Raw genomic sequence first — 140,211 nt, 5'->3', positions numbered from 1 at the left:
CAGATGGTTAATGATCATTCTTGATCAAGGGACTACTCCTGTGAAGTTCATAAGCACTTCCTGAAATGAGTCCTCTGAGTCTTGCCGTTATTTCACTATATAAAAATTCAGTTTTCCTGTGTTTCAATGCTGGGAAGAAGTCTCAAGGAATAGCAATAGAAAAAAAAAGCTTTGCATAATGGAAAAAATACTCTATTTTGTCATGCCTATGTAAACGTTTGAATATAGGTGCTTCTGGTTGTGCATAGAAATACTCATTCCCAGTATGTTTAGTATATTGAGGAAAATAAAACTGTCTTTTAAACATTGCATCTATCTGAGGTAAAACATGGTTAGTCTATGCCTACCGTAATTAGATCTATCTGCAGAATAGTCAATAAATATGAATGCCCTTCTCTAGTTTAGTATGAAAACCAAAATACGTTTCTGACTGCTGTATCCCTGTCTAGCATAGCTTTTCCTTGTCTTTGAAAACCACCTTTCTGAAAACAGAGGTGAAAATTGGCAACCTCCCCAGATGCAAAATGCAAGTTATCAAAAATCCATACCAACCACTGACTTGCTTGACCTGCAATGTACAGCCAGGTGAAACTAGAAAAATTCTGCTATTTGAAATTCAGAATGATGATATCCTCTTCCTCATCACAGTCAAAACAAAGGCACAGTAAAACTCCCCTTTGTGTTGAAGTGGCAGCAAGGCAATAGTGGTTAGCTTCTGTAGCAGTTCTTTAGGCTGTGTGCTTGCTACAGGACCAGACTGCATTTAGGGCTTGTTTATGGGGCCTGTCTCAGTCAAAACTTGTATTTTTATTTGTTTATACATATGTCCATAAAACAGCCTTGAGCAGGACCTCTGAAGACGGAAGGAAATGAGAGCTCAGGAGAGTGGTTTTTTAGCAGAGCTAATTTACTTCCTTGGAAAATGAACTACGTATCAAGTGACTACAGTTGAGATAAAAAGCTGGAGGGTTATGGAAAATAACTGGTATGCTGGCACCTTAGAGAAAGTAAAAGTGCTGAGAGGTCACATTGAGGGGCTCAGCTTTTTATAGGTATGTTTCTCATTCAACTGAATGTAAGCTGGAAAAATAATAGTTAGTGATGATACGGCAGTTCAGAAGACCTACAAATTTAATGAGTCGCAGTAGCAAATATGGATATATACTCCTTTTCTCTCTTTTTTTTTTCTTCTCTGTGTCCTCCAGTGTGTCATGCAGTTGGCCTATCAAATTTCAGTGTTGGTCACTTAGAACTGAGTTATTTAGGTCTGAAATCCCTTCCAGTATGTGCAGGATGACTAGCCTTCCAGAAATGGTTCATGGGAACTGGGTTGCTGTGTGTATTCTCTTTGATCATGCTTACAATCTTTTTGCTCCAGACTTGCGATTACACCAGTTCGGAGCCTCCACTCGTAACATTCCATTCTTTTGCTATGTTTTTACAATGCACTGCACTTCTTTCTTCCTTCAAGCTAGAGCAGTGTGTTCCCCCTTTATCAAATTTCTTTGAGAGGAGGGATTTGTACTGATTACAGAGCTCTCTTATACCCTCTAATATACAAGAAGAGAGAACTGGCTTCAACAGATGTGAAGAAGGCTGAGGTACTCAGCAAGTTCTTTGCCTCAGTCTTTACTAGCAGTCAGGCTTCCCTTTCATGTCTCTCAAGGTGGGAGTTGAGAGAGTGAAATGCCTCACTGTAAGAGAAAAAACAAGTCTGGGACCACCTTATGGGTCTACAAATGTGTCTAACTGACATGCATCCCAGGGTACTGAAGGAACTGGCTGCTGTTGTTGCCAAGCCACTCTCCACCATGTCTGGAAAGTTATGGCTGCCAGACAAAGTTCCTGTTGAGTGGCAAAGCAATTTTTAAGAAAGGGAGAAAGACTTGGGAAATTACAAGCCAGTGAACATCATGTCTGTGACGGGGAAAATTTTCTGGAAAAGATGTTAAAGCACATGAAAGATAGGAAGGTGATTTGAGGAAGCCAGCATGGCTTCACCAAGGGCTGACTGTATCAGACCATTCTGATGGCTTTCTATGTTGGAGTGGTAGAACTGGTGGTCCAAGGAATGGCAACAGGTATCATCTATCTGGACTTGTTGAAGGCTTCTGATGTAGTCCCATACCCCATCCTTATCTATAAATTGGAGAAATATGCCTCTGAAGGCTCAATATTAGGTGGATTTAGAATTATTTGGATGGTTGACTGGCAGCTGTGACCCTGAAAGAAGGAAGAGAATAGGTTAGATAAATTACTGGCTGAGAGCGTAATGTTAGTATCAAGGTTTTGGTTATCATGGTTTTGAGCAGGCCTTTGAGAGACTGGGTATATGGGTGCCAGATGGAATGTCACTGAGCAGCTGGGGCAAAAGTGTTCTGGGGAGCAAGCTCAGAGCTTTTGCTGATTACCAGAGCTTTAAACTAGATTTCATGGAGGAAGAAGATGGACTCCCTTGTGACAGAGAAGGACCTGGGAATGCTGTAGTTGTAGGAAACTGTCTCAACTGTCCAATAGGATTTTGTGAGGACTCCTCAGAGGAAACAGCATTGCCAATAGCCCCGCTAAAATTCTGCATTCCTCTAGAGATACCTCCACCCTCTAGTTTTCTAAAGTGCTTATATGTCAGTGCATGCAGCATGGGAAATAAACAGGAGTGTCATGGTTTTATGATTTTTGGTTATCAGTATTCCACATCATAACATCGTGTAATACACTGGGGGTTTGACTGCTGATGCTCAAGTTCTGGATGCCTGTCTGGAAGAAAAGAAGAACTACATTTGCCCAGGGGGCTTTGTCGTCAGTGAGGAGATATAACTTCTGGCAAGGTCACCTAATGTTCTCTTCTTCGCCTGCTCTTCTTCACCTGCACTTCTTCATCTGCTCTTCTCCTTCTGCTTTTCTTCATTGGCTCAACTGGACTGCACTTCTTATCTCAGCATTGTTGTGAGGCCTATCCATCTTTCAGACACACTCTCTCTCATTATATTTTGCTGATACTATATTTAGTAAATTAGTTTGTTTTACTTCAGATCATTGCTGCTTTTTTTCAATTATTTTCAGGTCACCTATTTCCTTTTTCTGGAGGTGCAGATCCACGGATCCCTCCGCCCTGCCAGTCACGGAACCGGGCCAAACCAGCCTGTAAACCTTTGACACAGGAGGAATTAGAAATCTGTATGTGGTCACAGAGCCATGATCTCACTGTGATTACAGAGACATGGTAGGACAACTCACTTGTCTGGAATGCTGTCATGGATGGCAATGTCCTCTTTAGGAAAGACAGGATGGTGAGGCAAGGTGATGGATTTGCTCTTTATGTGAGAGAGAAAACAGAATGTATTGAGCTCCACCTGGAGGTGAATGGTGGAGAGCTTGTAGTTAAGAATTAAGAGGAGGACTAATGTAGGTGACACTATTGTGGGTGTGCACTACAACCCACCTGAAGAGAAGGGTGAAGTTGATGAGTCTTCTACAAAAAGGGAGAGGCTGGTTGGGGATGTGAAGATGAAGGAAGCAGCTTGGGATGCAGTAATTACGAGATGATGGAGTTCAACATCTTGTGTGGAAGAAGCAAAGCAATGAGTGCCTTTGTTACCCTTGTCTTCAGGAGAGACAACTTTGATCTCTTCAAAGATCTACTTGGAGGGCTAGAGCATTAGAATGTAAGGGAGCCCACTAGAGCTGGTTGACACTTAAACTCCACTTCTTTCAAGCTCTAGATCAATGCATCCCTAAGAGTAAAAAATCAGGGAAGGGTGGCAGGAGGCCTGTAAGGATGAGTAAGAAACTCATGGATTAAACAAAAGAAAAGACGGTGGTCCATGAAATGTGGAAAAAGGGCCTGTGCAATTGGGGAGAGTATAGTAATGTTGTCCAGGGCCTGTAGGGATGCAGTGAGAAAGGTTAAGGTCCTCTTGGAATTAAACCTTGCAAAAGAGGTAAATTTTTGAGGGGGGGAGGGGGGACCGAGGGGTGTTTTTTGGGGGGGGGAATTGGAGGGGCTTTTGGGGGGGGTGTTTTTTTTTGAGGGGGGATGTATTTTTGAGGGGACTGTTTTTTTGGGGGGGGGTGTTTTTGTTTTTTAACTATGCCAGCAGTAAAAGGAAGACTAGGGAAAATGTTGGTCCCCTGCTAAATGAGGTAGGTGCCCTAGTGACCAGGATACTGAGAAGGTAGAGATTCTGAATGCCGTCTTACTTCAGTCTTAAATGCTAAGACTAGCCTTTAGGAATCCTAGACCCTGGAGGTGAGAGAGCGAGAGTCGGGGGAAATGAAGACTTCTTAAGGAAGGTCTGGTCAGAGAACATGTAGCTAAAATCAGTACACAAAAATCTGGACTCTGATGGGATACACCCATATGTGCTGAGGGAGCTGGCAGAGGTGATTGCTGAGCTGCTCTCTATCATCTTTGAAAGGTCTTGGTGAATGGGAGATGTGTCTGAAGACTGGAGGATAGCCAAAGTCACTCTAGTCTTCTAAAAGAGCAGGGAGGATGCAGAAAACTACAGGCCAGTCAGCCTTACCTCAGACTCTGGAGAGGTTATAAAACAACTTGTTCTGGATACACTTTTCAAGCAATTGGAAGAGAAGAAAGTTGTCAGGAGTAGTCAACATGGATTTGCCAAAGAGAAATCAGGCTTGACCAATCTAGTAGCCTTCTATAATATCATCACTGGCTGAATAGATGGGGGGAGAGCAGTGGATGTTAACTTTAGCAAGGTGTTTGATACCATCTCACACAACATCCTTGTTATGAAAATTGAAGTGATGGATAAGTGAGTGTGTGAGGTGTACTGAGAACTGGCTGACTGGCAGAGCTCAGAGAGTTGTCAGCATTGCAGAGTCTGGTTAGAGGCCTGTAATTAACAGTGTTTTCTAACGGTCAGTGCTGAGTCTGGTCTTGTTCAACATCTTCATCAGTGAATTGAATGAAAGGATAAAGTCCACTCCCAGCAAGTTTGCTGGTTATACAAAGTTGGGAGGAGAGATTGACGCATCAAAAGACTGTGCTATTATTCAACAAGACCTGGACAGCCTTGGAAGTTAGGCAGGGAAGAACCTGATGAGGTTCAACAAGAACAAGTGTACAGTCCAGCACCTGGGGAGGAATAATTGCATGCATCAGCACAGGTTAGGGAATGATGTGCTGCAGAAAACCTGTGCAGAGAAGGACCTGGGTGCTTTTGTGGATAACAGGTTGGCCATGAGCCAGCAGGGTGCCCTTGTGGCCAAGAAGGCCAATGGTATCTTGGGGTGCATTATAAAGAGAGCGACCAGCAAGTTAAGGGAGATGATCTTCCCTCTCCACTCTACTATGCTGAGGCCACATAAAGAATATGGTGTCCAATTCTGGGTTCCCAGTTCAAAAAGAGGGGGATCTCCTAGAAGGAGTCCTGTGGAAAGCCACAAAGGAGATTAAGGACCTGGAACATCTCCCATATGAGGTAAGACTAAGTAACTTGGGTCTGTTGAGCCTGAGGAAAATAGAAGGGGGGACCTGATTAATGTCTATAAATATCTTAAGGGTGGTTGAGGCAAATGGATGAGGCCTGGTTCTTCTTGGTAGCCATGTGGAAATAGAGCAAGGAGTAATGGCCTAAAACCTGAACATTAGAGGTTGCGTACGAACATATAGAAGAACTTCTTTGTGGTAAGAGTGGCAGAGCTTTGGTACAGGTTGTCCGGAGTGGTTGTGGAGTCTCCTTCTCTGGAAATATTTTAGATCTATCTGGACTCCTACCTGTGTGACCTATTGTAGGGTACCCGCTTTAGCAGAGGGCTTGGACTTGATCTCTTGAGGCCCCTTCAAAACCCTGCAATTTTGTGATTCTGTTGTAGCTAGAGGACTGGAGCCACCTGATCTATGTCCCTCAGAGATCTGTCTTGTGACTGGTCCTTTTGAACATGTTTATTGATTACATAGGCAATGGGATTGAGTGTAGCCTCATCAAGTTTGCTGTTGCTGATAACACCAAGCTGAGTGGTGCAACTGATATAACAGAAGGAAGGGATACTATGTAGAGGGACCTGGACAGATTTGAGAAATGGTCCACATGAACCAAAGGAAATTTAATAAGGCCAAGTGCAAGGTGTTGCACTTGAGTCAAAGCAATCAGAAATATATATACTAACCGGAAGAAGAATTCATTGAGAGCAGTCCTGCAGAGTAGGACTTAGGGGTCTCAGTGAATGAAGAGCTGAATATGAGCCTTTCTATGATTATTTGCCTTTGATTTAGGTAAGGCACAATAGGTCGCTTATCTCAGCCAGAGGAGTAGTCCATCCTCACCACCATTAAAAGAAGAACTACAGAAGATCCTAGGCCCAGTGATGTACCATAGTGATGCACCAAAAGAGAATTTGGTCGCTCCACCAGGGAAGAGTTCCATTCAGGAAGGAAAATATCCTATTCATGAAGAAGTCTGGTACATAGATGGGTCCAGAAAGGGCAACCTGAGCAAGTGGAGAGCGATGGCATACCGTCCTTCCACCAAGAGAATCTGGTTTGATGAGGGGGATGGTCAGAGCAGCCAATGGGCAGAACTGCGAGTGGCGTGGATGGTTATAACCAAGGAATCCAGTGACAGTATCCTGAACATCTGCACAGATAGTTGGATTGTGTACCAAGGGCTCACTCTTTGGGTTGCACAGTGGGCCCCCCAGGAATGGACTATCCACGCCTGGCCAATCTGGGTCAAAGACATGTGGTTAGACATATGGAATTCAGTTAAATAAGGACTGTACTTGTCTACAATGTCTCTGGTCACCAACCCCTACAGGCACCAGGAAATAATGAAGCCAACACTCTGGCCGAAGTTCAATGGATTGAGAATTCACCGTCTGAGAACATTGCTCACTGGTTACATCAGAAACTACAGCATTAGGGATAAAAGAGAATGTGGGCAGCTGCTAAAGCATGGGGGCTACCTAAACAACTATCTGACACCGTCCAAGCACGCTGAGACTGTGACACTTGCTGTAACGTGAGACTGAGATTGTTGCCCAAAACAACCGCCCACCTTACTAGAGGACATAGTCCTCTCCAGCGATGGCAGGCTGATTACATTCGGCTCCTCCCTCCATCTGAGAGGGCAAGATATGCCCTGACCAGTGTCAGTAAGTGCCAATAAGTGGGCTACTGCAGGCCTATCCAGTACCAAAGGCAAACCAGGCATATACTATTAAGGCACTTACTAAACTGATGTCTGCCTACAGGACACCTCAATTCATTGAGAGCGACCAAGGGACTCATTTTACCAGTGTAATGATACAACGGTGGGCAGAAGAAAACAACACTGAGTGGCTATTCCACCTGCCAATAGGGGAAGGCCTCATTGAACGTTATAATGGTATTCTTAAGGCTGCCCTGAAGACAGACTCCCAGTCCCTGCAGGGGTGAACAAAGAGACTCTATGAAACCCTGCCCAAGAGAGTTTCTGACCTTCACATCTCTCTCTAGCCCTTCTTTGTGAACAGCAGCTCCTGGGCTAGGATCTGTTTCCTCCTTTGAGACAGGTGAGACCCATCTGCAGCCATCAGGCTAGGCACATAATAACCCACTCCATGGTTTAAAAATAAAAAAATAAAAAAATATCAAATTCCTGCAATTGCACCAGCCCCTTCCCATGTGTTTGTAAAATGGGTTTTCCTGGTTCTATAAGTATCCCTCTCTGCCACTGGAGGGATAAAGAAAAGCACCGTCTGTACTTCCGCTCCATTAGCTAACTGTTCTGAAGTGCCTTTTGATAGTGCTTAGTTTTCTCTCAGTGACTTCATTGCTGCCACCCAGAACTATCAGTATGGGACAATAATCAGAGGGATGAACCAGACTAAGGAGTTTCCTAGTTATGTCCCTGACCTGGGCCCCAGGGAGGCAGCACACTTCTCTATAGGTAGATCCTGGCTGATACATATAGCCCTGCTTTCCTCCCAGAAGGGAGTTGCCTTCTACAGTTACCTCTCTTTCCTTCTTGGCAGAGGCAATCTTCAGGCATCTGGTAAGACAGGTCATATAAAAGTCTGGTCAAGAGATATTATCATAATTTTGAGTTGAATATCTGATCACATCTCCATACATTCCATTGAAAATTTGCAGATAATGTATTTATAACTGAAAATGAAAAAATGTAAAAAACAAACAAACAAAAAAAACCGCACACACACATAAAAACCCAAACATTTTCATTAGTCTTGAAACATATCCTCAAATTCCTTCATCAGAACATAAAGTCAGTATATCAAAATACATAAAATGATTTGCCATAACTTCAGTTAGCATTGCATTGTGCCGTTTCTGTTCCCTAATTTCAGCCCAGACAGTGCCAAATGCACACTGATGTTTGGTTGTTGCTGAGCAATGGATGTGGGCCCAGAGGTGTGCCAGTATGACAACAGAGGGACCAGCACAATAGGAAGATGTTAAAAAAGAAGTGCCCATGTGTCTCTGAAGATCTGGGCACACAGTAGAAACTCCACAGAAGAAGGATCTCCAACAAGAGAGACCTTCCACAGTGGCAGACTTTAAATGAAATCTAAGAGGAGTGGAGACAAGCTTCATCCCTTCTGGTTGCATAGGTGAATTGCCTTCAGATGTGCTCCCAGGGCTGACCAGGTCTTGTCTCCAGGTGTTCAATCAGTGACTCATGCGGTCACTCAATAGTTCCCGTACACTCCACCCCTTCATGGCATGAACCAGTGATTTGGCCAGCTGGTGGGTGAGCCTTCCTAATACAAGGATCGAATGCACCACTTGTACAATTGCCTGTCATGATGCAGGTTGACACAATGTAAGATGATTGATGATTGGTTCACTGTTGAAGTTCTTGTTCTTTAATGGGCCAGTACTTGATGACGTTACTAGAGGCGTACAGTGGCTTGGACCAGGAATTGTTCAATTTGCATTCCATCAGTCCTCTGCAGTCTACCATCAGGTGTCACACTGATCTTATCGTGACACTGAAGCATCTTGATTGTCATGTTGCTCTTCCCAGTGATCCTGTGGACTCAGAAAGACTCATGGGGAGTAGTACAGATGTTCTAGAGGTGCCAGAAGGGGAAAGATCACCTTGCATGGTAAGATATAAGCCATGTTCCTGTCCTGGGTCCACACTTTGGCTTGCACTGCGGAATGTCCCAGCCACCTGTAACATATCTTTTGGCTTGAGATCTGAGACTGCATACCTATATCGGGCACCAAAGGGAGAGTCCAGATTTGCCACACAGACATGATTGAAGTATCCTTAGTGATGAAAACCTGAGTGTTGATCATGATGTCTGCAGGCCATGTACCTATTACTGGGAGGACTACTGATTCCCCAGCCTCCAATAATCTCCCTTGAGGAGAAAGTAGGCCACACCATTTTGGTCCTACTTGCATCTTCTGACACCATTCTATTTTATGGGTACCAGGCTCTAGGTTCTCATGGGCAGGGAGCAGAAGCTTATTTTCATTGCCAATTTGGGATCTTACTTGAATATCGGTGTCCATAATTCAGATCCTAAACAGAAAGGCCCATGTTGTCTGTAGTGTCTTTAGGATACTAGGACTGCTGTCTCAAGGCCTTTCATTCAGGTCCCGCAGGGTTTCACGGAGTCTCTTTGCAGTTCCTCAGTCCCTGCACAGACTGAGTCTGTCTTTAGGGAAGCCTTAAGAATGCCTTTATAGAATTCAATAAGGCCCCCATTGGATTATATGGCAGATGGAATCGCCACTCAATGTTTTCTTCTGCCCAGCACTGTATCACTGTACTAATAAAATGAGTCTCTTGGTAGCTCTTAGTGACTTGAGATGTCCTCCAGATGTAGGCAGATGTCAATTTGGTGAGTGCCTGGTTTGCTTTTGGTACTGAATAGGCCTGCATTAGCCCACTTGCTGTGTTGATGCAGGTCAGAGCATGTATCACCCTCTCAGACAGAGGAATGGCCCAGTGTAATGAACCTGCCATCTCTGGAGAGGATTGTGTACCCTAGCAAGATGAGCTGTGGGTTTGGGCAGTGGTCCCAGTCTCACCTTAGAGTAACTGTCACAGTCTAGGCTTGCCTGGATGATATCAGATAGTTGTATGGGCAGCTCCCATGCTTTAGCAGCTGCTAACATTGTCTTTTGTCTGGCATGCTGCAGGTTCTGATGTAGTCAATGGGTGATGTACTCAGATGGTGAATCTTCATCAAACTTGGGCCGGAGTGTCAGCCTCATCGTTTCCTTGTGTCTGGTCGATAGCCAGAAATGTGGTGGACATGTATGGTCCTGTACCTAACCACATTCCAGATATCATAGACGATGGCATCAAGTGCACCCTCAGCAAGTTTGCGGGTGACACCAAGATGAGTGGGGAGGTCAATACATTGGAAGGAAGGGAAGCCATCCAGAGAGACCTGGACAGGCTGGAGAAGTGGGACCATGAGAACCTAATGAGGTTCAACAAAGCCAACTGCAGGGTACTGCACTTGGGTCGGGGCAATCCCAGGTATTTATACAGACTGGCAGAAGATCTCCTTGAGAACAGCCCTGCAGAGGAGAGTTTGGGGATCCTGGTAAATGAGAAGCTGGACATGAGCCAGCAGTGCACTTGCAGCCTGGAAGGTCAATTGTGTTCTGGGCTGCCGGGAGAGGGAAGTGACTGTCCCCCTCTACTCAGCTCTTATGAGGCCCCATCTGGAGTACTGCATCCAAGCCTGGGGTCCCTAGTACAGGAAGGACATAGAGTTTTTGGAGTGGGTCCAGAGGAGGGCCATGCAAATGATCAGAGGGCTGAAGCACCTCTCCTATGAAGAAAGGTTGAGGGAACTGGGCTTGTTTAGCTTGGAGAAGAGAAGGCTCCAGGGAGACCTCATTGCAGCCTTCCAGAATTCAAAGGGAGCTTATAAACAGGAGGGGGATTGGCTGTTTACGAGGTTGGATTGTGATAGGACAAGACGGAATGGTCTTAAACTGAGACAGAGGAGGTTTAGGTTAGATATTAGGAGGAAGTTTTTCGCACAGAGGGTGGTGATGCACTGGAACAGGTTGCCCAAGGGGTTGTGGATGCCCCATCCCTGAAGGCATTCAGGGACAGGCTGGATGTAGCTCCGGGCAGCCTGGTCTGGTGGTTGGCAAATAGCAGGGGGTTTGAAACTTGATGGACACTGTGGTTCTTTACAACCAGCTCATTCTATGATTCTATGATCTCTACTCTAGATTGATCCAGTCCTGAGTGGCCCACTGTGCAGTCCAAAGAGTGAGCCCCAGTACACCGCCCAACTGCCTGTGCAGATATCCAAGATACCATCACTGGGTCCCTTGGTTATAACCATCCACACAACTCGCAGTTCTGCTCATTGGCTTCTCTGACCATCCCTTTCTTCAAACCAGATTGTTTCAGTGGTGGGATGGTATGCCACTGCTCTTCACTTGTTGGATTGCCCTTAGTGGGCCCATCTGTACACCAGGCATATCTGGGAATGGGATATTTTCCATCCTGAATGGGACTCTTCTTTGGTGGAGCAACCATCATTTCTTCCAGCTGTTGTATGTCACTGGGCCTGGGATCAACTTGAGTTCTTCTTTCAGTGGTGATGAAGATAGAGTACTCCTCTGGCTGAGATAAGTGACCTATTGTGCCAGTGTCTGTGCTTGGGCTACCCCTGTCTTAGGAAGGTGGTCAGATATTTCACCCACCCCTGAATTGGCAAGTGGGTCTTAACTATGACTTTAGATGTTTGAATTATTAGCTCTATCACCTGTAATTCAGAGTAGGCAGCCAATATTGTTTTTTCAATCGTACTGTACCTTTCTTCTGCTCCGTGCCAAATGTGAGACCAGAACCCAACTGGAGTTTGAACAGAATTTTGACACTGCCACAGACCCCAGCCGAACCCATCCTGACTTACATGGACATCTAATTCAGCTGGAAGAGTGGGATCGAATAAACCCAGTGCCTGGGGCTGTTTAGCAGGCAGTTTTCTTTGCTAGAAAGTCTCATTCCATTCTCCCCCAGTCCTATTTTTGGCATTTCTTCAGGAGTCAATACAAAAGTGTCAGCAGCTGCACTGGGTGGGATGTAAAGGAATGCCAGTATCCCAGTATACCCCAAAATTCTTGCAGCTGCCTTGGCATGGTAGGGACTGGGAATGCCTGTACTTAGTTTTACTGCACAGGGTAGTATGTTGGTCTTTCCTGGCCAAACTACACCCAGGAATTTTACTGACAAACCTGGTCCTTGCACTTTTTGTGGATTTATGGCCCACCCCTTGTCTTGCAAATGAGCAGCTAATGAATTTACTGCACTTTTTAATGCCAGTGAGTCAGATGACAAAATGAGATTGTCAATATAGTGGTACAGTTTAATGTTATCCAGATTTTTTCATTCTGCTAGGTCACATGCCACTAAGTTATGACAGTAGGTTGGTGAGTGCACATACCCTTGCAGCAGGACCTGGAAGGTCCACTGCCTACCTCCCCACATAAATTCAAACTGGTCTTATGATTCTTCATGGATAAGAATGCAGAAGAATGGATTGGCCAGGTCCAGGACACAATGGTAGGTTTCTATCTTCCTATTCAATGTCTCCATCAGGGAGGCAATAATGGGTATGGTTGCATGAATGGCTGGTGTGACCTTGTTTAACTCTCTGTAATCTACTGTCATTCTCCACGTGCCATCTGGCTTCTGTGTTGGCCATATGGGGGAATTATATGGGCAGTGCACAGGCCTTGTGATCCCTACTTTTTCTAGCTTCTGCACTGTTCTGGGTATTACCTCCTGTCCTCCTGGGAGTCTGTACTGTTTAGTATTAGTGTTCCTGCATGGATTGGGCAAGTGAATAGAAATATAAGTGAAAACTTATATTTCCCACAGCCTCTTAATATTGCCTGCGCTGTCCAGATACTAATACATATGTCTCTCAGTCTGAACTCTCCTACAATCATTTGGAGAGTCAGACTCCATGTCTATGCCCAAGACATACTCCAGGACTGGGGCAATACACACTTTACACTCCCAGGGTGGGACATTCCCAGCCTCCAGTTTCAACTATATTTGGGTGACAAGAACAGTCTGTCCTCCAAAACCACCAATGATCACTTTGTTCCCTTGAAATTTAGTTGGATCCCCATAAGTGATTGATGTTTCTGAGTCCGTGTCAACCAATGCCATAATCTGTTGTGTGTTCTTTTGAGACCAAAAAATTGTCAGTTTGACATAGGTCTTCCAGTTCTGTCTGGAGGCCCTAGTTGTAGAGGCACCAATATCCCTTGTCACGCCATAAAGTGCCTGACTGCCACGTCATTTTCCTAAAGTGGCTTGGGCAGCATCGTAGCCCAGATCAACTGAGGAGGCTTTTTCCTTTTATTAGGGACTATAAAATCCTCTAGGTTCCAAGTTCTTGTTGGCATTTGTTTAACTATTCGTACCCCTGCTCTTTTAGGGGTACTTATGGTTATGACTTGGTTATGACTTTGGTCAGCTCTCAGTTGTTTCCATAGTTGAAGTAAAACATGATTAGGTTGTCAATCAATTTTGGCAAAAGCCACCCCAGTCTGTATAAGGTCATTGAACATTTGTTTCTGGGATACACATATGGGGCCTGATTGGGGCCTGAAGTATCCATAGTGAGGCTTTCCTGGTTTTAAAAACTGGAAGTATCTCAGCTTCTTCTATCTCCCTAACATTACACCTTGCTCTTGGGAGCTCTGTCTTTCCCATATCAGTTACTAACTGGGCAGCCTGCTGGAAAATGGCCTTCGATGCCACCTGGGGATTCAGTACAGATACAAATGTTCTGTAAAGGTAGGAGGGTACCTGTTGAAGATCAAATCCTTCATTCTCACTGAAAATTTCACCAAATCTGGGCTTTTAAATGTTTCTTCGTGTATAGCCTCCTTCATGCCCAATTTGCAGATGTATGTTTGAAGATCTTCTGTGGTGGACTTGTATGTAGTGGTATATAGGCCTTATTAGGCCAAGTAATGTGGCATGCCACCATCAACCAATCTATTAGGGAATGGTTTTCATCATGATGTTGTATAGTAGCTTATAATCTTTGTCTAAGAGCAGAGTGTGAGGTGATAGACCCAAGTTGAGAAATTTCCAGTTTGTTAACTACAATGCTTTCTGCCCCCACATCCCATAATCTTAAGAGCCAAGCCAGTATACTTTCCCTTGGCTCTGGTCAAAATGGCTGCACTAGATCCATTAACTCAGATGCCATATAGGAACTGCTGTCACATTAAAATAAGTTTGAGCAGAAGGCCATTGGCTGGGGGCACCCTTGCTGGTCTATCCTGTACTTTCTTAGTCTTTAGTATTATTATAGGTCACATCTCTAAGTGGTCCATCTCAGGTGGAACTTCAAGATCTGTCCTGAATCTTTGTCTTTTCAGTTACCCAGGTCCATTGATTCAGGGGCCCGGGTATTTTCCAATGCAATATTTCAGATTTGTTATACAGGGGAAGTTAAGCTTGATTTTTTTTTTTTTTTCTTTTTTTTTTTTTTTCCCCATCAATATACTAAGTTGTTGTTCTCATTTCTCCATGCAATCATGTAATTATTGATTCTCATTCTCTAAGGTATTATTTGAGAGATCTGTGTGATTCAGTGCATTTAATGGTGGCTACGCTGCAGTGGACACAGAGCTGCTGGTCTTTTATGACTAGGATGCCTTTATCTGATCCACAGAAATGGCAGAGTTTTATCTAAAGAGGTTATTTACTCCCCCTTGACCCACTTTAAGATAATCAGTAAGAAAGCCATTGTAATATTTGAATCTGTTTGGCTCACCAAGTGTAGCTTTAGAGGCACCACCACAATGGGAAGATGTTACAAAAGAAGAGAAGTGCTCATTTGACTCCAAACATGTAGGATTGCAGTAGAAACTCCACGGAAAAGAAACCTCCAACAAGAGATCATCCCACAGTGGCAGTCAACCCTTAAACGAGGTCTAGGAGAGGTGGAGTTAAGCTCCACCCCTTCTATTTGCAAGGTGAACTGCCTCCACCTTGCTCCCAGGGCTGACCAGGTCTTGTCTCCAGGTGTTCAATCAGTGGTTCATACTGTGACTCAACAGTCCCTATACAGCCAGGCTACTTTCTTTGGAAGAGCTGCTGCCATGATGGCACAGGGGCAGGGGATGGTTTGTAATACAAGCTGGGCCAGAGCACATCTGGCCCATAGGCCATGGATTTGACGTGGTTGCTTTATCCCTTCTTCTTGGGCTGAAATTCAGTCCTGAATGTGTGACTCTTTGACATGCCAAAAGCATAGGTTTGCAAGGATTTGGGCTATAGAGGTCAGTCCGTTATGGTGCTCTGCTCGATTTTTTTCTTCCTGAAAATTCTCCACCACTACCATCAGTCTCACTTCAGTGCCAGGGAAGGTCATGGAATGGATAATCTTGGGAGCAATCATGGGTTTATGAATGGTAGATCCTGTTTGACAACCTGATTTTGTTCTATGACAGTGACCCACTAAGTGGATGAAGGTAAGGCTGCTGGTGTGGTCTACCTGCACTTCAGTAAAAACTTTGACACTGTCCCCCACAGCATCCTTGTGTAGAAGCTGGCTGCCCATGGTTTGGATGGGCATACACTCCGCTGCATGAAGCACTGGCAGGATGGCTGGACACAAAGAATTATGGTCAACTGAGCTAAATCCATTTGGCAATCAGTCATGAGTAGTGTCCTCCAGTGCTCAGTACAGGGGCTGCTTCTATTTAATGTCTTTATTACTGATCTTGACAAGGGGATGGAGTGCACTCTCAGTAAGTTTGCAGACAACACCAAGTTGGAAGGGAGTATTGATATGCCTGAGAGGAGGACCTGAATAGACTGGATCAATGGGCCAAAGTAAACTGGATGAGTTTCAATAGAGCCAAGTGTTGGGTCCTGCATTTTGGTCACAACAAGCCCAGGCAACCCTACAGGCTTGAGGAGGAGTGGCTGGAAAACTGCCTGATGGAAAGGGACCTTGGTATACTGATGGATAGTCAGCTGAATATGAGCCAGTAGTGAACCCAGGAGTCCAAGAAGGCCAATGGCATCCTGGCTTGTATCAGGAATGGTGCAGTAAGTGGGACTAAGAAAGCAATCCTGCCTCTATACTCGACACTGTTGAGGCCTCACCTTGAGTATTGTATTCAGTTTTGGGTACCTCAGAACAGAAAGGACATTGAGGTGCTGGAGCAAGTCCAAAGAAAGGCAACAAGGCTTGTGAAGGACTTGGAGAATATGCCCTATGGAGGAGGAGACTGAAGGAACTGGGGTTGTTTAGTCTGGGGAAGAGGAGGCTGAAGAGAGACCTTATTGCAGTGAGAGTGGAGTTGGTCTCTTCTTACTGGTGACAGGTGACTGGATGAGGGGAAATGGCCTCAAGTTGCACCAGGGGAGGCTTAGAGGCTTGGGTTGAATATCAGGAAGAACTCCTTCACAGAAAGGATTGTTAAGCACTGGATTAGGCTCCTCAGGGAGGGGGTTGAGTCACCATCCCTGGATGTGTTTAAAAACCATTTGGGTGTGGTGCCCAGGGATATGATTTAATGGAGGGTTGTTAAAGTTAGGGTAGTATGGTTAGGGTTGTAGTTGGACTTGATCTTTAAGGTCTTTTCCAACCTGAACAATTCCATGGTTCTGTGACTCAATGCAGGCTTCCCATGGGATATGGTATCTCTGGGTATGCTGACACTCTTGCATCATCTCATACACAGGCTGTAGGGGAATCTTTGCTTCAGAATCTGTAGATATTTTCTTGTCTCTTCTCTACCTAGTTGTGTTACTCTTCACCTACATTCTCCTCCACTACACCCTTCTCATGTCCTCTTTCTCTTTTTATCTTAGCCTTGTAGGAGACAGTTTTTCACATTGTCTCTTCTCCTTCCTCACTTCTGGACAGCATTTTGAACTTTTTTGAATTTTTGTAAGCATGTTTTCCTTGAGAAATTAACATGTTGGCTGTTGGCTCAGCAATGCTCTATGGCATTGTGGCTGAATCTGGCAAGGGGCAGTCCTTCTCAGGGGCTGCCAGAAGCCCCCAGTGTCTGCACTTGTGCTCCTATGTCTGCTGTATTTGTTTATAAATACATATACTTTAACATCATAGCAGTTTCTGGTCTAAATAAGTAGGGAGTCATTCAGAAGAAGACATGAGAAAATGACAGCCTTGGGAAAAAAAGGTCAATCACAGAACAGTATTAAAAGATGTGGGTTATAAAGTTTCATGAAATAGATGCTCTTCAGAGTGAAACAAAATGGCACATCTGAAGTTTCATGAAATGACAAGTCATTAGACTGGAATGTGGACTGAAACAAAAATGATGTGTTTGAAGATTCACTAAATGGCAGCTGTGAAAAGCAGATTGAAACAAAGTGTCATCTTCCTTTGTAGGTAGGTGGGAGGGATGTTCTGTCCAGGTTCATTCTGAATGGTGGTCCCAGTGCTACTGGATCCTTCACTTGACCCATAGCACTTTCCCTGCCCTGGAATCAACTCTGCCTAGAGCTTCTACCTGATGGCCAGGAGGAGATAGAGGAGATGGAGGTGCATGATGATTATCTAGTGTGATATAATACTATAGAAAATGTAGTTTAATATATAGAACACCTCTATATGAATATAAAAAATACTAAACCTTCTCACTTTCTACAACTCTATGCATACAGATATTGTATACGTTGTAACTAGAGGTATGGTGGTCTGATGTTAGGAGCCAGATGACTCTTGTACTCCCTGTTGTCAGCAGGACAGGATGGGAAATAAGATTGGAAAACTCACAGTTTGTTATAAGGAATGTGAGCTAGCTAACTTACCAGTCAATTTCAAAGGCAACAGAGACTCAACATGGACCAAGTGAATTTATTTACTGCAAATTACAAGAAGATTTGGATGGTGAGAAACCAAACCAGCTTCCCTCCTGCTCTCATGGCTTCTTCCCAGGCTCAAATACACTGCTCTATTCACGACTACTTGACCTGTCCCAGCCACATAGTATAGGGGTGAGGGCTGAAGCGGACAGTCCATCTCTGCTATGCTGCATGTTCAATCTCACACTAGTCTGAATGTGTGCAGGCATGTTTCCGACTACAGCATCATTTTACACATCAACCATCTCCATCTTGATGTTCTCCATTAGCTGATCTGCAGGTAAACAGTTGCTTTGGAGCACAAAGCATGTCCTAATGCTCCTCAACTATTAAGTATATGTCCTACCATACACTTGTCCTCCTCTAACCATAGCATACACTAGGGGAGTATGTCACACGTTCTCATGGTCACTGCACCCTGCTGGAAAGCATTACATCTTCCTCTGAAATTTCCAAAATATGCATTGACTGGGATGTGGCCAGTATAAATGATGGGTAAAGCTGGACACAATGGGAGTACTGCTGGAGCCAAATGAAACACACAGTGTCAGACAGAGAAACAAAACTGAAGTTCATGCAATGGCAGATGGCAGCTCCCTGCAACAGGACACATTTGGCTAGTGCAAGTGAGTAGGAATGGATATGATTTAGCAAATAGCTCACTGCGCATTTAGAGAATGAAAAGTGGGAAGATTCTGCTTCTGGCAGGGAAGTGGAGAGAACAAGTGACCTGTAGATATTGATTCTGTTGATGCAGTCCAGTGCGTGCTTATGTATTATTCAGTGTTAAAGAGGACATGCATGTCCCCAGGTACTACAGCAGAAATATGTGAGAGCACAACATTATGCTCTGGAAAAAAACAATACTAAAAATGAAAGATTTAACCCAGAAGACACCTCAGAAGCAAAAATTTACAGCAATATGAAGATACGGATAGAAGGAAGGAAGTGTAATATTAGGGATTGCCTTAACATTTAAATATGATTGCAAAGAAGATAATATATAAGTAAGTAGTTTCAGAAACCTGACAACACTGTCCTTGATGAGGTGTCATGTGGAACACAGAAAAACACCAAAGAGAACATGGTAGATTGCCGTGGACAATTGACTGAAAGGATGCTTATTGTCAGTGAGATCAGTGCCTTTAGAAGTGATGAGCTGCGGTTGTTTTCCTTTTGCCGGTGCTGATGCTGGCTAAGTGTGGAATTGCCAGAAACCAGGTTGTGGAAGCAGGATTGAGAGAGCAGAGTTTTTGTTGCGTGTACTGGAAGAGAGGTGCAGTGCTTTCCCGAGAGAAGGAATTGTGCAGGCTGTGTCAAAGTGTAAGTCACGCTGCTGGCCTGTTAAGAGAGCAGGGAAGAAAGGGCTGCGGCTGTGAGCGTTTTGCAGGGAGTCCTTTGCAGGCCCTGAAGTCTGCTGCACAGCCGGTTCTCTGTGTGTTGAGACCACTTGTGTTGGGAGCAGTGACAGAGGGGTGCAGCAGGAGAGCCTGCTTTGTGCCTTTTGTCAGTCGCTTCCTGAAGTAGAGGAGTGCCTAGCTCAATATTTGGGCCCAGGAGCCTGGAACGTGCTTACGCGTGACAAGGAGTGGAATATCAAAGAGAGCCTTGCTCTTGCAGCGCTCTGCTGTCACTGGTGGCGTGCCGAGAGCTCCTGAACGTGACGGCTGCTTCTTCCATGGCTGTATCAAACGCTAGGATGAAATGACTGGGGCCCTCTGGCGGGGACTGCCCTTGGTTATCGGTGACTTAGCAGAGGGCTAGAGGCTGCGCACGGGAAGGGCGAGGGATTTCCCATCAGATCCTCACGTGGGAGATGCGAGCGGGTCGCTATTGCCAAATGAGAAGTGGAGCTGGCAGAGTTGTTAGCTGGGATCAAAGTGCCCCTAGTGCCGCTGGTCTCCAGAAACCCCGCGTCAGACACGAGACAGCCACCAGTGCAGCACCGGGACGTGTTTGCCTGGTGCGACTGTGTAGGAATGGATCAGTTTTTTTTCATGTGAGCGCTTCCCGGAGCAAGGGAATTGGGCAGGCAGTCAGAGGGAGGCCTGGGAGTAGGAAAGAGTTAAGGAACGAGCCAGGGAGCCGAGCCCTAAGCAGTACAAAACCACGTGGGGTACGGAGTAACATGAAATGGCGGCTCCTCAGGGTGGAACACGGACTAAGACAAAATGGCGCCTCCCTATGTAGGTAGGTGGGAGGGAGTTCCGGTTCTGGCCCCACCTACTTCCGGGCTCTAGCCAATTGGCAGCAGGTCCAGTCCTTCACCCGCGGCACTTTTTCCATGCCGGCACGCATTGTGCGCAGCGCTGGCAGCTGGTGACCGGGCGGCGTGGCTGGGCAGAGGCGGGGGTCTGTGGAGCAGCTGCAGGCGCAGCAGCGTCGGCTCTGCATGCCAGAGTTGTCAGTATTTGCCCGGTCAATTGGTAAGAAGCGCTCTGTTGCGCACCACGCTTAGTCAAAGCCCTTGAAAGAGTAAATTCTGGGAGTGGGAAAGCGGCTGACGGAGAGCTTTGGAGAGTAGTTCTTTGCTCCTTTGGAGACCCCAAGGGGGGCGGTTTCCGCCTTCGGCTGGGAACCGCAGAGAGCGAGTGCACGTCGTGACTGTCTTCATGCGGTCCGGCAGGTGCCTCCGTCTTTTTTTCAGCGTTCCGAGTGAGCGACATGTCCCCAGGTGTTTCAGCAGGGACACGTCAGTGGCTAACCTTGCCTTCTGTGGCTCAAAGCCGCTAGTGAAAATGCGGGGTTGGCTCCTGCCGCCACAAAAATGCAGAGCCCGCAGTGTAAGAACGTGGCCGAAAGGCCCCGAGGGCAGTCTAGTTGGGGAACGTCTTACCCTTTCCAGACGTGCACTTTTAGGAAGACACACACGGGTCTAATTTCTGCACGCTGGCAACTGTGTCCTTGTTGTGGTATTTCACCTGGCAGAGAGCTAAGCACCAGACAGCTGCTTGCTGTCGCTGCCCACGTGGGTGGGTTATGGGGGAGAACTGGCAAGGTAAGCGTGTGAGAATTCAGGGGGTTAGAGAAAGGCGTTCTGGCAGGTGGAAGAAAAGCCGCACGCACAAGCAAAGCGAACCAAGGAATTCTTCTGCAGCTTCCCGTAGGCAGGCAGATAGACAGAGCCTCGGCTGCTTTCTGGCAAGCAGGGCTAACCACGCGTAGCAGCTTGCTGGGAAGATGAGGCCCTCACAGCCGGCGTGAACAGCTCCTTCTTCCTTAGGCCCTCTTTTCTTGCTGTGCGTGACGTGAAAGGAGTATGATCTTATTCTAGCCGTACCAAAGTCACCGTCCCGGACATTCTCCGTGGTTCTGAACGGAGGCTTATTGTCAGTGAGATCAGTGCCTTTAGAAGTGATGAGCTGCGGTTGTTTTCCTTTTGCCGGTGCTGATGCTGGCTAAGTGTGGAATTGCCAGAAACCAGGTTGTGGAAGCAGGATTGAGAGAGCAGAGTTTTTGTTGCGTGTACTGGAAGAGAGGTGCAGTGCTTTCCCGAGAGAAGGAATTGTGCAGGCTGTGTCAAAGTGTAAGTCACGCTGCTGGCCTGTTAAGAGAGCAGGGAAGAAAGGGCTGCGGCTGTGAGCGTTTTGCAGGGAGTCCTTTGCAGGCCCTGAAGTCTGCTGCACAGCCGGTTCTCTGTGTGTTGAGACCACTTGTGTTGGGAGCAGTGACAGAGGGGTGCAGCAGGAGAGCCTGCTTTGTGCCTTTTGTCAGTCGCTTCCTGAAGTAGAGGAGTGCCTAGCTCAATATTTGGGCCCAGGAGCCTGGAACGTGCTTACGCGTGACAAGGAGTGGAATATCAAAGAGAGCCTTGCTCTTGCAGCGCTCTGCTGTCACTGGTGGCGTGCCGAGAGCTCCTGAACGTGACGGCTGCTTCTTCCATGGCTGTATCAAACGCTAGGATGAAATGACTGGGGCCCTCTGGCGGGGACTGCCCTTGGTTATCGGTGACTTAGCAGAGGGCTAGAGGCTGCGCACGGGAAGGGCGAGGGATTTCCCATCAGATCCTCACGTGGGAGATGCGAGCGGGTCGCTATTGCCAAATGAGAAGTGGAGCTGGCAGAGTTGTTAGCTGGGATCAAAGTGCCCCTAGTGCCGCTGGTCTCCAGAAACCCCGCGTCAGACACGAGACAGCCACCAGTGCCAGCACCGGGACGTGTTTGCCTGGTGCGACTGTGTAGGAATGGATCAGTTTTTTTTCATGTGAGCGCTTCCCGGAGCAAGGGAATTGGGCAGGCAGTCAGAGGGAGGCCTGGGAGTAGAAAAGAGTTAAGGAACGAGCCAGGGAGCCGAGCCCTAAGCAGTACAAAACCACGTGGGGTACGGAGTAACATGAAATGGCGGCTCCTCAGGGTGGAACACGGACTAAGACAAAATGGCGCCTCCCTATGTAGGTAGGTGGGAGGGAGTTCCGGTTCTGGCCCCACCTACTTCCGGGCTCTAGCCAATTGGCAGCAGGTCCAGTCCTTCACCCGCGGCACTTTTTCCATGCCGGCACGCATTGTGCGCAGCGCTGGCAGCTGGTGACCGGGCGGCGTGGCTGGGCAGAGGCGGGGGTCTGTGGAGCAGCTGCAGGCGCAGCAGCGTCGGCTCTGCATGCCAGAGTTGTCAGTATTTGCCCGGTCAATTGGTAAGAAGCGCTCTGTTGCGCACCACGCTTAGTCAAAGCCCTTGAAAGAGTAAATTCTGGGAGTGGGAAAGCGGCTGACGGAGAGCTTTGGAGAGTAGTTCTTTGCTCCTTTGGAGACCCCAAGGGGGGCGGTTTCCGCCTTCGGCTGGGAACCGCAGAGAGCGAGTGCACGTCGTGACTGTCTTCATGCGGTCCGGCAGGTGCCTCCGTCTTTTTTTCAGCGTTCCGAGTGAGCGACATGTCCCCAGGTGTTTCAGCAGGGACACGTCAGTGGCTTACCTTGCCTTCTGTGGCTCAAAGCCGCTAGTGAAAATGCGGGGTTGGCTCCTGCCGCCACAAAAATGCAGAGCCCGCAGTGTAAGAACGTGGCCGAAAGGCCCCGAGGGCAGTCTAGTTGGGGAACGTCTTACCCTTTCCAGACGTGCACTTTTAGGAAGATACACACGGGTCTAATTTCTGCACGCTGGCAACTGTGTCCTTGTTGTGGTATTTCACCTGGCAGAGAGCTAAGCACCAGACAGCTGCTTGCTGTCGCTGCCCACGTGGGTGGGTTATGGGGGAGAACTGGCAAGGTAAGCGTGTGAGAATTCAGGGGGTTAGAGAAAGGCGTTCTGGCAGGTGGAAGAAAAGCCGCACGCACAAGCAAAGCGAACCAAGGAATTCTTCTGCAGCTTCCCGTAGGCAGGCAGATAGACAGAGCCTCGGCTGCTTTCTGGCAAGCAGGGCTAACCACGCGTAGCAGCTTGCTGGGAAGATGAGGCCCTCACAGCCGGCGTGAACAGCTCCTTCTTCCTTAGGCCCTCTTTTCTTGCTGTGCGTGACGTGAAAGGAGTATGATCTTATTCTAGCCGTACCAAAGTCACCGTCCCGGACATTCTCCGTGGTTCTGAACGGAGGCTTATTGTCAGTGAGATCAGTGCCTTTAGAAGTGATGAGCTGCGGTTGTTTTCCTTTTGCCGGTGCTGATGCTGGCTAAGTGTGGAATTGCCAGAAACCAGGTTGTGGAAGCAGGATTGAGAGAGCAGAGTTTTTGTTGCGTGTACTGGAAGAGAGGTGCAGTGCTTTCCCGAGAGAAGGAATTGTGCAGGCTGTGTCAAAGTGTAAGTCACGCTGCTGGCCTGTTAAGAGAGCAGGGAAGAAAGGGCTGCGGCTGTGAGCGTTTTGCAGGGAGTCCTTTGCAGGCCCTGAAGTCTGCTGCACAGCCAGTTCTCTGTGTGTTGAGACCACTTGTGTTGGGAGCAGTGACAGAGGGGTGCAGCAGGAGAGCCTGCTTTGTGCCTTTTGTCAGTCGCTTCCTGAAGTAGAGGAGTGCCTAGCTCAATATTTGGGCCCAGGAGCCTGGAACGTGCTTACGCGTGACAAGGAGTGGAATATCAAAGAGAGCCTTGCTCTTGCAGCGCTCTGCTGTCACTGGTGGCGTGCCGAGAGCTCCTGAACGTGACGGCTGCTTCTTCCATGGCTGTATCAAACGCTAGGATGAAATGACTGGGGCCCTCTGGTGGGGACTGCCCTTGGTTATCGGTGACTTAGCAGAGGGCTAGAGGCTGCGCACGGGAAGGGCGAGGGATTTCCCATCAGATCCTCACGTGGGAGATGCGAGCGGGTCGCTATTGCCAAATGAGAAGTGGAGCTGGCAGAGTTGTTAGCTGGGATCAAAGTGCCCCTAGTGCCGCTGGTCTCCAGAAACCCCGCGTCAGACACGAGACAGCCACCAGTGCCAGCACCGGGACGTGTTTGCCTGGTGCGACTGTGTAGGAATGGATCAGTTTTTTTTCATGTGAGCGCTTCCCGGAGCAAGGGAATTGGGCAGGCAGTCAGAGGGAGGCCTGGGAGTAGGAAAGAGTTAAGGAACGAGCCAGGGAGCCGAGCCCTAAGCAGTACAAAACCACGTGGGGTACGGAGTAACATGAAATGGCGGCTCCTCAGGGTGGAACACGGACTAAGACAAAATGGCGCCTCCCTATGTAGGTAGGTGGGAGGGAGTTCCGGTTCTGGCCCCACCTACTTCCGGGCTCTAGCCAATTGGCAGCAGGTCCAGTCCTTCACCCGCGGCACTTTTTCCATGCCGGCACGCATTGTGCGCAGCGCTGGCAGCTGGTGACCGGGCGGCGTGGCTGGGCAGAGGCGGGGGTCTGTGGAGCAGCTGCAGGCGCAGCAGCGTCGGCTCTGCATGCCAGAGTTGTCAGTATTTGCCCGGTCAATTGGTAAGAAGCGCTCTGTTGCGCACCACGCTTAGTCAAAGCCCTTGAAAGAGTAAATTCTGGGAGTGGGAAAGCGGCTGACGGAGAGCTTTGGAGAGTAGTTCTTTGCTCCTTTGGAGACCCCAAGGGGGGCGGTTTCCGCCTTCGGCTGGGAACCGCAGAGAGCGAGTGCACGTCGTGACTGTCTTCATGCGGTCCGGCAGGTGCCTCCGTCTTTTTTTCAGCGTTCCGAGTGAGCGACATGTCCCCAGGTGTTTCAGCAGGGACACGTCAGTGGCTTACCTTGCCTTCTGTGGCTCAAAGCCGCTACTGAAAATGCGGGGTTGGCTCCTGCCGCCACAAAAATGCAGAGCCCGCAGTGTAAGAACGTGGCCGAAAGGCCCCGAGGGCAGTCTAGTTGGGGAACGTCTTACCCTTTCCAGACGTGCACTTTTAGGAAGATACACACGGGTCTAATTTCTGCACGCTGGCAACTGTGTCCTTGTTGTGGTATTTCACCTGGCAGAGAGCTAAGCACCAGACAGCTGCTTGCTGTCGCTGCCCACGTGGGTGGGTTATGGGGGAGAACTGGCAAGGTAAGCGTGTGAGAATTCAGGGGGTTAGAGAAAGGCGTTCTGGCAGGTGGAAGAAAAGCCGCACGCACAAGCAAAGCGAACCAAGGAATTCTTCTGCAGCTTCCCGTAGGCAGGCAGATAGACAGAGCCTCGGCTGCTTTCTGGCAAGCAGGGCTAACCACGCGTAGCAGCTTGCTGGGAAGATGAGGCCCTCACAGCCGGCGTGAACAGCTCCTTCTTCCTTAGGCCCTCTTTTCTTGCTGTGCGTGACGTGAAAGGAGTATGATCTTATTCTAGCCGTACCAAAGTCACCGTCCCGGACATTCTCCGTGGTTCTGAACGGAGGCTTATTGTCAGTGAGATCAGTGCCTTTAGAAGTGATGAGCTGCGGTTGTTTTCCTTTTGCCGGTGCTGATGCTGGCTAAGTGTGGAATTGCCAGAAACCAGGTTGTGGAAGCAGGATTGAGAGAGCAGAGTTTTTGTTGCGTGTACTGGAAGAGAGGTGCAGTGCTTTCCCGAGAGAAGGAATTGTGCAGGCTGTGTCAAAGTGTAAGTCACGCTGCTGGCCTGTTAAGAGAGCAGGGAAGAAAGGGCTGCGGCTGTGAGCGTTTTGCAGGGAGTCCTTTGCAGGCCCTGAAGTCTGCTGCACAGCCGGTTCTCTGTGTGTTGAGACCACTTGTGTTGGGAGCAGTGACAGAGGGGTGCAGCAGGAGAGCCTGCTTTGTGCCTTTTGTCAGTCGCTTCCTGAAGTAGAGGAGTGCCTAGCTCAATATTTGGGCCCAGGAGCCTGGAACGTGCTTACGCGTGACAAGGAGTGGAATATCAAAGAGAGCCTTGCTCTTGCAGCGCTCTGCTGTCACTGGTGGCGTGCCGAGAGCTCCTGAACGTGACGGCTGCTTCTTCCATGGCTGTATCAAACGCTAGGATGAAATGACTGGGGCCCTCTGGCGGGGACTGCCCTTGGTTATCGGTGACTTAGCAGAGGGCTAGAGGCTGCGCACGGGAAGGGCGAGGGATTTCCCATCAGATCCTCACGTGGGAGATGCGAGCGGGTCGCTATTGCCAAATGAGAAGTGGAGCTGGCAGAGTTGTTAGCTGGGATCAAAGTGCCCCTAGTGCCGCTGGTCTCCAGAAACCCCGCGTCAGACACGAGACAGCCACCAGTGCCAGCACCGGGACGTGTTTGCCTGGTGCGACTGTGTAGGAATGGATCAGTTTTTTTTCATGTGAGCGCTTCCTGGAGCAAGGGAATTGGGCAGGCAGTCAGAGGGAGGTCTGGGAGTAGGAAAGAGTTAAGGAACGAGCCAGGGAGCCGAGCCCTAAGCAGTACAAAACCACGTGGGGTACGGAGTAACATGAAATGGCGGCTCCTCAGGGTGGAACACGGACTAAGACAAAATGGCGCCTCCCTATGTAGGTAGGTGGGAGGGAGTTCCGGTTCTGGCCCCACCTACTTCCGGGCTCTAGCCAATTGGCAGCAGGTCCAGTCCTTCACCCGCGGCACTTTTTCCATGCCGGCACGCATTGTGCGCAGCGCTGGCAGCTGGTGACCGGGCGGCGTGGCTGGGCAGAGGCGGGGGTCTGTGGAGCAGCTGCAGGCGCAGCAGCGTCGGCTCTGCATGCCAGAGTTGTCAGTATTTGCCCGGTCAATTGGTAAGAAGCGCTCTGTTGCGCACCACGCTTAGTCAAAGCCCTTGAAAGAGTAAATTCTGGGAGTGGGAAAGCGGCTGACGGAGAGCTTTGGAGAGTAGTTCTTTGCTCCTTTGGAGACCCCAAGGGGGGCGGTTTCCGCCTTCGGCTGGGAACCGCAGAGAGCGAGTGCACGTCGTGACTGTCTTCATGCGGTCCGGCAGGTGCCTCCGTCTTTTTTTCAGCGTTCCGAGTGAGCGACATGTCCCCAGGTGTTTCAGCAGGGACACGTCAGTGGCTTACCTTGCCTTCTGTGGCTCAAAGCCGCTAGTGAAAATGCGGGGTTGGCTCCTGCCGCCACAAAAATGCAGAGCCCGCAGTGTAAGAACGTGGCCGAAAGGCCCCGAGGGCAGTCTAGTTGGGGAACGTCTTACCCTTTCCAGACGTGCACTTTTAGGAAGATACACACGGGTCTAATTTCTGCACGCTGGCAACTGTGTCCTTGTTGTGGTATTTCACCTGGCAGAGAGCTAAGCACCAGACAGCTGCTTGCTGTCGCTGCCCACGTGGGTGGGTTATGGGGGAGAACTGGCAAGGTAAGCGTGTGAGAATTCAGGGGGTTAGAGAAAGGCGTTCTGGCAGGTGGAAGAAAAGCCGCACGCACAAGCAAAGCGAACCAAGGAATTCTTCTGCAGCTTCCCGTAGGCAGGCAGATAGACAGAGCCTCGGCTGCTTTCTGGCAAGCAGGGCTAACCACGCGTAGCAGCTTGCTGGGAAGATGAGGCCCTCACAGCCGGCGTGAACAGCTCCTTCTTCCTTAGGCCCTCTTTTCTTGCTGTGCGTGACGTGAAAGGAGTATGATCTTATTCTAGCCGTACCAAAGTCACCGTCCCGGACATTCTCCGTGGTTCTGAACGGAGGCTTATTGTCAGTGAGATCAGTGCCTTTAGAAGTGATGAGCTGCGGTTGTTTTCCTTTTGCCGGTGCTGATGCTGGCTAAGTGTGGAATTGCCAGAAACCAGGTTGTGGAAGCAGGATTGAGAGAGCAGAGTTTTTGTTGCGTGTACTGGAAGAGAGGTGCAGTGCTTTCCCGAGAGAAGGAATTGTGCAGGCTGTGTCAAAGTGTAAGTCACGCTGCTGGCCTGTTAAGAGAGCAGGGAAGAAAGGGCTGCGGCTGTGAGCGTTTTGCAGGGAGTCCTTTGCAGGCCCTGAAGTCTGCTGCACAGCCGGTTCTCTGTGTGTTGAGACCACTTGTGTTGGGAGCAGTGACAGAGGGGTGCAGCAGGAGAGCCTGCTTTGTGCCTTTTGTCAGTCGCTTCCTGAAGTAGAGGAGTGCCTAGCTCAATATTTGGGCCCAGGAGCCTGGAACGTGCTTACGCGTGACAAGGAGTGGAATATCAAAGAGAGCCTTGCTCTTGCAGCGCTCTGCTGTCACTGGTGGCGTGCCGAGAGCTCCTGAACGTGACGGCTGCTTCTTCCATGGCTGTATCAAACGCTAGGATGAAATGACTGGGGCCCTCTGGCGGGGACTGCCCTTGGTTATCGGTGACTTAGCAGAGGGCTAGAGGCTGCGCACGGGAAGGGCGAGGGATTTCCCATCAGATCCTCACGTGGGAGATGCGAGCGGGTCGCTATTGCCAAATGAGAAGTGGAGCTGGCAGAGTTGTTAGCTGGGATCAAAGTGCCCCTAGTGCCGCTGGTCTCCAGAAACCCCGCGTCAGACACGAGACAGCCACCAGTGCCAGCACCGGGACGTGTTTGCCTGGTGCGACTGTGTAGGAATGGATCAGTTTTTTTTCATGTGAGCGCTTCCTGGAGCAAGGGAATTGGGCAGGCAGTCAGAGGGAGGTCTGGGAGTAGGAAAGAGTTAAGGAACGAGCCAGGGAGCCGAGCCCTAAGCAGTACAAAACCACGTGGGGTACGGAGTAACATGAAATGGCGGCTCCTCAGGGTGGAACACGGACTAAGACAAAATGGCGCCTCCCTATGTAGGTAGGTGGGAGGGAGTTCCGGTTCTGGCCCCACCTACTTCCGGGCTCTAGCCAATTGGCAGCAGGTCCAGTCCTTCACCCGCGGCACTTTTTCCATGCCGGCACGCATTGTGCGCAGCGCTGGCAGCTGGTGACCGGGCGGCGTGGCTGGGCAGAGGCGGGGGTCTGTGGAGCAGCTGCAGGCGCAGCAGCGTCGGCTCTGCATGCCAGAGTTGTCAGTATTTGCCCGGTCAATTGGTAAGAAGCGCTCTGTTGCGCACCACGCTTAGTCAAAGCCCTTGAAAGAGTAAATTCTGGGAGTGGGAAAGCAGCTGACGGAGAGCTTTGGAGAGTAGTTCTTTGCTCCTTTGGAGACCCCAAGGGGGGCGGTTTCCGCCTTCGGCTGGGAACCGCAGAGAGCGAGTGCACATCGTGACTGTCTTCATGCGGTCCGGCAGGTGCCTCCGTCTTTTTTTCAGCGTTCCGAGTGAGCGACATGTCCCCAGGTGTTTCAGCAGGGACACGTCAGTGGCTAACCTTGCCTTCTGTGGCTCAAAGCCGCTAGTGAAAATGCGGGGTTGGCTCCTGCCGCCACAAAAATGCAGAGCCCGCAGTGTAAGAACGTGGCCGAAAGGCCCCGAGGGCAGTCTAGTTGGGGAACGTCTTACCCTTTCCAGACGTGCACTTTTAGGAAGATACACACGGGTCTAATTTCTGCACGCTGGCAACTGTGTCCTTGTTGTGGTATTTCACCTGGCAGAGAGCTAAGCACCAGACAGCTGCTTGCTGTCGCTGCCCACGTGGGTGGGTTATGGGGGAGAACTGGCAAGGTAAGCGTGTGAGAATTCAGGGGGTTAGAGAAAGGCGTTCTGGCAGGTGGAAGAAAAGCCGCACGCACAAGCAAAGCGAACCAAGGAATTCTTCTGCAGCTTCCCGTAGGCAGGCAGATAGACAGAGCCTCGGCTGCTTTCTGGCAAGCAGGGCTAACCACGCGTAGCAGCTTGCTGGGAAGATGAGGCCCTCACAGCCGGCGTGAACAGCTCCTTCTTCCTTAGGCCCTCTTTTCTTGCTGTGCGTGACGTGAAAGGAGTATGATCTTATTCTAGCCGTACCAAAGTCACCGTCCCGGACATTCTCCGTGGTTCTGAACGGAGGCTTATTGTCAGTGAGATCAGTGCCTTTAGAAGTGATGAGCTGCGGTTGTTTTCCTTTTGCCGGTGCTGATGCTGGCTAAGTGTGGAATTGCCAGAAACCAGGTTGTGGAAGCAGGATTGAGAGAGCAGAGTTTTTGTTGCGTGTACTGGAAGAGAGGTGCAGTGCTTTCCCGAGAGAAGGAATTGTGCAGGCTGTGTCAAAGTGTAAGTCACGCTGCTGGCCTGTTAAGAGAGCAGGGAAGAAAGGGCTGCGGCTGTGAGCGTTTTGCAGGGAGTCCTTTGCAGGCCCTGAAGTCTGCTGCACAGCCGGTTCTCTGTGTGTTGAGACCACTTGTGTTGGGAGCAGTGACAGAGGGGTGCAGCAGGAGAGCCTGCTTTGTGCCTTTTGTCAGTCGCTTCCTGAAGTAGAGGAGTGCCTAGCTCAATATTTGGGCCCAGGAGCCTGGAACGTGCTTACGCGTGACAAGGAGTGGAATATCAAAGAGAGCCTTGCTCTTGCAGCGCTCTGCTGTCACTGGTGGCGTGCCGAGAGCTCCTGAACGTGACGGCTGCTTCTTCCATGGCTGTATCAAACGCTAGGATGAAATGACTGGGGCCCTCTGGCGGGGACTGCCCTTGGTTATCGGTGACTTAGCAGAGGGCTAGAGGCTGCGCACGGGAAGGGCGAGGGATTTCCCATCAGATCCTCACGTGGGAGATGCGAGCGGGTCGCTATTGCCAAATGAGAAGTGGAGCTGGCAGAGTTGTTAGCTGGGATCAAAGTGCCCCTAGTGCCGCTGGTCTCCAGAAACCCCGCGTCAGACACGAGACAGCCACCAGTGCCAGCACCGGGACGTGTTTGCCTGGTGCGACTGTGTAGGAATGGATCAGTTTTTTTTCATGTGAGCGCTTCCCGGAGCAAGGGAATTGGGCAGGCAGTCAGAGGGAGGTCTGGGAGTAGGAAAGAGTTAAGGAACGAGCCAGGGAGCCGAGCCCTAAGCAGTACAAAACCACGTGGGGTACGGAGTAACATGAAATGGCGGCTCCTCAGGGTGGAACACGGACTAAGACAAAATGGCGCCTCCCTATGTAGGTAGGTGGGAGGGAGTTCTGGTTCTGGCCCCACCTACTTCCGGGCTCTAGCCAATTGGCAGCAGGTCCAGTCCTTCACCCGCGGCACTTTTTCCATGCCGGCACGCATTGTGCGCAGCGCTGGCAGCTGGTGACCGGGCGGCGTGGCTGGGCAGAGGCGGGGGTCTGTGGAGCAGCTGCAGGCGCAGCAGCGTCGGCTCTGCATGCCAGAGTTGTCAGTATTTGCCCGGTCAATTGGTAAGAAGCGCTCTGTTGCGCACCACGCTTAGTCAAAGCCCTTGAAAGAGTAAATTCTGGGAGTGGGAAAGCGGCTGACGGAGAGCTTTGGAGAGTAGTTCTTTGCTCCTTTGGAGACCCCAAGGGGGGCGGTTTCCGCCTTCGGCTGGGAACCGCAGAGAGCGAGTGCACGTCGTGACTGTCTTCATGCGGTCCGGCAGGTGCCTCCGTCTTTTTTTCAGCGTTCCGAGTGAGCGACATGTCCCCAGGTGTTTCAGCAGGGACACGTCAGTGGCTAACCTTGCCTTCTGTGGCTCAAAGCCGCTAGTGAAAATGCGGGGTTGGCTCCTGCCGCCACAAAGATGCAGAGCCCGCAGTGTAAGAACGTGGCCGAAAGGCCCCGAGGGCAGTCTAGTTGGGGAACGTCTTACCCTTTCCAGACGTGCACTTTTAGGAAGATACACACGGGTCTAATTTCTGCACGCTGGCAACTGTGTCCTTGTTGTGGTATTTCACCTGGCAGAGAGCTAAGCACCAGACAGCTGCTTGCTGTCGCTGCCCACGTGGGTGGGTTATGGGGGAGAACTGGCAAGGTAAGCGTGTGAGAATTCAGGGGGTTAGAGAAAGGCGTTCTGGCAGGTGGAAGAAAAGCCGCACGCACAAGCAAAGCGAACCAAGGAATTCTTCTGCAGCTTCCCGTAGGCAGGCAGATAGACAGAGCCTCGGCTGCTTTCTGGCAAGCAGGGCTAACCACGCGTAGCAGCTTGCTGGGAAGATGAGGCCCTCACAGCCGGCGTGAACAGCTCCTTCTTCCTTAGGCCCTCTTTTCTTGCTGTGCGTGACGTGAAAGGAGTATGATCTTATTCTAGCCGTACCAAAGTCACCGTCCCGGACATTCTCCGTGGTTCTGAACGGAGGCTTATTGTCAGTGAGATCAGTGCCTTTAGAAGTGATGAGCTGCGGTTGTTTTCCTTTTGCCGGTGCTGATGCTGGCTAAGTGTGGAATTGCCAGAAACCAGGTTGTGGAAGCAGGATTGAGAGAGCAGAGTTTTTGTTGCGTGTACTGGAAGAGAGGTGCAGTGCTTTCCCGAGAGAAGGAATTGTGCAGGCTGTGTCAAAGTGTAAGTCACGCTGCTGGCCTGTTAAGAGAGCAGGGAAGAAAGGGCTGCGGCTGTGAGCGTTTTGCAGGGAGTCCTTTGCAGGCCCTGAAGTCTGCTGCACAGCCGGTTCTCTGTGTGTTGAGACCACTTGTGTTGGGAGCAGTGACAGAGGGGTGCAGCAGGAGAGCCTGCTTTGTGCCTTTTGTCAGTCGCTTCCTGAAGTAGAGGAGTGCCTAGCTCAATATTTGGGCCCAGGAGCCTGGAACGTGCTTACGCGTGACAAGGAGTGGAATATCAAAGAGAGCCTTGCTCTTGCAGCGCTCTGCTGTCACTGGTGGCGTGCCGAGAGCTCCTGAACGTGACGGCTGCTTCTTCCATGGCTGTATCAAACGCTAGGATGAAATGACTGGGGCCCTCTGGCGGGGACTGCCCTTGGTTATCGGTGACTTAGCAGAGGGCTAGAGGCTGCGCACGGGAAGGGCGAGGGATTTCCCATCAGATCCTCACGTGGGAGATGCGAGCGGGTCGCTATTGCCAAATGAGAAGTGGAGCTGGCAGAGTTGTTAGCTGGGATCAAAGTGCCCCTAGTGCCGCTGGTCTCCAGAAACCCCGCGTCAGACACGAGACAGCCACCAGTGCCAGCACCGGGACGTGTTTGCCTGGTGCGACTGTGTAGGAATGGATCAGTTTTTTTTCATGTGAGCGCTTCCTGGAGCAAGGGAATTGGGCAGGCAGTCAGAGGGAGGTCTGGGAGTAGGAAAGAGTTAAGGAACGAGCCAGGGAGCCGAGCCCTAAGCAGTACAAAACCACGTGGGGTACGGAGTAACATGAAATGGCGGCTCCTCAGGGTGGAACACGGACTAAGACAAAATGGCGCCTCCCTATGTAGGTAGGTGGGAGGGAGTTCCGGTTCTGGCCCCACCTACTTCCGGGCTCTAGCCAATTGGCAGCAGGTCCAGTCCTTCACCCGCGGCACTTTTTCCATGCCGGCACGCATTGTGCGCAGCGCTGGCAGCTGGTGACCGGGCGGCGTGGCTGGGCAGAGGCGGGGGTCTGTGGAGCAGCTGCAGGCGCAGCAGCGTCGGCTCTGCATGCCAGAGTTGTCAGTATTTGCCCGGTCAATTGGTAAGAAGCGCTCTGTTGCGCACCACGCTTAGTCAAAGCCCTTGAAAGAGTAAATTCTGGGAGTGGGAAAGCGGCTGACGGAGAGCTTTGGAGAGTAGTTCTTTGCTCCTTTGGAGACCCCAAGGGGGGCGGTTTCCGCCTTCGGCTGGGAACCGCAGAGAGCGAGTGCACGTCGTGACTGTCTTCATGCGGTCCGGCAGGTGCCTCCGTCTTTTTTTCAGCGTTCCGAGTGAGCGACATGTCCCCAGGTGTTTCAGCAGGGACACGTCAGTGGCTTACCTTGCCTTCTGTGGCTCAAAGCCGCTAGTGAAAATGCGGGGTTGGCTCCTGCCGCCACAAAAATGCAGAGCCCGCAGTGTAAGAACGTGGCCGAAAGGCCCCGAGGGCAGTCTAGTTGGGGAACGTCTTACCCTTTCCAGACGTGCACTTTTAGGAAGATACACACGGGTCTAATTTCTGCACGCTGGCAACTGTGTCCTTGTTGTGGTATTTCACCTGGCAGAGAGCTAAGCACCAGACAGCTGCTTGCTGTCGCTGCCCACGTGGGTGGGTTATGGGGGAGAACTGGCAAGGTAAGCGTGTGAGAATTCAGGGGGTTAGAGAAAGGCGTTCTGGCAGGTGGAAGAAAAGCCGCACGCACAAGCAAAGCGAACCAAGGAATTCTTCTGCAGCTTCCCGTAGGCAGGCAGATAGACAGAGCCTCGGCTGCTTTCTGGCAAGCAGGGCTAACCACGCGTAGCAGCTTGCTGGGAAGATGAGGCCCTCACAGCCGGCGTGAACAGCTCCTTCTTCCTTAGGCCCTCTTTTCTTGCTGTGCGTGACGTGAAAGGAGTATGATCTTATTCTAGCCGTACCAAAGTCACCGTCCCGGACATTCTCCGTGGTTCTGAACGGAGGCTTATTGTCAGTGAGATCAGTGCCTTTAGAAGTGATGAGCTGCGGTTGTTTTCCTTTTGCCGGTGCTGATGCTGGCTAAGTGTGGAATTGCCAGAAACCAGGTTGTGGAAGCAGGATTGAGAGAGCAGAGTTTTTGTTGCGTGTACTGGAAGAGAGGTGCAGTGCTTTCCCGAGAGAAGGAATTGTGCAGGCTGTGTCAAAGTGTAAGTCACGCTGCTGGCCTGTTAAGAGAGCAGGGAAGAAAGGGCTGCGGCTGTGAGCGTTTTGCAGGGAGTCCTTTGCAGGCCCTGAAGTCTGCTGCACAGCCGGTTCTCTGTGTGTTGAGACCACTTGTGTTGGGAGCAGTGACAGAGGGGTGCAGCAGGAGAGCCTGCTTTGTGCCTTTTGTCAGTCGCTTCCTGAAGTAGAGGAGTGCCTAGCTCAATATTTGGGCCCAGGAGCCTGGAACGTGCTTACGCGTGACAAGGAGTGGAATATCAAAGAGAGCCTTGCTCTTGCAGCGCTCTGCTGTCACTGGTGGCGTGCCGAGAGCTCCTGAACGTGACGGCTGCTTCTTCCATGGCTGTATCAAACGCTAGGATGAAATGACTGGGGCCCTCTGGCGGGGACTGCCCTTGGTTATCGGTGACTTAGCAGAGGGCTAGAGGCTGCGCACGGGAAGGGCGAGGGATTTCCCATCAGATCCTCACGTGGGAGATGCGAGCGGGTCGCTATTGCCAAATGAGAAGTGGAGCTGGCAGAGTTGTTAGCTGGGATCAAAGTGCCCCTAGTGCCGCTGGTCTCCAGAAACCCCGCGTCAGACACGAGACAGCCACCAGTGCCAGCACCGGGACGTGTTTGCCTGGTGCGACTGTGTAGGAATGGATCAGTTTTTTTTCATGTGAGCGCTTCCTGGAGCAAGGGAATTGGGCAGGCAGTCAGAGGGAGGTCTGGGAGTAGGAAAGAGTTAAGGAACGAGCCAGGGAGCCGAGCCCTAAGCAGTACAAAACCACGTGGGGTACGGAGTAACATGAAATGGCGGCTCCTCAGGGTGGAACACGGACTAAGACAAAATGGCGCCTCCCTATGTAGGTAGGTGGGAGGGAGTTCCGGTTCTGGCCCCACCTACTTCCGGGCTCTAGCCAATTGGCAGCAGGTCCAGTCCTTCACCCGCGGCACTTTTTCCATGCCGGCACGCATTGTGCGCAGCGCTGGCAGCTGGTGACCGGGCGGCGTGGCTGGGCAGAGGCGGGGGTCTGTGGAGCAGCTGCAGGCGCAGCAGCGTCGGCTCTGCATGCCAGAGTTGTCAGTATTTGCCCGGTCAATTGGTAAGAAGCGCTCTGTTGCGCACCACGCTTAGTCAAAGCCCTTGAAAGAGTAAATTCTGGGAGTGGGAAAGCGGCTGACGGAGAGCTTTGGAGAGTAGTTCTTTGCTCCTTTGGAGACCCCAAGGGGGGCGGTTTCCGCCTTCGGCTGGGAACCGCAGAGAGCGAGTGCACGTCGTGACTGTCTTCATGCGGTCCGGCAGGTGCCTCCGTCTTTTTTTCAGCGTTCCGAGTGAGCGACATGTCCCCAGGTGTTTCAGCAGGGACACGTCAGTGGCTTACCTTGCCTTCTGTGGCTCAAAGCCGCTAGTGAAAATGCGGGGTTGGCTCCTGCCGCCACAAAAATGCAGAGCCCGCAGTGTAAGAACGTGGCCGAAAGGCCCCGAGGGCAGTCTAGTTGGGGAACGTCTTACCCTTTCCAGACGTGCACTTTTAGGAAGATACACACGGGTCTAATTTCTGCACGCTGGCAACTGTGTCCTTGTTGTGGTATTTCACCTGGCAGAGAGCTAAGCACCAGACAGCTGCTTGCTGTCGCTGCCCACGTGGGTGGGTTATGGGGGAGAACTGGCAAGGTAAGCGTGTGAGAATTCAGGGGGTTAGAGAAAGGCGTTCTGGCAGGTGGAAGAAAAGCCGCACGCACAAGCAAAGCGAACCAAGGAATTCTTCTGCAGCTTCCCGTAGGCAGGCAGATAGACAGAGCCTCGGCTGCTTTCTGGCAAGCAGGGCTAACCACGCGTAGCAGCTTGCTGGGAAGATGAGGCCCTCACAGCCGGCGTGAACAGCTCCTTCTTCCTTAGGCCCTCTTTTCTTGCTGTGCGTGACGTGAAAGGAGTATGATCTTATTCTAGCCGTACCAAAGTCACCGTCCCGGACATTCTCCGTGGTTCTGAACGGAGGCTTATTGTCAGTGAGATCAGTGCCTTTAGAAGTGATGAGCTGCGGTTGTTTTCCTTTTGCCGGTGCTGATGCTGGCTAAGTGTGGAATTGCCAGAAACCAGGTTGTGGAAGCAGGATTGAGAGAGCAGAGTTTTTGTTGCGTGTACTGGAAGAGAGGTGCAGTGCTTTCCCGAGAGAAGGAATTGTGCAGGCTGTGTCAAAGTGTAAGTCACGCTGCTGGCCTGTTAAGAGAGCAGGGAAGAAAGGGCTGCGGCTGTGAGCGTTTTGCAGGGAGTCCTTTGCAGGCCCTGAAGTCTGCTGCACAGCCGGTTCTCTGTGTGTTGAGACCACTTGTGTTGGGAGCAGTGACAGAGGGGTGCAGCAGGAGAGCCTGCTTTGTGCCTTTTGTCAGTCGCTTCCTGAAGTAGAGGAGTGCCTAGCTCAATATTTGGGCCCAGGAGCCTGGAACGTGCTTACGCGTGACAAGGAGTGGAATATCAAAGAGAGCCTTGCTCTTGCAGCGCTCTGCTGTCACTGGTGGCGTGCCGAGAGCTCCTGAACGTGACGGCTGCTTCTTCCATGGCTGTATCAAACGCTAGGATGAAATGACTGGGGCCCTCTGGCGGGGACTGCCCTTGGTTATCGGTGACTTAGCAGAGGGCTAGAGGCTGCGCACGGGAAGGGCGAGGGATTTCCCATCAGATCCTCACGTGGGAGATGCGAGCGGGTCGCTATTGCCAAATGAGAAGTGGAGCTGGCAGAGTTGTTAGCTGGGATCAAAGTGCCCCTAGTGCCGCTGGTCTCCAGAAACCCCGCGTCAGACACGAGACAGCCACCAGTGCCAGCACCGGGACGTGTTTGCCTGGTGCGACTGTGTAGGAATGGATCAGTTTTTTTTCATGTGAGCGCTTCCTGGAGCAAGGGAATTGGGCAGGCAGTCAGAGGGAGGTCTGGGAGTAGGAAAGAGTTAAGGAACGAGCCAGGGAGCCGAGCCCTAAGCAGTACAAAACCACGTGGGGTACGGAGTAACATGAAATGGCGGCTCCTCAGGGTGGAACACGGACTAAGACAAAATGGCGCCTCCCTATGTAGGTAGGTGGGAGGGAGTTCCGGTTCTGGCCCCACCTACTTCCGGGCTCTAGCCAATTGGCAGCAGGTCCAGTCCTTCACCCGCGGCACTTTTTCCATGCCGGCACGCATTGTGCGCAGCGCTGGCAGCTGGTGACCGGGCGGCGTGGCTGGGCAGAGGCGGGGGTCTGTGGAGCAGCTGCAGGGCGCAGCAGCGTCGGCTCTGCATGCCAGAGTTGTCAGTATTTGCCCGGTCAATTGGTAAGAAGCGCTCTGTTGCGCACCACGCTTAGTCAAAGCCCTTGAAAGAGTAAATTCTGGGAGTGGGAAAGCAGCTGACGGAGAGCTTTGGAGAGTAGTTCTTTGCTCCTTTGGAGACCCCAAGGGGGGCGGTTTCCGCCTTCGGCTGGGAACCGCAGAGAGCGAGTGCACATCGTGACTGTCTTCATGCGGTCCGGCAGGTGCCTCCGTCTTTTTTTCAGCGTTCCGAGTGAGCGACATGTCCCCAGGTGTTTCAGCAGGGACACGTCAGTGGCTAACCTTGCCTTCTGTGGCTCAAAGCCGCTAGTGAAAATGCGGGGTTGGCTCCTGCCGCCACAAAAATGCAGAGCCCGCAGTGTAAGAATGTGGCCGAAAGGCCCCGAGGGCAGTCTAGTTGGGGAACGTCTTACCCTTTCCAGACGTGCACTTTTAGGAAGATACACACGGGTCTAATTTCTGCACGCTGGCAACTGTGTCCTTGTTGTGGTATTTCACCTGGCAGAGAGCTAAGCACCAGACAGCTGCTTGCTGTCGCTGCCCACGTGGGTGGGTTATGGGGGAGAACTGGCAAGGTAAGCGTGTGAGAATTCAGGGGGTTAGAGAAAGGCGTTCTGGCAGGTGGAAGAAAAGCCGCACGCACAAGCAAAGCGAACCAAGGAATTCTTCTGCAGCTTCCCGTAGGCAGGCAGATAGACAGAGCCTCGGCTGCTTTCTGGCAAGCAGGGCTAACCACGCGTAGCAGCTTGCTGGGAAGATGAGGCCCTCACAGCCGGCGTGAACAGCTCCTTCTTCCTTAGGCCCTCTTTTCTTGCTGTGCGTGACGTGAAAGGAGTATGATCTTATTCTAGCCGTACCAAAGTCACCGTCCCGGACATTCTCCGTGGTTCTGAACGGAGGCTTATTGTCAGTGAGATCAGTGCCTTTAGAAGTGATGAGCTGCGGTTGTTTTCCTTTTGCCGGTGCTGATGCTGGCTAAGTGTGGAATTGCCAGAAACCAGGTTGTGGAAGCAGGATTGAGAGAGCAGAGTTTTTGTTGCGTGTACTGGAAGAGAGGTGCAGTGCTTTCCCGAGAGAAGGAATTGTGCAGGCTGTGTCAAAGTGTAAGTCACGCTGCTGGCCTGTTAAGAGAGCAGGGAAGAAAGGGCTGCGGCTGTGAGCGTTTTGCAGGGAGTCCTTTGCAGGCCCTGAAGTCTGCTGCACAGCCGGTTCTCTGTGTGTTGAGACCACTTGTGTTGGGAGCAGTGACAGAGGGGTGCAGCAGGAGAGCCTGCTTTGTGCCTTTTGTCAGTCGCTTCCTGAAGTAGAGGAGTGCCTAGCTCAATATTTGGGCCCAGGAGCCTGGAACGTGCTTACGCGTGACAAGGAGTGGAATATCAAAGAGAGCCTTGCTCTTGCAGCGCTCTGCTGTCACTGGTGGCGTGCCGAGAGCTCCTGAACGTGACGGCTGCTTCTTCCATGGCTGTATCAAACGCTAGGATGAAATGACTGGGGCCCTCTGGCGGGGACTGCCCTTGGTTATCGGTGACTTAGCAGAGGGCTAGAGGCTGCGCACGGGAAGGGCGAGGGATTTCCCATCAGATCCTCACGTGGGAGATGCGAGCGGGTCGCTATTGCCAAATGAGAAGTGGAGCTGGCAGAGTTGTTAGCTGGGATCAAAGTGCCCCTAGTGCCGCTGGTCTCCAGAAACCCCGCGTCAGACACGAGACAGCCACCAGTGCCAGCACCGGGACGTGTTTGCCTGGTGCGACTGTGTAGGAATGGATCAGTTTTTTTTCATGTGAGCGCTTCCCGGAGCAAGGGAATTGGGCAGGCAGTCAGAGGGAGGTCTGGGAGTAGGAAAGAGTTAAGGAACGAGCCAGGGAGCCGAGCCCTAAGCAGTACAAAACCACGTGGGGTACGGAGTAACATGAAATGGCGGCTCCTCAGGGTGGAACACGGACTAAGACAAAATGGCGCCTCCCTATGTAGGTAGGTGGGAGGGAGTTCTGGTTCTGGCCCCACCTACTTCCGGGCTCTAGCCAATTGGCAGCAGGTCCAGTCCTTCACCCGCGGCACTTTTTCCATGCCGGCACGCATTGTGCGCAGCGCTGGCAGCTGGTGACCGGGCGGCGTGGCTGGGCAGAGGCGGGGGTCTGTGGAGCAGCTGCAGGCGCAGCAGCGTCGGCTCTGCATGCCAGAGTTGTCAGTATTTGCCCGGTCAATTGGTAAGAAGCGCTCTGTTGCGCACCACGCTTAGTCAAAGCCCTTGAAAGAGTAAATTCTGGGAGTGGGAAAGCGGCTGACGGAGAGCTTTGGAGAGTAGTTCTTTGCTCCTTTGGAGACCCCAAGGGGGGCGGTTTCCGCCTTCGGCTGGGAACCGCAGAGAGCGAGTGCACGTCGTGACTGTCTTCATGCGGTCCGGCAGGTGCCTCCGTCTTTTTTTCAGCGTTCCGAGTGAGCGACATGTCCCCAGGTGTTTCAGCAGGGACACGTCAGTGGCTAACCTTGCCTTCTGTGGCTCAAAGCCGCTAGTGAAAATGCGGGGTTGGCTCCTGCCGCCACAAAGATGCAGAGCCCGCAGTGTAAGAACGTGGCCGAAAGGCCCCGAGGGCAGTCTAGTTGGGGAACGTCTTACCCTTTCCAGACGTGCACTTTTAGGAAGACACACACGGGTCTAATTTCTGCACGCTGGCAACTGTGTCCTTGTCGTGGTGGTTTCACCTGGCAGAGAGCTAAGCACCAGACAGCTGCTTGCTGTCGCTGCCCACGTGGGTGGGTTATGGGGGAGAACTGGCAAGGTAAGCGTGTGAGAATTCAGGGGGTTAGAGAAAGGCGTTCTGGCAGGTGGAAGAAAAGCCGCACGCACAAGCAAAGCGAACCAAGGAATTCTTCTGCAGCTTCCCGTAGGCAGGCAGATAGACAGAGCCTCGGCTGCTTTCTGGCAAGCAGGGCTAACCACGCGTAGCAGCTTGCTGGGAAGATGAGGCCCTCACAGCCGGCGTGAACAGCTCCTTCTTCCTTAGGCCCTCTTTTCTTGCTGTGCGTGACATGAAAGGAGTATGATCTTATTCTAGCCGTACCAAAGTCACCGTCCCGGACATTCTCCGTGGTTCTGAACGGAGGCTTATTGTCAGTGAGATCAGTGCCTTTAGAAGTGATGAGCTGCGGTTGTTTTCCTTTTGCCGGTGCTGATGCTGGCTAAGTGTGGAATTGCCAGAAACCAGGTTGTGGAAGCAGGATTGAGAGAGCAGAGTTTTTGTTGCGTGTACTGGAAGAGAGGTGCAGTGCTTTCCCGAGAGAAGGAATTGTGCAGGCTGTGTCAAAGTGTAAGTCACGCTGCTGGCCTGTTAAGAGAGCAGGGAAGAAAGGGCTGCGGCTGTGAGCGTTTTGCAGGGAGTCCTTTGCAGGCCCTGAAGTCTGCTGCACAGCCGGTTCTCTGTGTGTTGAGACCACTTGTGTTGGGAGCAGTGACAGAGGGGTGCAGCAGGAGAGCCTGCTTTGTGCCTTTTGTCAGTCGCTTCCTGAAGTAGAGGAGTGCCTAGCTCAATATTTGGGCCCAGGAGCCTGGAACGTGCTTACGCGTGACAAGGAGTGGAATATCAAAGAGAGCCTTGCTCTTGCAGCGCTCTGCTGTCACTGGTGGCGTGCCGAGAGCTCCTGAACGTGACGGCTGCTTCTTCCATGGCTGTATCAAACGCTAGGATGAAATGACTGGGGCCCTCTGGCGGGGACTGCCCTTGGTTATCGGTGACTTAGCAGAGGGCTAGAGGCTGCGCACGGGAAGGGCGAGGGATTTCCCATCAGATCCTCACGTGGGAGATGCGAGCGGGTCGCTATTGCCAAATGAGAAGTGGAGCTGGCAGAGTTGTTAGCTGGGATCAAAGTGCCCCTAGTGCCGCTGGTCTCCAGAAACCCCGCGTCAGACACGAGACAGCCACCAGTGCCAGCACCGGGACGTGTTTGCCTGGTGCGACTGTGTAGGAATGGATCAGTTTTTTTTCATGTGAGCGCTTCCCGGAGCAAGGGAATTGGGCAGGCAGTCAGAGGGAGGCCTGGGAGTAGGAAAGAGTTAAGGAACGAGCCAGGGAGCCGAGCCCTAAGCAGTACAAAACCACGTGGGGTACGGAGTAACATGAAATGGCGGCTCCTCAGGGTGGAACACGGACTAAGACAAAATGGCGCCTCCCTATGTAGGTAGGTGGGAGGGAGTTCCGGTTCTGGCCCCACCTACTTCCGGGCTCTAGCCAATTGGCAGCAGGTCCAGTCCTTCACCCGCGGCACTTTTTCCATGCCGGCACGCATTGTGCGCAGCGCTGGCAGCTGGTGACCGGGCGGCGTGGCTGGGCAGAGGCGGGGGTCTGTGGAGCAGCTGCAGGCGCAGCAGCGTCGGCTCTGCATGCCAGAGTTGTCAGTATTTGCCCGGTCAATTGGTAAGAAGCGCTCTGTTGCGCACCACGCTTAGTCAAAGCCCTTGAAAGAGTAAATTCTGGGAGTGGGAAAGCGGCTGACGGAGAGCTTTGGAGAGTAGTTCTTTGCTCCTTTGGAGACCCCAAGGGGGGCGGTTTCCGCCTTCGGCTGGGAACCGCAGAGAGCGAGTGCACGTCGTGACTGTCTTCATGCGGTCCGGCAGGTGCCTCCGTCTTTTTTTCAGCGTTCCGAGTGAGCGACATGTCCCCAGGTGTTTCAGCAGGGACACGTCAGTGGCTAACCTTGCCTTCTGTGGCTCAAAGCCGCTAGTGAAAATGCGGGGTTGGCTCCTGCCGCCACAAAGATGCAGAGCCCGCAGTGTAAGAACGTGGCCGAAAGGCCCCGAGGGCAGTCTAGTTGGGGAACGTCTTACCCTTTCCAGACGTGCACTTTTAGGAAGACACACACGGGTCTAATTTCTGCACGCTGGCAACTGTGTCCTTGTCGTGGTGGTTTCACCTGGCAGAGAGCTAAGCACCAGACAGCTGCTTGCTGTCGCTGCCCACGTGGGTGGGTTATGGGGGAGAACTGGCAAGGTAAGCGTGTGAGAATTCAGGGGGTTAGAGAAAGGCGTTCTGGCAGGTGGAAGAAAAGCCGCACGCACAAGCAAAGCGAACCAAGGAATTCTTCTGCAGCTTCCCGTAGGCAGGCAGATAGACAGAGCCTCGGCTGCTTTCTGGCAAGCAGGGCTAACCACGCGTAGCAGCTTGCTGGGAAGATGAGGCCCTCACAGCCGGCGTGAACAGCTCCTTCTTCCTTAGGCCCTCTTTTCTTGCTGTGCGTGACATGAAAGGAGTATGATCTTATTCTAGCCGTACCAAAGTCACCGTCCCGGACATTCTCCGTGGTTCTGAACGGAGGCTTATTGTCAGTGAGATCAGTGCCTTTAGAAGTGATGAGCTGCGGTTGTTTTCCTTTTGCCGGTGCTGATGCTGGCTAAGTGTGGAATTGCCAGAAACCAGGTTGTGGAAGCAGGATTGAGAGAGCAGAGTTTTTGTTGCGTGTACTGGAAGAGAGGTGCAGTGCTTTCCCGAGAGAAGGAATTGTGCAGGCTGTGTCAAAGTGTAAGTCACGCTGCTGGCCTGTTAAGAGAGCAGGGAAGAAAGGGCTGCGGCTGTGAGCGTTTTGCAGGGAGTCCTTTGCAGGCCCTGAAGTCTGCTGCACAGCCGGTTCTCTGTGTGTTGAGACCACTTGTGTTGGGAGCAGTGACAGAGGGGTGCAGCAGGAGAGCCTGCTTTGTGCCTTTTGTCAGTCGCTTCCTGAAGTAGAGGAGTGCCTAGCTCAATATTTGGGCCCAGGAGCCTGGAACGTGCTTACGCGTGACAAGGAGTGGAATATCAAAGAGAGCCTTGCTCTTGCAGCGCTCTGCTGTCACTGGTGGCGTGCCGAGAGCTCCTGAACGTGACGGCTGCTTCTTCCATGGCTGTATCAAACGCTAGGATGAAATGACTGGGGCCCTCTGGCGGGGACTGCCCTTGGTTATCGGTGACTTAGCAGAGGGCTAGAGGCTGCGCACGGGAAGGGCGAGGGATTTCCCATCAGATCCTCACGTGGGAGATGCGAGCGGGTCGCTATTGCCAAATGAGAAGTGGAGCTGGCAGAGTTGTTAGCTGGGATCAAAGTGCCCCTAGTGCCGCTGGTCTCCAGAAACCCCGCGTCAGACACGAGACAGCCACCAGTGCCAGCACCGGGACGTGTTTGCCTGGTGCGACTGTGTAGGAATGGATCAGTTTTTTTTCATGTGAGCGCTTCCTGGAGCAAGGGAATTGGGCAGGCAGTCAGAGGGAGGTCTGGGAGTAGGAAAGAGTTAAGGAACGAGCCAGGGAGCCGAGCCCTAAGCAGTACAAAACCACGTGGGGTACGGAGTAACATGAAATGGCGGCTCCTCAGGGTGGAACACGGACTAAGACAAAATGGCGCCTCCCTATGTAGGTAGGTGGGAGGGAGTTCCGGTTCTGGCCCCACCTACTTCCGGGCTCTAGCCAATTGGCAGCAGGTCCAGTCCTTCACCCGCGGCACTTTTTCCATGCCGGCACGCATTGTGCGCAGCGCTGGCAGCTGGTGACCGGGCGGCGTGGCTGGGCAGAGGCGGGGGTCTGTGGAGCAGCTGCAGGCGCAGCAGCGTCGGCTCTGCATGCCAGAGTTGTCAGTATTTGCCCGGTCAATTGGTAAGAAGCGCTCTGTTGCGCACCACGCTTAGTCAAAGCCCTTGAAAGAGTAAATTCTGGGAGTGGGAAAGCAGCTGACGGAGAGCTTTGGAGAGTAGTTCTTTGCTCCTTTGGAGACCCCAAGGGGGGCGGTTTCCGCCTTCGGCTGGGAACCGCAGAGAGCGAGTGCACATCGTGACTGTCTTCATGCGGTCCGGCAGGTGCCTCCGTCTTTTTTTCAGCGTTCCGAGTGAGCGACATGTCCCCAGGTGTTTCAGCAGGGACACGTCAGTGGCTAACCTTGCCTTCTGTGGCTCAAAGCCGCTAGTGAAAATGCGGGGTTGGCTCCTGCCGCCACAAAAATGCAGAGCCCGCAGTGTAAGAACGTGGCCGAAAGGCCCCGAGGGCAGTCTAGTTGGGGAACGTCTTACCCTTTCCAGACGTGCACTTTTAGGAAGATACACACGGGTCTAATTTCTGCACGCTGGCAACTGTGTCCTTGTTGTGGTATTTCACCTGGCAGAGAGCTAAGCACCAGACAGCTGCTTGCTGTCGCTGCCCACGTGGGTGGGTTATGGGGGAGAACTGGCAAGGTAAGCGTGTGAGAATTCAGGGGGTTAGAGAAAGGCGTTCTGGCAGGTGGAAGAAAAGCCGCACGCACAAGCAAAGCGAACCAAGGAATTCTTCTGCAGCTTCCCGTAGGCAGGCAGATAGACAGAGCCTCGGCTGCTTTCTGGCAAGCAGGGCTAACCACGCGTAGCAGCTTGCTGGGAAGATGAGGCCCTCACAGCCGGCGTGAACAGCTCCTTCTTCCTTAGGCCCTCTTTTCTTGCTGTGCGTGACGTGAAAGGAGTATGATCTTATTCTAGCCGTACCAAAGTCACCGTCCCGGACATTCTCCGTGGTTCTGAACGGAGGCTTATTGTCAGTGAGATCAGTGCCTTTAGAAGTGATGAGCTGCGGTTGTTTTCCTTTTGCCGGTGCTGATGCTGGCTAAGTGTGGAATTGCCAGAAACCAGGTTGTGGAAGCAGGATTGAGAGAGCAGAGTTTTTGTTGCGTGTACTGGAAGAGAGGTGCAGTGCTTTCCCGAGAGAAGGAATTGTGCAGGCTGTGTCAAAGTGTAAGTCACGCTGCTGGCCTGTTAAGAGAGCAGGGAAGAAAGGGCTGCGGCTGTGAGCGTTTTGCAGGGAGTCCTTTGCAGGCCCTGAAGTCTGCTGCACAGCCGGTTCTCTGTGTGTTGAGACCACTTGTGTTGGGAGCAGTGACAGAGGGGTGCAGCAGGAGAGCCTGCTTTGTGCCTTTTGTCAGTCGCTTCCTGAAGTAGAGGAGTGCCTAGCTCAATATTTGGGCCCAGGAGCCTGGAACGTGCTTACGCGTGACAAGGAGTGGAATATCAAAGAGAGCCTTGCTCTTGCAGCGCTCTGCTGTCACTGGTGGCGTGCCGAGAGCTCCTGAACGTGACGGCTGCTTCTTCCATGGCTGTATCAAACGCTAGGATGAAATGACTGGGGCCCTCTGGCGGGGACTGCCCTTGGTTATCGGTGACTTAGCAGAGGGCTAGAGGCTGCGCACGGGAAGGGCGAGGGATTTCCCATCAGATCCTCACGTGGGAGATGCGAGCGGGTCGCTATTGCCAAATGAGAAGTGGAGCTGGCAGAGTTGTTAGCTGGGATCAAAGTGCCCCTAGTGCCGCTGGTCTCCAGAAACCCCGCGTCAGACACGAGACAGCCACCAGTGCCAGCACCGGGACGTGTTTGCCTGGTGCGACTGTGTAGGAATGGATCAGTTTTTTTTCATGTGAGCGCTTCCCGGAGCAAGGGAATTGGGCAGGCAGTCAGAGGGAGGCCTGGGAGTAGGAAAGAGTTAAGGAACGAGCCAGGGAGCCGAGCCCTAAGCAGTACAAAACCACGTGGGGTACGGAGTAACATGAAATGGCGGCTCCTCAGGGTGGAACACGGACTAAGACAAAATGGCGCCTCCCTATGTAGGTAGGTGGGAGGGAGTTCCGGTTCTGGCCCCACCTACTTCCGGGCTCTAGCCAATTGGCAGCAGGTCCAGTCCTTCACCCGCGGCACTTTTTCCATGCCGGCACGCATTGTGCGCAGCGCTGGCAGCTGGTGACCGGGCGGCGTGGCTGGGCAGAGGCGGGGGTCTGTGGAGCAGCTGCAGGCGCAGCAGCGTCGGCTCTGCATGCCAGAGTTGTCAGTATTTGCCCGGTCAATTGGTAAGAAGCGCTCTGTTGCGCACCACGCTTAGTCAAAGCCCTTGAAAGAGTAAATTCTGGGAGTGGGAAAGCGGCTGACGGAGAGCTTTGGAGAGTAGTTCTTTGCTCCTTTGGAGACCCCAAGGGGGGCGGTTTCCGCCTTCGGCTGGGAACCGCAGAGAGCGAGTGCACGTCGTGACTGTCTTCATGCGGTCCGGCAGGTGCCTCCGTCTTTTTTTCAGCGTTCCGAGTGAGCGACATGTCCCCAGGTGTTTCAGCAGGGACACGTCAGTGGCTAACCTTGCCTTCTGTGGCTCAAAGCCGCTAGTGAAAATGCGGGGTTGGCTCCTGCCGCCACAAAGATGCAGAGCCCGCAGTGTAAGAACGTGGCCGAAAGGCCCCGAGGGCAGTCTAGTTGGGAAACGTCTTACCCTTTCCAGACGTGCACTTTTAGGAAGACACACACGGGTCTAATTTCTGCACGCTGGCAACTGTGTCCTTGTCGTGGTGGTTTCACCTGGCAGAGAGCTAAGCACCAGACAGCTGCTTGCTGTCGCTGCCCACGTGGGTGGGTTATGGGGGAGAACTGGCAAGGTAAGCGTGTGAGAATTCAGGGGGTTAGAGAAAGGCGTTCTGGCAGGTGGAAGAAAAGCCGCACGCACAAGCAAAGCGAACCAAGGAATTCTTCTGCAGCTTCCCGTAGGCAGGCAGATAGACAGAGCCTCGGCTGCTTTCTGGCAAGCAGGGCTAACCACGCGTAGCAGCTTGCTGGGAAGATGAGGCCCTCACAGCCGGCGTGAACAGCTCCTTCTTCCTTAGGCCCTCTTTTCTTGCTGTGCGTGACATGAAAGGAGTATGATCTTATTCTAGCCGTACCAAAGTCACCGTCCCGGACATTCTCCGTGGTTCTGAACGGAGGCTTATTGTCAGTGAGATCAGTGCCTTTAGAAGTGATGAGCTGCGGTTGTTTTCCTTTTGCCGGTGCTGATGCTGGCTAAGTGTGGAATTGCCAGAAACCAGGTTGTGGAAGCAGGATTGAGAGAGCAGAGTTTCTGTTGCGTGTACTGGAAGAGAGGTGCAGTGCTTTCCCAAGAGAAGGAATTGTGCAGGCTGTGTCAAAGTGTAAGTCACGCTGCTGGCCTGTTAAGAGAGCAGGGAAGAAAGGGCTGCGGCTGTGAGCGTTTTGCAGGGAGTCCTTTGCAGGCCCTGAAGTCTGCTGCACAGCCGGTTCTCTGTGTGTTGAGACCACTTGTGTTGGGAGCAGTGACAGAGGGGTGCAGCAGGAGAGCCTGCTTTGTGCCTTTTGTCAGTCGCTTCCTGAAGTAGAGGAGTGCCTAGCTCAATATTTGGGCCCAGGAGCCTGGAACGTGCTTACGCGTGACAAGGAGTGGAATATCAAAGAGAGCCTTGCTCTTGCAGCGCTCTGCTGTCACTGGTGGCGTGCCGAGAGCTCCTGAACGTGACGGCTGCTTCTTCCATGGCTGTATCAAACGCTAGGATGAAATGACTGGGGCCCTCTGGCGGGGACTGCCCTTGGTTATCGGTGACTTAGCAGAGGGCTAGAGGCTGCGCACGGGAAGGGCGAGGGATTTCCCATCAGATCCTCACGTGGGAGATGCGAGCGGGTCGCTATTGCCAAATGAGAAGTGGAGCTGGCAGAGTTGTTAGCTGGGATCAAAGTGCCCCTAGTGCCGCTGGTCTCCAGAAACCCCGCGTCAGACACGAGACAGCCACCAGTGCCAGCACCGGGACGTGTTTGCCTGGTGCGACTGTGTAGGAATGGATCAGTTTTTTTTCATGTGAGCGCTTCCCGGAGCAAGGGAATTGGGCAGGCAGTCAGAGGGAGGCCTGGGAGTAGGAAAGAGTTAAGGAACGAGCCAGGGAGCCGAGCCCTAAGCAGTACAAAACCACGTGGGGTACGGAGTAACATGAAATGGCGGCTCCTCAGGGTGGAACACGGACTAAGACAAAATGGCGCCTCCCTATGTAGGTAGGTGGGAGGGAGTTCCGGTTCTGGCCCCACCTACTTCCGGGCTCTAGCCAATTGGCAGCAGGTCCAGTCCTTCACCCGCGGCACTTTTTCCATGCCGGCACGCATTGTGCGCAGCGCTGGCAGCTGGTGACCGGGCGGCGTGGCTGGGCAGAGGCGGGGGTCTGTGGAGCAGCTGCAGGCGCAGCAGCGTCGGCTCTGCATGCCAGAGTTGTCAGTATTTGCCCGGTCAATTGGTAAGAAGCGCTCTGTTGCGCACCACGCTTAGTCAAAGCCCTTGAAAGAGTAAATTCTGGGAGTGGGAAAGCGGCTGACGGAGAGCTTTGGAGAGTAGTTCTTTGCTCCTTTGGAGACCCCAAGGGGGGCGGTTTCCGCCTTCGGCTGGGAACCGCAGAGAGCGAGTGCACGTCGTGACTGTCTTCATGCGGTCCGGCAGGTGCCTCCGTCTTTTTTTCAGCGTTCCGAGTGAGCGACATGTCCCCAGGTGTTTCAGCAGGGACACGTCAGTGGCTAACCTTGCCTTCTGTGGCTCAAAGCCGCTAGTGAAAATGCGGGGTTGGCTCCTGCCGCCACAAAGATGCAGAGCCCGCAGTGTAAGAACGTGGCCGAAAGGCCCCGAGGGCAGTCTAGTTGGGAAACGTCTTACCCTTTCCAGACGTGCACTTTTAGGAAGACACACACGGGTCTAATTTCTGCACGCTGGCAACTGTGTCCTTGTCGTGGTGGTTTCACCTGGCAGAGAGCTAAGCACCAGACAGCTGCTTGCTGTCGCTGCCCACGTGGGTGGGTTATGGGGGAGAACTGGCAAGGTAAGCGTGTGAGAATTCAGGGGGTTAGAGAAAGGCGTTCTGGCAGGTGGAAGAAAAGCCGCACGCACAAGCAAAGCGAACCAAGGAATTCTTCTGCAGCTTCCCGTAGGCAGGCAGATAGACAGAGCCTCGGCTGCTTTCTGGCAAGCAGGGCTAACCACGCGTAGCAGCTTGCTGGGAAGATGAGGCCCTCACAGCCGGCGTGAACAGCTCCTTCTTCCTTAGGCCCTCTTTTCTTGCTGTGCGTGACATGAAAGGAGTATGATCTTATTCTAGCCGTACCAAAGTCACCGTCCCGGACATTCTCCGTGGTTCTGAACGGAGGCTTATTGTCAGTGAGATCAGTGCCTTTAGAAGTGATGAGCTGCGGTTGTTTTCCTTTTGCCGGTGCTGATGCTGGCTAAGTGTGGAATTGCCAGAAACCAGGTTGTGGAAGCAGGATTGAGAGAGCAGAGTTTCTGTTGCGTGTACTGGAAGAGAGGTGCAGTGCTTTCCCAAGAGAAGGAATTGTGCAGGCTGTGTCAAAGTGTAAGTCACGCTGCTGGCCTGTTAAGAGAGCAGGGAAGAAAGGGCTGCGGCTGTGAGCGTTTTGCAGGGAGTCCTTTGCAGGCCCTGAAGTCTGCTGCACAGCCGGTTCTCTGTGTGTTGAGACCACTTGTGTTGGGAGCAGTGACAGAGGGGTGCAGCAGGAGAGCCTGCTTTGTGCCTTTTGTCAGTCGCTTCCTGAAGTAGAGGAGTGCCTAGCTCAATATTTGGGCCCAGGAGCCTGGAACGTGCTTACGCGTGACAAGGAGTGGAATATCAAAGAGAGCCTTGCTCTTGCAGCGCTCTGCTGTCACTGGTGGCGTGCCGAGAGCTCCTGAACGTGACGGCTGCTTCTTCCATGGCTGTATCAAACGCTAGGATGAAATGACTGGGGCCCTCTGGCGGGGACTGCCCTTGGTTATCGGTGACTTAGCAGAGGGCTAGAGGCTGCGCACGGGAAGGGCGAGGGATTTCCCATCAGATCCTCACGTGGGAGATGCGAGCGGGTCGCTATTGCCAAATGAGAAGTGGAGCTGGCAGAGTTGTTAGCTGGGATCAAAGTGCCCCTAGTGCCGCTGGTCTCCAGAAACCCCGCGTCAGACACGAGACAGCCACCAGTGCCAGCACCGGGACGTGTTTGCCTGGTGCGACTGTGTAGGAATGGATCAGTTTTTTTTCATGTGAGCGCTTCCCGGAGCAAGGGAATTGGGCAGGCAGTCAGAGGGAGGCCTGGGAGTAGGAAAGAGTTAAGGAACGAGCCAGGGAGCCGAGCCCTAAGCAGTACAAAACCACGTGGGGTACGGAGTAACATGAAATGGCGGCTCCTCAGGGTGGAACACGGACTAAGACAAAATGGCGCCTCCCTATGTAGGTAGGTGGGAGGGAGTTCCGGTTCTGGCCCCACCTACTTCCGGGCTCTAGCCAATTGGCAGCAGGTCCAGTCCTTCACCCGCGGCACTTTTTCCATGCCGGCACGCATTGTGCGCAGCGCTGGCAGCTGGTGACCGGGCGGCGTGGCTGGGCAGAGGCGGGGGTCTGTGGAGCAGCTGCAGGCGCAGCAGCGTCGGCTCTGCATGCCAGAGTTGTCAGTATTTGCCCGGTCAATTGGTAAGAAGCGCTCTGTTGCGCACCACGCTTAGTCAAAGCCCTTGAAAGAGTAAATTCTGGGAGTGGGAAAGCGGCTGACGGAGAGCTTTGGAGAGTAGTTCTTTGCTCCTTTGGAGACCCCAAGGGGGGCGGTTTCCGCCTTCGGCTGGGAACCGCAGAGAGCGAGTGCACGTCGTGACTGTCTTCATGCGGTCCGGCAGGTGCCTCCGTCTTTTTTTCAGCGTTCCGAGTGAGCGACATGTCCCCAGGTGTTTCAGCAGGGACACGTCAGTGGCTAACCTTGCCTTCTGTGGCTCAAAGCCGCTAGTGAAAATGCGGGGTTGGCTCCTGCCGCCACAAAGATGCAGAGCCCGCAGTGTAAGAACGTGGCCGAAAGGCCCCGAGGGCAGTCTAGTTGGGGAACGTCTTACCCTTTCCAGACGTGCACTTTTAGGAAGACACACACGGGTCTAATTTCTGCACGCTGGCAACTGTGTCCTTGTCGTGGTGGTTTCACCTGGCAGAGAGCTAAGCACCAGACAGCTGCTTGCTGTCGCTGCCCACGTGGGTGGGTTATGGGGGAGAACTGGCAAGGTAAGCGTGTGAGAATTCAGGGGGTTAGAGAAAGGCGTTCTGGCAGGTGGAAGAAAAGCCGCACGCACAAGCAAAGCGAACCAAGGAATTCTTCTGCAGCTTCCCGTAGGCAGGCAGATAGACAGAGCCTCGGCTGCTTTCTGGCAAGCAGGGCTAACCACGCGTAGCAGCTTGCTGGGAAGATGAGGCCCTCACAGCCGGCGTGAACAGCTCCTTCTTCCTTAGGCCCTCTTTTCTTGCTGTGCGTGACATGAAAGGAGTATGATCTTATTCTAGCCGTACCAAAGTCACCGTCCCGGACATTCTCCGTGGTTCTGAACGGAGGCTTATTGTCAGTGAGATCAGTGCCTTTAGAAGTGATGAGCTGCGGTTGTTTTCCTTTTGCCGGTGCTGATGCTGGCTAAGTGTGGAATTGCCAGAAACCAGGTTGTGGAAGCAGGATTGAGAGAGCAGAGTTTTTGTTGCGTGTACTGGAAGAGAGGTGCAGTGCTTTCCCAAGAGAAGGAATTGTGCAGGCTGTGTCAAAGTGTAAGTCACGCTGCTGGCCTGTTAAGAGAGCAGGGAAGAAAGGGCTGCGGCTGTGAGCGTTTTGCAGGGAGTCCTTTGCAGGCCCTGAAGTCTGCTGCACAGCCGGTTCTCTGTGTGTTGAGACCACTTGTGTTGGGAGCAGTGACAGAGGGGTGCAGCAGGAGAGCCTGCTTTGTGCCTTTTGTCAGTCGCTTCCTGAAGTAGAGGAGTGCCTAGCTCAATATTTGGGCCCAGGAGCCTGGAACGTGCTTACGCGTGACAAGGAGTGGAATATCAAAGAGAGCCTTGCTCTTGCAGCGCTCTGCTGTCACTGGTGGCGTGCCGAGAGCTCCTGAACGTGACGGCTGCTTCTTCCATGGCTGTATCAAACGCTAGGATGAAATGACTGGGGCCCTCTGGCGGGGACTGCCCTTGGTTATCGGTGACTTAGCAGAGGGCTAGAGGCTGCGCACGGGAAGGGCGAGGGATTTCCCATCAGATCCTCACGTGGGAGATGCGAGCGGGTCGCTATTGCCAAATGAGAAGTGGAGCTGGCAGAGTTGTTAGCTGGGATCAAAGTGCCCCTAGTGCCGCTGGTCTCCAGAAACCCCGCGTCAGACACGAGACAGCCACCAGTGCCAGCACCGGGACGTGTTTGCCTGGTGCGACTGTGTAGGAATGGATCAGTTTTTTTTCATGTGAGCGCTTCCCGGAGCAAGGGAATTGGGCAGGCAGTCAGAGGGAGGCCTGGGAGTAGGAAAGAGTTAAGGAACGAGCCAGGGAGCCGAGCCCTAAGCAGTACAAAACCACGTGGGGTACGGAGTAACATGAAATGGCGGCTCCTCAGGGTGGAACACGGACTAAGACAAAATGGCGCCTCCCTATGTAGGTAGGTGGGAGGGAGTTCCGGTTCTGGCCCCACCTACTTCCGGGCTCTAGCCAATTGGCAGCAGGTCCAGTCCTTCACCCGCGGCACTTTTTCCATGCCGGCACGCATTGTGCGCAGCGCTGGCAGCTGGTGACCGGGCGGCGTGGCTGGGCAGAGGCGGGGGTCTGTGGAGCAGCTGCAGGCGCAGCAGCGTCGGCTCTGCATGCCAGAGTTGTCAGTATTTGCCCGGTCAATTGGTAAGAAGCGCTCTGTTGCGCACCACGCTTAGTCAAAGCCCTTGAAAGAGTAAATTCTGGGAGTGGGAAAGCGGCTGACGGAGAGCTTTGGAGAGTAGTTCTTTGCTCCTTTGGAGACCCCAAGGGGGGCGGTTTCCGCCTTCGGCTGGGAACCGCAGAGAGCGAGTGCACGTCGTGACTGTCTTCATGCGGTCCGGCAGGTGCCTCCGTCTTTTTTTCAGCGTTCCGAGTGAGCGACATGTCCCCAGGTGTTTCAGCAGGGACACGTCAGTGGCTAACCTTGCCTTCTGTGGCTCAAAGCCGCTAGTGAAAATGCGGGGTTGGCTCCTGCCGCCACAAAGATGCAGAGCCCGCAGTGTAAGAACGTGGCCGAAAGGCCCCGAGGGCAGTCTAGTTGGGGAACGTCTTACCCTTTCCAGACGTGCACTTTTAGGAAGACACACACGGGTCTAATTTCTGCACGCTGGCAACTGTGTCCTTGTCGTGGTGGTTTCACCTGGCAGAGAGCTAAGCACCAGACAGCTGCTTGCTGTCGCTGCCCACGTGGGTGGGTTATGGGGGAGAACTGGCAAGGTAAGCGTGTGAGAATTCAGGGGGTTAGAGAAAGGTGTTCTGGCAGGTGGAAGAAAAGCCGCACGCACAAGCAAAGCGAACCAAGGAATTCTTCTGCAGCTTCCTGTAGGCAGGCAGATAGACAGAGCCTCGGCTGCTTTCTGGCAAGCAGGGCTAACCACGCGTAGCAGCTTGCTGGGAAGATGAGGCCCTCACAGCCGGCGTGAACAGCTCCTTCTTCCTTAGGCCCTCTTTTCTTGCTGTGCGTGACGTGAAAGGAGTATGATCTTATTCTAGCCGTACCAAAGTCACCGTCCCGGACATTCTCCGTGGTTCTGAACGGAGGCTTATTGTCAGTGAGATCAGTGCCTTTAGAAGTGATGAGCTGCGGTTGTTTTCCTTTTGCCGGTGCTGCTGCTGGCTAAGTGTGGAATTGCCAGAAACCAGGTTGTGGAAGCAGGATTGAGAGAGCAGAGTTTTTGTTGCGTGTACTGGAAGAGAGGTGCAGTGCTTTCCCAAGAGAAGGAATTGTGCAGGCTGTGTCAAAGTGTAAGTCACACTGCTGGCCTGTTAAGAGAGCAGGGAAGAAAGGGCTGCGGCTGTGAGCGTTTTGCAGGGAGTCCTTTGCAGGCCCTGAAGTCTGCTGCACAGCCGGTTCTCTGTGTGTTGAGACCACTTGTGTTGGGAGCAGTGACAGAGGGGTGCAGCAGGAGAGCCTGCTTTGTGCCTTTTGTCAGTCGCTTCCTGAAGTAGAGGAGTGCCTAGCTCAATATTTGGGCCCAGGAGCCTGGAACGTGCTTACGCGTGACAAGGAGTGGAATATCAAAGAGAGCCTTGCTCTTGCAGCGCTCTGCTGTCACTGGTGGCGTGCCGAGAGCTCCTGAACGTGACGGCTGCTTCTTCCATGGCTGTATCAAACGCTAGGATGAAATGACTGGGGCCCTCTGGCGGGGACTGCCCTTGGTTATCGGTGACTTAGCAGAGGGCTAGAGGCTGCGCACGGGAAGGGCGAGGGATTTCCCATCAGATCCTCACGTGGGAGATGCGAGCGGGTCGCTATTGCCAAATGAGAAGTGGAGCTGGCAGAGTTGTTAGCTGGGATCAAAGTGCCCCTAGTGCCGCTGGTCTCCAGAAACCCCGCGTCAGACACGAGACAGCCACCAGTGCCAGCACCGGGACGTGTTTGCCTGGTGCGACTGTGTAGGAATGGATCAGTTTTTTTTCATGTGAGCGCTTCCCGGAGCAAGGGAATTGGGCAGGCAGTCAGAGGGAGGCCTGGGAGTAGGAAAGAGTTAAGGAACGAGCCAGGGAGCCGAGCCCTAAGCAGTACAAAACCACGTGGGGTACGGAGTAACATGAAATGGCGGCTCCTCAGGGTGGAACACGGACTAAGACAAAATGGCGCCTCCCTATGTAGGTAGGTGGGAGGGAGTTCCGGTTCTGGCCCCACCTACTTCCGGGCTCTAGCCAATTGGCAGCAGGTCCAGTCCTTCACCCGCGGCACTTTTTCCATGCCGGCACGCATTGTGCGCAGCGCTGGCAGCTGGTGACCGGGCGGCGTGGCTGGGCAGAGGCGGGGGTCTGTGGAGCAGCTGCAGGCGCAGCAGCGTCGGCTCTGCATGCCAGAGTTGTCAGTATTTGCCCGGTCAATTGGTAAGAAGCGCTCTGTTGCGCACCACGCTTAGTCAAAGCCCTTGAAAGAGTAAATTCTGGGAGTGGGAAAGCGGCTGACGGAGAGCTTTGGAGAGTAGTTCTTTGCTCCTTTGGAGACCCCAAGGGGGGCGGTTTCCGCCTTCGGCTGGGAACCGCAGAGAGCGAGTGCACGTCGTGACTGTCTTCATGCGGTCCGGCAGGTGCCTCCGTCTTTTTTTCAGCGTTCCGAGTGAGCGACATGTCCCGAGGTGTTTCAGCAGGGACACGTCAGTGGCTAACCTTGCCTTCTGTGGCTCAAAGCCGCTAGTGAAAATGCGGGGTTGGCTCCTGCCGCCACAAAGATGCAGAGCCCGCAGTGTAAGAACGTGGCCGAAAGGCCCCGAGGGCAGTCTAGTTGGGGAACGTCTTACCCTTTCCAGACGTGCACTTTTAGGAAGACACACACGGGTCTAATTTCTGCACGCTGGCAACTGTGTCCTTGTCGTGGTGGTTTCACCTGGCAGAGAGCTAAGCACCAGACAGCTGCTTGCTGTCGCTGCCCACGTGGGTGGGTTATGGGGGAGAACTGGCAAGGTAAGCGTGTGAGAATTCAGGGGGTTAGAGAAAGGCGTTCTGGCAGGTGGAAGAAAAGCCGCACGCACAAGCAAAGCGAACCAAGGAATTCTTCTGCAGCTTCCCGTAGGCAGGCAGATAGACAGAGCCTCGGCTGCTTTCTGGCAAGCAGGGCTAACCACGCGTAGCAGCTTGCTGGGAAGATGAGGCCCTCACAGCCGGCGTGAACAGCTCCTTCTTCCTTAGGCCCTCTTTTCTTGCTGTGCGTGACGTGAAAGGAGTATGATCTTATTCTAGCCGTACCAAAGTCACCGTCCCGGACATTCTCCGTGGTTCTGAACGGAGGCTTATTGTCAGTGAGATCAGTGCCTTTAGAAGTGATGAGCTGCGGTTGTTTTCCTTTTGCCGGTGCTGATGCTGGCTAAGTGTGGAATTGCCAGAAACCAGGTTGTGGAAGCAGGATTGAGAGAGCAGAGTTTTTGTTGCGTGTACTGGAAGAGAGGTGCAGTGCTTTCCCGAGAGAAGGAATTGTGCAGGCTGTGTCAAAGTGTAAGTCACGCTGCTGGCCTGTTAAGAGAGCAGGGAAGAAAGGGCTGCGGCTGTGAGCGTTTTGCAGGGAGTCCTTTGCAGGCCCTGAAGTCTGCTGCACAGCCGGTTCTCTGTGTGTTGAGACCACTTGTGTTGGGAGCAGTGACAGAGGGGTGCAGCAGGAGAGCCTGCTTTGTGCCTTTTGTCAGTCGCTTCCTGAAGTAGAGGAGTGCCTAGCTCAATATTTGGGCCCAGGAGCCTGGAACGTGCTTACGCGTGACAAGGAGTGGAATATCAAAGAGAGCCTTGCTCTTGCAGCGCTCTGCTGTCACTGGTGGCGTGCCGAGAGCTCCTGAACGTGACGGCTGCTTCTTCCATGGCTGTATCAAACGCTAGGATGAAATGACTGGGGCCCTCTGGCGGGGACTGCCCTTGGTTATCGGTGACTTAGCAGAGGGCTAGAGGCTGCGCACGGGAAGGGCGAGGGATTTCCCATCAGATCCTCACGTGGGAGATGCGAGCGGGTCGCTATTGCCAAATGAGAAGTGGAGCTGGCAGAGTTGTTAGCTGGGATCAAAGTGCCCCTAGTGCCGCTGGTCTCCAGAAACCCCGCGTCAGACACGAGACAGCCACCAGTGCCAGCACCGGGACGTGTTTGCCTGGTGCGACTGTGTAGGAATGGATCAGTTTTTTTTCATGTGAGCGCTTCCCGGAGCAAGGGAATTGGGCAGGCAGTCAGAGGGAGGCCTGGGAGTAGGAAAGAGTTAAGGAACGAGCCAGGGAGCCGAGCCCTAAGCAGTACAAAACCACGTGGGGTACGGAGTAACATGAAATGGCGGCTCCTCAGGGTGGAACACGGACTAAGACAAAATGGCGCCTCCCTATGTAGGTAGGTGGGAGGGAGTTCCGGTTCTGGCCCCACCTACTTCCGGGCTCTAGCCAATTGGCAGCAGGTCCAGTCCTTCACCCGCGGCACTTTTTCCATGCCGGCACGCATTGTGCGCAGCGCTGGCAGCTGGTGACCGGGCGGCGTGGCTGGGCAGAGGCGGGGGTCTGTGGAGCAGCTGCAGGCGCAGCAGCGTCGGCTCTGCATGCCAGAGTTGTCAGTATTTGCCCGGTCAATTGGTAAGAAGCGCTCTGTTGCGCACCACGCTTAGTCAAAGCCCTTGAAAGAGTAAATTCTGGGAGTGGGAAAGCGGCTGACGGAGAGCTTTGGAGAGTAGTTCTTTGCTCCTTTGGAGACCCCAAGGGGGGCGGTTTCCGCCTTCGGCTGGGAACCGCAGAGAGCGAGTGCACGTCGTGACTGTCTTCATGCGGTCCGGCAGGTGCCTCCGTCTTTTTTTCAGCGTTCCGAGTGAGCGACATGTCCCGAGGTGTTTCAGCAGGGACACGTCAGTGGCTAACCTTGCCTTCTGTGGCTCAAAGCCGCTAGTGAAAATGCGGGGTTGGCTCCTGCCGCCACAAAGATGCAGAGCCCGCAGTGTAAGAACGTGGCCGAAAGGCCCCGAGGGCAGTCTAGTTGGGGAACGTCTTACCCTTTCCAGACGTGCACTTTTAGGAAGACACACACGGGTCTAATTTCTGCACGCTGGCAACTGTGTCCTTGTCGTGGTGGTTTCACCTGGCAGAGAGCTAAGCACCAGACAGCTGCTTGCTGTCGCTGCCCACGTGGGTGGGTTATGGGGGAGAACTGGCAAGGTAAGCGTGTGAGAATTCAGGGGGTTAGAGAAAGGCGTTCTGGCAGGTGGAAGAAAAGCCGCACGCACAAGCAAAGCGAACCAAGGAATTCTTCTGCAGCTTCCCGTAGGCAGGCAGATAGACAGAGCCTCGGCTGCTTTCTGGCAAGCAGGGCTAACCACGCGTAGCAGCTTGCTGGGAAGATGAGGCCCTCACAGCCGGCGTGAACAGCTCCTTCTTCCTTAGGCCCTCTTTTCTTGCTGTGCGTGACGTGAAAGGAGTATGATCTTATTCTAGCCGTACCAAAGTCACCGTCCCGGACATTCTCCGTGGTTCTGAACGGAGGCTTATTGTCAGTGAGATCAGTGCCTTTAGAAGTGATGAGCTGCGGTTGTTTTCCTTTTGCCGGTGCTGATGCTGGCTAAGTGTGGAATTGCCAGAAACCAGGTTGTGGAAGCAGGATTGAGAGAGCAGAGTTTTTGTTGCGTGTACTGGAAGAGAGGTGCAGTGCTTTCCCGAGAGAAGGAATTGTGCAGGCTGTGTCAAAGTGTAAGTCACGCTGCTGGCCTGTTAAGAGAGCAGGGAAGAAAGGGCTGCGGCTGTGAGCGTTTTGCAGGGAGTCCTTTGCAGGCCCTGAAGTCTGCTGCACAGCCGGTTCTCTGTGTGTTGAGACCACTTGTGTTGGGAGCAGTGACAGAGGGGTGCAGCAGGAGAGCCTGCTTTGTGCCTTTTGTCAGTCGCTTCCTGAAGTAGAGGAGTGCCTAGCTCAATATTTGGGCCCAGGAGCCTGGAACGTGCTTACGCGTGACAAGGAGTGGAATATCAAAGAGAGCCTTGCTCTTGCAGCGCTCTGCTGTCACTGGTGGCGTGCCGAGAGCTCCTGAACGTGACGGCTGCTTCTTCCATGGCTGTATCAAACGCTAGGATGAAATGACTGGGGCCCTCTGGCGGGGACTGCCCTTGGTTATCGGTGACTTAGCAGAGGGCTAGAGGCTGCGCACGGGAAGGGCGAGGGATTTCCCATCAGATCCTCACGTGGGAGATGCGAGCGGGTCGCTATTGCCAAATGAGAAGTGGAGCTGGCAGAGTTGTTAGCTGGGATCAAAGTGCCCCTAGTGCCGCTGGTCTCCAGAAACCCCGCGTCAGACACGAGACAGCCACCAGTGCCAGCACCGGGACGTGTTTGCCTGGTGCGACTGTGTAGGAATGGATCAGTTTTTTTTCATGTGAGCGCTTCCCGGAGCAAGGGAATTGGGCAGGCAGTCAGAGGGAGGCCTGGGAGTAGGAAAGAGTTAAGGAACGAGCCAGGGAGCCGAGCCCTAAGCAGTACAAAACCACGTGGGGTACGGAGTAACATGAAATGGCGGCTCCTCAGGGTGGAACACGGACTAAGACAAAATGGCGCCTCCCTATGTAGGTAGGTGGGAGGGAGTTCCGGTTCTGGCCCCACCTACTTCCGGGCTCTAGCCAATTGGCAGCAGGTCCAGTCCTTCACCCGCGGCACTTTTTCCATGCCGGCACGCATTGTGCGCAGCGCTGGCAGCTGGTGACCGGGCGGCGTGGCTGGGCAGAGGCGGGGGTCTGTGGAGCAGCTGCAGGCGCAGCAGCGTCGGCTCTGCATGCCAGAGTTGTCAGTATTTGCCCGGTCAATTGGTAAGAAGCGCTCTGTTGCGCACCACGCTTAGTCAAAGCCCTTGAAAGAGTAAATTCTGGGAGTGGGAAAGCGGCTGACGGAGAGCTTTGGAGAGTAGTTCTTTGCTCCTTTGGAGACCCCAAGGGGGGCGGTTTCCGCCTTCGGCTGGGAACCGCAGAGAGCGAGTGCACGTCGTGACTGTCTTCATGCGGTCCGGCAGGTGCCTCCGTCTTTTTTTCAGCGTTCCGAGTGAGCGACATGTCCCCAGGTGTTTCAGCAGGGACACGTCAGTGGCTTACCTTGCCTTCTGTGGCTCAAAGCCGCTAGTGAAAATGCGGGGTTGGCTCCTGCCGCCACAAAAATGCAGAGCCCGCAGTGTAAGAACGTGGCCGAAAGGCCCCGAGGGCAGTCTAGTTGGGGAACGTCTTACCCTTTCCAGACGTGCACTTTTAGGAAGATACACACGGGTCTAATTTCTGCACGCTGGCAACTGTGTCCTTGTTGTGGTATTTCACCTGGCAGAGAGCTAAGCACCAGACAGCTGCTTGCTGTCGCTGCCCACGTGGGTGGGTTATGGGGGAGAACTGGCAAGGTAAGCGTGTGAGAATTCAGGGGGTTAGAGAAAGGCGTTCTGGCAGGTGGAAGAAAAGCCGCACGCACAAGCAAAGCGAACCAAGGAATTCTTCTGCAGCTTCCCGTAGGCAGGCAGATAGACAGAGCCTCGGCTGCTTTCTGGCAAGCAGGGCTAACCACGCGTAGCAGCTTGCTGGGAAGATGAGGCCCTCACAGCCGGCGTGAACAGCTCCTTCTTCCTTAGGCCCTCTTTTCTTGCTGTGCGTGACGTGAAAGGAGTATGATCTTATTCTAGCCGTACCAAAGTCACCGTCCCGGACATTCTCCGTGGTTCTGAACGGAGGCTTATTGTCAGTGAGATCAGTGCCTTTAGAAGTGATGAGCTGCGGTTGTTTTCCTTTTGCCGGTGCTGATGCTGGCTAAGTGTGGAATTGCCAGAAACCAGGTTGTGGAAGCAGGATTGAGAGAGCAGAGTTTTTGTTGCGTGTACTGGAAGAGAGGTGCAGTGCTTTCCCGAGAGAAGGAATTGTGCAGGCTGTGTCAAAGTGTAAGTCACGCTGCTGGCCTGTTAAGAGAGCAGGGAAGAAAGGGCTGCGGCTGTGAGCGTTTTGCAGGGAGTCCTTTGCAGGCCCTGAAGTCTGCTGCACAGCCGGTTCTCTGTGTGTTGAGACCACTTGTGTTGGGAGCAGTGACAGAGGGGTGCAGCAGGAGAGCCTGCTTTGTGCCTTTTGTCAGTCGCTTCCTGAAGTAGAGGAGTGCCTAGCTCAATATTTGGGCCCAGGAGCCTGGAACGTGCTTACGCGTGACAAGGAGTGGAATATCAAAGAGAGCCTTGCTCTTGCAGCGCTCTGCTGTCACTGGTGGCGTGCCGAGAGCTCCTGAACGTGACGGCTGCTTCTTCCATGGCTGTATCAAACGCTAGGATGAAATGACTGGGGCCCTCTGGCGGGGACTGCCCTTGGTTATCGGTGACTTAGCAGAGGGCTAGAGGCTGCGCACGGGAAGGGCGAGGGATTTCCCATCAGATCCTCACGTGGGAGATGCGAGCGGGTCGCTATTGCCAAATGAGAAGTGGAGCTGGCAGAGTTGTTAGCTGGGATCAAAGTGCCCCTAGTGCCGCTGGTCTCCAGAAACCCCGCGTCAGACACGAGACAGCCACCAGTGCCAGCACCGGGACGTGTTTGCCTGGTGCGACTGTGTAGGAATGGATCAGTTTTTTTTCATGTGAGCGCTTCCTGGAGCAAGGGAATTGGGCAGGCAGTCAGAGGGAGGTCTGGGAGTAGGAAAGAGTTAAGGAACGAGCCAGGGAGCCGAGCCCTAAGCAGTACAAAACCACGTGGGGTACGGAGTAACATGAAATGGCGGCTCCTCAGGGTGGAACACGGACTAAGACAAAATGGCGCCTCCCTATGTAGGTAGGTGGGAGGGAGTTCCGGTTCTGGCCCCACCTACTTCCGGGCTCTAGCCAATTGGCAGCAGGTCCAGTCCTTCACCCGCGGCACTTTTTCCATGCCGGCACGCATTGTGCGCAGCGCTGGCAGCTGGTGACCGGGCGGCGTGGCTGGGCAGAGGCGGGGGTCTGTGGAGCAGCTGCAGGCGCAGCAGCGTCGGCTCTGCATGCCAGAGTTGTCAGTATTTGCCCGGTCAATTGGTAAGAAGCGCTCTGTTGCGCACCACGCTTAGTCAAAGCCCTTGAAAGAGTAAATTCTGGGAGTGGGAAAGCGGCTGACGGAGAGCTTTGGAGAGTAGTTCTTTGCTCCTTTGGAGACCCCAAGGGGGGCGGTTTCCGCCTTCGGCTGGGAACCGCAGAGAGCGAGTGCACGTCGTGACTGTCTTCATGCGGTCCGGCAGGTGCCTCCGTCTTTTTTTCAGCGTTCCGAGTGAGCGACATGTCCCCAGGTGTTTCAGCAGGGACACGTCAGTGGCTTACCTTGCCTTCTGTGGCTCAAAGCCGCTAGTGAAAATGCGGGGTTGGCTCCTGCCGCCACAAAAATGCAGAGCCCGCAGTGTAAGAACGTGGCCGAAAGGCCCCGAGGGCAGTCTAGTTGGGGAACGTCTTACCCTTTCCAGACGTGCACTTTTAGGAAGATACACACGGGTCTAATTTCTGCACGCTGGCAACTGTGTCCTTGTTGTGGTATTTCACCTGGCAGAGAGCTAAGCACCAGACAGCTGCTTGCTGTCGCTGCCCACGTGGGTGGGTTATGGGGGAGAACTGGCAAGGTAAGCGTGTGAGAATTCAGGGGGTTAGAGAAAGGCGTTCTGGCAGGTGGAAGAAAAGCCGCACGCACAAGCAAAGCGAACCAAGGAATTCTTCTGCAGCTTCCCGTAGGCAGGCAGATAGACAGAGCCTCGGCTGCTTTCTGGCAAGCAGGGCTAACCACGCGTAGCAGCTTGCTGGGAAGATGAGGCCCTCACAGCCGGCGTGAACAGCTCCTTCTTCCTTAGGCCCTCTTTTCTTGCTGTGCGTGACGTGAAAGGAGTATGATCTTATTCTAGCCGTACCAAAGTCACCGTCCCGGACATTCTCCGTGGTTCTGAACGGAGGCTTATTGTCAGTGAGATCAGTGCCTTTAGAAGTGATGAGCTGCGGTTGTTTTCCTTTTGCCGGTGCTGATGCTGGCTAAGTGTGGAATTGCCAGAAACCAGGTTGTGGAAGCAGGATTGAGAGAGCAGAGTTTTTGTTGCGTGTACTGGAAGAGAGGTGCAGTGCTTTCCCGAGAGAAGGAATTGTGCAGGCTGTGTCAAAGTGTAAGTCACGCTGCTGGCCTGTTAAGAGAGCAGGGAAGAAAGGGCTGCGGCTGTGAGCGTTTTGCAGGGAGTCCTTTGCAGGCCCTGAAGTCTGCTGCACAGCCGGTTCTCTGTGTGTTGAGACCACTTGTGTTGGGAGCAGTGACAGAGGGGTGCAGCAGGAGAGCCTGCTTTGTGCCTTTTGTCAGTCGCTTCCTGAAGTAGAGGAGTGCCTAGCTCAATATTTGGGCCCAGGAGCCTGGAACGTGCTTACGCGTGACAAGGAGTGGAATATCAAAGAGAGCCTTGCTCTTGCAGCGCTCTGCTGTCACTGGTGGCGTGCCGAGAGCTCCTGAACGTGACGGCTGCTTCTTCCATGGCTGTATCAAACGCTAGGATGAAATGACTGGGGCCCTCTGGCGGGGACTGCCCTTGGTTATCGGTGACTTAGCAGAGGGCTAGAGGCTGCGCACGGGAAGGGCGAGGGATTTCCCATCAGATCCTCACGTGGGAGATGCGAGCGGGTCGCTATTGCCAAATGAGAAGTGGAGCTGGCAGAGTTGTTAGCTGGGATCAAAGTGCCCCTAGTGCCGCTGGTCTCCAGAAACCCCGCGTCAGACACGAGACAGCCACCAGTGCCAGCACCGGGACGTGTTTGCCTGGTGCGACTGTGTAGGAATGGATCAGTTTTTTTTCATGTGAGCGCTTCCCGGAGCAAGGGAATTGGGCAGGCAGTCAGAGGGAGGCCTGGGAGTAGGAAAGAGTTAAGGAACGAGCCAGGGAGCCGAGCCCTAAGCAGTACAAAACCACGTGGGGTACGGAGTAACATGAAATGGCGGCTCCTCAGGGTGGAACACGGACTAAGACAAAATGGCGCCTCCCTATGTAGGTAGGTGGGAGGGAGTTCCGGTTCTGGCCCCACCTACTTCCGGGCTCTAGCCAATTGGCAGCAGGTCCAGTCCTTCACCCGCGGCACTTTTTCCATGCCGGCACGCATTGTGCGCAGCGCTGGCAGCTGGTGACCGGGCGGCGTGGCTGGGCAGAGGCGGGGGTCTGTGGAGCAGCTGCAGGCGCAGCAGCGTCGGCTCTGCATGCCAGAGTTGTCAGTATTTGCCCGGTCAATTGGTAAGAAGCGCTCTGTTGCGCACCACGCTTAGTCAAAGCCCTTGAAAGAGTAAATTCTGGGAGTGGGAAAGCGGCTGACGGAGAGCTTTGGAGAGTAGTTCTTTGCTCCTTTGGAGACCCCAAGGGGGGCGGTTTCCGCCTTCGGCTGGGAACCGCAGAGAGCGAGTGCACGTCGTGACTGTCTTCATGCGGTCCGGCAGGTGCCTCCGTCTTTTTTTCAGCGTTCCGAGTGAGCGACATGTCCCCAGGTGTTTCAGCAGGGACACGTCAGTGGCTAACCTTGCCTTCTGTGGCTCAAAGCCGCTAGTGAAAATGCGGGGTTGGCTCCTGCCGCCACAAAGATGCAGAGCCCGCAGTGTAAGAACGTGGCCGAAAGGCCCCGAGGGCAGTCTAGTTGGGGAACGTCTTACCCTTTCCAGACGTGCACTTTTAGGAAGACACACACGGGTCTAATTTCTGCACGCTGGCAACTGTGTCCTTGTCGTGGTGGTTTCACCTGGCAGAGAGCTAAGCACCAGACAGCTGCTTGCTGTCGCTGCCCACGTGGGTGGGTTATGGGGGAGAACTGGCAAGGTAAGCGTGTGAGAATTCAGGGGGTTAGAGAAAGGCGTTCTGGCAGGTGGAAGAAAAGCCGCACGCACAAGCAAAGCGAACCAAGGAATTCTTCTGCAGCTTCCCGTAGGCAGGCAGATAGACAGAGCCTCGGCTGCTTTCTGGCAAGCAGGGCTAACCACGCGTAGCAGCTTGCTGGGAAGATGAGGCCCTCACAGCCGGCGTGAACAGCTCCTTCTTCCTTAGGCCCTCTTTTCTTGCTGTGCGTGACGTGAAAGGAGTATGATCTTATTCTAGCCGTACCAAAGTCACCGTCCCGGACATTCTCCGTGGTTCTGAACGGAGGCTTATTGTCAGTGAGATCAGTGCCTTTAGAAGTGATGAGCTGCGGTTGTTTTCCTTTTGCCGGTGCTGCTGCTGGCTAAGTGTGGAATTGCCAGAAACCAGGTTGTGGAAGCAGGATTGAGAGAGCAGAGTTTTTGTTGCGTGTACTGGAAGAGAGGTGCAGTGCTTTCCCGAGAGAAGGAATTGTGCAGGCTGTGTCAAAGTGTAAGTCACGCTGCTGGCCTGTTAAGAGAGCAGGGAAGAAAGGGCTGCGGCTGTGAGCGTTTTGCAGGGAGTCCTTTGCAGGCCCTGAAGTCTGCTGCACAGCCGGTTCTCTGTGTGTTGAGACCACTTGTGTTGGGAGCAGTGACAGAGGGGTGCAGCAGGAGAGCCTGCTTTGTGCCTTTTGTCAGTCGCTTCCTGAAGTAGAGGAGTGCCTAGCTCAATATTTGGGCCCAGGAGCCTGGAACGTGCTTACGCGTGACAAGGAGTGGAATATCAAAGAGAGCCTTGCTCTTGCAGCGCTCTGCTGTCACTGGTGGCGTGCCGAGAGCTCCTGAACGTGACGGCTGCTTCTTCCATGGCTGTATCAAACGCTAGGATGAAATGACTGGGGCCCTCTGGCGGGGACTGCCCTTGGTTATCGGTGACTTAGCAGAGGGCTAGAGGCTGCGCACGGGAAGGGCGAGGGATTTCCCATCAGATCCTCACGTGGGAGATGCGAGCGGGTCGCTATTGCCAAATGAGAAGTGGAGCTGGCAGAGTTGTTAGCTGGGATCAAAGTGCCCCTAGTGCCGCTGGTCTCCAGAAACCCCGCGTCAGACACGAGACAGCCACCAGTGCCAGCACCGGGACGTGTTTGCCTGGTGCGACTGTGTAGGAATGGATCAGTTTTTTTTCATGTGAGCGCTTCCCGGAGCAAGGGAATTGGGCAGGCAGTCAGAGGGAGGCCTGGGAGTAGGAAAGAGTTAAGGAACGAGCCAGGGAGCCGAGCCCTAAGCAGTACAAAACCACGTGGGGTACGGAGTAACATGAAATGGCGGCTCCTCAGGGTGGAACACGGACTAAGACAAAATGGCGCCTCCCTATGTAGGTAGGTGGGAGGGAGTTCCGGTTCTGGCCCCACCTACTTCCGGGCTCTAGCCAATTGGCAGCAGGTCCAGTCCTTCACCCGCGGCACTTTTTCCATGCCGGCACGCATTGTGCGCAGCGCTGGCAGCTGGTGACCGGGCGGCGTGGCTGGGCAGAGGCGGGGGTCTGTGGAGCAGCTGCAGGCGCAGCAGCGTCGGCTCTGCATGCCAGAGTTGTCAGTATTTGCCCGGTCAATTGGTAAGAAGCGCTCTGTTGCGCACCACGCTTAGTCAAAGCCCTTGAAAGAGTAAATTCTGGGAGTGGGAAAGCGGCTGACGGAGAGCTTTGGAGAGTAGTTCTTTGCTCCTTTGGAGACCCCAAGGGGGGCGGTTTCCGCCTTCGGCTGGGAACCGCAGAGAGCGAGTGCACGTCGTGACTGTCTTCATGCGGTCCGGCAGGTGCCTCCGTCTTTTTTTCAGCGTTCCGAGTGAGCGACATGTCCCCAGGTGTTTCAGCAGGGACACGTCAGTGGCTAACCTTGCCTTCTGTGGCTCAAAGCCGCTAGTGAAAATGCGGGGTTGGCTCCTGCCGCCACAAAGATGCAGAGCCCGCAGTGTAAGAACGTGGCCGAAAGGCCCCGAGGGCAGTCTAGTTGGGGAACGTCTTACCCTTTCCAGACGTGCACTTTTAGGAAGACACACACGGGTCTAATTTCTGCACGCTGGCAACTGTGTCCTTGTCGTGGTGGTTTCACCTGGCAGAGAGCTAAGCACCAGACAGCTGCTTGCTGTCGCTGCCCACGTGGGTGGGTTATGGGGGAGAACTGGCAAGGTAAGCGTGTGAGAATTCAGGGGGTTAGAGAAAGGCGTTCTGGCAGGTGGAAGAAAAGCCGCACGCACAAGCAAAGCGAACCAAGGAATTCTTCTGCAGCTTCCCGTAGGCAGGCAGATAGACAGAGCCTCGGCTGCTTTCTGGCAAGCAGGGCTAACCACGCGTAGCAGCTTGCTGGGAAGATGAGGCCCTCACAGCCGGCGTGAACAGCTCCTTCTTCCTTAGGCCCTCTTTTCTTGCTGTGCGTGACGTGAAAGGAGTATGATCTTATTCTAGCCGTACCAAAGTCACCGTCCCGGACATTCTCCGTGGTTCTGAACGGAGGCTTATTGTCAGTGAGATCAGTGCCTTTAGAAGTGATGAGCTGCGGTTGTTTTCCTTTTGCCGGTGCTGCTGCTGGCTAAGTGTGGAATTGCCAGAAACCAGGTTGTGGAAGCAGGATTGAGAGAGCAGAGTTTTTGTTGCGTGTACTGGAAGAGAGGTGCAGTGCTTTCCCGAGAGAAGGAATTGTGCAGGCTGTGTCAAAGTGTAAGTCACGCTGCTGGCCTGTTAAGAGAGCAGGGAAGAAAGGGCTGCGGCTGTGAGCGTTTTGCAGGGAGTCCTTTGCAGGCCCTGAAGTCTGCTGCACAGCCGGTTCTCTGTGTGTTGAGACCACTTGTGTTGGGAGCAGTGACAGAGGGGTGCAGCAGGAGAGCCTGCTTTGTGCCTTTTGTCAGTCGCTTCCTGAAGTAGAGGAGTGCCTAGCTCAATATTTGGGCCCAGGAGCCTGGAACGTGCTTACGCGTGACAAGGAGTGGAATATCAAAGAGAGCCTTGCTCTTGCAGCGCTCTGCTGTCACTGGTGGCGTGCCGAGAGCTCCTGAACGTGACGGCTGCTTCTTCCATGGCTGTATCAAACGCTAGGATGAAATGACTGGGGCCCTCTGGCGGGGACTGCCCTTGGTTATCGGTGACTTAGCAGAGGGCTAGAGGCTGCGCACGGGAAGGGCGAGGGATTTCCCATCAGATCCTCACGTGGGAGATGCGAGCGGGTCGCTATTGCCAAATGAGAAGTGGAGCTGGCAGAGTTGTTAGCTGGGATCAAAGTGCCCCTAGTGCCGCTGGTCTCCAGAAACCCCGCGTCAGACACGAGACAGCCACCAGTGCCAGCACCGGGACGTGTTTGCCTGGTGCGACTGTGTAGGAATGGATCAGTTTTTTTTCATGTGAGCGCTTCCCGGAGCAAGGGAATTGGGCAGGCAGTCAGAGGGAGGCCTGGGAGTAGGAAAGAGTTAAGGAACGAGCCAGGGAGCCGAGCCCTAAGCAGTACAAAACCACGTGGGGTACGGAGTAACATGAAATGGCGGCTCCTCAGGGTGGAACACGGACTAAGACAAAATGGCGCCTCCCTATGTAGGTAGGTGGGAGGGAGTTCCGGTTCTGGCCCCACCTACTTCCGGGCTCTAGCCAATTGGCAGCAGGTCCAGTCCTTCACCCGCGGCACTTTTTCCATGCCGGCACGCATTGTGCGCAGCGCTGGCAGCTGGTGACCGGGCGGCGTGGCTGGGCAGAGGCGGGGGTCTGTGGAGCAGCTGCAGGCGCAGCAGCGTCGGCTCTGCATGCCAGAGTTGTCAGTATTTGCCCGGTCAATTGGTAAGAAGCGCTCTGTTGCGCACCACGCTTAGTCAAAGCCCTTGAAAGAGTAAATTCTGGGAGTGGGAAAGCGGCTGACGGAGAGCTTTGGAGAGTAGTTCTTTGCTCCTTTGGAGACCCCAAGGGGGGCGGTTTCCGCCTTCGGCTGGGAACCGCAGAGAGCGAGTGCACGTCGTGACTGTCTTCATGCGGTCCGGCAGGTGCCTCCGTCTTTTTTTCAGCGTTCCGAGTGAGCGACATGTCCCCAGGTGTTTCAGCAGGGACACGTCAGTGGCTAACCTTGCCTTCTGTGGCTCAAAGCCGCTAGTGAAAATGCGGGGTTGGCTCCTGCCGCCACAAAGATGCAGAGCCCGCAGTGTAAGAACGTGGCCGAAAGGCCCCGAGGGCAGTCTAGTTGGGGAACGTCTTACCCTTTCCAGACGTGCACTTTTAGGAAGACACACACGGGTCTAATTTCTGCACGCTGGCAACTGTGTCCTTGTCGTGGTGGTTTCACCTGGCAGAGAGCTAAGCACCAGACAGCTGCTTGCTGTCGCTGCCCACGTGGGTGGGTTATGGGGGAGAACTGGCAAGGTAAGCGTGTGAGAATTCAGGGGGTTAGAGAAAGGCGTTCTGGCAGGTGGAAGAAAAGCCGCACGCACAAGCAAAGCGAACCAAGGAATTCTTCTGCAGCTTCCCGTAGGCAGGCAGATAGACAGAGCCTCGGCTGCTTTCTGGCAAGCAGGGCTAACCACGCGTAGCAGCTTGCTGGGAAGATGAGGCCCTCACAGCCGGCGTGAACAGCTCCTTCTTCCTTAGGCCCTCTTTTCTTGCTGTGCGTGACGTGAAAGGAGTATGATCTTATTCTAGCCGTACCAAAGTCACCGTCCCGGACATTCTCCGTGGTTCTGAACGGAGGCTTATTGTCAGTGAGATCAGTGCCTTTAGAAGTGATGAGCTGCGGTTGTTTTCCTTTTGCCGGTGCTGCTGCTGGCTAAGTGTGGAATTGCCAGAAACCAGGTTGTGGAAGCAGGATTGAGAGAGCAGAGTTTTTGTTGCGTGTACTGGAAGAGAGGTGCAGTGCTTTCCCGAGAGAAGGAATTGTGCAGGCTGTGTCAAAGTGTAAGTCACGCTGCTGGCCTGTTAAGAGAGCAGGGAAGAAAGGGCTGCGGCTGTGAGCGTTTTGCAGGGAGTCCTTTGCAGGCCCTGAAGTCTGCTGCACAGCTGGTTCTCTGTGTGTTGAGACCACTTGTGTTGGGAGCAGTGACAGAGGGGTGCAGCAGGAGAGCCTGCTTTGTGCCTTTTGTCAGTCGCTTCCTGAAGTAGAGGAGTGCCTAGCTCAATATTTGGGCCCAGGAGCCTGGAACGTGCTTACGCGTGACAAGGAGTGGAATATCAAAGAGAGCCTTGCTCTTGCAGCGCTCTGCTGTCACTGGTGGCGTGCCGAGAGCTCCTGAACGTGACGGCTGCTTCTTCCATGGCTGTATCAAACGCTAGGATGAAATGACTGGGGCCCTCTGGCGGGGACTGCCCTTGGTTATCGGTGACTTAGCAGAGGGCTAGAGGCTGCGCACGGGAAGGGCGAGGGATTTCCCATCAGATCCTCACGTGGGAGATGCGAGCGGGTCGCTATTGCCAAATGAGAAGTGGAGCTGGCAGAGTTGTTAGCTGGGATCAAAGTGCCCCTAGTGCCGCTGGTCTCCAGAAACCCCGCGTCAGACACGAGACAGCCACCAGTGCCAGCACCGGGACGTGTTTGCCTGGTGCGACTGTGTAGGAATGGATCAGTTTTTTTTCATGTGAGCGCTTCCCGGAGCAAGGGAATTGGGCAGGCAGTCAGAGGGAGGCCTGGGAGTAGGAAAGAGTTAAGGAACGAGCCAGGGAGCCGAGCCCTAAGCAGTACAAAACCACGTGGGGTACGGAGTAACATGAAATGGCGGCTCCTCAGGGTGGAACACGGACTAAGACAAAATGGCGCCTCCCTATGTAGGTAGGTGGGAGGGAGTTCCGGTTCTGGCCCCACCTACTTCCGGGCTCTAGCCAATTGGCAGCAGGTCCAGTCCTTCACCCGCGGCACTTTTTCCATGCCGGCACGCATTGTGCGCAGCGCTGGCAGCTGGTGACCGGGCGGCGTGGCTGGGCAGAGGCGGGGGTCTGTGGAGCAGCTGCAGGCGCAGCAGCGTCGGCTCTGCATGCCAGAGTTGTCAGTATTTGCCCGGTCAATTGGTAAGAAGCGCTCTGTTGCGCACCACGCTTAGTCAAAGCCCTTGAAAGAGTAAATTCTGGGAGTGGGAAAGCGGCTGACGGAGAGCTTTGGAGAGTAGTTCTTTGCTCCTTTGGAGACCCCAAGGGGGGCGGTTTCCGCCTTCGGCTGGGAACCGCAGAGAGCGAGTGCACGTCGTGACTGTCTTCATGCGGTCCGGCAGGTGCCTCCGTCTTTTTTTCAGCGTTCCGAGTGAGCGACATGTCCCCAGGTGTTTCAGCAGGGACACGTCAGTGGCTAACCTTGCCTTCTGTGGCTCAAAGCCGCTAGTGAAAATGCGGGGTTGGCTCCTGCCGCCACAAAGATGCAGAGCCCGCAGTGTAAGAACGTGGCCGAAAGGCCCCGAGGGCAGTCTAGTTGGGGAACGTCTTACCCTTTCCAGACGTGCACTTTTAGGAAGACACACACGGGTCTAATTTCTGCACGCTGGCAACTGTGTCCTTGTCGTGGTGGTTTCACCTGGCAGAGAGCTAAGCACCAGACAGCTGCTTGCTGTCGCTGCCCACGTGGGTGGGTTATGGGGGAGAACTGGCAAGGTAAGCGTGTGAGAATTCAGGGGGTTAGAGAAAGGCGTTCTGGCAGGTGGAAGAAAAGCCGCACGCACAAGCAAAGCGAACCAAGGAATTCTTCTGCAGCTTCCCGTAGGCAGGCAGATAGACAGAGCCTCGGCTGCTTTCTGGCAAGCAGGGCTAACCACGCGTAGCAGCTTGCTGGGAAGATGAGGCCCTCACAGCCGGCGTGAACAGCTCCTTCTTCCTTAGGCCCTCTTTTCTTGCTGTGCGTGACGTGAAAGGAGTATGATCTTATTCTAGCCGTACCAAAGTCACCGTCCCGGACATTCTCCGTGGTTCTGAACGGAGGCTTATTGTCAGTGAGATCAGTGCCTTTAGAAGTGATGAGCTGCGGTTGTTTTCCTTTTGCCGGTGCTGCTGCTGGCTAAGTGTGGAATTGCCAGAAACCAGGTTGTGGAAGCAGGATTGAGAGAGCAGAGTTTTTGTTGCGTGTACTGGAAGAGAGGTGCAGTGCTTTCCCGAGAGAAGGAATTGTGCAGGCTGTGTCAAAGTGTAAGTCACGCTGCTGGCCTGTTAAGAGAGCAGGGAAGAAAGGGCTGCGGCTGTGAGCGTTTTGCAGGGAGTCCTTTGCAGGCCCTGAAGTCTGCTGCACAGCCGGTTCTCTGTGTGTTGAGACCACTTGTGTTGGGAGCAGTGACAGAGGGGTGCAGCAGGAGAGCCTGCTTTGTGCCTTTTGTCAGTCGCTTCCTGAAGTAGAGGAGTGCCTAGCTCAATATTTGGGCCCAGGAGCCTGGAACGTGCTTACGCGTGACAAGGAGTGGAATATCAAAGAGAGCCTTGCTCTTGCAGCGCTCTGCTGTCACTGGTGGCGTGCCGAGAGCTCCTGAACGTGACGGCTGCTTCTTCCATGGCTGTATCAAACGCTAGGATGAAATGACTGGGGCCCTCTGGCGGGGACTGCCCTTGGTTATCGGTGACTTAGCAGAGGGCTAGAGGCTGCGCACGGGAAGGGCGAGGGATTTCCCATCAGATCCTCACGTGGGAGATGCGAGCGGGTCGCTATTGCCAAATGAGAAGTGGAGCTGGCAGAGTTGTTAGCTGGGATCAAAGTGCCCCTAGTGCCGCTGGTCTCCAGAAACCCCGCGTCAGACACGAGACAGCCACCAGTGCCAGCACCGGGACGTGTTTGCCTGGTGCGACTGTGTAGGAATGGATCAGTTTTTTTTCATGTGAGCGCTTCCCGGAGCAAGGGAATTGGGCAGGCAGTCAGAGGGAGGCCTGGGAGTAGGAAAGAGTTAAGGAACGAGCCAGGGAGCCGAGCCCTAAGCAGTACAAAACCACGTGGGGTACGGAGTAACATGAAATGGCGGCTCCTCAGGGTGGAACACGGACTAAGACAAAATGGCGCCTCCCTATGTAGGTAGGTGGGAGGGAGTTCCGGTTCTGGCCCCACCTACTTCCGGGCTCTAGCCAATTGGCAGCAGGTCCAGTCCTTCACCCGCGGCACTTTTTCCATGCCGGCACGCATTGTGCGCAGCGCTGGCAGCTGGTGACCGGGCGGCGTGGCTGGGCAGAGGCGGGGGTCTGTGGAGCAGCTGCAGGCGCAGCAGCGTCGGCTCTGCATGCCAGAGTTGTCAGTATTTGCCCGGTCAATTGGTAAGAAGCGCTCTGTTGCGCACCACGCTTAGTCAAAGCCCTTGAAAGAGTAAATTCTGGGAGTGGGAAAGCGGCTGACGGAGAGCTTTGGAGAGTAGTTCTTTGCTCCTTTGGAGACCCCAAGGGGGGCGGTTTCCGCCTTCGGCTGGGAACCGCAGAGAGCGAGTGCACGTCGTGACTGTCTTCATGCGGTCCGGCAGGTGCCTCCGTCTTTTTTTCAGCGTTCCGAGTGAGCGACATGTCCCCAGGTGTTTCAGCAGGGACACGTCAGTGGCTAACCTTGCCTTCTGTGGCTCAAAGCCGCTAGTGAAAATGCGGGGTTGGCTCCTGCCGCCACAAAGATGCAGAGCCCGCAGTGTAAGAACGTGGCCGAAAGGCCCCGAGGGCAGTCTAGTTGGGGAACGTCTTACCCTTTCCAGACGTGCACTTTTAGGAAGACACACACGGGTCTAATTTCTGCACGCTGGCAACTGTGTCCTTGTCGTGGTGGTTTCACCTGGCAGAGAGCTAAGCACCAGACAGCTGCTTGCTGTCGCTGCCCACGTGGGTGGGTTATGGGGGAGAACTGGCAAGGTAAGCGTGTGAGAATTCAGGGGGTTAGAGAAAGGCGTTCTGGCAGGTGGAAGAAAAGCCGCACGCACAAGCAAAGCGAACCAAGGAATTCTTCTGCAGCTTCCCGTAGGCAGGCAGATAGACAGAGCCTCGGCTGCTTTCTGGCAAGCAGGGCTAACCACGCGTAGCAGCTTGCTGGGAAGATGAGGCCCTCACAGCCGGCGTGAACAGCTCCTTCTTCCTTAGGCCCTCTTTTCTTGCTGTGCGTGACGTGAAAGGAGTATGATCTTATTCTAGCCGTACCAAAGTCACCGTCCCGGACATTCTCCGTGGTTCTGAACGGAGGCTTATTGTCAGTGAGATCAGTGCCTTTAGAAGTGATGAGCTGCGGTTGTTTTCCTTTTGCCGGTGCTGCTGCTGGCTAAGTGTGGAATTGCCAGAAACCAGGTTGTGGAAGCAGGATTGAGAGAGCAGAGTTTTTGTTGCGTGTACTGGAAGAGAGGTGCAGTGCTTTCCCGAGAGAAGGAATTGTGCAGGCTGTGTCAAAGTGTAAGTCACGCTGCTGGCCTGTTAAGAGAGCAGGGAAGAAAGGGCTGCGGCTGTGAGCGTTTTGCAGGGAGTCCTTTGCAGGCCCTGAAGTCTGCTGCACAGCCGGTTCTCTGTGTGTTGAGACCACTTGTGTTGGGAGCAGTGACAGAGGGGTGCAGCAGGAGAGCCTGCTTTGTGCCTTTTGTCAGTCGCTTCCTGAAGTAGAGGAGTGCCTAGCTCAATATTTGGGCCCAGGAGCCTGGAACGTGCTTACGCGTGACAAGGAGTGGAATATCAAAGAGAGCCTTGCTCTTGCAGCGCTCTGCTGTCACTGGTGGCGTGCCGAGAGCTCCTGAACGTGACGGCTGCTTCTTCCATGGCTGTATCAAACGCTAGGATGAAATGACTGGGGCCCTCTGGCGGGGACTGCCCTTGGTTATCGGTGACTTAGCAGAGGGCTAGAGGCTGCGCACGGGAAGGGCGAGGGATTTCCCATCAGATCCTCACGTGGGAGATGCGAGCGGGTCGCTATTGCCAAATGAGAAGTGGAGCTGGCAGAGTTGTTAGCTGGGATCAAAGTGCCCCTAGTGCCGCTGGTCTCCAGAAACCCCGCGTCAGACACGAGACAGCCACCAGTGCCAGCACCGGGACGTGTTTGCCTGGTGCGACTGTGTAGGAATGGATCAGTTTTTTTTCATGTGAGCGCTTCCCGGAGCAAGGGAATTGGGCAGGCAGTCAGAGGGAGGCCTGGGAGTAGGAAAGAGTTAAGGAACGAGCCAGGGAGCCGAGCCCTAAGCAGTACAAAACCACGTGGGGTACGGAGTAACATGAAATGGCGGCTCCTCAGGGTGGAACACGGACTAAGACAAAATGGCGCCTCCCTATGTAGGTAGGTGGGAGGGAGTTCCGGTTCTGGCCCCACCTACTTCCGGGCTCTAGCCAATTGGCAGCAGGTCCAGTCCTTCACCCGCGGCACTTTTTCCATGCCGGCACGCATTGTGCGCAGCGCTGGCAGCTGGTGACCGGGCGGCGTGGCTGGGCAGAGGCGGGGGTCTGTGGAGCAGCTGCAGGCGCAGCAGCGTCGGCTCTGCATGCCAGAGTTGTCAGTATTTGCCCGGTCAATTGGTAAGAAGCGCTCTGTTGCGCACCACGCTTAGTCAAAGCCCTTGAAAGAGTAAATTCTGGGAGTGGGAAAGCGGCTGACGGAGAGCTTTGGAGAGTAGTTCTTTGCTCCTTTGGAGACCCCAAGGGGGGCGGTTTCCGCCTTCGGCTGGGAACCGCAGAGAGCGAGTGCACGTCGTGACTGTCTTCATGCGGTCCGGCAGGTGCCTCCGTCTTTTTTTCAGCGTTCCGAGTGAGCGACATGTCCCCAGGTGTTTCAGCAGGGACACGTCAGTGGCTAACCTTGCCTTCTGTGGCTCAAAGCCGCTAGTGAAAATGCGGGGTTGGCTCCTGCCGCCACAAAGATGCAGAGCCCGCAGTGTAAGAACGTGGCCGAAAGGCCCCGAGGGCAGTCTAGTTGGGGAACGTCTTACCCTTTCCAGACGTGCACTTTTAGGAAGACACACACGGGTCTAATTTCTGCACGCTGGCAACTGTGTCCTTGTCGTGGTGGTTTCACCTGGCAGAGAGCTAAGCACCAGACAGCTGCTTGCTGTCGCTGCCCACGTGGGTGGGTTATGGGGGAGAACTGGCAAGGTAAGCGTGTGAGAATTCAGGGGGTTAGAGAAAGGCGTTCTGGCAGGTGGAAGAAAAGCCGCACGCACAAGCAAAGCGAACCAAGGAATTCTTCTGCAGCTTCCCGTAGGCAGGCAGATAGACAGAGCCTCGGCTGCTTTCTGGCAAGCAGGGCTAACCACGCGTAGCAGCTTGCTGGGAAGATGAGGCCCTCACAGCCGGCGTGAACAGCTCCTTCTTCCTTAGGCCCTCTTTTCTTGCTGTGCGTGACGTGAAAGGAGTATGATCTTATTCTAGCCGTACCAAAGTCACCGTCCCGGACATTCTCCGTGGTTCTGAACGGAGGCTTATTGTCAGTGAGATCAGTGCCTTTAGAAGTGATGAGCTGCGGTTGTTTTCCTTTTGCCGGTGCTGATGCTGGCTAAGTGTGGAATTGCCAGAAACCAGGTTGTGGAAGCAGGATTGAGAGAGCAGAGTTTTTGTTGCGTGTACTGGAAGAGAGGTGCAGTGCTTTCCCGAGAGAAGGAATTGTGCAGGCTGTGTCAAAGTGTAAGTCACGCTGCTGGCCTGTTAAGAGAGCAGGGAAGAAAGGGCTGCGGCTGTGAGCGTTTTGCAGGGAGTCCTTTGCAGGCCCTGAAGTCTGCTGCACAGCCGGTTCTCTGTGTGTTGAGACCACTTGTGTTGGGAGCAGTGACAGAGGGGTGCAGCAGGAGAGCCTGCTTTGTGCCTTTTGTCAGTCGCTTCCTGAAGTAGAGGAGTGCCTAGCTCAATATTTGGGCCCAGGAGCCTGGAACGTGCTTACGCGTGACAAGGAGTGGAATATCAAAGAAAGCCTTGCTCTTGCAGCGCTCTGCTGTCACTGGTGGCGTGCTGAGAGCTCCTGAACGTGACGGCTGCTTCTTCCATGGCTGTATCAAACGCTAGGATGAAATGACTGGGGCCCTCTGGCGGGGACTGCCCTTGGTTATCGGTGACTTAGCAGAGGGCTAGAGGCTGCGCACGGGAAGGGCGAGGGATTTCCCATCAGATCCTCACGTGGGAGATGCGAGCGGGTCGCTATTGCCAAATGAGAAGTGGAGCTGGCAGAGTTGTTAGCTGGGATCAAAGTGCCCCTAGTGCCGCTGGTCTCCAGAAACCCCGCGTCAGACACGAGACAGCCACCAGTGCCAGCACCGGGACGTGTTTGCCTGGTGCGACTGTGTAGGAATGGATCAGTTTTTTTTCATGTGAGCGCTTCCCGGAGCAAGGGAATTGGGCAGGCAGTCAGAGGGAGGCCTGGGAGTAGGAAAGAGTTAAGGAACGAGCCAGGGAGCCGAGCCCTAAGCAGTACAAAACCACGTGGGGTACGGAGTAACATGAAATGGCGGCTCCTCAGGGTGGAACACGGACTAAGACAAAATGGCGCCTCCCTATGTAGGTAGGTGGGAGGGAGTTCCGGTTCTGGCCCCACCTACTTCCGGGCTCTAGCCAATTGGCAGCAGGTCCAGTCCTTCACCCGCGGCACTTTTTCCATGCCGGCACGCATTGTGCGCAGCGCTGGCAGCTGGTGACCGGGCGGCGTGGCTGGGCAGAGGCGGGGGTCTGTGGAGCAGCTGCAGGCGCAGCAGCGTCGGCTCTGCATGCCAGAGTTGTCAGTATTTGCCCGGTCAATTGGTAAGAAGCGCTCTGTTGCGCACCACGCTTAGTCAAAGCCCTTGAAAGAGTAAATTCTGGGAGTGGGAAAGCGGCTGACGGAGAGCTTTGGAGAGTAGTTCTTTGCTCCTTTGGAGACCCCAAGGGGGGCGGTTTCCGCCTTCGGCTGGGAACCGCAGAGAGCGAGTGCACGTCGTGACTGTCTTCATGCGGTCCGGCAGGTGCCTCCGTCTTTTTTTCAGCGTTCCGAGTGAGCGACATGTCCCCAGGTGTTTCAGCAGGGACACGTCAGTGGCTAACCTTGCCTTCTGTGGCTCAAAGCCGCTAGTGAAAATGCGGGGTTGGCTCCTGCCGCCACAAAGATGCAGAGCCCGCAGTGTAAGAACGTGGCCGAAAGGCCCCGAGGGCAGTCTAGTTGGGGAACGTCTTACCCTTTCCAGACGTGCACTTTTAGGAAGACACACACGGGTCTAATTTCTGCACGCTGGCAACTGTGTCCTTGTCGTGGTGGTTTCACCTGGCAGAGAGCTAAGCACCAGACAGCTGCTTGCTGTCGCTGCCCACGTGGGTGGGTTATGGGGGAGAACTGGCAAGGTAAGCGTGTGAGAATTCAGGGGGTTAGAGAAAGGCGTTCTGGCAGGTGGAAGAAAAGCCGCACGCACAAGCAAAGCGAACCAAGGAATTCTTCTGCAGCTTCCCGTAGGCAGGCAGATAGACAGAGCCTCGGCTGCTTTCTGGCAAGCAGGGCTAACCACGCGTAGCAGCTTGCTGGGAAGATGAGGCCCTCACAGCCGGCGTGAACAGCTCCTTCTTCCTTAGGCCCTCTTTTCTTGCTGTGCGTGACGTGAAAGGAGTATGATCTTATTCTAGCCGTACCAAAGTCACCGTCCCGGACATTCTCCGTGGTTCTGAACGGAGGCTTATTGTCAGTGAGATCAGTGCCTTTAGAAGTGATGAGCTGCGGTTGTTTTCCTTTTGCCGGTGCTGATGCTGGCTAATTGTGGAATTTATAATAGCAAAGAACTGCTTGTTCTCGCTTCTCATGTGAGTTATGGTTAAGAACTGGTGATGTAACTGCGTGAGAATTCAGATGTTTATATTAAGTCATTTTAGGAGTTATATTCCGCAGCTGTCATTATGCTTCAGTCATTTTGCAATGACGGTTAAAGGCCCTGAGGCTGTTACTGTTACCTTTTGACTTCCATAGCTATGCTTCGTTGTGGTTATACTTACGTTTGATTTGTACATCCTGATTGCTCTTCTTCACTTTTCTGTTATCATTTGTGTTCAACCTAGTAGACAGGTAAGGTCCCCAGTGTAGTTTGTTTACTCTGATTTCCTTTTTTTCTTTTCTGGTTTTTTTTTTTTTTTTTTTTTTTTTTTTTTCTCTTTCTTACTCTTCTATGGACAAATTTGGTAAGGGTTTGTTTTTTTTTTTTTTTCTTTTCATCTGAACCTCTTATGATTGATATCTTAGTAGTTTGCATGCAATTAAAATACTTTTGCTTAGTACTTCCTCTTGTTCTCATGCTCAGAGGAAGTTTCTTCACTGTCTCAAGGTTTTTTTGACCCATGGCCATGATTTTTAGTATTATAATGAAGGGAGTTTAGCTGAGGCTGCAGGGACCTTGATTTTTCTTTTTCTTTTTTTTTGTTTTTTAAGTTGCCAACATCCTGATTATTTTTCTCCTTGGAGCTTATTTACTCTGGGTTGTTCTTAATTAAATATACTAAGTATTTTAACACAGATGTATTACAAGGTGCAAATTGTTTGTATTATTTGTATTATTCAAACATGTTTAGCTAAGTATTTTAAGTTATTTTTTAACAGTTCCTTCCCTTGAGACTTCTCTTTTCAGAAAGGTTTGATTAGTCTCATTTTTCTGTGTTTAGTTTGTTAGTCTAATGCAACACTCAGATACATACTGCAATATAACATACAGACAGACAATAGCTGATATTACTAGAAATTCAACTGCAGTGACATTCCATACTGCTAGATAAGAAAATCAGAATGTCAGAAATTTGTATGTTTCTTCAAATCCAAGAGAGGTATCATCTTTCTGAATCTCATGTAAAGTTCTGGTTTGTTGTCAGTAGTACAGTGTAAAGTCCCTTCCATTTTTTGTGTTGGCAGCTTTTCTTTTCAGGAGGATACACTGGACCTGCTGACTTAAATAGAGATATGAGTGAGATCAAAGGCAGAAGAGCTCTCAGTTGGCTGTACCTCTAGGGACATGCAAGAATTCTTTGCAAAGATGCCAGGTAATCACTGAAAACCTGATATTCCTTAAGATGCATTTGTTTCCTTCCCTGTTAAATTTAGAGTATAATGTTTCCTATGCAAATTTTTAAAATTTAATGAACAATTTCCTTCTGTAACTCTAGAGATTATTCTAACTCTTAATAAAGCTTAATCCACTTCTTCTGGACTTCCTGACACAATATTCTATGTTGCATCTTCATTGCCTGATTCATCTTTTCTATATCTCCACTAAACTGCAGCCTTTATGGGATATATAAATTCCACATAATTTCTAAAAATCTTGGCACCTCTTTGCTATTTCTGGAATGAAATGAGGTCCTCTATCTGAAAATCTTCTATCTCCTGGCATTGCCAAATCTTAGTATAATTTCTTTTAACAAAATCTTTATTACTTCTCTTGCCACACTGCTTTGACATGGGAAAATTTCAGGCCAGCCTGAAAAAGTATCAGCAATTAGTAACAAGTATCTATATTCATTACAGTGATAAACTGATTTGGAAAAATCAGTTTGCCGGAGTTCCCCAGACGTGAAACTTCTCTTCCTCTTCCCAGAAGGAGGTCTTTGGATTTTAAGATTTATTTTTTTGTAATTCCACTTCACTGTATAAACAGTCTTAGCAATCAGCACCATATTATTTCCTATAGTGTATTTATTTAATATCTTCTTTGAAGCTTCAGTTCGTATATGCACACACTTATGAGTTCACTCAATTAATTCCTTCATTATTTATGGAATTTCAACACATTGTCCAAGTGAAGTTACCCACAATCCTTTGGCAATCGTTATGCAGTTTTTTTACCAAGTTGTTTTTTTCTTTCTGTACATTTAGGGATTTGAATTTTTTTTCTGAGTTCTTTCTGAGACAAGTTTGCTGACATTGTTTATAGAGAAATTCTTTTCTGTTCCCTCTAACTATATCAGTTTGTCTGATGTGCTGTGAAGTATATCACTGCTTTTTCTTCATATTTCTTCATTGCCTCAAGTAATCTCTTAGTCTCTATACCACATTTCATAGGATTTCTTGTGAAGATTACAATCTTTCTTTGTTTCTAAGTTGCACTGTGAGCACATGTTAGTCAAAAAGTATATTTTGAGTTAGTAGACATTAGACAGCTTTCCTTCTTATAATTCCAGGGCTCAAGTTAAAGCAATTCAGCCTTCAGAGTGGATGTTTACTGATAACTGTTTTGCCTTCATTGCCTTTTCTACTGTGACTGTGGCTTACCCAGCCTTCCGTTTTTCCTTCATAGCAAATCTGTTTCCATTAGTAAATCGTTCCTGGTCAGAAAGACTGTACTACGCCTGTTTGTAAACAATCATGTGCCAATTCTTCCAAGGTTAGGTATCCACAGGTGACACCATCCAACCATTTCTAGAAATTCCTTAAATTCTTTCTTTGACTTTTTTTTTTTTTTTTTTTTTTTTTTCCTTGGAGGAGGGGGAGGGAATGGGGGGGGGGGGGGGGGGGGGTGGAAGTGTGGATGTCACAGGTTACCTTTTTTCTTACAAATCCCAGTTTTCTTTGTCCATGGGATATTTCAGATTGTATTTTATGCATTCTTTGTGCTTTATTCTGTGCTCTCCATGTCTTTCTATCCCCACAGTTTTCAATAAGCTGATAGCTGTCTCTTTACATTCTTCAACCATATCTGCTTCTAGAAAGACATCATGTATGTATTGTACTCCAAATTTGTTCTGATCAAAAGCTACATGTTCTCCCAATTTGTTCAACAAATCTATTCTCATTAGAGGTAATGGACGTTCTGGTGCATAGAAAAATTCAGGTGTGAGTATTTTGTTTCCAGTTTCACACTTAATCAGTTGAAAGAAAAATTGAATCTCATGTTTTCCTGTAGTACAGTTACTGACATAGGAAATTTGCTCTTTGGTCCTTTTCAGCTATTTAGTACAGAATATGTTGCTCCTCTGTTGACTAAGAACTTAACTGTTATTCTGCAGCTTTTCTGAAACCAGGGATTCTTTAAGGGAATCTAGTTTCTCAGTCCCAAATCAATACAAATTTTTTGTATCAATCTTAAGTAAATGTGACTTCAGAATGTGTACAGATGGAGCTATCCAATTTGCTATCTGTCACTTTGGGCACTGATTTTTTCGAAAGTCCCCTTTCCCTGCAATTTGCATACTGATCTCTTTTCAGAGGAATCATATTCCCTAAATTTTCTCCTGCCCTCATCATCTTCTGCACTGTTGTGGTTTAACCTGGCAAGTAGCTAAGCACCACATTTGATCACCTTTTTCACACTCATTCTTAGTGGGACAGGGGAGGTAATTGGGGGGGAAAAAAAGAAAAAAAGGAAGAAATGAGGAAAAAGGGATAATAGTTATGAAAATAATAATAATAAATATATATACTTGTGTGTATACATATACATTTATATATATTTGTATACTTGTGTATGTGTGCGTATGAATATATATATACACACACACATATATATATACACACACATATATGAACAAAAGTGATTCAAAAGTGATTTCACATCACCTTCTAACAGATCCCCTGCCAGTCCCCAGCCATGCTGCCCCACCAACTTCCCTGTTTTCAGGCTTTATTCCCATATGATTTCATGTACTATGGAATATCCCCTTGGCCAATTTAGGTCAGTTGTCCTGATTCCATTCCCTCCCAACTCCTTGTTTCCCCACAGCCTCCCTCACAGGCAGAACAGTATGAGAAGCTGAGAAACCAAAATGTCCTTAGCTCTGTGCAGTACTACTCAGCAACAACTAGAATAATGAGTGGGTTATCAAAATATATTCTGAAAGCCAAAACATCCCAGCTAAAACTAGGATATGCATCCTTATCTTCTAGGAAAAAAAAAACTTTCTTCAGAGGAGGTTGGTATTGAAGCCAATGCAGCAGCCAAAATTGCAGCATTTTTCTTCCTTTCCTTAAATTTCACTTTGTTTTGCCTTCCTTTCCAATTCTTCCTCATTTTTGTATATCTTATATGCAATTACTGTTAGCTTAGACACTGACATTCTAGACATGCTGTCTACTTTTTATAACTTTCTTCTGATTCCCCTTCATGAGAAACTTGTTCAAGGCCGCATTGGACAGACTCCTGGACAACCTGGGACTTGGGTTAAGGTTGTTACCAGGAGACTTCCTGGCTGGGCACTGGAATAATTATCCCCTCTTCTTTTTTTTTCAGGTAGGTAGCAACAAAGCGATGTTGAAAAGTCCAGTGGTGGTCAAAAAGACTTCAGGGCTTTGTGGAGATGGATAAAAGGATCAAGAGGGCAGATAGTGCTCCCTTCTACCCTTCAAGTAGAGGGAAACGGTATTGGAAGAAACAGGTGAGCTTTCAATATGGTTTGAAGGGATACATTGAGAAAATCAGGTTTACAACTGATGACAATAGAATGGCATGTCATGTTTGACAGCAAGCTAGTGAAGATTTTACTGAGTACTTTGGAGAACTCTTGAAGTGTTTGTATATCAAAACATGCAGTATGAAAAATAAATAAGAGGAGTTAAAAGCCTTACTCAGTTGCAGTGCTACAACATCACTACAATTGGTTGAACTTGTGTGAACAGTCTGTGCTTGAAGTGCTGTGATGGGTGATAATAGGTTCTTCAGGAAATATAGGCAGGTCAGGTCAGACAGATAGGTAACGTTGTATGCAAAAGGGGTTGAACTATATAATGCTGGCAGTTAGAGAGTACATGGATGAGAGACTCTGGGGATAGCTTAGAGAAAAGCTAATAAAGCGGATGTTACTGTGGGAGTCTATTACAGATCATCAAGCCAGCATGATATCAGTGACATGTGAGGACTGACAGGATAGAAAATGCTGTAAAAAATTAGAAGAATCTCTAGATCAGTTTCCCTTGTTGTGATTGGCAACTTCAACTTCCAGGTGTTTTCTGGGAAAATCATACAGCACACATGAACAAGTCCAGGAAATTTACAAATTATGCTACGGGTAACTTTTTTTTTTTTTTTTTTTTTAATATATATATATATATTTATAAATAGAGAAGTCTTGTAGTTGAAGTGTTTAGTGGCTGTCATGGGAAAAGTGACCATGAAATCTTTAAGTTTTAAATCCTTGCTGATTTGCAAAAAACTATCAGCTTCCTGAGATTTTAGGAAAGAAGAATTGCTCACGGAAACAGTAAGGTTTCCTGCAAATTCACTTTTGAAGGCAGTGGGGTTCATAAATATTGCTCATTTTTTAAGAACCTTCTTTTATGAAAGCACGAGCAAGCATGGACAGTTCCGGTATGTCAGAAGTGGAGTAAGTGGGACAGAAGGTTGTCTGGGTGATGACAAACTTCTCTTGAACTTTCGTAAGGGAAAAAAAATGTATGAACCCTCGAAGCAAGGCCTGGGTAGACAGGAGGACTATAGAGATGCTGTTTGCTATTGCAGGGAGAAAATGAATACAGTTAACGCTCAGTTGTAGTTGAAGTTGGCCAGTGCAGTGTTGATGAACAAGAAAGACTTTTTAAAGTATGTTTAACAGCCAGAGGAAGAATATAGAAAACTGTTAAGTTAATTCATAAGGTCACCTCACAAAAAGGGGTGAAAATAAAGCTGAAATGTTTAATGCCTTCTTTTGGTTTAATGGAGCCCTGGGCTGGAATACCATGTTTGGGTGAGAAATAAGCTTCTAGCTGAAGCTGAGCTTGTTCAGGATTTCCTGCTTCAGTTGAATGCATGTAAGTCTATGGGGCCTGATGAGGTATGTCCCAGAGTACTGAAAGTGCCGGTCTATGTTACTGTGAGAACACTCACAGTTATGAATAATCTTGGGAATATGGAGAGTCCTAGTCAACTGGGAAGTTGCCTTGCTCCAATTACAGGAGAGAGTGGAGATTATTATATATATATATGTATACACACAATGGAGAGGATAAGACACAATGGGTCAAATGTCAGCCTGAAGAGTTTATTACAAATCCTAGTTGTTTAGGGAAGTGGGACAAGAAGATGGGCGATAAAAAAGAGTTAGGAAATACAGTGAAGGAATTTTTGGAGAAAGCAAGGGAGAGATAGTCATAGTTGAGATTCTAGCATAGCTCATAGCTCATAATCCAGAGAAAATACTCTGTATCAGACATAGGAATAAAAATTATGGCAGAAAACTTTGCCAAAAGCTTATGGGAAAAAATTTCTGTGCTACCAGACAACCACAAGAGACTTTTAAGTTGTAAGGTTAAGATATTTCCCAATGCTTCATATCAGAATTTCAATTCTAACATTTTGGGGGAATTTTAAAGCTTTTCATGTTTTGTACACTTCTAAACAGAATTTGGCACCTGGAATAGTAAAACTGTCTAATGGTAAGAGGAATCAAGTCAATATGATGATCATCAGTGTTAACATACTTAATTCCAGTTTACCACTGTCTCTTAGATGGATGCTACAAGGATGTAAGTTGCAGAAATTGTGGCAGATAAATTTTACTTAGGAGAACTGTTTCTTCCACTGCTTTGGAATTGTGCCATCAGTGTCATGAGGAGGGGCCTGTCAGGATTATGACAGTGACTGCACAGAGGTTGCCAACGGAGATTTGGCCTGCTTGACCAACTGGTGTTTGTAAATCACATGCACAATATGGTAACCTTATAGGTTACAGCTGATACTATCAGCTCACATCCTCCCCACATGCTCCAGAGCAGGGCCATTTGGCCCAAAGTGAGGGGTAGTCCTGGTGAATGTATGATACCAGCCTATCTCCTCTCCCAACTCTGCTACAGCATCAGAACCTAACCAGCAGTTACTACTGTGATCTCACTGCTAAGACCTAGGGCAGGATATCTGAGCCCATCATCCATCTTACCAGAGAACCTAAGCTCTTGAGAAGGATGAATATGAAAGATGTAGCAGCATTCAGCTGCTATCAAGTTCCTCTGAAAGTCCCTGTGAAAGGAAACCAAAAGGCATTAAAAAAACTGAATGTGTGGTTAATTATATTTAAAATGTTATTTGCCTATAGTGTTTAAATGTCTGTCACATAGTCAAGAGTAAATGAATATAATTTTACATATTCAGCATTTTGATACACAGTAGAGAACTAAAAGTGTAATAAAGGCACATGGGAAATTAATATTTCCTTGACTTACATATCAAATTCTGCAGCACCAGATAAAAGCTTGGAATAAGAATTTAAGCTGCAGTATTACAAGTGCTACTAAATAAACCAAGAGACATACCTATATTAAACATAAGAGAAACAAAACAAATGATACAAGGGTTTAATTTTTAAGATTTGATACAAGATTAATATACTAATATTTTTAATGTCCCAGTTTCAAATTAATAAATATAAAACAGTATAAAAATTGTTGATAAAAGTTGATAAAAGAGTGCACTGTGCAAGGTTAGAAAGCAAAATTTCACTTTCAAATATATGCAGGTATGTCTTTAGGGAGAGGATTTCTGTGTAGCTGCAACTGGACTTTCGGAAGATGTCCAAGCTTGTGAGCTACTTGATGTCCCGCAGCTGTGCAGTGTGCTTCTTAAGAAAATCTTCCCACTTTGATTCATCTTCCAGGCTCTGAAATGAAAAAAACAAAAAGGTTTATTATTATTAAAAGATTTATTATTATTTTTTCACATCTAAAGTTAATTCTGAAAGTAAAAGTAGCTTTTCTAAATATTAGGACAATTGACATGGACTATAGTCACCTGGAAAAGCTGATCCCATTTTGTAGGTATTACAGAACAGACATACACATTTGGGAAATTCATTGGTCACAACAAAAAAGTCACTGGAAGAGCTTCATATCAATCAGCTCTTCTATATCACCAAACCCAAACACTAGCACATGTACTGCTTTTAAACATTATTATCATCTGATTAGCAACTCAACTGGGGGGAGTCCTCCTTGAAAGCAGGTCTGCGGACAAGGACTTGAGGCTGTGGTGAATGAAAAGCTGGACATGAGCCAGGAGTGTACACTTGCAGTTCAAAAGGCCAACTGTGTTCTGGGCTGCATCAAAAGAGTAGTGGTTGGTAGGGAGAGGGAAGTGATTTTCTTGTGACGCTCTCATGAGGCTCCCATCTGGAGTACTGCATTCAGGCCTGGAGCCCCTACATCGAGAAGGATGTGGAGCTCTTGGAACAAGTCCAGAGAAGGATCACAAAGATGATCAGAGGGCTGGAGCACCTCTCCTATGAAGAAAGGCTGAGAGAACACGGCTTGTTTAGCTTGATGAAGAGAACGCTCCAGGGAGACCTCATTGCTGTCTTCCAAAACTTGAATGGAGCATATACACAGGAGGGGGAATGGCTGTTTACAAGGATGGATAGTGATAAGACAAGGGGGAACGATTTTAAACTGAGGCAGGGGAAGTTTAGGTTAGATATTAGGAGGAAGTTTTTCATTCAGAGAGTGGTTGTGCAATGGAACAGGTTGCCCAAGGAGGTTGTGGATGCCCCAACCCTGGAGGATTCAAGTCCAAGTTGGATGTGGTTCTGGGCAGCCTGGTCTATAGCAACCCTGCCTATAGCAGGGGGGATTGAAACTTGATGATCACTGTGGTCCTTTTCAATCCAGGCCATTATATTATTCTATGATTCTGTGATTTTATGATTCTGTGATACTGTGATTCTATGATTAATAGCTTGTAGTTCAGATGTTGGCCTTCAGTAATGACAGGTCATCAGAGGTTGTGTTGTATAGTTGACAGCAGCTACCGGTGACAGTACAAACATATAAGTCCAAAGTGGTTGAGTCAGTTCTCTTTGGACCTCAGCAGGAAATAATTTTCCCATTTTCTGGCCCTTGCCAGCAGATAAGAGGTAGCAAGGCAGCACCCACTTGCATTTTACCTTCACAGCATACGATAGCATCATTCCCCAATCTCCTGGACCATGCTGCAGTTTCCTGATCACAAACCAGATCTTCTGTCAGTAAACATGTATAGTCATTCAGATGTAAAACTGTCCATTAGGTGATGTTAACTGCTACACAGTGATGGCCACAATTTTTCTCCTAGATAAGTAAGAGTACTATAGCAAAAAATGCCCCAGAAAATGAGCTTTGAGCCAAGAAAAAAAAAAAAAAAAAAAAAAAAAAAAAAGAGAATCCAGTCAGAAGTAGTAAAAGTTGTTTCAGTTTTCAGGCAGGATAAATAAAAAAACATTGCAGCTATGGGTCAGCACATTTTATTTCCTGGCTTGCAAAAAAAAACAGGATTAATTAAAGAGAATAGTCAGTAATCGAAGAAAACATAGGCACACAAAAGGAAATTCATGAAAAAGGCAATTACATTTTATGAAAAGATTAAACATATAGTGAATAAAAAGAGAGTGTAGTATGTTGGGTTTTTGTATTTTAGCAAAGATATTGGGAGTGTTATTCAAAACAGAATTCAGAAAAAAATAATGAGAATAAAACTGAAAAAGAACAAAGTAAAATGAGATAAAAACAGGCCGGAAGGCTGATTTGAAAGTGCTGTAATGAAGAGACTAAACAGAAGCAGAAAAAACACTGCCTCATAAAGAATAAATTGAAAAAAATCACTTGAAATGAAAACAAAAACAAAAAAAGACGTAAAAAAAAAGATGAAAGTCAATAAATATTACAGAAAGTACTAAGCAAAGGCACACTATAGGCTACATTACGCATGGCGGTAGGACACAATAAGAATCAGAAAACCGCTAGGCTCTTTATGGGCAAGGCTAAGCAAGAAAAACAGTACTTTCACCAAAAATGCAAACAGTGATGGTGTAAATATTGGCAGAATGACACTAGGGGCAAAAACGTAATGTGAAGATGAAGGGGTTAAGGGCAGTAGCGGTCAGTCCCTCCACAGCTCTGCTCTGCCACTCCTTCCTTCCTCCTCACGCTTCTCCCTTGTACCTGTGTGGGCTCTGAGCAGGCTGCAGCATTCCTTGGGGTATAGCGACGTGCCCGCCGCCTCCAGCAGGGGCTGCGGGAGAGTCTGTGTCCTAGTGCTTGGAGCACCTCCTTCTTTTTCTCCTCCTGCCCATGCTTTGTCTCCACTCTTTGCTCGGGCGCCACCTCCTCCTCCTCACGCTCCGCCTCCTTCTCCTCCTCCCTCTCCACCGCACGCTCCTCAGCATCTCTCCTCGGCATTCACGCGGCTGTTTCTCACGCTTTTCCACCCTCTTTCCCCACTGCTGGGCAGCATCCTGCCCCGTCTCGCCCTTTCCCAGGCACGTTTTGCCCAGGACGCCTCCACCTTGCGTGCAGGGCTCAGTTGTGCCTTGTGGCAGTGCCGCTGGAGCTGGGTGGAAACGGCTGGTTTTCACACGGGGTATTCCTGCCTTCTCCTCAGAGGCAGCCGGCAAGCCACAGTGCCAGCACCTGGGCCCCTGCCCCCCTTCAGCCGGGACGATTGTATCAAAACAAACGTATTTTAACATCAGAGCACTTTGTGGGCCAGAGGAGTTGGGCAGCCAATTAGAGGGAATCCTGAGAAGGCGGCTGCCATTAGAAGAGAGGCCAATCTCCGAGCAGCACGGAAACACGTGGCTGGCAAAGTGTCGCAAAATGGTGGCTCCCGTCTGTGGAATTCAAGCTGGAACAAAATGGCGCCTCCGCCGGCTCATGAAATGGCGGCTCCTCACCCTGGGATGCAGACTGGAACAAAATGGCGCCTCCCTGTGTAGGTAGGTGGGAGGGATTTTCTGTCCTGTCCCATCCTACCGGCGGGCGGGCCCAGTAGCTCTGGGTCCTCCCCTTCACCCGCAGCTCTATCCCTGCCCTGGCACGCACTCCACCCAGCGCCTCCAGCTGGTAGCCGGGAAGAACGGCAGGCTGGAGGAACCGCTGTTCTGAGCAGCTACAGGCGCCGGCCGTGCTGCCCGGCGGCTCTCCGGCCGAGCGGCTGGAGGTGCTCTGCTGTGCATCACGCGTAGCTGAGCGAGCCCAAATCTAGAATTGGGGGCATGTGGGAAGATGCTAGGCATGGCTTTTGAGGAGTGGTTTTCCGCACCGGCTCGGTTTTTTGCCAAGCCTCCACCCTCTTGAAGCTCCCCCACCGCTGATGTGCCAGTGTCTTTTCTGCAGACTGGGAAAGGGCAGGTCGCTGACATGGCCTTGTGCTTACGTTGGACCGTTTCTATTCCCCCTGAAAGTCAAATTCTTTATTTTGTTAGCTGGCAGGAAGGAACGCCCAGCCCATTTCACATCTACCCCTTTGAGAATACAGGCATACGTTTAACTGCTCGACCTAGCTGCCTGTGTGCCTGTTATGTGTACTTGTTGCTGCTTAACCTGGCAGAAAACTGAACACCACACAGTCTCCCCAGCTGCGGTGGGGAAAGTATGGGAAGGATGAAACTGGGAGCACACACGGGTTTAGGCAAAGACCGTTTACTAGGTAAAAGAAAACCCACGCCTGCAAGCCAAGGGAAACATTTGCCACTTCTCTTTGATGGGCAAGCATCCAGCCACTTCTAGGATCCCAGGGCCCAGTGCACGTAACAAGCTCTTATCTCGTTCTGTATGCAGTGTAGCTGATAGGAAGGTTAAGAAAAGCTTTACTTACCTTTATGAAGTTCTTTGTGCGTTTCAATGTATGTGTAATTTGTATATATAGCTGTGTCAGGCTGACGTTGGCCAGCAGCCTGGTGCTGTCCGATCTGTGTCCCGTGCCATCTTCTGGTGCACTCCCAGCCTCCTTGCGGGCAGGGTGCCGTAAGAAGCAGAAAAGTCCTGGGCTCTGTGTGGGCGCTGCTCTGCAACAAGAGCAGCAACTGCAGCATGGATGTGTTAGCACCACCATTTTGGTCAAGCAATGCAAAAGAGCCCGTCAAACTGTACGAGGCGGTCCGAGGAAAAGGAGCAGTATCCCAGACAACTGCCGAGTGTAGTATAGCAGTACGTACAGAGGGTAGTCCGGCATCTAGTGTAGCTACGTAGCAATGGAGAAAATGTTTTCAATTACATTGATCAAGTCCTTTCTATAATTCTGGACCTGAGTATATTGTAGAGATTGCTGAGGTGGGCTGGCCTCGGCCAGCAGCCCAATGCGCACCCAGCTACTGTCTCACTCAGTGTCCTGAACGGGACGGAGTAGGGTACAGGACGGGAATTCTCGTGGGTCAAGATAAGGCTAGGGAGCCCGCTCACCAGAGGCGGAGCAGAACAGACGTGGGGGAAGCTGCTTGATGTCACCGCACATTTTTGGACGTTGGACATTTTGGAGCATTTGGATGGTGAGAAACAAAAGCACCTGACCCGCCTGAAGTTCTTCCCTGAGCTCAAACGCCCTCCTTCACGCGTGAGTCCTGACCTCCCCGCAGCACGAGAGGTGCAGGGGTCGGGGCCGGCAGCGGTCAGTCCCTCCACAGCTCTGCTCTGCCACTCCTTCCTTCCTCCTCACGCTTCTCCCTTGTACCTGAGTGGGCTCTGAGCAGGCTGCAGCATCCCTTGGGGTATAGCGATGTGCCCGCCGCCTCCAGCAGGGGCTGCGGGAGAGTCTGTGTCCTAGTGCTTGGAGCACCTCCTTCTTTTTCTCCTCCTGCCCATGCTTTGTCTCCACTCTTTGCTCGGGCGCCACCTCCTCCTCCTCACGCTCCGCCTCCTTCTCCTCCTCCCTCTCCACCGCACGCTCCTCAGCATCTCTCCTCGGCATTCACGCGGCTGTTTCTCACGCTTTTCCACCCTCTTTCCCCACTGCTGGGCAGCATCCTGCCCCGTCTCACCCTTTCCCAGGCACGTTTTGCCCAGGACGCCTCCACCTTGCGTGCAGGGCTCAGTTGTGCCTTGTGGCAGTGCCGCTGGAGCTGGGTGGAAACGGCTGGTTTTCACACGGGGTATTCCTGCCTTCTCCTCAGAGGCAGCCGGCAAGCCACAGTGCCAGCACCTGGGCCCCTGCCCCCCTTCAGCCGGGACGATTGTATCAAAACAAACGTATTTTAACATCAGAGCACTTTGTGGGCCAGAGGAGTTGGGCAGCCAATTAGAGGGAATCCTGAGAAGGCGGCTGCCATTAGAAGAGAGGCCAATCTCCGAGCAGCACGGAAACACGTGGCTGGCAAAGTGTCACAAAATGGTGGCTCCCGTCTGTGGAATTCAAGCTGGAACAAAATGGCGCCTCCGCCGGCTCATGAAATGGCGGCTCCTCACCCTGGGATGCAGACTGGAACAAAATGGCGCCTCCCTGTGTAGGTAGGTGGGAGGGATTTTCTGTCCTGTCCCATCCTACCGGCGGGCGGGCCCAGTAGCTCTGGGTCCTCCCCTTCACCCGCAGCTCTATCCCTGCCCTGGCACGCACTCCACCCAGCGCCTCCAGCTGGTAGCCGGGAAGAACGGCAGGCTGGAGGAACCGCTGTTCTGAGCAGCTACAGGCGCCGGCCGTGCTGCCCGGCGGCTCTCCGGCCGAGTGGCCGGAGGTGCTCTGCTGTGCATCACGCGTAGCTGAGCGAGCCCAAATCTAGAATTGGGGGCATGTGGGAAGATGCTAGGCATGGCTTTTGAGGAGTGGTTTTCCGCACCGGCTCGGTTTTTTGCCAAGCCTCCACCCTCTTGAAGCTCCCCCACCGCTGATGTGCCAGTGTCTTTTCTGCAGACTGGGAAAGGGCAGGTCGCTGACATGGCCTTGTGCTTACGTTGGACCGTTTCTATTCCCCCTGAAAGTCAAATTCTTTATTTTGTTAGCTGGCAGGAAGGAACGCCCAGCCCATTTCACATCTACCCCTTTGAGAATACAGGCATACGTTTAACTGCTCGACCTAGCTGCCTGTGTGCCTGTTATGTGTACTTGTTGCTGCTTAACCTGGCAGAAAACTGAACACCACACAGTCTCCCCAGCTGCGGTGGGGAAAGTATGGGAAGGATGAAACTGGGAGCACACACGGGTTTAGGCAAAGACCGTTTACTAGGTAAAAGAAAACCCACGCCTGCAAGCCAAGGGAAACATTTGCCACTTCTCTTTGATGGGCAAGCATCCAGCCACTTCTAGGATCCCAGGGCCCAGTGCACGTAACAAGCTCTTATCTCGTTCTGTATGCAGTGTAGCTGATAGGAAGGTTAAGAAAAGCTTTACTTACCTTTATGAAGTTCTTTGTGCGTTTCAATGTATGTGTAATTTGTATATATAGCTGTGTCAGGCTGACGTTGGCCAGCAGCCTGGTGCTGTCCGATCTGTGTCCCGTGCCATCTTCTGGTGCACTCCCAGCCTCCTTGCGGGCAGGGTGCCGTAAGAAGCAGAAAAGTCCTGGGCTCTGTGTGGGCGCTGCTCTGCAACAAGAGCAGCAACTGCAGCATGGATGTGTTAGCACCACCATTTTGGTCAAGCAATGCAAAAGAGCCCGTCAAACTGTACGAGGCGGTCCGAGGAAAAGGAGCAGTATCCCAGACAACTGCCGAGTGTAGTATAGCAGTACGTACAGAGGGTAGTCCGGCATCTAGTGTAGCTACGTAGCAATGGAGAAAATGTTTTCAATTACATTGATCAAGTCCTTTCTATAATTCTGGACCTGAGTATATTGTAGAGATTGCTGAGGTGGGCTGGCCTCGGCCAGCAGCCCAATGCGCACCCAGCTACTGTCTCACTCAGTGTCCTCAACGGGACGGAGTAGGGTACAGGACGGGAATTCTCGTGGGTCAAGATAAGGCTAGGGAGCCCGCTCACCAGAGGCGGAGCAGAACAGACGTGGGGGAAGCTGCTTGATGTCACCGCACATTTTTGGACGTTGGACATTTTGGAGCATTTGGATGGTGAGAAACAAAAGCACCTGACCCGCCTGAAGTTCTTCCCTGAGCTCAAACGCCCTCCTTCACGCGTGAGTCCTGACCTCCCCGCAGCACGAGAGGTGCAGGGGTCGGGGCCGGCAGCGGTCAGTCCCTCCACAGCTCTGCTCTGCCACTCCTTCCTTCCTCCTCACGCTTCTCCCTTGTACCTGAGTGGGCTCTGAGCAGGCTGCAGCATCCCTTGGGGTATAGCGATGTGCCCGCCGCCTCCAGCAGGGGCTGCGGGAGAGTCTGTGTCCTAGTGCTTGGAGCACCTCCTTCTTTTTCTCCTCCTGCCCATGCTTTGTCTCCACTCTTTGCTCGGGCGCCACCTCCTCCTCCTCACGCTCCGCCTCCTTCTCCTCCTCCCTCTCCACCGCACGCTCCTCAGCATCTCTCCTCGGCATTCACGCGGCTGTTTCTCACGCTTTTCCACCCTCTTTCCCCACTGCTGGGCAGCATCCTGCCCCGTCTCACCCTTTCCCAGGCACGTTTTGCCCAGGACGCCTCCACCTTGCGTGCAGGGCTCAGTTGTGCCTTGTGGCAGTGCCGCTGGAGCTGGGTGGAAACGGCTGGTTTTCACACGGGGTATTCCTGCCTTCTCCTCAGAGGCAGCCGGCAAGCCACAGTGCCAGCACCTGGGCCCCTGCCCCCCTTCAGCCGGGACGATTGTATCAAAACAAACGTATTTTAACATCAGAGCACTTTGTGGGCCAGAGGAGTTGGGCAGCCAATTAGAGGGAATCCTGAGAAGGCGGCTGCCATTAGAAGAGAGGCCAATCTCCGAGCAGCACGGAAACACGTGGCTGGCAAAGTGTCACAAAATGGTGGCTCCCGTCTGTGGAATTCAAGCTGGAACAAAATGGCGCCTCCGCCGGCTCATGAAATGGCGGCTCCTCACCCTGGGATGCAGACTGGAACAAAATGGCGCCTCCCTGTGTAGGTAGGTGGGAGGGATTTTCTGTCCTGTCCCATCCTACCGGCGGGCGGGCCCAGTAGCTCTGGGTCCTCCCCTTCACCCGCAGCTCTATCCCTGCCCTGGCACGCACTCCACCCAGCGCCTCCAGCTGGTAGCCGGGAAGAACGGCAGGCTGGAGGAACCGCTGTTCTGAGCAGCTACAGGCGCCGGCCGTGCTGCCCGGCGGCTCTCCGGCCGAGTGGCCGGAGGTGCTCTGCTGTGCATCACGCGTAGCTGAGCGAGCCCAAATCTAGAATTGGGGGCATGTGGGAAGATGCTAGGCATGGCTTTTGAGGAGTGGTTTTCCGCACCGGCTCGGTTTTTTGCCAAGCCTCCACCCTCTTGAAGCTCCCCCACCGCTGATGTGCCAGTGTCTTTTCTGCAGACTGGGAAAGGGCAGGTCGCTGACATGGCCTTGTGCTTACGTTGGACCGTTTCTATTCCCCCTGAAAGTCAAATTCTTTATTTTGTTAGCTGGCAGGAAGGAACGCCCAGCCCATTTCACATCTACCCCTTTGAGAATACAGGCATACGTTTAACTGCTCGACCTAGCTGCCTGTGTGCCTGTTATGTGTACTTGTTGCTGCTTAACCTGGCAGAAAACTGAACACCACACAGTCTCCCCAGCTGCGGTGGGGAAAGTATGGGAAGGATGAAACTGGGAGCACACACGGGTTTAGGCAAAGACCGTTTACTAGGTAAAAGAAAACCCACGCCTGCAAGCCAAGGGAAACATTTGCCACTTCTCTTTGATGGGCAAGCATCCAGCCACTTCTAGGATCCCAGGGCCCAGTGCACGTAACAAGCTCTTATCTCGTTCTGTATGCAGTGTAGCTGATAGGAAGGTTAAGAAAAGCTTTACTTACCTTTATGAAGTTCTTTGTGCGTTTCAATGTATGTGTAATTTGTATATATAGCTGTGTCAGGCTGACGTTGGCCAGCAGCCTGGTGCTGTCCGATCTGTGTCCCGTGCCATCTTCTGGTGCACTCCCAGCCTCCTTGCGGGCAGGGTGCCGTAAGAAGCAGAAAAGTCCTGGGCTCTGTGTGGGCGCTGCTCTGCAACAAGAGCAGCAACTGCAGCATGGATGTGTTAGCACCACCATTTTGGTCAAGCAATGCAAAAGAGCCCGTCAAACTGTACGAGGCGGTCCGAGGAAAAGGAGCAGTATCCCAGACAACTGCCGAGTGTAGTATAGCAGTACGTACAGAGGGTAGTCCGGCATCTAGTGTAGCTACGTAGCAATGGAGAAAATGTTTTCAATTACATTGATCAAGTCCTTTCTATAATTCTGGACCTGAGTATATTGTAGAGATTGCTGAGGTGGGCTGGCCTCGGCCAGCAGCCCAATGCGCACCCAGCTACTGTCTCACTCAGTGTCCTCAACGGGACGGAGTAGGGTACAGGACGGGAATTCTCGTGGGTCAAGATAAGGCTAGGGAGCCCGCTCACCAGAGGCGGAGCAGAACAGACGTGGGGGAAGCTGCTTGATGTCACCGCACATTTTTGGACGTTGGACATTTTGGAGCATTTGGATGGTGAGAAACAAAAGCACCTGACCCGCCTGAAGTTCTTCCCTGAGCTCAAACGCCCTCCTTCACGCGTGAGTCCTGACCTCCCCGCAGCACGAGAGGTGCAGGGGTCGGGGCCGGCAGCGGTCAGTCCCTCCACAGCTCTGCTCTGCCACTCCTTCCTTCCTCCTCACGCTTCTCCCTTGTACCTGAGTGGGCTCTGAGCAGGCTGCAGCATCCCTTGGGGTATAGCGACGTGCCCGCCGCCTCCAGCAGGGGCTGCGGGAGAGTCTGTGTCCTAGTGCTTGGAGCACCTCCTTCTTTTTCTCCTCCTGCCCATGCTTTGTCTCCACTCTTTGCTCGGGCGCCACCTCCTCCTCCTCACGCTCCGCCTCCTTCTCCTCCTCCCTCTCCACCGCACGCTCCTCAGCATCTCTCCTCGGCATTCACGCGGCTGTTTCTCACGCTTTTCCACCCTCTTTCCCCACTGCTGGGCAGCATCCTGCCCCGTCTCGCCCTTTCCCAGGCACGTTTTGCCCAGGACGCCTCCACCTTGCGTGCAGGGCTCAGTTGTGCCTTGTGGCAGTGCCGCTGGAGCTGGGTGGAAACGGCTGGTTTTCACACGGGGTATTCCTGCCTTCTCCTCAGAGGCAGCCGGCAAGCCACAGTGCCAGCACCTGGGCCCCTGCCCCCCTTCAGCCGGGACGATTGTATCAAAACAAACGTATTTTAACATCAGAGCACTTTGTGGGCCAGAGGAGTTGGGCAGCCAATTAGAGGGAATCCTGAGAAGGCGGCTGCCATTAGAAGAGAGGCCAATCTCCGAGCAGCACGGAAACACGTGGCTGGCAAAGTGTCGCAAAATGGTGGCTCCCGTCTGTGGAATTCAAGCTGGAACAAAATGGCGCCTCCGCCGGCTCATGAAATGGCGGCTCCTCACCCTGGGATGCAGACTGGAACAAAATGGCGCCTCCCTGTGTAGGTAGGTGGGAGGGATTTTCTGTCCTGTCCCATCCTACCGGCGGGCGGGCCCAGTAGCTCTGGGTCCTCCCCTTCACCCGCAGCTCTATCCCTGCCCTGGCACGCACTCCACCCAGCGCCTCCAGCTTTTAGCCGGGAAGAACGGCAGGCTGGAGGAACCGCTGTTCTGAGCAGCTACAGGCGCCGGCCGTGCTGCCCGGCGGCTCTCCGGCCGAGTGGCCGGAGGTGCTCTGCTGTGCATCACGCGTAGCTGAGCGAGCCCAAATCTAGAATTGGGGGCATGTGGGAAGATGCTAGGCATGGCTTTTGAGGAGTGGTTTTCCGCACCGGCTCGGTTTTTTGCCAAGCCTCCACCCTCTTGAAGCTCCCCCACCGCTGATGTGCCAGTGTCTTTTCTGCAGACTGGGAAAGGGCAGGTCGCTGACATGGCCTTGTGCTTACGTTGGACCGTTTCTATTCCCCCTGAAAGTCAAATTCTTTATTTTGTTAGCTGGCAGGAAGGAACGCCCAGCCCATTTCACATCTACCCCTTTGAGAATACAGGCATACGTTTAACTGCTCGACCTAGCTGCCTGTGTGCCTGTTATGTGTACTTGTTGCTGCTTAACCTGGCAGAAAACTGAACACCACACAGTCTCCCCAGCTGCGGTGGGGAAAGTATGGGAAGGATGAAACTGGGAGCACACACGGGTTTAGGCAAAGACCGTTTACTAGGTAAAAGAAAACCCACGCCTGCAAGCCAAGGGAAACATTTGCCACTTCTCTTTGATGGGCAAGCATCCAGCCACTTCTAGGATCCCAGGGCCCAGTGCACGTAACAAGCTCTTATCTCGTTCTGTATGCAGTGTAGCTGATAGGAAGGTTAAGAAAAGCTTTACTTACCTTTATGAAGTTCTTTGTGCGTTTCAATGTATGTGTAATTTGTATATATAGCTGTGTCAGGCTGACGTTGGCCAGCAGCCTGGTGCTGTCCGATCTGTGTCCCGTGCCATCTTCTGGTGCACTCCCAGCCTCCTTGCGGGCAGGGTGCCGTAAGAAGCAGAAAAGTCCTGGGCTCTGTGTGGGCGCTGCTCTGCAACAAGAGCAGCAACTGCAGCATGGATGTGTTAGCACCACCATTTTGGTCAAGCAATGCAAAAGAGCCCGTCAAACTGTACGAGGCGGTCCGAGGAAAAGGAGCAGTATCCCAGACAACTGCCGAGTGTAGTATAGCAGTACGTACAGAGGGTAGTCCGGCATCTAGTGTAGCTACGTAGCAATGGAGAAAATGTTTTCAATTACATTGATCAAGTCCTTTCTATAATTCTGGACCTGAGTATATTGTAGAGATTGCTGAGGTGGGCTGGCCTCGGCCAGCAGCCCAATGCGCACCCAGCTACTGTCTCACTCAGTGTCCTCAACGGGACGGAGTAGGGTACAGGACGGGAATTCTCGTGGGTCAAGATAAGGCTAGGGAGCCCGCTCACCAGAGGCAGAGCAGAACAGACGTGGGGGAAGCTGCTTGATGTCACCGCACATTTTTGGACGTTGGACATTTTGGAGCATTTGGATGGTGAGAAACAAAAGCACCTGACCCGCCTGAAGTTCTTCCCTGAGCTCAAACGCCCTCCTTCACGCGTGAGTCCTGACCTCCCCGCAGCACGAGAGGTGCAGGGGTCGGGGCCGGCAGCGGTCAGTCCCTCCACAGCTCTGCTCTGCCACTCCTTCCTTCCTCCTCACGCTTCTCCCTTGTACCTGAGTGGGCTCTGAGCAGGCTGCAGCATCCCTTGGGGTATAGCGACGTGCCCGCCGCCTCCAGCAGGGGCTGCGGGAGAGTCTGTGTCCTAGTGCTTGGAGCACCTCCTTCTTTTTCTCCTCCTGCCCATGCTTTGTCTCCACTCTTTGCTCGGGCGCCACCTCCTCCTCCTCACGCTCCGCCTCCTTCTCCTCCTCCCTCTCCACCGCACGCTCCTCAGCATCTCTCCTCGGCATTCACGCGGCTGTTTCTCACGCTTTTCCACCCTCTTTCCCCACTGCTGGGCAGCATCCTGCCCCGTCTCGCCCTTTCCCAGGCACGTTTTGCCCAGGACGCCTCCACCTTGCGTGCAGGGCTCAGTTGTGCCTTGTGGCAGTGCCGCTGGAGCTGGGTGGAAACGGCTGGTTTTCACACGGGGTATTCCTGCCTTCTCCTCAGAGGCAGCCGGCAAGCCACAGTGCCAGCACCTGGGCCCCTGCCCCCCTTCAGCCGGGACGATTGTATCAAAACAAACGTATTTTAACATCAGAGCACTTTGTGGGCCAGAGGAGTTGGGCAGCCAATTAGAGGGAATCCTGAGAAGGCGGCTGCCATTAGAAGAGAGGCCAATCTCCGAGCAGCACGGAAACACGTGGCTGGCAAAGTGTCGCAAAATGGTGGCTCCCGTCTGTGGAATTCAAGCTGGAACAAAATGGCGCCTCCGCCGGCTCATGAAATGGCGGCTCCTCACCCTGGGATGCAGACTGGAACAAAATGGCGCCTCCCTGTGTAGGTAGGTGGGAGGGATTTTCTGTCCTGTCCCATCCTACCGGCGGGCGGGCCCAGTAGCTCTGGGTCCTCCCCTTCACCCGCAGCTCTATCCCTGCCCTGGCACGCACTCCACCCAGCGCCTCCAGCTTTTAGCCGGGAAGAACGGCAGGCTGGAGGAACCGCTGTTCTGAGCAGCTACAGGCGCCGGCCGTGCTGCCCGGCGGCTCTCCGGCCGAGTGGCCGGAGGTGCTCTGCTGTGCATCACGCGTAGCTGAGCGAGCCCAAATCTAGAATTGGGGGCATGTGGGAAGATGCTAGGCATGGCTTTTGAGGAGTGGTTTTCCGCACCGGCTCGGTTTTTTGCCAAGCCTCCACCCTCTTGAAGCTCCCCCACCGCTGATGTGCCAGTGTCTTTTCTGCAGACTGGGAAAGGGCAGGTCGCTGACATGGCCTTGTGCTTACGTTGGACCGTTTCTATTCCCCCTGAAAGTCAAATTCTTTATTTTGTTAGCTGGCAGGAAGGAACGCCCAGCCCATTTCACATCTACCCCTTTGAGAATACAGGCATACGTTTAACTGCTCGACCTAGCTGCCTGTGTGCCTGTTATGTGTACTTGTTGCTGCTTAACCTGGCAGAAAACTGAACACCACACAGTCTCCCCAGCTGCGGTGGGGAAAGTATGGGAAGGATGAAACTGGGAGCACACACGGGTTTAGGCAAAGACCGTTTACTAGGTAAAAGAAAACCCACGCCTGCAAGCCAAGGGAAACATTTGCCACTTCTCTTTGATGGGCAAGCATCCAGCCACTTCTAGGATCCCAGGGCCCAGTGCACGTAACAAGCTCTTATCTCGTTCTGTATGCAGTGTAGCTGATAGGAAGGTTAAGAAAAGCTTTACTTACCTTTATGAAGTTCTTTGTGCGTTTCAATGTATGTGTAATTTGTATATATAGCTGTGTCAGGCTGACGTTGGCCAGCAGCCTGGTGCTGTCCGATCTGTGTCCCGTGCCATCTTCTGGTGCACTCCCAGCCTCCTTGCGGGCAGGGTGCCGTAAGAAGCAGAAAAGTCCTGGGCTCTGTGTGGGCGCTGCTCTGCAACAAGAGCAGCAACTGCAGCATGGATGTGTTAGCACCACCATTTTGGTCAAGCAATGCAAAAGAGCCCGTCAAACTGTACGAGGCGGTCCGAGGAAAAGGAGCAGTATCCCAGACAACTGCCGAGTGTAGTATAGCAGTACGTACAGAGGGTAGTCCGGCATCTAGTGTAGCTACGTAGCAATGGAGAAAATGTTTTCAATTACATTGATCAAGTCCTTTCTATAATTCTGGACCTGAGTATATTGTAGAGATTGCTGAGGTGGGCTGGCCTCGGCCAGCAGCCCAATGCGCACCCAGCTACTGTCTCACTCAGTGTCCTCAACGGGACGGAGTAGGGTACAGGACGGGAATTCTCGTGGGTCAAGATAAGGCTAGGGAGCCCGCTCACCAGAGGCAGAGCAGAACAGACGTGGGGGAAGCTGCTTGATGTCACCGCACATTTTTGGACGTTGGACATTTTGGAGCATTTGGATGGTGAGAAACAAAAGCACCTGACCCGCCTGAAGTTCTTCCCTGAGCTCAAACGCCCTCCTTCACGCGTGAGTCCTGACCTCCCCGCAGCACGAGAGGTGCAGGGGTCGGGGCCGGCAGCGGTCAGTCCCTCCACAGCTCTGCTCTGCCACTCCTTCCTTCCTCCTCACGCTTCTCCCTTGTACCTGAGTGGGCTCTGAGCAGGCTGCAGCATCCCTTGGGGTATAGCGACGTGCCCGCCGCCTCCAGCAGGGGCTGCGGGAGAGTCTGTGTCCTAGTGCTTGGAGCACCTCCTTCTTTTTCTCCTCCTGCCCATGCTTTGTCTCCACTCTTTGCTCGGGCGCCACCTCCTCCTCCTCACGCTCCGCCTCCTTCTCCTCCTCCCTCTCCACCGCACGCTCCTCAGCATCTCTCCTCGGCATTCACGCGGCTGTTTCTCACGCTTTTCCACCCTCTTTCCCCACTGCTGGGCAGCATCCTGCCCCGTCTCGCCCTTTCCCAGGCACGTTTTGCCCAGGACGCCTCCACCTTGCGTGCAGGGCTCAGTTGTGCCTTGTGGCAGTGCCGCTGGAGCTGGGTGGAAACGGCTGGTTTTCACACGGGGTATTCCTGCCTTCTCCTCAGAGGCAGCCGGCAAGCCACAGTGCCAGCACCTGGGCCCCTGCCCCCCTTCAGCCGGGACGATTGTATCAAAACAAACGTATTTTAACATCAGAGCACTTTGTGGGCCAGAGGAGTTGGGCAGCCAATTAGAGGGAATCCTGAGAAGGCGGCTGCCATTAGAAGAGAGGCCAATCTCCGAGCAGCACGGAAACACGTGGCTGGCAAAGTGTCGCAAAATGGTGGCTCCCGTCTGTGGAATTCAAGCTGGAACAAAATGGCGCCTCCGCCGGCTCATGAAATGGCGGCTCCTCACCCTGGGATGCAGACTGGAACAAAATGGCGCCTCCCTGTGTAGGTAGGTGGGAGGGATTTTCTGTCCTGTCCCATCCTACCGGCGGGCGGGCCCAGTAGCTCTGGGTCCTCCCCTTCACCCGCAGCTCTATCCCTGCCCTGGCACGCACTCCACCCAGCGCCTCCAGCTGGTAGCCGGGAAGAACGGCAGGCTGGAGGAACCGCTGTTCTGAGCAGCTACAGGCGCCGGCCGTGCTGCCCGGCGGCTCTCCGGCCGAGCGGCTGGAGGTGCTCTGCTGTGCATCACGCGTAGCTGAGCGAGCCCAAATCTAGAATTGGGGGCATGTGGGAAGATGCTAGGCATGGCTTTTTGAGGAGTGGTTTTCCGCACCGGCTCGGTTTTTTGCCAAGCCTCCACCCTCTTGAAGCTCCCCCACCGCTGATGTTGCCAGTGTCTTTTCTGCAGACTGGGAAAGGGCAGGTCGCTGACATGGCCTTGTGCTTACGTTGGACCGTTTCTATTCCCCCTGAAAGTCAAATTCTTTATTTTATTAGCTGGCAGGAAGGAACGCCCAGCCCATTTCACATCTACCCCTTTGAGAATACAGGCATACGTTTAACTGCTCGACCTAGCTGCCTGTGTGCCTGTTATGTGTACTTGTTGCTGCTTAACCTGGCAGAAAACTGAACACCACACAGTCTCCCCAGCTTGCGGTGGGGAAAGTATGGGAAGGATGAAACTGGGAGCACACACGGGTTTAGGCAAAGACCGTTTACTAGGTAAAAGAAAACCCACGCCTGCAAGCCAAGGGAAACATTTGCCATTTCTCTTTGATGGGCAAGCATCCAGCCACTTCTAGGATCCCAGGGCCCAGTGCACGTAACAAGCTCTTATCTCGTTCTGTATGCAGTGTAGCTGATAGGAAGGTTAAGAAAAGCTTTACTTACCTTTATGAAGTTCTTTGTGCGTTTCAATGTATGTGTAATTTGTATATATAGCTGTGTCAGGCTGACGTTGGCCAGCAGCCTGGTGCTGTCCGATCTGTGTCCCGTGCCATCTTCTGGTGCACTCCCAGCCTCCTTGCGGGCAGGGTGCCGTAAGAAGCAGAAAAGTCCTGGGCTCTGTGTGGGCGCTGCTCTGCAACAAGAGCAGCAACTGCAGCATGGATGTGTTAGCACCACCATTTTGGTCAAGCAATGCAAAAGAGCCCGTCAAACTGTACGAGGCGGTCCGAGGAAAAGGAGCAGTATCCCAGACAACTGCCGAGTGTAGTATAGCAGTACGTACAGAGGGTAGTCCGGCATCTAGTGTAGCTACGTAGCAATGGAGAAAATGTTTTCAATTACATTGATCAAGTCCTTTCTATAATTCTGGACCTGAGTATATTGTAGAGATTGCTGAGGTGGGCTGGCCTCGGCCAGCAGCCCAATGCACACCCAGCTACTGTCTCACTCAGTGTCAACGGGACGGAGTAGGGTACAGGACGGGAATTCTCGTGGGTCAAGATAAGGCTAGGGAGCCCGCTCACCAGAGGCGGAGCAGAACAGACGTGGGGGAAGCTGCTTGATGTCACCGCACATTTTTGGACGTTGGACATTTTGGAGCATTTGGATGGTGAGAAACAAAAGCACCTGACCCGCCTGAAGTTCTTCCCTGAGCTCAAACGCCCTCCTTCACGCGTGAGTCCTGACCTCCCCGCAGCACGAGAGGTGCAGGGGTCGGGGCCGGCAGCGGTCAGTCCCTCCACAGCTCTGCTCTGCCACTCCTTCCTTCCTCCTCACGCTTCTCCCTTGTACCTGAGTGGGCTCTGAGCAGGCTGCAGCATCCCTTGGGGTATAGCGACGTGCCCGCCGCCTCCAGCAGGGGCTGCGGGAGAGTCTGTGTCCTAGTGCTTGGAGCACCTCCTTCTTTTTCTCCTCCTGCCCATGCTTTGTCTCCACTCTTTGCTCGGGCGCCACCTCCTCCTCCTCACGCTCCGCCTCCTTCTCCTCCTCCCTCTCCACCGCACGCTCCTCAGCATCTCTCCTCGGCATTCACGCGGCTGTTTCTCACGCTTTTCCACCCTCTTTCCCCACTGCTGGGCAGCATCCTGCCCCGTCTCGCCCTTTCCCAGGCACGTTTTGCCCAGGACGCCTCCACCTTGCATGCAGGGCTCAGTTGTGCCTTGTGGCAGTGCCGCTGGAGCTGGGTGGAAACGGCTGGTTTTCACACGGGGTATTCCTGCCTTCTCCTCAGAGGCAGCCGGCAAGCCACAGTGCCAGCACCTGGGCCCCTGCCCCCCTTCAGCCGGGACGATTGTATCAAAACAAACGTATTTTAACATCAGAGCACTTTGTGGGCCAGAGGAGTTGGGCAGCCAATTAGAGGGAATCCTGAGAAGGCGGCTGCCATTAGAAGAGAGGCCAATCTCCGAGCAGCACGGAAACACGTGGCTGGCAAAGTGTCACAAAATGGTGGCTCCCGTCTGTGGAATTCAAGCTGGAACAAAATGGTGCCTCCGCCGGCTCATGAAATGGCGGCTCCTCACCCTGGGATGCAGACTGGAACAAAATGGCGCCTCCCTGTGTAGGTAGGTGGGAGGGATTTTCTGTCCTGTCCCATCCTACCGGCGGGCGGGCCCAGTAGCTCTGGGTCCTCCCCTTCACCCGCAGCTCTATCCCTGCCCTGGCACGCACTCCACCCAGCGCCTCCAGCTGGTAGCCGGGAAGAACGGCAGGCTGGAGGAACCGCTGTTCTGAGCAGCTACAGGCGCCGGCCGTGCTGCCTGGCGGCTCTCCGGCCGAGCGGCTGGAGGTGCTCTGCTGTGCATCACGCGTAGCTGAGCGAGCCCAAATCTAGAATTGGGGGCATGTGGGAAGATGCTAGGCATGGCTTTTGAGGAGTGGTTTTCCGCACCGGCTCGGTTTTTTGCCAAGCCTCCACCCTCTTGAAGCTCCCCCACCGCTGATGTGCCAGTGTCTTTTCTGCAGACTGGGAAAGGGCAGGTCGCTGACATGGTCTTGTGCTTACATTGGACCGTTTCTATTCCCCCTGAAAGTCAAATTCTTTATTTTGTTAGCTGGCAGGAAGGAACGCCCAGCCCATTTCACATCTACCCCTTTGAGAATACAGGCATACGTTTAACTGCTCGACCTAGCTGCCTGTGTGCCTGTTATGTGTACTTGTTGCTGCTTAACCTGGCAGAAAACTGAACACCACACAGTCTCCCCAGCTGCGGTGGGGAAAGTATGGGAAGGATGAAACTGGGAGCACACACGGGTTTAGGCAAAGACCGTTTACTAGGTAAAAGAAAACCCACGCCTGCAAGCCAAGGGAAACATTTGCCACTTCTCTTTGATGGGCAAGCATCCAGCCACTTCTAGGATCCCAGGGCCCAGTGCACGTAACAAGCTCTTATCTCGTTCTGTATGCAGTGTAGCTGATAGGAAGGTTAAGAAAAGCTTTACTTACCTTTATGAAGTTCTTTGTGCGTTTCAATGTATGTGTAATTTGTATATATAGCTGTGTCAGGCTGACGTTGGCCAGCAGCCTGGTGCTGTCCGATCTGTGTCCCGTGCCATCTTCTGGTGCACTCCCAGCCTCCTTGCGGGCAGGGTGCCGTAAGAAGCAGAAAAGTCCTGGGCTCTGTGTGGGCGCTGCTCTGCAACAAGAGCAGCAACTGCAGCATGGATGTGTTAGCACCACCATTTTGGTCAAGCAATGCAAAAGAGCCCGTCAAACTGTACGAGGCGGTCCGAGGAAAAGGAGCAGTATCCCAGACAACTGCCGAGTGTAGTATAGCAGTACGTACAGAGGGTAGTCCGGCATCTAGTGTAGCTACGTAGCAATGGAGAAAATATTTTCAATTACATTGATCAAGTCCTTTCTATAATTCTGGACCTGAGTATATTGTAGAGATTGCTGAGGTGGGCTGGCCTCGGCCAGCAGCCCAATGCGCACCCAGCTACTGTCTCACTCAGTGTCCTGAACGGGACGGAGTAGGGTACAGGACGGGAATTCTCGTGGGTCAAGATAAGGCTAGGGAGCCCGCTCACCAGAGGCGGAGCAGAACAGACGTGGGGGAAGCTGCTTGATGTCACCGCACATTTTTGGACGTTGGACATTTTGGAGCATTTGGATGGTGAGAAACAAAAGCACCTGACCCGCCTGAAGTTCTTCCCTGAGCTCAAACGCCCTCCTTCACGCGTGAGTCCTGACCTCCCCGCAGCACGAGAGGTGCAGGGGTCGGGGCCGGCAGCGGTCAGTCCCTCCACAGCTCTGCTCTGCCACTCCTTCCTTCCTCCTCACGCTTCTCCCTTGTACCTGAGTGGGCTCTGAGCAGGCTGCAGCATCCCTTGGGGTATAGCGACGTGCCCGCCGCCTCCAGCAGGGGCTGCGGGAGAGTCTGTGTCCTAGTGCTTGGAGCACCTCCTTCTTTTTCTCCTCCTGCCCATGCTTTGTCTCCACTCTTTGCTCGGGCGCCACCTCCTCCTCCTCACGCTCCGCCTTCTTCTCCTCCTCCCTCTCCACCGCACGCTCCTCAGCATCTCTCCTCGGCATTCACGCGGCTGTTTCTCACGCTTTTCCACCCTCTTTCCCCACTGCTGGGCAGCATCCTGCCCCGTCTCGCCCTTTCCCAGGCACGTTTTGCCCAGGACGCCTCCACCTTGCATGCAGGGCTCAGTTGTGCCTTGTGGCAGTGCCGCTGGAGCTGGGTGGAAACGGCTGGTTTTCACACGGGGTATTCCTGCCTTCTCCTCAGAGGCAGCCGGCAAGCCACAGTGCCAGCACCTGGGCCCCTGCCCCCCTTCAGCCGGGACGATTGTATCAAAACAAACGTATTTTAACATCAGAGCACTTTGTGGGCCAGAGGAGTTGGGCAGCCAATTAGAGGGAATCCTGAGAAGGCGGCTGCCATTAGAAGAGAGGCCAATCTCCGAGCAGCACGGAAACACGTGGCTGGCAAAGTGTCACAAAATGGTGGCTCCCGTCTGTGGAATTCAAGCTGGAACAAAATGGTGCCTCCGCCGGCTCATGAAATGGCGGCTCCTCACCCTGGGATGCAGACTGGAACAAAATGGCGCCTCCCTGTGTAGGTAGGTGGGAGGGATTTTCTGTCCTGTCCCATCCTACCGGCGGGCGGGCCCAGTAGCTCTGGGTCCTCCCCTTCACCCGCAGCTCTATCCCTGCCCTGGCACGCACTCCACCCAGCGCCTCCAGCTGGTAGCCGGGAAGAACGGCAGGCTGGAGGAACCGCTGTTCTGAGCAGCTACAGGCGCCGGCCGTGCTGCCTGGCGGCTCTCCGGCCGAGCGGCTGGAGGTGCTCTGCTGTGCATCACGCGTAGCTGAGCGAGCCCAAATCTAGAATTGGGGGCATGTGGGAAGATGCTAGGCATGGCTTTTGAGGAGTGGTTTTCCGCACCGGCTCGGTTTTTTGCCAAGCCTCCACCCTCTTGAAGCTCCCCCACCGCTGATGTGCCAGTGTCTTTTCTGCAGACTGGGAAAGGGCAGGTCGCTGACATGGTCTTGTGCTTACATTGGACCGTTTCTATTCCCCCTGAAAGTCAAATTCTTTATTTTGTTAGCTGGCAGGAAGGAACGCCCAGCCCATTTCACATCTACCCCTTTGAGAATACAGGCATACGTTTAACTGCTCGACCTAGCTGCCTGTGTGCCTGTTATGTGTACTTGTTGCTGCTTAACCTGGCAGAAAACTGAACACCACACAGTCTCCCCAGCTGCGGTGGGGAAAGTATGGGAAGGATGAAACTGGGAGCACACACGGGTTTAGGCAAAGACCGTTTACTAGGTAAAAGAAAACCCACGCCTGCAAGCCAAGGGAAACATTTGCCACTTCTCTTTGATGGGCAAGCATCCAGCCACTTCTAGGATCCCAGGGCCCAGTGCACGTAACAAGCTCTTATCTCGTTCTGTATGCAGTGTAGCTGATAGGAAGGTTAAGAAAAGCTTTACTTACCTTTATGAAGTTCTTTGTGCGTTTCAATGTATGTGTAATTTGTATATATAGCTGTGTCAGGCTGACGTTGGCCAGCAGCCTGGTGCTGTCCGATCTGTGTCCCGTGCCATCTTCTGGTGCACTCCCAGCCTCCTTGCGGGCAGGGTGCCGTAAGAAGCAGAAAAGTCCTGGGCTCTGTGTGGGCGCTGCTCTGCAACAAGAGCAGCAACTGCAGCATGGATGTGTTAGCACCACCATTTTGGTCAAGCAATGCAAAAGAGCCCGTCAAACTGTACGAGGCGGTCCGAGGAAAAGGAGCAGTATCCCAGACAACTGCCGAGTGTAGTATAGCAGTACGTACAGAGGGTAGTCCGGCATCTAGTGTAGCTACGTAGCAATGGAGAAAATATTTTCAATTACATTGATCAAGTCCTTTCTATAATTCTGGACCTGAGTATATTGTAGAGATTGCTGAGGTGGGCTGGCCTCGGCCAGCAGCCCAATGCGCACCCAGCTACTGTCTCACTCAGTGTCCTGAACGGGACGGAGTAGGGTACAGGACGGGAATTCTCGTGGGTCAAGATAAGGCTAGGGAGCCCGCTCACCAGAGGCGGAGCAGAACAGACGTGGGGGAAGCTGCTTGATGTCACCGCACATTTTTGGACGTTGGACATTTTGGAGCATTTGGATGGTGAGAAACAAAAGCACCTGACCCGCCTGAAGTTCTTCCCTGAGCTCAAACGCCCTCCTTCACGCGTGAGTCCTGACCTCCCCGCAGCACGAGAGGTGCAGGGGTCGGGGCCGGCAGCGGTCAGTCCCTCCACAGCTCTGCTCTGCCACTCCTTCCTTCCTCCTCACGCTTCTCCCTTGTACCTGAGTGGGCTCTGAGCAGGCTGCAGCATCCCTTGGGGTATAGCGACGTGCCCGCCGCCTCCAGCAGGGGCTGCGGGAGAGTCTGTGTCCTAGTGCTTGGAGCACCTCCTTCTTTTTCTCCTCCTGCCCATGCTTTGTCTCCACTCTTTGCTCGGGCGCCACCTCCTCCTCCTCACGCTCCGCCTCCTTCTCCTCCTCCCTCTCCACCGCACGCTCCTCAGCATCTCTCCTCGGCATTCACGCGGCTGTTTCTCACGCTTTTCCACCCTCTTTCCCCACTGCTGGGCAGCATCCTGCCCCGTCTCGCCCTTTCCCAGGCACGTTTTGCCCAGGACGCCTCCACCTTGCATGCAGGGCTCAGTTGTGCCTTGTGGCAGTGCCGCTGGAGCTGGGTGGAAACGGCTGGTTTTCACACGGGGTATTCCTGCCTTCTCCTCAGAGGCAGCCGGCAAGCCACAGTGCCAGCACCTGGGCCCCTGCCCCCCTTCAGCCGGGACGATTGTATCAAAACAAACGTATTTTAACATCAGAGCACTTTGTGGGCCAGAGGAGTTGGGCAGCCAATTAGAGGGAATCCTGAGAAGGCGGCTGCCATTAGAAGAGAGGCCAATCTCCGAGCAGCACGGAAACACGTGGCTGGCAAAGTGTCACAAAATGGTGGCTCCCGTCTGTGGAATTCAAGCTGGAACAAAATGGTGCCTCCGCCGGCTCATGAAATGGCGGCTCCTCACCCTGGGATGCAGACTGGAACAAAATGGCGCCTCCCTGTGTAGGTAGGTGGGAGGGATTTTCTGTCCTGTCCCATCCTACCGGCGGGCGGGCCCAGTAGCTCTGGGTCCTCCCCTTCACCCGCAGCTCTATCCCTGCCCTGGCACGCACTCCACCCAGCGCCTCCAGCTGGTAGCCGGGAAGAACGGCAGGCTGGAGGAACCGCTGTTCTGAGCAGCTACAGGCGCCGGCCGTGCTGCCTGGCGGCTCTCCGGCCGAGCGGCTGGAGGTGCTCTGCTGTGCATCACGCGTAGCTGAGCGAGCCCAAATCTAGAATTGGGGGCATGTGGGAAGATGCTAGGCATGGCTTTTGAGGAGTGGTTTTCCGCACCGGCTCGGTTTTTTGCCAAGCCTCCACCCTCTTGAAGCTCCCCCACCGCTGATGTGCCAGTGTCTTTTCTGCAGACTGGGAAAGGGCAGGTCGCTGACATGGTCTTGTGCTTACATTGGACCGTTTCTATTCCCCCTGAAAGTCAAATTCTTTATTTTGTTAGCTGGCAGGAAGGAACGCCCAGCCCATTTCACATCTACCCCTTTGAGAATACAGGCATACGTTTAACTGCTCGACCTAGCTGCCTGTGTGCCTGTTATGTGTACTTGTTGCTGCTTAACCTGGCAGAAAACTGAACACCACACAGTCTCCCCAGCTGCGGTGGGGAAAGTATGGGAAGGATGAAACTGGGAGCACACACGGGTTTAGGCAAAGACCGTTTACTAGGTAAAAGAAAACCCACGCCTGCAAGCCAAGGGAAACATTTGCCACTTCTCTTTGATGGGCAAGCATCCAGCCACTTCTAGGATCCCAGGGCCCAGTGCACGTAACAAGCTCTTATCTCGTTCTGTATGCAGTGTAGCTGATAGGAAGGTTAAGAAAAGCTTTACTTACCTTTATGAAGTTCTTTGTGCGTTTCAATGTATGTGTAATTTGTATATATAGCTGTGTCAGGCTGACGTTGGCCAGCAGCCTGGTGCTGTCCGATCTGTGTCCCGTGCCATCTTCTGGTGCACTCCCAGCCTCCTTGCGGGCAGGGTGCCGTAAGAAGCAGAAAAGTCCTGGGCTCTGTGTGGGCGCTGCTCTGCAACAAGAGCAGCAACTGCAGCATGGATGTGTTAGCACCACCATTTTGGTCAAGCAATGCAAAAGAGCCCGTCAAACTGTACGAGGCGGTCCGAGGAAAAGGAGCAGTATCCCAGACAACTGCCGAGTGTAGTATAGCAGTACGTACAGAGGGTAGTCCGGCATCTAGTGTAGCTACGTAGCAATGGAGAAAATGTTTTCAATTACATTGATCAAGTCCTTTCTATAATTCTGGACCTGAGTATATTGTAGAGATTGCTGAGGTGGGCTGGCCTCGGCCAGCAGCCCAATGCGCACCCAGCTACTGTCTCACTCAGTGTCCTCAACGGGACGGAGTAGGGTACAGGACGGGAATTCTCGTGGGTCAAGATAAGGCTAGGGAGCCCGCTCACCAGAGGCGGAGCAGAACAGACGTGGGGGAAGCTGCTTGATGTCACCGCACATTTTTGGACGTTGGACATTTTGGAGCATTTGGATGGTGAGAAACAAAAGCACCTGACCCGCCTGAAGTTCTTCCCTGAGCTCAAACGCCCTCCTTCACGCGTGAGTCCTGACCTCCCCGCAGCACGAGAGGTGCAGGGGTCGGGGCCGGCAGCGGTCAGTCCCTCCACAGCTCTGCTCTGCCACTCCTTCCTTCCTCCTCACGCTTCTCCCTTGTACCTGAGTGGGCTCTGAGCAGGCTGCAGCATCCCTTGGGGTATAGCGACGTGCCCGCCGCCTCCAGCAGGGGCTGCGGGAGAGTCTGTGTCCTAGTGCTTGGAGCACCTCCTTCTTTTTCTCCTCCTGCCCATGCTTTGTCTCCACTCTTTGCTCGGGCGCCACCTCCTCCTCCTCACGCTCCGCCTCCTTCTCCTCCTCCCTCTCCACCGCACGCTCCTCAGCATCTCTCCTCGGCATTCACGCGGCTGTTTCTCACGCTTTTCCACCCTCTTTCCCCACTGCTGGGCAGCATCCTGCCCCGTCTCGCCCTTTCCCAGGCACGTTTTGCCCAGGACGCCTCCACCTTGCGTGCAGGGCTCAGTTGTGCCTTGTGGCAGTGCCGCCGGAGCTGGGTGGAAATGGCTGGTTTTCACACGGGGTATTCCTGCCTTCTCCTCAGAGGCAGCCGGCAAGCCACAGTGCCAGCACCTGGGCCCCTGCCCCCCTTCAGCCGGGACGATTGTATCAAAACAAACGTATTTTAACATCAGAGCACTTTGTGGGCCAGAGGAGTTGGGCAGCCAATTAGAGGGAATCCTGAGAAGGCGGCTGCCATTAGAAGAGAGGCCAATCTCCGAGCAGCACGGAAACACGTGGCTGGCAAAGTGTCACAAAATGGTGGCTCCCGTCTGTGGAATTCAAGCTGGAACAAAATGGCGCCTCCGCCGGCTCATGAAATGGCGGCTCCTCACCCTGGGATGCAGACTGGAACAAAATGGCGCCTCCCTCTGTAGGTAGGTGGGAGGGATTTTCTGTCCTGTCCCATCCTACCGGCGGGCGGGCCCAGTAGCTCTGGGTCCACCCCTTCACCCGCAGCTCTATCCCTGCCCTGTCACCCATGGTGCCGAAATAAGCAGAAAAGTCCTGGGCTCTGAGCGTGCGCTGTATTAACAGTATTGTCCGCGCCGCACAGTTGCATAGAAGCACATAGAAGAGCGGTGGGCCGGAGACGGAGGTCTGTGGAGCAGGAGCAGCAGCTTTACACGCCAGAGCGTTCCGTGCCTGGCTGCCCGAGTGGTAAGAGGTGTTCTGTTGCGCACGGGGCGTAGTCAGGAGGGCTTGAAACTGCAGATTCACGGATAGGGAGGGGGCCTCTCTGAGAGTTCTGGGGAGCCGTTCTGTCCCCGTTTTGGGAGGGCAAGCCAGACAGCTGCTGTTGTTAGCAGGGAAGATGAGAGAGCCGTAGACCTGCACCTTGTGACTGTGTTTGTGCGCTCCAGGGCTCGCTGATGCCCAAGAGCCATCTCTTGTCTGCATAGCAAAGGAAGGACAAGGCCCCACGTTCTTCGGGAGGGGTGAGTGTCAGGCTAATCCTGTCCCCTCTGGCTTCAAGCCACACATTTGATTGGAAATGCGGGGCTGAATCCCGCTGCAGCTCCTGCGGCCTGAGAGGTACCGAAGAACAGGGCTGGCGGGCCCAAAGGCTGTGATTGGCAAGTGGCCTTTGTGTTTCAGGCAGAAGTGTGCTTTCTAAGGCATATCCGTACCTTTACCTTCTGTCTGCAGAGAAGTGTCCGTGGGTTACTTATCGCTGTTGGGGTATAACCCTCGATGCCCGGCTAAAGAGCATAAAGTTGTTTGCTCTCCCTCCCCGGCCGACACCGCGGACAGTACCGGCAAGGTGAAAGTGCGAGGACTCACGGGAGAGGCTGAAGGCAGTTTCCTAGGCAAAGGCAAGGCCGCAAGAAGGAGCAAAGCAAAATGCGGGATTCAATTCCAGCTTCCCGTTGGCAGGCAGATAGCTGTTCAGGCGCTTCCAGGAAAACGGGGCCCATCACGTGTGGCAGTTTGCTGGCAAGACAAACGGCATCGCTCGCAATACACCTTCATGCCTCCTTCCCAGGTTGGCTTTTACTGCGGAGCATGTCGGTAGGCGGTGCGGAATACGCCCTTGCTTCAGTTTGGGCCAGGGGCCCGGGCTGTGTTCCCCCGCAGCCTCCCCCGACTTCTTGTGCAACTCCAGCCTCCTGGCATGAAGGAGAGCATAAGAAGCAGAAACGTCCTCGGTTTCTGTGGAAGCAGTGCTCTGCCACAGCACTTAACGTGGCTGTGTGATCAGCACTGTTTGCGCCCCAGTTCCCAAACCTGCATGACAGGTGCCTGCCAGGAGGAAAAGACCTCTGCCCTAGCCAGACCCAGCACAATTCCCTAGCGTAGCGCAGCAGCACAAACAGAGAGTAGTACCACTGCTGTTAGAGTGTCGTCTACACTGCATCCGGTAGCACGGGGACGTAACGTCGTGGCTTACGGGCCCTGAGCCTGCTGAGGCGCTTCCAAAGGAAGGGGCTCTCCTGCTGCCCAAAGGCTGCGCAGCGGAAGGCTGCGCAGAGGAGGATGCTCTGCTTATGCACAGCGTTTCCACCTACGCAGAATGTAGCTACTCAGAATGCTCTGTGGGGAAATGCATCCTTGGATTAACAGTATCGTCCGGGCCGCACAGTTGCATAGAAGCACCGGCGTTTCTACGTCAGAGCCCTCCCTGACGTACCTGAAGGAAGCGGGCAGCCATTCAGGGGCAGACCTGAGAAGACCGCGACATTACAAAAACTTGACTCAGGCAATCTCAGAGGGCGCGGGAACACGTGGGTTACAGAGTGTCCCCAAATGGCGGCTCCTCTCCGTGGAAGGCAGACGGATACAAAATGGCGCCCCCCTATGTGGGCATGGGGGAGGGATTTCCTGTGCTGGGCCCTCCTACCCCCGGGCGGGCCGATTGACGTTGGGTTCCGCCCTTCACCGGAGGCTTTTTCCCAGCCCGGCACGCAGTCGGCACAGCGCTGCCAGCTGCTGACCAGGAAGAGCGGCGGGCCGGAGACGGAGGTCTGTGGAGCAGGAGCAGCAGCTTTACACGCCAGAGCGTTCCGTGCCTGGCTGCCCGAGTGGTAAGAGGTGTTCTGTTGCGCACGGGGCGTAGTCAGGAGGGCTTGAAACTGCAGATTCACGGATAGGGAGGGGGCCTCTCTGAGAGTTCTGGGGAGCCGTTCTGTCCCCGTTTTGGGAGGGCAAGCCAGACAGCTGCTGTTGTTAGCAGGGAAGATGAGAGAGCCGTAGACCTGCACCTTGTGACTGTGTTTGTGCGCTCCAGGGCTCGCTGATGCCCAAGAGCCATCTCTTGTCTGCATAGCAAAGGAAGGACAAGGCCCCACGTTCTTCGGGAGGGGTGTGTGTCAGGCTAATCCTGTCCCCTCTGGCTTCAAGCCACACATTTGATTGGAAATGCGGGGCTGAATCCCGCTGCAGCTCCTGCGGCCTGAGAGGTACCGAAGAACAGGGCTGGCGGGCCCAAAGGCTGTGATTGGCAAGTGGCCTTTGTGTTTCAGGCAGAAGTGTGCTTTCTAAGGCATATCCGTACCTTTACCTTCTGTCTGCAGAGAAGTGTCCGTGGGTTACTTATCACTGTTGGGGTATAACCCTCGATGCCCGGCTAAAGAGCATAAAGTTGTTTGCTCTCCCTCCCCGGCCGACACCGCGGACAGTACCGGCAAGGTGAAAGTGCGAGGACTCACGGGAGAGGCTGAAGGCAGTTTCCTAGGCAAAGGCAAGGCCGCAAGAAGGAGCAAAGCAAAATGCGGGATTCAATTCCAGCTTCCCGTTGGCAGGCAGATAGCTGTTCAGGCGCTTCCAGGAAAACGGGGCCCATCACGTGTGGCAGTTTGCTGGCAAGACAAACGGCATCGCTCGCAATACACCTTCATGCCTCCTTCCCAGGTTGGCTTTTACTGCGGAGCATGTCGGTAGGCGGTGCGGAATACGCCCTTGCTTCAGTTTGGGCCAGGGGCCCGGGCTGTGTTCCCCCGCAGCCTCCCCCGACTTCTTGTGCAACTCCAGCCTCCTGGCATGAAGGAGAGCATAAGAAGCAGAAACGTCCTCGGTTTCTGTGGAAGCAGTGCTCTGCCACAGCACTTAACGTGGCTGTGTGATCAGCACTGTTTGCGCCCCAGTTCCCAAACCTGCATGACAGGTGCCTGCCAGGAGGAAAAGACCTCTGCCCTAGCCAGACCCAGCACAATTCCCTAGCGTAGCGCAGCAGCACAAACAGAGAGTAGTACCACTGCTGTTAGAGTGTCGTCTACACTGCATCCGGTAGCACGGGGACGTAACGTCGTGGCTTACGGGCCCTGAGCCTGCTGAGGCGCTTCCAAAGGAAGGGGCTCTCCTGCTGCCCAAAGGCTGCGCAGCGGAAGGCTGCGCAGAGGAGGATGCTCTGCTTATGCACAGCGTTTCCACCTACGCAGAATGTAGCTACTCAGAATGCTCTGTGGGGAAATGCATCCTTGGATTAACAGTATCGTCCGGGCCGCACAGTTGCATAGAAGCACCGGCGTTTCTACGTCAGAGCCCTCCCTGACGTACCTGAAGGAAGCGGGCAGCCATTCAGGGGCAGACCTGAGAAGACCGCGACATTACAAAAACTTGACTCAGGCAATCTCAGAGGGCGCGGGAACACGTGGGTTACAGAGTGTCCCCAAATGGCGGCTCCTCTCCGTGGAAGGCAGACGGATACAAAATGGCGCCCCCCTATGTGGGCATGGGGGAGGGATTTCCTGTGCTGGGCCCTCCTACCCCCGGGCGGGCCGATTGACGTTGGGTTCCGCCCTTCACCGGAGGCTTTTTCCCAGCCCGGCACGCAGTCGGCACAGCGCTGCCAGCTGCTGACCAGGAAGAGCGGCGGGCCGGAGACGGAGGTCTGTGGAGCAGGAGCAGCAGCTTTACACGCCAGAGCGTTCCGTGCCTGGCTGCCCGAGTGGTAAGAGGTGTTCTGTTGCGCACGGGGCGTAGTCAGGAGGGCTTGAAACTGCAGATTCACGGATAGGGAGGGGGCCTCTCTGAGAGTTCTGGGGAGCCGTTCTGTCCCCGTTTTGGGAGGGCAAGCCAGACAGCTGCTGTTGTTAGCAGGGAAGATGAGAGAGCCGTAGACCTGCACCTTGTGACTGTGTTTGTGCGCTCCAGGGCTCGCTGATGCCCAAGAGCCATCTCTTGTCTGCATAGCAAAGGAAGGACAAGGCCCCACGTTCTTCGGGAGGGGTGAGTGTCAGGCTAATCCTGTCCCCTCTGGCTTCAAGCCACACATTTGATTGGAAATGCGGGGCTGAATCCCGCTGCAGCTCCTGCGGCCTGAGAGGTACCGAAGAACAGGGCTGGCGGGCCCAAAGGCTGTGATTGGCAAGTGGCCTTTGTGTTTCAGGCAGAAGTGTGCTTTCTAAGGCATATCCGTACCTTTACCTTCTGTCTGCAGAGAAGTGTCCGTGGGTTACTTATCGCTGTTGGGGTATAACCCTCGATGCCCGGCTAAAGAGCATAAAGTTGTTTGCTCTCCCTCCCCGGCCGACACCGCGGACAGTACCGGCAAGGTGAAAGTGCGAGGACTCACGGGAGAGGCTGAAGGCAGTTTCCTAGGCAAAGGCAAGGCCGCAAGAAGGAGCAAAGCAAAATGCGGGATTCAATTCCAGCTTCCCGTTGGCAGGCAGATAGCTGTTCAGGCGCTTCCAGGAAAACGGGGCCCATCACGTGTGGCAGTTTGCTGGCAAGACAAACGGCATCGCTCGCAATACACCTTCATGCCTCCTTCCCAGGTTGGCTTTTACTGCGGAGCATGTCGGTAGGCGGTGCGGAATACGCCCTTGCTTCAGTTTGGGCCAGGGGCCCGGGCTGTGTTCCCCCGCAGCCTCCCCCGACTTCTTGTGCAACTCCAGCCTCCTGGCATGAAGGAGAGCATAAGAAGCAGAAACGTCCTCGGTTTCTGTGGAAGCAGTGCTCTGCCACAGCACTTAACGTGGCTGTGTGATCAGCACTGTTTGCGCCCCAGTTCCCAAACCTGCATGACAGGTGCCTGCCAGGAGGAAAAGACCTCTGCCCTAGCCAGACCCAGCACAATTCCCTAGCGTAGCGCAGCAGCACAAACAGAGAGTAGTACCACTGCTGTTAGAGTGTCGTCTACACTGCATCCGGTAGCACGGGGACGTAACGTCGTGGCTTACGGGCCCTGAGCCTGCTGAGGCGCTTCCAAAGGAAGGGGCTCTCCTGCTGCCCAAAGGCTGCGCAGCGGAAGGCTGCGCAGAGGAGGATGCTCTGCTTATGCACAGCGTTTCCACCTACGCAGAATGTAGCTACTCAGAATGCTCTGTGGGGAAATGCATCCTTGGATTAACAGTATCGTCCGGGCCGCACAGTTGCATAGAAGCACCGGCGTTTCTACGTCAGAGCCCTCCCTGACGTACCTGAAGGAAGCGGGCAGCCATTCAGGGGCAGACCTGAGAAGACCGCGACATTACAAAAACTTGACTCAGGCAATCTCAGAGGGCGCGGGAACACGTGGGTTACAGAGTGTCCCCAAATGGCGGCTCCTCTCCGTGGAAGGCAGACGGATACAAAATGGCGCCCCCCTATGTGGGCATGGGGGAGGGATTTCCTGTGCTGGGCCCTCCTACCCCCGGGCGGGCCGATTGACGTTGGGTTCCGCCCTTCACCGGAGGCTTTTTCCCAGCCCGGCACGCAGTCGGCACAGCGCTGCCAGCTGCTGACCAGGAAGAGCGGCGGGCCGGAGACGGAGGTCTGTGGAGCAGGAGCAGCAGCTTTACACGCCAGAGCGTTCCGTGCCTGGCTGCCCGAGTGGTAAGAGGTGTTCTGTTGCGCACGGGGCGTAGTCAGGAGGGCTTGAAACTGCAGATTCACGGATAGGGAGGGGGCCTCTCTGAGAGTTCTGGGGAGCCGTTCTGTCCCCGTTTTGGGAGGGCAAGCCAGACAGCTGCTGTTGTTAGCAGGGAAGATGAGAGAGCCGTAGACCTGCACCTTGTGACTGTGTTTGTGCGCTCCAGGGCTCGCTGATGCCCAAGAGCCATCTCTTGTCTGCATAGCAAAGGAAGGACAAGGCCCCACGTTCTTCGGGAGGGGTGTGTGTCAGGCTAATCCTGTCCCCTCTGGCTTCAAGCCACACATTTGATTGGAAATGCGGGGCTGAATCCCGCTGCAGCTCCTGCGGCCTGAGAGGTACCGAAGAACAGGGCTGGCGGGCCCAAAGGCTGTGATTGGCAAGTGGCCTTTGTGTTTCAGGCAGAAGTGTGCTTTCTAAGGCATATCCGTACCTTTACCTTCTGTCTGCAGAGAAGTGTCCGTGGGTTACTTATCGCTGTTGGGGTATAACCCTCGATGCCCGGCTAAAGAGCATAAAGTTGTTTGCTCTCCCTCCCCGGCCGACACCGCGGACAGTACCGGCAAGGTGAAAGTGCGAGGACTCACGGGAGAGGCTGAAGGCAGTTTCCTAGGCAAAGGCAAGGCCGCAAGAAGGAGCAAAGCAAAATGCGGGATTGAATTCCAGCTTCCCGTTGGCAGGCAGATAGCTGTTCAGGCGCTTCCAGGAAAACGGGGCCCATCACGTGTGGCAGTTTGCTGGCAAGACAAACGGCATCGCTCGCAATACACCTTCATGCCTCCTTCCCAGGTTGGCTTTTACTGCGGAGCATGTCGGTAGGCGGTGCGGAATACGCCCTTGCTTCAGTTTGGGCCAGGGGCCCGGGCTGTGTTCCCCCGCAGCCTCCCCCGACTTCTTGTGCAACTCCAGCCTCCTGGCATGAAGGAGAGCATAAGAAGCAGAAACGTCCTCGGTTTCTGTGGAAGCAGTGCTCTGCCACAGCACTTAACGTGGCTGTGTGATCAGCACTGTTTGCGCCCCAGTTCCCAAACCTGCATGACAGGTGCCTGCCAGGAGGAAAAGACCTCTGCCCTAGCCAGACCCAGCACAATTCCCTAGCGTAGCGCAGCAGCACAAACAGAGAGTAGTACCACTGCTGTTAGAGTGTCGTCTACACTGCATCCGGTAGCACGGGGACGTAACGTCGTGGCTTACGGGCCCTGAGCCTGCTGAGGCGCTTCCAAAGGAAGGGGCTCTCCTGCTGCCCAAAGGCTGCGCAGCGGAAGGCTGCGCAGAGGAGGATGCTCTGCTTATGCACAGCGTTTCCACCTACGCAGAATGTAGCTACTCAGAATGCTCTGTGGGGAAATGCATCCTTGGATTAACAGTATCGTCCGGGCCGCACAGTTGCATAGAAGCACCGGCGTTTCTACGTCAGAGCCCTCCCTGACGTACCTGAAGGAAGCGGGCAGCCATTCAGGGGCAGACCTGAGAAGACCGCGACATTACAAAAACTTGACTCAGGCAATCTCAGAGGGCGCGGGAACACGTGGGTTACAGAGTGTCCCCAGATGGCGGCTCCTCTCCGTGGAAGGCAGACGGATACAAAATGGCGCCCCCCTATGTGGGCATGGGGGAGGGATTTCCTGTGCTGGGCCCTCCTACCCCCGGGCGGGCCGATTGACGTTGGGTTCCGCCCTTCACCGGAGGCTTTTTCCCAGCCCGGCACGCAGTTGGCACAGCGCTGCCAGCTGCTGACCAGGAAGAGCGGCGGGCCGGAGACGGAGGTCTGTGGAGCAGGAGCAGCAGCTTTACACGCCAGAGCGTTCCGTGCCTGGCTGCCCGAGTGGTAAGAGGTGTTCTGTTGCGCACGGGGCGTAGTCAGGAGGGCTTGAAACTGCAGATTCACGGATAGGGAGGGGGCCTCTCTGAGAGTTCTGGGGAGCCGTTCTGTCCCCGTTTTGGGAGGGCAAGCCAGACAGCTGCTGTTGTTAGCAGGGAAGATGAGAGAGCCGTAGACCTGCACCTTGTGACTGTGTTTGTGCGCTCCAGGGCTCGCTGATGCCCAAGAGCCATCTCTTGTCTGCATAGCAAAGGAAGGACAAGGCCCCACGTTCTTCGGGAGGGGTGTGTGTCAGGCTAATCCTGTCCCCTCTGGCTTCAAGCCACACATTTGATTGGAAATGCGGGGCTGAATCCCGCTGCAGCTCCTGCGGCCTGAGAGGTACCGAAGAACAGGGCTGGCGGGCCCAAAGGCTGTGATTGGCAAGTGGCCTTTGTGTTTCAGGCAGAAGTGTGCTTTCTAAGGCATATCCGTACCTTTACCTTCTGTCTGCAGAGAAGTGTCCGTGGGTTACTTATCGCTGTTGGGGTATAACCCTCGATGCCCGGCTAAAGAGCATAAAGTTGTTTGCTCTCCCTCCCCGGCCGACACCGCGGACAGTACCGGCAAGGTGAAAGTGCGAGGACTCACGGGAGAGGCTGAAGGCAGTTTCCTAGGCAAAGGCAAGGCCGCAAGAAGGAGCAAAGCAAAATGCGGGATTGAATTCCAGCTTCCCGTTGGCAGGCAGATAGCTGTTCAGGCGCTTCCAGGAAAACGGGGCCCATCACGTGTGGCAGTTTGCTGGCAAGACAAACGGCATCGCTCGCAATACACCTTCATGCCTCCTTCCCAGGTTGGCTTTTACTGCGGAGCATGTCGGTAGGCGGTGCGGAATACGCCCTTGCTTCAGTTTGGGCCAGGGGCCCGGGCTGTGTTCCCCCGCAGCCTCCCCCGACTTCTTGTGCAACTCCAGCCTCCTGGCATGAAGGAGAGCATAAGAAGCAGAAACGTCCTCGGTTTCTGTGGAAGCAGTGCTCTGCCACAGCACTTAACGTGGCTGTGTGATCAGCACTGTTTGCGCCCCAGTTCCCAAACCTGCATGACAGGTGCCTGCCAGGAGGAAAAGACCTCTGCCCTAGCCAGACCCAGCACAATTCCCTAGCGTAGCGCAGCAGCACAAACAGAGAGTAGTACCACTGCTGTTAGAGTGTCGTCTACACTGCATCCGGTAGCACGGGGACGTAACGTCGTGGCTTACGGGCCCTGAGCCTGCTGAGGCGCTTCCAAAGGAAGGGGCTCTCCTGCTGCCCAAAGGCTGCGCAGCGGAAGGCTGCGCAGAGGAGGATGCTCTGCTTATGCACAGCGTTTCCACCTACGCAGAATGTAGCTACTCAGAATGCTCTGTGGGGAAATGCATCCTTGGATTAACAGTATCGTCCGGGCCGCACAGTTGCATAGAAGCACCGGCGTTTCTACGTCAGAGCCCTCCCTGACGTACCTGAAGGAAGCGGGCAGCCATTCAGGGGCAGACCTGAGAAGACCGCGACATTACAAAAACTTGACTCAGGCAATCTCAGAGGGCGCGGGAACACGTGGGTTACAGAGTGTCCCCAGATGGCGGCTCCTCTCCGTGGAAGGCAGACGGATACAAAATGGCGCCCCCCTATGTGGGCATGGGGGAGGGATTTCCTGTGCTGGGCCCTCCTACCCCCGGGCGGGCCGATTGACGTTGGGTTCCGCCCTTCACCGGAGGCTTTTTCCCAGCCCGGCACGCAGTCGGCACAGCGCTGCCAGCTGCTGACCAGGAAGAGCGGCGGGCCGGAGACGGAGGTCTGTGGAGCAGGAGCAGCAGCTTTACACGCCAGAGCGTTCCGTGCCTGGCTGCCCGAGTGGTAAGAGGTGTTCTGTTGCGCACGGGGCGTAGTCAGGAGGGCTTGAAACTGCAGATTCACGGATAGGGAGGGGGCCTCTCTGAGAGTTCTGGGGAGCCGTTCTGTCCCCGTTTTGGGAGGGCAAGCCAGACAGCTGCTGTTGTTAGCAGGGAAGATGAGAGAGCCGTAGACCTGCACCTTGTGACTGTGTTTGTGCGCTCCAGGGCACGCTGATGCCCAAGAGCCATCTCTTGTCTGCATAGCAAAGGAAGGACAAGGCCCCACGTTCTTCGGGAGGGGTGAGTGTCAGGCTAATCCTGTCCCCTCTGGCTTCAAGCCACACATTTGATTGGAAATGCGGGGCTGAATCCCGCTGCAGCTCCTGCGGCCTGAGAGGTACCGAAGAACAGGGCTGGCAGGCCCAAAGGCTGTGATTGGCAAGTGGCCTTTGTGTTTCAGGCAGAAGTGTGCTTTCTAAGGCATATCCGTACCTTTACCTTCTGTCTGCAGAGAAGTGTCCGTGGGTTACTTATCGCTGTTGGGGTATAACCCTCGATGCCCGGCTAAAGAGCATAAAGTTGTTTGCTCTCCCTCCCCGGCCGACACCGCGGACAGTACCGGCAAGGTGAAAGTGCGAGGACTCACGGGAGAGGCTGAAGGCAGTTTCCTAGGCAAAGGCAAGGCCGCAAGAAGGAGCAAAGCAAAATGCGGGATTCAATTCCAGCTTCCCGTTGGCAGGCAGATAGCTGTTCAGGCGCTTCCAGGAAAACGGGGCCCATCACGTGTGGCAGTTTGCTGGCAAGACAAACGGCATCGCTCGCAATACACCTTCATGCCTCCTTCCCAGGTTGGCTTTTACTGCGGAGCATGTCGGTAGGCGGTGCGGAATACGCCCTTGCTTCAGTTTGGGCCAGGGGCCCGGGCTGTGTTCCCCCGCAGCCTCCCCCGACTTCTTGTGCAACTCCAGCCTCCTGGCATGAAGGAGAGCATAAGAAGCAGAAACGTCCTCGGTTTCTGTGGAAGCAGTGCTCTGCCACAGCACTTAACGTGGCTGTGTGATCAGCACTGTTTGCGCCCCAGTTCCCAAACCTGCATGACAGGTGCCTGCCAGGAGGAAAAGACCTCTGCCCTAGCCAGACCCAGCACAATTCCCTAGCGTAGCGCAGCAGCACAAACAGAGAGTAGTACCACTGCTGTTAGAGTGTCGTCTACACTGCATCCGGTAGCACGGGGACGTAACGTCGTGGCTTACGGGCCCTGAGCCTGCTGAGGCGCTTCCAAAGGAAGGGGCTCTCCTGCTGCCCAAAGGCTGCGCAGCGGAAGGCTGCGCAGAGGAGGATGCTCTGCTTATGCACAGCGTTTCCACCTACGCAGAATGTAGCTACTCAGAATGCTCTGTGGGGAAATGCATCCTTGGATTAACAGTATCGTCCGGGCCGCACAGTTGCATAGAAGCACCGGCGTTTCTACGTCAGAGCCCTCCCTGACGTACCTGAAGGAAGCGGGCAGCCATTCAGGGGCAGACCTGAGAAGACCGCGACATTACAAAAACTTGACTCAGGCAATCTCAGAGGGCGCGGGAACACGTGGGTTACAGAGTGTCCCCAAATGGCGGCTCCTCTCCGTGGAAGGCAGACGGATACAAAATGGCGCCCCCCTATGTGGGCATGGGGGAGGGATTTCCTGTGCTGGGCCCTCCTACCCCCGGGCGGGCCGATTGACGTTGGGTTCCGCCCTTCACCGGAGGCTTTTTCCCAGCCCGGCACGCAGTCGGCACAGCGCTGCCAGCTGCTGACCAGGAAGAGCGGCGGGCCGGAGACGGAGGTCTGTGGAGCAGGAGCAGCAGCTTTACACGCCAGAGCGTTCCGTGCCTGGCTGCCCGAGTGGTAAGAGGTGTTCTGTTGCGCACGGGGCGTAGTCAGGAGGGCTTGAAACTGCAGATTCACGGATAGGGAGGGGGCCTCTCTGAGAGTTCTGGGGAGCCGTTCTGTCCCCGTTTTGGGAGGGCAAGCCAGACAGCTGCTGTTGTTAGCAGGGAAGATGAGAGAGCCGTAGACCTGCACCTTGTGACTGTGTTTGTGCGCTCCAGGGCTCGCTGATGCCCAAGAGCCATCTCTTGTCTGCATAGCAAAGGAAGGACAAGGCCCCACGTTCTTCGGGAGGGGTGTGTGTCAGGCTAATCCTGTCCCCTCTGGCTTCAAGCCACACATTTGATTGGAAATGCGGGGCTGAATCCCGCTGCAGCTCCTGCGGCCTGAGAGGTACCGAAGAACAGGGCTGGCGGGCCCAAAGGCTGTGATTGGCAAGTGGCCTTTGTGTTTCAGGCAGAAGTGTGCTTTCTAAGGCATATCCGTACCTTTACCTTCTGTCTGCAGAGAAGTGTCCGTGGGTTACTTATCGCTGTTGGGGTATAACCCTCGATGCCCGGCTAAAGAGCATAAAGTTGTTTGCTCTCCCTCCCCGGCCGACACCGCGGACAGTACCGGCAAGGTGAAAGTGCGAGGACTCACGGGAGAGGCTGAAGGCAGTTTCCTAGGCAAAGGCAAGGCCGCAAGAAGGAGCAAAGCAAAATGCGGGATTGAATTCCAGCTTCCCGTTGGCAGGCAGATAGCTGTTCAGGCGCTTCCAGGAAAACGGGGCCCATCACGTGTGGCAGTTTGCTGGCAAGACAAACGGCATCGCTCGCAATACACCTTCATGCCTCCTTCCCAGGTTGGCTTTTACTGCGGAGCATGTCGGTAGGCGTTGCGGAATACGCCCTTGCTTCAGTTTGGGCCAGGGGCCCGGGCTGTGTTCCCCCGCAGCCTCCCCCGACTTCTTGTGCAACTCCAGCCTCCTGGCATGAAGGAGAGCATAAGAAGCAGAAACGTCCTCGGTTTCTGTGGAAGCAGTGCTCTGCCACAGCACTTAACGTGGCTGTGTGATCAGCACTGTTTGCGCCCCAGTTCCCAAACCTGCATGACAGGTGCCTGCCAGGAGGAAAAGACCTCTGCCCTAGCCAGACCCAGCACAATTCCCTAGCGTAGCGCAGCAGCACAAACAGAGAGTAGTACCACTGCTGTTAGAGTGTCGTCTACACTGCATCCGGTAGCACGGGGACGTAACGTCGTGGCTTACGGGCCCTGAGCCTGCTGAGGCGCTTCCAAAGGAAGGGGCTCTCCTGCTGCCCAAAGGCTGCGCAGCGGAAGGCTGCGCAGAGGAGGATGCTCTGCTTATGCACAGCGTTTCCACCTACGCAGAATGTAGCTACTCAGAATGCTCTGTGGGGAAATGCATCCTTGGATTAACAGTATCGTCCGGGCCGCACAGTTGCATAGAAGCACCGGCGTTTCTACGTCAGAGCCCTCCCTGACGTACCTGAAGGAAGCGGGCAGCCATTCAGGGGCAGACCTGAGAAGACCGCGACATTACAAAAACTTGACTCAGGCAATCTCAGAGGGCGCGGGAACACGTGGGTTACAGAGTGTCCCCAAATGGCGGCTCCTCTCCGTGGAAGGCAGACGGATACAAAATGGCGCCCCCCTATGTGGGCATGGGGGAGGGATTTCCTGTGCTGGGCCCTCCTACCCCCGGGCGGGCCGATTGACGTTGGGTTCCGCCCTTCACCGGAGGCTTTTTCCCAGCCCGGCACGCAGTCGGCACAGCGCTGCCAGCTGCTGACCAGGAAGAGCGGCGGGCCGGAGACGGAGGTCTGTGGAGCAGGAGCAGCAGCTTTACACGCCAGAGCGTTCCGTGCCTGGCTGCCCGAGTGGTAAGAGGTGTTCTGTTGCGCACGGGGCGTAGTCAGGAGGGCTTGAAACTGCAGATTCACGGATAGGGAGGGGGCCTCTCTGAGAGTTCTGGGGAGCCGTTCTGTCCCCGTTTTGGGAGGGCAAGCCAGACAGCTGCTGTTGTTAGCAGGGAAGATGAGAGAGCCGTAGACCTGCACCTTGTGACTGTGTTTGTGCGCTCCAGGGCTCGCTGATGCCCAAGAGCCATCTCTTGTCTGCATAGCAAAGGAAGGACAAGGCCCCACGTTCTTCGGGAGGGGTGAGTGTCAGGCTAATCCTGTCCCCTCTGGCTTCAAGCCACACATTTGATTGGAAATGCGGGGCTGAATCCCGCTGCAGCTCCTGCGGCCTGAGAGGTACCGAAGAACAGGGCTGGCGGGCCCAAAGGCTGTGATTGGCAAGTGGCCTTTGTGTTTCAGGCAGAAGTGTGCTTTCTAAGGCATATCCGTACCTTTACCTTCTGTCTGCAGAGAAGTGTCCGTGGGTTACTTATCGCTGTTGGGGTATAACCCTCGATGCCCGGCTAAAGAGCATAAAGTTGTTTGCTCTCCCTCCCCGGCCGACACCGCGGACAGTACCGGCAAGGTGAAAGTGCGAGGACTCACGGGAGAGGCTGAAGGCAGTTTCCTAGGCAAAGGCAAGGCCGCAAGAAGGAGCAAAGCAAAATGCGGGATTGAATTCCAGCTTCCCGTTGGCAGGCAGATAGCTGTTCAGGCGCTTCCAGGAAAACGGGGCCCATCACGTGTGGCAGTTTGCTGGCAAGACAAACGGCATCGCTCGCAATACACCTTCATGCCTCCTTCCCAGGTTGGCTTTTACTGCGGAGCATGTCGGTAGGCGGTGCGGAATACGCCCTTGCTTCAGTTTGGGCCAGGGGCCCGGGCTGTGTTCCCCCGCAGCCTCCCCCGACTTCTTGTGCAACTCCAGCCTCCTGGCATGAAGGAGAGCATAAGAAGCAGAAACGTCCTCGGTTTCTGTGGAAGCAGTGCTCTGCCACAGCACTTAACGTGGCTGTGTGATCAGCACTGTTTGCGCCCCAGTTCCCAAACCTGCATGACAGGTGCCTGCCAGGAGGAAAAGACCTCTGCCCTAGCCAGACCCAGCACAATTCCCTAGCGTAGCGCAGCAGCACAAACAGAGAGTAGTACCACTGCTGTTAGAGTGTCGTCTACACTGCATCCGGTAGCACGGGGACGTAACGTCGTGGCTTACAGGCCCTGAGCCTGCTGAGGCGCTTCCAAAGGAAGGGGCTCTCCTGCTGCCCAAAGGCTGCGCAGCGGAAGGCTGCGCAGAGGAGGATGCTCTGCTTATGCACAGCGTTTCCACCTACGCAGAATGTAGCTACTCAGAATGCTCTGTGGGGAAATGCATCCTTGGATTAACAGTATCGTCCGGGCCGCACAGTTGCATAGAAGCACCGGCGTTTCTACGTCAGAGCCCTCCCTGACGTACCTGAAGGAAGCGGGCAGCCATTCAGGGGCAGACCTGAGAAGACCGCGACATTACAAAAACTTGACTCAGGCAATCTCAGAGGGCGCGGGAACACGTGGGTTACAGAGTGTCCCCAAATGGCGGCTCCTCTCCGTGGAAGGCAGACGGATACAAAATGGCGCCCCCCTATGTGGGCATGGGGGAGGGATTTCCTGTGCTGGGCCCTCCTACCCCCGGGCGGGCCGATTGACGTTGGGTTCCGCCCTTCACCGGAGGCTTTTTCCCAGCCCGGCACGCAGTCGGCACAGCGCTGCCAGCTGCTGACCAGGAAGAGCGGCGGGCCGGAGACGGAGGTCTGTGGAGCAGGAGCAGCAGCTTTACACGCCAGAGCGTTCCGTGCCTGGCTGCCCGAGTGGTAAGAGGTGTTCTGTTGCGCACGGGGCGTAGTCAGGAGGGCTTGAAACTGCAGATTCACGGATAGGGAGGGGGCCTCTCTGAGAGTTCTGGGGAGCCGTTCTGTCCCCGTTTTGGGAGGGCAAGCCAGACAGCTGCTGTTGTTAGCAGGGAAGATGAGAGAGCCGTAGACCTGCACCTTGTGACTGTGTTTGTGCGCTCCAGGGCTCGCTGATGCCCAAGAGCCATCTCTTGTCTGCATAGCAAAGGAAGGACAAGGCCCCACGTTCTTCGGGAGGGGTGAGTGTCAGGCTAATCCTGTCCCCTCTGGCTTCAAGCCACACATTTGATTGGAAATGCGGGGCTGAATCCCGCTGCAGCTCCTGCGGCCTGAGAGGTACCGAAGAACAGGGCTGGCGGGCCCAAAGGCTGTGATTGGCAAGTGGCCTTTGTGTTTCAGGCAGAAGTGTGCTTTCTAAGGCATATCCGTACCTTTACCTTCTGTCTGCAGAGAAGTGTCCGTGGGTTACTTATCGCTGTTGGGGTATAACCCTCGATGCCCGGCTAAAGAGCATAAAGTTGTTTGCTCTCCCTCCCCGGCCGACACCGCGGACAGTACCGGCAAGGTGAAAGTGCGAGGACTCACGGGAGAGGCTGAAGGCAGTTTCCTAGGCAAAGGCAAGGCCGCAAGAAGGAGCAAAGCAAAATGCGGGATTCAATTCCAGCTTCCCGTTGGCAGGCAGATAGCTGTTCAGGCGCTTCCAGGAAAACGGGGCCCATCACGTGTGGCAGTTTGCTGGCAAGACAAACGGCATCGCTCGCAATACACCTTCATGCCTCCTTCCCAGGTTGGCTTTTACTGCGGAGCATGTCGGTAGGCGGTGCGGAATACGCCCTTGCTTCAGTTTGGGCCAGGGGCCCGGGCTGTGTTCCCCCGCAGCCTCCCCCGACTTCTTGTGCAACTCCAGCCTCCTGGCATGAAGGAGAGCATAAGAAGCAGAAACGTCCTCGGTTTCTGTGGAAGCAGTGCTCTGCCACAGCACTTAACGTGGCTGTGTGATCAGCACTGTTTGCGCCCCAGTTCCCAAACCTGCATGACAGGTGCCTGCCAGGAGGAAAAGACCTCTGCCCTAGCCAGACCCAGCACAATTCCCTAGCGTAGCGCAGCAGCACAAACAGAGAGTAGTACCACTGCTGTTAGAGTGTCGTCTACACTGCATCCGGTAGCACGGGGACGTAACGTCGTGGCTTACGGGCCCTGAGCCTGCTGAGGCGCTTCCAAAGGAAGGGGCTCTCCTGCTGCCCAAAGGCTGCGCAGCGGAAGGCTGCGCAGAGGAGGATGCTCTGCTTATGCACAGCGTTTCCACCTACGCAGAATGTAGCTACTCAGAATGCTCTGTGGGGAAATGCATCCTTGGATTAACAGTATCGTCCGGGCCGCACAGTTGCATAGAAGCACCGGCGTTTCTACGTCAGAGCCCTCCCTGACGTACCTGAAGGAAGCGGGCAGCCATTCAGGGGCAGACCTGAGAAGACCGCGACATTACAAAAACTTGACTCAGGCAATCTCAGAGGGCGCGGGAACACGTGGGTTACAGAGTGTCCCCAAATGGCGGCTCCTCTCCGTGGAAGGCAGACGGATACAAAATGGCGCCCCCCTATGTGGGCATGGGGGAGGGATTTCCTGTGCTGGGCCCTCCTACCCCCGGGCGGGCCGATTGACGTTGGGTTCCGCCCTTCACCGGAGGCTTTTTCCCAGCCCGGCACGCAGTCGGCACAGCGCTGCCAGCTGCTGACCAGGAAGAGCGGCGGGCCGGAGACGGAGGTCTGTGGAGCAGGAGCAGCAGCTTTACACGCCAGAGCGTTCCGTGCCTGGCTGCCCGAGTGGTAAGAGGTGTTCTGTTGCGCACGGGGCGTAGTCAGGAGGGCTTGAAACTGCAGATTCACGGATAGGGAGGGGGCCTCTCTGAGAGTTCTGGGGAGCCGTTCTGTCCCCGTTTTGGGAGGGCAAGCCAGACAGCTGCTGTTGTTAGCAGGGAAGATGAGAGAGCCGTAGACCTGCACCTTGTGACTGTGTTTGTGCGCTCCAGGGCTCGCTGATGCCCAAGAGCCATCTCTTGTCTGCATAGCAAAGGAAGGACAAGGCCCCACGTTCTTCGGGAGGGGTGTGTGTCAGGCTAATCCTGTCCCCTCTGGCTTCAAGCCACACATTTGATTGGAAATGCGGGGCTGAATCCCGCTGCAGCTCCTGCGGCCTGAGAGGTACCGAAGAACAGGGCTGGCGGGCCCAAAGGCTGTGATTGGCAAGTGGCCTTTGTGTTTCAGGCAGAAGTGTGCTTTCTAAGGCATATCCGTACCTTTACCTTCTGTCTGCAGAGAAGTGTCCGTGGGTTACTTATCGCTGTTGGGGTATAACCCTCGATGCCCGGCTAAAGAGCATAAAGTTGTTTGCTCTCCCTCCCCGGCCGACACCGCGGACAGTACCGGCAAGGTGAAAGTGCGAGGACTCACGGGAGAGGCTGAAGGCAGTTTCCTAGGCAAAGGCAAGGCCGCAAGAAGGAGCAAAGCAAAATGCGGGATTCAATTCCAGCTTCCCGTTGGCAGGCAGATAGCTGTTCAGGCGCTTCCAGGAAAACGGGGCCCATCACGTGTGGCAGTTTGCTGGCAAGACAAACGGCATCGCTCGCAATACACCTTCATGCCTCCTTCCCAGGTTGGCTTTTACTGCGGAGCATGTCGGTAGGCGGTGCGGAATACGCCCTTGCTTCAGTTTGGGCCAGGGGCCCGGGCTGTGTTCCCCCGCAGCCTCCCCCGACTTCTTGTGCAACTCCAGCCTCCTGGCATGAAGGAGAGCATAAGAAGCAGAAACGTCCTCGGTTTCTGTGGAAGCAGTGCTCTGCCACAGCACTTAACGTGGCTGTGTGATCAGCACTGTTTGCGCCCCAGTTCCCAAACCTGCATGACAGGTGCCTGCCAGGAGGAAAAGACCTCTGCCCTAGCCAGACCCAGCACAATTCCCTAGCGTAGCGCAGCAGCACAAACAGAGAGTAGTACCACTGCTGTTAGAGTGTCGTCTACACTGCATCCGGTAGCACGGGGACGTAACGTCGTGGCTTACGGGCCCTGAGCCTGCTGAGGCGCTTCCAAAGGAAGGGGCTCTCCTGCTGCCCAAAGGCTGCGCAGCGGAAGGCTGCGCAGAGGAGGATGCTCTGCTTATGCACAGCGTTTCCACCTACGCAGAATGTAGCTACTCAGAATGCTCTGTGGGGAAATGCATCCTTGGATTAACAGTATCGTCCGGGCCGCACAGTTGCATAGAAGCACCGGCGTTTCTACGTCAGAGCCCTCCCTGACGTACCTGAAGGAAGCGGGCAGCCATTCAGGGGCAGACCTGAGAAGACCGCGACATTACAAAAACTTGACTCAGGCAATCTCAGAGGGCGCGGGAACACGTGGGTTACAGAGTGTCCCCAAATGGCGGCTCCTCTCCGTGGAAGGCAGACGGATACAAAATGGCGCCCCCCTATGTGGGCATGGGGGAGGGATTTCCTGTGCTGGGCCCTCCTACCCCCGGGCGGGCCGATTGACGTTGGGTTCCGCCCTTCACCGGAGGCTTTTTCCCAGCCCGGCACGCAGTCGGCACAGCGCTGCCAGCTGCTGACCAGGAAGAGCGGCGGGCCGGAGACGGAGGTCTGTGGAGCAGGAGCAGCAGCTTTACACGCCAGAGCGTTCCGTGCCTGGCTGCCCGAGTGGTAAGAGGTGTTCTGTTGCGCACGGGGCGTAGTCAGGAGGGCTTGAAACTGCAGATTCACGGATAGGGAGGGGGCCTCTCTGAGAGTTCTGGGGAGCCGTTCTGTCCCCGTTTTGGGAGGGCAAGCCAGACAGCTGCTGTTGTTAGCAGGGAAGATGAGAGAGCCGTAGACCTGCACCTTGTGACTGTGTTTGTGCGCTCCAGGGCTCGCTGATGCCCAAGAGCCATCTCTTGTCTGCATAGCAAAGGAAGGACAAGGCCCCACGTTCTTCGGGAGGGGTGTGTGTCAGGCTAATCCTGTCCCCTCTGGCTTCAAGCCACACATTTGATTGGAAATGCGGGGCTGAATCCCGCTGCAGCTCCTGCGGCCTGAGAGGTACCGAAGAACAGGGCTGGCGGGCCCAAAGGCTGTGATTGGCAAGTGGCCTTTGTGTTTCAGGCAGAAGTGTGCTTTCTAAGGCATATCCGTACCTTTACCTTCTGTCTGCAGAGAAGTGTCCGTGGGTTACTTATCGCTGTTGGGGTATAACCCTCGATGCCCGGCTAAAGAGCATAAAGTTGTTTGCTCTCCCTCCCCGGCCGACACCGCGGACAGTACCGGCAAGGTGAAAGTGCGAGGACTCACGGGAGAGGCTGAAGGCAGTTTCCTAGGCAAAGGCAAGGCCGCAAGAAGGAGCAAAGCAAAATGCGGGATTCAATTCCAGCTTCCCGTTGGCAGGCAGATAGCTGTTCAGGCGCTTCCAGGAAAACGGGGCCCATCCCGTGTGGCAGTTTGCTGGCAAGACAAACGGCATCGCTCGCAATACACCTTCATGCCTCCTTCCCAGGTTGGCTTTTACTGCGGAGCATGTCGGTAGGCGGTGCGGAATACGCCCTTGCTTCAGTTTGGGCCAGGGGCCCGGGCTGTGTTCCCCCGCAGCCTCCCCCGACTTCTTGTGCAACTCCAGCCTCCTGGCATGAAGGAGAGCATAAGAAGCAGAAACGTCCTCGGTTTCTGTGGAAGCAGTGCTCTGCCACAGCACTTAACGTGGCTGTGTGATCAGCACTGTTTGCGCCCCAGTTCCCAAACCTGCATGACAGGTGCCTGCCAGGAGGAAAAGACCTCTGCCCTAGCCAGACCCAGCACAATTCCCTAGCGTAGCGCAGCAGCACAAACAGAGAGTAGTACCACTGCTGTTAGAGTGTCGTCTACACTGCATCCGGTAGCACGGGGACGTAACGTCGTGGCTTACGGGCCCTGAGCCTGCTGAGGCGCTTCCAAAGGAAGGGGCTCTCCTGCTGCCCAAAGGCTGCGCAGCGGAAGGCTGCGCAGAGGAGGATGCTCTGCTTATGCACAACGTTTCCACCTACGCAGAATGTAGCTACTCAGAATGCTCTGTGGGGAAATGCATCCTTGGATTAACAGTATCGTCCGGGCCGCACAGTTGCATAGAAGCACCGGCGTTTCTACGTCAGAGCCACTTATAACACAAAACGTAGTACTATGGCAACAAAAATACAAAATGTAACATCACACAGCATCATCTTGTCACAGACACCACCCTGTGTACACCGAAATAAAGCAAATTAGTAACCAGCTCATCTTTTCCTTATAAGTTTAACTTCTAACAGTACGCATTCCTTGACAGACCAAGTAGTTCCTCAGCATCTTGAAATAACCTCCCATAACAATACTTCAATTACTCCACATGCCTTATTAATTTTACAAATGAATGCCTCTGGCCACTGTAAAGAGGTATCAGTACCAACATACAGCAACACCTCCCCCCCTTTTTTGGGGAGTTCTGAGAAATCAATTTGCCATTGTTGCCCTCCCTTCTAAATTATTAATTAGATTCCTATCTTCTCTAGAATATTTTACAGGTTCTGAGTTTTTTATTTACAGGTTCTTCAGGTTTAGAGATTTTAAGTTTACTGTCTGGAATTAAAGCCTCCTTCAACTACCTGTTCTGACACCTCATTCATCATGTTATTTCCAGTTTCCTGTACAGTGTTACCCTCCTGATGTCCTTTTACAATGTATAACAGCCACAGTCTTTGGTAGATTTGCATCATGCTGTTTTCCTTGTGTATGCAATCCTTGCTCTTTTCACATGGAATTATGATGTGTAGCATCCCAAATACATAATAAGCATCTGTCCATACAATTAAGGCTCTTGTCCAGGCAGTTATTTTGGCCTGTTGAGGGAAAGTCTGCTCAGGTAATGGTTATGTTTCAATTACCTTGTCAGTTGCAGCTACTGCACATCCTGACTTACTGCTACCATTGGTAAACCAGGTGCCTTCTGCATCTTCTAAGGATTTGTCCTTCGGGTCCGACTGGCTGGAATATGCAGCTTCAGTTGTTTCAAAGCAGTCATGAATTACTTGTTCTCTAGGAGTTCTGCTAAGGAAAGATACTGGGTTGACAATATTAGTTACAATTATTTCTACATCATCCTGCTCTACTAGGATGGCCTGGGATTTCAGGAATCTTTGGGGTGAGTGCCAATGCCCCCCTTTTATCTCCAGTATGGTAGACACTGTATGAGACATCAAAACTGTTATTCTATGGCCTAGCATAACTTGACTTGTTTCTTGAGTATTGAGTTTTAGTGCAGCCACTGCCCTCAAACACCCCAGCCATTCCTTACTCACTTCATCAAACTGTTTGGAGAAATGTGCCACTGCCCTTTGATAGGATCCAAGATTCTGTGCAAGGACTCCAAGGGCTATTCCTTGTTTTTCATGCAAGTTGGTAGCCCCAGAGCAGAGGGCCTTCATTCTTATTTCAGCTGAGGGAATGCCCACCTTGCCTCTTCATTTCATATAAGATTCTGGCTTTACCAATAGTCCGTAGCTGTGTATCCACAGTAGGCACCATCCTGTCATTCCCGGGAATGTACAGATTTCCTCAGCAGTTTGTGACTCAGGGGTTTGGCAGATGGCTTCTTTCCTGACAGTCCTTAAGGTGATGGAGCACTGGAACAGGCTGCCCAGGGGAGTTGTGGAGTCTCCTTCTCTGGAGATATTCAAGTCTCACCTGAACGCCTACTTGTGTGACCTTGTTTAGGGAACCTGCTTTGGCAGGGGGGTTGGTCTTGATGATCTGTACAGGTCTCTTCCAACCCCTACAATTCTGTGATTCTGTGATCCCATATATGTCTTTCTGTTGAGAAAATTGATAATCATTTAAACAAGAAATTCAGCAAACTCACAGTCCATTGCACACGGTCCTCTTTTGCTTTTTGTGACATCCACATACTACAGTAAGTTTCCACCCTGGGATGGAGGAACCCATGTCGCAGGTTCAGAAGTTGACCAGCTCACAAAAAAATCAATGAGCAGTTCTCACAACCCTGGGTAACACTGTTCAGATTAATTGAGTCTTTTCACCCCATCTTGGGGTTTTCCTATTCAAAGGCAAATAACCTTAGGCTTCCTCCAGCCAAACCAGGCAGAAAAGGCATCCTTCCAATCCAGAAAGTAAATTCCACCTACTAATTCTTTAACTTGGTTAATAAAGTGTACAGATTTTTCACCACTGAGTGTATACATTCAACTATTTTATAACTTGCCCTCAAATCTTGTCCCAAACTGTAGCACTTCTTTTACAATTTTTTTCATCAGCAGGTTTGGAGTACTGTGTTTGGATTCATATTCAATTAGTAATCCAAAGTCCAAAAATTATATATTATTTCTTTTATGTGTATACAGTCACATATCCTTAAAGGGCACTGCTTTACCCTGATTGGGCTAACTCTTGCTTTTAACTTAACTTCTATTCAGGGCTGCATTTTTGGCTCTACCAGGTATCCCTGATACCCACACTCCTAAGGTATCTTATTCAAGATTCCGTTAACTTCTGGGGCTACAACCTTGTTTTTCCCAGTTTGTGTTAAAGGCAGACTTACAATTCTCAATCAGTTAATATTCTTTGATCTTTAGATCCAGATTTATTTAATTTCTTGCCAGAGTAATCTGTCATGTACAAGAATTTATGCATTCCCACTCGTTTTCTCAGCGTATATTTAATTGATCCCAGAAAGTAAGCCTTTTCTTATTGGGTATTAGCTCCTATTACTGTTACAAAATCATCTACAGGTGGTAAGAGGCACCCATACCCACCAAAAGATAAACCTCTTTATCCTGCTCCCCTCTCTTCAGTCCTGACATCCCTGTCACACCCTGTTCATCTTTTGCCTTCCTCAGCCTGTGTCCTTCCCAAACTTTCCACTTTCCAAACTCATAATTACATAAACTACTAACATCATATTTCAGTTTTACCTCCTCCTCTCCAGAGGCTTCCAGTGCTAACACTGGCATTTTAGGTTTCTTAGATCTCTGCAGAGGCTATTCTCAGTTCCAGTGCCCTATCCTCTCCAACTCCCCCTTTGCAAGTAATGCTTACAGCAGCACTCTCCATCTGTAGCTCTCTCTCACACCAAGTTCTGCTCACGGAGGAAAGGTACGGAGCAGGGGTGGGGGTGAGGGGGGGGAGGGGGGGGGGGATTGCTCTCATGCCAGCACAGATAATCTCACCTTTCCTTTAACATTTTTTTCCTTTGTATGTTATTCCACTATTCATACCCTCAATTACACTTCCACAAATCCTCATTTCTACTTCTGTATACCGTTAACAATTACATTTTCTTCTACCATCAAAACAGTTTGTCCCATTTCCTCCAAAATCCACAAATCAAAAAATACAGATCCTCAACTTCCACAAACACCCAGCACTTGGTCTCATGATTAGGGTACTCAATTATAAAACTGATCCCATTATTCCATTTATGTTCCTGGTTTCTTATTCTATAGTCCCCCTGGCTCACCAGCAGTGTTTCTCCAGTGAGCCAAAATACAACCCAGGGGGCCTTCTCAGTAGCACTTTAGGCACCTCTTGTTCCATAACAGCCTCGTAGGCAATGCTTTCATGACATAAACATTGACCAATCACAAAGACAGTGACAATAATCAGTACAATTTATCCTCAGGATCCTTCCTCTCTCTGCCACCCTCTAGGGCTAAACCTTGCCTCTGTATTCCCTTATTGTGATCAGTAACGTGTGTACTTCCATAATAATCCTAATCTGTAACTTTCATTTAAACAGAGAAAATTTATGTGCACAAACAAATAACACAGAGAGCAAAAACAACTTTGGCTTTGTCCGTATCTGGCTGTTTCCCTCGCAAGAGAACGAAATGGTGGATTGGGACTCTGCTCTCGTTCTGTAGCTTAGCTATGTCTCACTCTCGCCACACTCATGCAATACTGGCTTGGTCAAAGTATTAAATTTGAAATTTCTTAGTTCATAGTCCTAATTTCCTCGGAGGATAACCCAAATATTCTGATGGTATTAATTCAGATACACAGTAACAAACATTTACAACGGATGGTAACAGCAATTGTACAACCTATGACTCCTGTTATCACAACCAGAAGAACCCAGACAACCATTTAACAGGATGCCCACTATACCCTGCCCTGTTACCCTGCATACGACTTACAAGGTCCGTTTCTGGGTGCACCCCCGAGGAATAGCTCACCAGATTCTGCCCACCCCAGCCAGCAACCTTTCAAACCTGGAACCTCACTAACCAACACAGGGGCAGCAGCAATGGCTATTCCCAGTGTAGGATGTCTCCATACAGCTGACTGGTTCCCCACATTACGTACACATATTTGGTCCCCAGACGGATGGTCTTTGTCAGCTCCTGCAGTGATTGGATGAAGAAGGGGAGTTCTTCCGAGAAATCTCGGGTTGTGCCTAAGGCATACCTCTTCTCAACAGATCCTGCACCTGACAAGAGGATGTCCCATCTGGGATGCCAAATTGACATGAGGAGTCAAACTCTATAATTGTAGCAAGATTACAAAGCACGTACACTTTATTTAGTGCTACACAGACACCGGGTGCAAGGGAATAGACCTACCTAACTTGCACATCATCTGGAAAAATTGTGCAAAATAAAGGCCAAAATAATACATAATAAACAGATTTCATGGCATTTGGTTACATATTCACTACACACCTGAGAGTTCGTTAGCATGCAGACCAAACCATCTTGAGTGCGCATAATGGGTCGTGGGATGAAGATTACTTGTTTTCCTTGCAAAGGCTTCAGACGTTTCTTGCTGTACACTTCTGAACTTTTGGGGGGCATCCACCAAAGGTGGCATCTTCTTGCCTTGTAAGCATATAATCACTTCCCTGCCAAATGACATGAGGCTGTTCTCAAACCCTTACATGCATGAGCTACATCCACGTACAAAGAAAAAGTAAATGCAATCGGTCACATAATAATAACCTCAATATTTCCTCATGGATAAACTACATATAAAAACTCAAGTAAAAAATCTCAGTATAAGTGAAGCATTCTTACCATCATAATTTCACTTCCGCAGACCTTCCAAACTTTGAGCACAAACTCCTACAGCAATACAATGCTCAACAGTCAAGCAGAAGGGGCTGCTATGCTAGACACTGTATGAAGCCAGGTAAACTCACGGGGCTGAGAGCCAGACATTTTATCGGGGAAAGCAAAAGCCCGGCCCGCACGACAAGGAAAACGGGCAACACAATGGCTGCTTCCCATCCGCAGGCAGGCCAATATTCAGCCACATCCAGGAATGGACGGCTCATGGCACGGGACAATCTCTTGGGAAGGCAACAGCATCCATCCCACCTTGACCCATGCCTGCTGCTTGACACCTCCAGCTTTCCTTGCTGAGCGTGACATCCCGGCCAGGCTGGGCCGCCAGCTGTGTGGCTCTGTCTCCTGGCTGGGGCCGCTCCCAGCTTCTGCTCTGTCCCCTGCCTCCTCAAACTGGATGAACCGCACGACAAGCAGAAAAGTCCGTGGCTCTGTGCAAGCACTGTTCTGCAACAGCTAGAAACGTGCGTGTCTTAGGCACCTGTGTTCTCGTGAAAAGAATCCAATCACCAGCACCCGGGAGACTCTGCAAGGCCCAGACCCTCCATCCCAGGCCAAAGCACAACACTTAGAGTACTGCAGTACTGCAGAGTGTAGGACAGTCTCTGGAGCACCTACTTCTAAGGAAATGCAATAGATTGACTGCCGTGTATCAGGTGCGTTCCCTAGGTGTCGATGTGACCACAAATTGCTGCGCGGGCCTGACCTTGGCCAGCAGCCCCATGCCCACACAGCCACTCTCGCACCCTCTGTCCTCAGCAGGAGAGGGTGAAGAATAAGATGGGAAATGTCCAGCGCAAACACTGACACAGGGAGCTCACTCACCAACCACCTTCCCACGCAAAACAATCTCAACGTGTAGTGAGTGCGTTTATTTTATTGCCAGTTGCAAACAGCGGTGGACTGCAAGGTACATAAAGGTTTTCCACCTCTCCCCCTCTCTCTCGCTCCTTCCCAGGCTCGCTCTCTCTCCTCAATACTCAGTGCCCGGACCTCACCTCTGCACTTGCCCCGGGACCCACAGCCGTCACAGGCGGTCCGTCACAGCTCCTCTCCTGACGCTCCTTCCTCCTAACACTTCTCCCCTGCACCCACGCGGGTAAACGCAGCGCTGCTGCTTCCCTCGGCACACATCAGCCTCCTCTGCCATGCTCTCCTCCTCGGGCTGCAGGAGCTGCAGGGGAAGCTCTGCCCCAGCTCCCGGAGCACCCCACCTCCTCCCGCTGCCCCCTCTCTGGCTCCTCCTCCTCCCCTTCCTCATCTTTCTACCATCTCAGCCTGCCCCTCCTCTCGCTCCTCCTCCTGCTCCTCCTCCCCATCCACCTCCTGCTCCTCCTCTGCTCATCTTGACTTTTGCGGGCTCGTTTCTGACACTTTTCCTCCCTCTCTCCCAACTGCCTGACCGTATCTGCTCTCCTCTTGGTGTTCCCATCTGGATATGAGGCCCTGTTCAGCCACATCCAGGAACAGACGGCTCATGGCACGGGACAATCTCTTGGGAAGGCAACAGCATCCATCCCACCTTGACCCATGCCTCAGCCCCAGGAGCTGGGGCTGAACAGCTTAAACCATGACAGCACTAGGCAATGGACGCACGTGCATCAAGATAACAACAGTAGTACCACACAGTGGCACTGTGTGGATGTTGAAATCAAGCAAGGTACACAAAGCAAAGACTGCTTTGGTTGGAGGAGGTCCTCAGCAGCAGAAAGAAAGTGGTGGCTACACCTGCCCCAGCCTTTGTGCTGAAAGCTCCGGTGGCTCCTGTAGTGTGCTTAAGGCACGCTGAAGCGTAGCTTGCACACATCACTTTGCAGCCCGTGGACAAAATGGGCACTAGAGTGTTCAACCAGCTGAATTTGTTTTTGCAACGGCTGGGTTTACTTGCCCGCTACGGGGCTTGTAATGCCGAGAAAAGGAAGCTCCTGGACACAGGCGGCCACAGCAGTTGCAATGGCACAAACACAGTCAGGGGGTGCAGGACACTTGTTCTCTCACCGTCCCGGTTAAGGACAGGAACAGCCCTCCTGGCCAAGCAGAACGGGGCCACCAACCCCCTCCCCAAACTCACTGCTAGCCATGCTCGTCCTCACGGACTTCACAGTTTCAGGAGCACTGGCTGCACGCAATAGGCACCAGAGCACCCCCTACCGCTTGGCCGGTGAGACGCCGAGCGGTGTGGATCGTGCAGCTGCTGCTGCTGCTGCTGCTGCTGCTGGTGCTCCGCCAGGCGGCGCCTCCATCCTGCAGCTCTTGCCAGCTACCGGCTGGCGGCGCTGCGCAGAGTGCATGCCAGGGCAAGGAATGTTTTGGGAAGGAAGGGGAGGTGCCAGCGCTATTGGGCCAGCCCAGTGGCAGGAGTGGCCAGGACCAGAAATGCCTGCCCTCTACCTACACTGGGAGGCGCCATTTTGTTTCAGTCGGCATTCCAGAGTGAGCTGCCGCCATTTCATGAAGCTTCAGGGGCGCCATTTGGTTTCAGTCCACAAGCCATAGGGAGGAGCCTCCATTTTGTGACACTGGGTAAGCCACGTGTTACCAGAGCGCTCAGTGATTGGCTTAGCAGCCCTTGTTTTAGCAGCTGTCATTTTCTCCGAAATGGCTCGGAGCGCTCGGATGCTTCCTCTGGAGCAGGCGGTGCTCAGATGTGACAAGACGCGTGCTCCTTCCTATGCACGTGTACGGGGTGCAGGTGCCCAGGTGCTGTCACTGGAGGCTGAAGGTGGCCTGTGAGGAGAAAGCGGGGCAGCCCTAAGGCAGGTGCAGTGCGTTGGATGCGCCTGCGGTGGCAGTGCCAGAGGGCAAAAGTGAGCCCAGCACGTGAGTTGGAGGGGCCCCGGGGCCACGTATCCAGATGGGAACACCAA

General features: G+C 53.2%; 2 long non-coding RNA genes across 9 annotated transcripts; one reads left to right on the top strand and one right to left on the bottom strand.

Moving 5' to 3' along the window:
- Positions 1 to 37,813: 37,813 nt before the first annotated feature.
- LOC125686729 (uncharacterized) lies at positions 37,814 to 102,275 on the top strand. Of its 7 annotated transcripts, none has more exons than XR_007373874.1 (3): positions 37,814 to 37,893; positions 79,696 to 79,823; positions 83,006 to 83,662. It is a non-coding gene; the product is annotated as an uncharacterized LOC125686729 (long non-coding RNA). The 7 variants fall into 7 exon arrangements; XR_007373881.1 differs by lacking the exon at positions 37,814 to 37,893 and adding an exon at positions 101,641 to 102,275 and having other exon boundaries at positions 79,009 to 79,823; positions 83,006 to 83,150; XR_007373880.1 differs by lacking the exon at positions 37,814 to 37,893 and adding an exon at positions 99,135 to 100,321 and having other exon boundaries at positions 79,009 to 79,823; positions 83,006 to 83,150.
- On the bottom strand, positions 83,786 to 110,346 carry LOC125686730 (uncharacterized). 2 transcript variants are annotated; one of them, XR_007373883.1, is made up of 3 exons: positions 107,868 to 110,346; positions 105,362 to 107,447; positions 83,786 to 86,360 (listed from the first exon to the last, which is right to left on the bottom strand). It is a non-coding gene; the product is annotated as an uncharacterized LOC125686730 (long non-coding RNA). The 2 variants fall into 2 exon arrangements; XR_007373882.1 differs by lacking the exon at positions 107,868 to 110,346 and having other exon boundaries at positions 105,362 to 107,840.
- Between the last annotated feature and the right edge of the window lie 29,865 nt (positions 110,347 to 140,211).

The sequence above is a fragment of the Lagopus muta genome, chromosome Z (assembly GCF_023343835.1).
Source record: "Lagopus muta isolate bLagMut1 chromosome Z, bLagMut1 primary, whole genome shotgun sequence".
In the NCBI taxonomy this organism is placed as follows: Eukaryota; Metazoa; Chordata; class Aves; order Galliformes; family Phasianidae; genus Lagopus; species Lagopus muta.
The sequence above is the reverse complement of the archived record's forward strand: the minus strand, read 5'-3'. Positions and strand labels throughout refer to the sequence as shown.